Raw genomic sequence first — 139,123 nt, forward strand, 5'->3', positions numbered from 1 at the left:
TTAATTAATTCAAATTTAAATGCACATTTATTGGTTGCTATAATGTTCGACCTCTCCACCATATTACCAAACTTCCAAAAGAGGAAACTGAAGCTTCCTACTGGCTTTATAGTAGAGAAAACCCAGGCTGGGTAAATGTGGGGGTATTATTATTATTCAGGAAGAAAAGACTTAATGTAGTGCCAGTAATCAAATTTAAGCAAATTTGTGGCATTGACCAACTTAACTTTACACAAAAGGTCAGATATCCTTGAGTTGTATCCTGTCCACTGAAGCTTGTATTAAGATGACACTTGTTAAGTGTTAACTTGTTGTTAAGATGGATTTGATCTACTCATCAATTAACTCAACTCAATACATCAAGCTTCACTCCTTGAGATGCAGAAAACACAACCTTACCACAGATACAGAATTTGAGAAATAAACAATGCAAGACTCCAGCATCAGCAAATGATGACGAGGATGAGTAGCAGTTTGCATATTGTCTCTCCTACCGGGCTGGTGATAGCATTGTCACTATCACTTTAGCTGTACACATTCCTGCAATGGGCATGCAGTTCTTGGCAGGTAGGCAGAACTCTGCAAACACCTGATGCTGGAGCTGAGAATATTTGAGCATTCAAACAGAAACAAGTCACATTCTGTGACAACGTCATAGATATTGTTCATGTCAAATCATTTTGACAGAGCAAGGGCCAATGAGAAAATTCCAACAGCTGACTGAACAATGGTGTATGTTCTTCACAGCCTGCCGACCAACTGTATCATTCATTCACATAGACCTAATCACTGACAAATTCAAAGTTTGAGATTTATGGTAGTAACAGGCTGTGTAAAAGGGGCTATTCTCTCTCCTGTTTGTCTCCTTACATACATCAGAGATCTTGCAATATTGGTGTTAAGAATTCCCTAAAATTCCTTTGGTTGTTTACACAGAACCACAGCAAGGCAGCGTAATGTCGTATGGAATTGGACACCTGCACTAAATTGAGAACAACCTGACCAAGGAGATGTTCCACTCCATTCTAAAAAGACATGCTACACCATTCAGCCAGATTAAAACCAATCTGTGTTTATTTTAACACTGGTTTGTCTTGTGGGTGGAGCTGAGACAGATTGTTCTTTGATACCTTAATTATGCTATTACTTCTGATACCAAATATTTAAATGATGAGATGAGAGAGAGGGCATTGAACTGAATGTGCTGTGAGGAGGTGCACTCCAGTAGCTGTTTGCATGCATTATACTTTAAGCCTTTAATTTTATTTATTCTAAATGAAATGACAAAAAATAAAATTTATTGCAAAGCAGTTTTATTAAATAAAAAGCCCATGCAATGTAAATAAGTCACTTAAATAAATTGGGATAAGATACAGAAGTTATATAAACGGACTCTACATTAAATATGTACATAATCCTATAGACAAAACTCAGTTGATAAAATTGTTCCATGTCTGCGTATAGTGCCTCACATTTAGTTTGTTCATATCTTCAAAAATAAAAAAAGAATATATACATATTCAAACTATTAACACCATAACATTAAATGTAAAATATCTTCTCAAATCATCTACATTATGTACAATATATGCCAAATGACACAAATCCAAACACATTTTCTGTTCATGTCTAAATGCAGACTTAGATCTGTCTTAAGAACACCTGAGTGCTTCCAATTTAGGCATAAAAAAACACATGAAACCTCAAATCTACTGAGCTTTTAGGAAACAACCCCTGGTCATCTCAGTTTAATTTTGTAAATAGCTGGTAAACTTGGTTGGAAGATTGTCCACAGGATACACAGTAGGTCCTGTTTTCATGGTGGGTAGCCCATTTAAAAGAGTCCAGTGACACTTTGTGACCACTTCCACCAGGAAGATCTTCAGCAGGACTTTGGCAAATTCCTTCCCCACACACATCCTGGAGCCCCCTCCAAATGGAATGTACTGGAACCTGGAGGAGTCGGCTGAGATTTCAGTCATGAAACGCTCTGGCTGGAAGTCTTCCTTGTTGGGGAAGATTTCTGCAACATCATGGGTGTCACAGATACTGTAAATGACGTTCCAGCCCTTGGGAATTTGGTAACCCTGAAGTGTTAGGGAGAAAATGATGAGTAAGTAGCTAGTTTGGACACATGTGGGAACCTTGGATTTAAATAGAAATTTTTGTTAACTTACATTGAGTTCAAAGGTCTTGAGGGCCACTCTGAAGCCTCCAGGTACAGGAGGGTTGATTCTCAGAGTCTCTTTAATTACACAGCCGGTGTATTTTAGCTGCTCCAAGGACTTGATGTCAAGATTCCGGATGTCCATGCCATGCTCCTCCTGGACACAAAGAGAAGACAGTCAGATCAAACTGTAATGATAGCTGGTGAGGAGTAGAATAGTGTTGGTTGTTCATGTCAGCCTGATTTCAGACTTGTTATTTTATAGAACTGGAATAATCTCAATCTCAGTGGTTGAATCAAACCACAGTGAGTGATAGTCCAAACTGAAAACAATCTATCAGTACTTGGCTAGTTTACTGTAGGATAGCTAATTAGCCCTGCTGGCATTCCAAGTTCAGACAAGCCTTGTAATATGGTAGCACAAATCACACACCAGAGTAAGAAACAAGGAAAAGCATGATTGTCATTGATTTGAAAAGCTCAATGCTGTTCACCTGCATTCATGATCCAGCTCCTGATCAGGGTTTATCATGTCTTACACTAGTCTTACTGAGAAAACTTCAATGTGAGTTACTATTTCTATGGCAAGTATAGGGTATATCATTCCTACCTGTGTATTTTCATTTTGTAACTTTACTGTTACAGTAGATATTGGCAGGGAATTTTCCCTGAAGGATACCTATTCTCCACTTACTAAATTCTCCACCGGGGTGTTCAACTGCATCTCATGATTTTCCTCAGCAAATGCAGTTTTCTTAGTTGCCATAACGTGTGCCAAGTATGACAACTCAGCTACTTCCATGACAACTGAGCAAAATATTTGCTGAGGAAGACCATGAGATGTGGCTGAGAAAAGGTAGAAAGTACACTTTGAATTAAGACTTCTTTGAGTTAAGATTTCATTTGGTCAACAACTGTTTGCAAGGTCAAGAATGACTTTTTCCTGGTCACGTGTAATAATTACATATGGCCATGTATTGCATTATGTTCTCATAAGATTATCACATGAATTAAAAAAAATCAAAGTTCCATATTATCAGTTATGTTGAATGTTGAGCATGAAAGTTATATTTCAGCAACCACTATCAAAGGTATCAGGACATCAATTTATCTAATTAAAGTTATGCAGTGTAATTACCTTGTCCACTAGTTCCTGCCTCAGTCTGTCCACAACTTCAGGGTTTAGGCCCAGGAACATGACCAGAGAGGTGGCCGTGCTGGCTGTGGTTTCATGGCCCCCGAACAACAGCTCTGTAGCAGACTCCTTAATGGCCTGGAAACAGAAAAGCAGACACAGAATTAGCTCAGGTTCTGACTAAAACAATGGCTTATGTCATTCGACATGTGTATGTGTATGTGTATGTGAACCATTACCTGCATGCTAAAGGGCTCTCCATTCTTCTTGCTGCTGTCTATGAGCTGCTGCAGAGCATCTCTGTGATTAGACCCCCCGTCTGACTCCAGCACTTTCTTCTTAATGTTTTCCTCAATCTTGGAATGGATGAAGTTCCTCGCCTTCAGACCCTAGAGAAAGGGAAGGGTGACAAGAGGAGCAGGGACAGAGAGAATGGAGGGTAGAGGAGAGACAAGTTTAGGAGATGAATTAGATTGACACTTGTACATACTACACTTGTAAATCATGGATACTACACTGTATATGCACTGTACATACAGACACAAAGTTTTTGAAAGGCCATTACTAGAATCCATTCATGTTACAAACAGCCACTGGATAACATTCATTGACTTCTATGTTAATTTGTGTGAGTTAAGTAATCCACCAGAGTGAATATCATGAGTTTGACTGTTGATGTCAGCATGCTTTTAAATATGGTTCACAATGATGTAACGTGCAAAATCACTTGTTTGGTCCTTCCAGTTTGGAATGCTTAACTCTATACATCTTCACAAAAAAACAAACAAACAAAAAAAAAAAAAAAACAGCCGACGAGCAGCCGATGTGTTTTTCACTTACTCTGTACAGTCCGCTGAAGGGCACATCAATGGGCAGAGAGAACAGATTCTTGATCATTTCCTCAAAAGCTTCCACTAGTTGCTGCTCGTCAGTCTTGATTTGCTCTGGCTCAAAGCCCAGCAGGATCCTCATGGCTATGCGGAACATGAGCCGCTTCATCTCTGGATAGACGAGCACGCAGGAGTCCCTCGCCAGCCATCCCTTCACAGAGGCCTGCACCTCTTCCTGGATGACAGGGATGTAGAGCTCCAGAGCCTCCCTAGAGAAAGCCCGCATGATGGCCTGGACAAGGGCAGAGGGGTGAGTAAGGGGTGGTGATTCAGGGCCAGAAGACCATGCACCTAGTATTAGTTTCCATCCAAACCCAATAGATTTCTAAATAATGACAGACAGTTACTCTTCAGCCTGTGTGCTCAACTACCAGATATGAAGACATATAAGATTGTAGTTACGTGTTCTTAGTGCACTGCAAAACTCTTATCTGGCAGTTGCTGGTGTAAGGTTTTTTTCCCTCTTAGAAAAATTCATAGAACACTCCATTAAGAATGTTTCCAAGTGCAAATCACCTTATTTTCAAGTATTTTCTCATTTGAATTTTCTAGATTCTAATGCAATAACCGGTCTTAACTGCACTAGCAGATTTTTACATTTGTTTTAGGAATACACAGTTTTTAGGGTCCAGTGACCACAAATGACCAGGGCTACTTATTCTCTTCTGTATGATTCATTATTATACACAGTACTGAGACAATACAGCAACATCTTGGACAGGGGAATGTGTGAATAACTGAGCAAATTACATCTCAAAAGTAATGTCTCTCTGCCGTGATACCGACGTTTTTCACACTGTATAGGTGAAATAGGCTCTAAGAGTTTCAAATTCAATTACATCTTACCTTTTTCTTGGTCTTGTGCAGAGCTCCATGAACATTAGACAGTGTGTCCGAGCCCAGGATGGTGCGCACAGACGCGGGCCACTGCACAGACACCAGCCGGTGCTCCCCCAGCAAAATCTGCCTGACGTTATCCGCTCCGCTCACGCGCACCGTGGGGTTCCCGAAGAGGTGTGTGCGGTAGATGTAACCGTACTTCTGCCGCTTCATCCGCAGAAACTTTCTCCTCTGCGAACATAGACAAATCAAGAGAAGATGAATTTTAGATATAACCACTGAAACACACCATAAGAATAAAAGCAAAGTATAAATGGAGAGAGTTTTAAAAGAAGTAAAAGTGGGTGGATTAAAATTAAGAAATACTACAAACATTATTCCCAGATAGTCTATAAATCTTAAACACTGTAGGTTTTATTAACACGTCAAATTTACTCGACTTAAATACAATCTTAAAACCAGTTGGTCCCATAAGCAAAAAAGTTGTGTTATTTGTTTAGCAAATCAAAATAAAGATAGAAGTTAAAACCACATTTCTTCAGTGTGTGTAAAGCATCCTTATCCACGTGTGTTTCTCAAACATTCCACAGGCTTTCCTGTGAAAGCACGAAAGTGCGCCGCTGTTGTGCGTTTACCTGGAGGATGAGCTGCAGCGTCTCTCCAATGAAAGGTAAACCCATGGACCCGGGGGGCAGCGGGCTGCGGCAGCTCGGGTCTCTGCTCCGGATAATGTAAACCTCCCATAGCTTCACGGCCACCAGAAACAAGAGCACGGGAAGCACGATGGTGCACAGTAAGGTGGCCAGCAGTGTACTCAGAGCCATGTCGCAGCGTCTACGGTGACAAGCAGCGTTTGGTTAGATGAATTCAGGTGAAGTTCCGTCAGCTACTGAGGCTCCAGGGCGCTCATCCACCGCTTTTATAGCCTGCCAGGGCCGCGGACAGGCTGTTACCATCTCCTCCCTCAGATAAATTAGTTCACACAAAGTTCATCTTTAATTGTGGGTGTCGCTCGGCCCCGCCTCCGGCTTGTACTGGCTGACTTGGCTCACCATTTGTTCCAAGGACCGCATCTTTAATCCCTACCTCCTGTTGCACGCAGACAATCCGCGGCGGATTTCACTGAGAAAAGGTGATGATTCCCTCCGAGACAATGGAAACACGTCCCAAGACGCCTTTGTTGGCAATAAGGCAGCCAGTTTACGCACTCATTACCTTGGCTTAAGGCCCGCTTGTAGGATCCGTAATCATGCCTGCAGGGCGGCCTGCATTCAAGAGCAAAAAGCTTTTAAGCAGCACATTTTCAGTTGCTATACAAAATGGAAAAGAACTGAAGAGCGTCTTAATCCCTCTCCCTGTGGCTCTCACTGGTGCCATTTAAAGTTAAACTTTATTTTATCTGATACATTTATTGTCTTTATTTTATAGGCAATGCCTGCACGAATGACACTTTTTTCACTTGATTTGTTTGCACTGTACTGTTTGTGATATTTCTTAACTGACAGATTCTTCCACCTGGCTGTGATTATCCAAATCAATGCCCTGATTCTTGTCCTAATAATCTAAGTATCAATATGATTGAAAGATAAAACGATGATTGACAGCTGACTGAAGAGCAGCTCTGTCCTCTGCTTGACTCACAGCTTCTATCAGTCTGTTTTCAGATTCACCCTCTTCTTTATCTACAAGACTTTAACCTGCTCTCTCTCTCTCTCTCTCTCTCTCTCTCTCTCTCTCTCTCCCTCCCTCCCTCTGTGTGTTATAAAAATGATATCTCTCTCAGCGAGTTCAAACTTGGGTCAGCAGAGACAGGCAGAGGGACGGCCGCACACATAGGCGGGCGGGCACGCGCGCACGCAAGGTTATCCCCGGCTACACCACAGGAAAAGTAAACACCAAACAGAGAAGAGGCTCATCAGCCAGGCACCACATCCTCGCTCTGCTTTTGGACTCTTGTTTTTTATGACCTGCCACAACGTCAGGATATGTGTGTGTGTGTGTGTGTGTGTGTGTGTGTGTGTGTGTGTGTGTGTGTGTTTTGGTGGCGGTGGGTTTCAGAGTGAGACAGCTTGGCTGCTGCCTTTACAGCAACACATTACATGGATGTATCTGCTCTGTATCTGATGTATCTGACAGTGTGCGTTTTTAAAAGAGGGTGCCCTGAGGTTCACCCTGGTGGGAAGACACGGCAACTATCACTATTACAGTCTCACAAAAGCCTGGACATATAATCTGATCTTCCATCCAGGCTTGGATGTAAAATCCATGACTTTCCTTTGACTTTCTGTTGCTTAAAACAGGGCAGTAACTACCACTGAGGACATGAGGACTGAGAACATGTCCTCAGTGGTAGTTACTGGGAATTTGTGGTTATTTAACAGCATTCCAGGATTTTTATACTTAGTGGGCTGTTGGATCATTACTAGACCAACAGGAAATAAATACTTGACTCAGTATTCAGTATTTTTCCACCATTATGGGGAATTAGAGAAGACGTGGGTCAAATATTAGCTACAACTGACCCCACTTCCTTCCACTCAATATGCAGGCTCTAATTTTTCTCAGATAAGATATTAATTGGTCACTCATATCAGATCATACTGTATTTCAGTGGTACATACACCAAAACAATCTGTCAGTTCAATTTATACATACACTTAACCTGGAGCTCCATCACTCTCAGGACCCCAGGGCATTTCCCAGTTTTTCCCAGTTGGTAATCCAGTCTTATAAAGAACATGTAGACCTTTATTTGGCTAATAAAACAATAACACTATCATGAGTGCATATTTTCCTGATAAGGAATAGATTTTTTAAAAAGTCTTCTGAAAATTACTATATATACTATACTATATATATATAGTCTGGTACTAATGAAAACACAGTGTGTTCTGACCCAGTTAGTTCCAGTGAATTTAAAAGCATTTTTAAAAGGAAATTACAGTTTTCAACCATCCCATTAAACTTGCAGAGAACATAAGTGAACAGCTAACTAAATAAGTAGTAGTATTTGAAAAATAAAAAATAAATGTTAAAAGTTTGAGACTTTATTTTAGGTGTGTGATGGAGAATTTGTCTCATGACTGCAGAGTGTATAAAACCTATGGCTGTTTCCTTATTTCTTCATAAGGCTCCCATTCCTGTTGGACGTAATGTGATGACTGTGGAAGTTGGTTTCTGATTCTAAATGCTCACTGTGTTAGATATTAAACAGTATATAAGATGCTAAAAACTGAACCCAACATCAGCCAAAATATTAATGGTCAAATCCCTGTTTACTTTGTATGCTCGGACAGACAGCAGGGAGTGATACATGTTCCGGGTGAATGGGTTTCCAGCTGGCCATGCTGTAGCTGGTGAGTTTTTCTCATCACAGTGTGAATGTGTGAAACAGGATTCTGCTGTTCAGGTGCGATAAAGCAGGAGGGAAGGAGGAGGGGCGGGTGAAGGGAAGTTCAAGTGTAGAGAATGATTCCTGAATGTTATATGTCCACACCTTTCAGTGTTGCTCTGAGACTGTAAATCTGCTGATCAGCTGCTGGACTCAAGACTGACAACAGATCTACACCTTCACTGCTGCCACCTGTACACTATACACAAGGTATCTGTATATTCTAACACAAATGTAATTACTTTTAGGATCTTTTTCTTTAATACCTCTAAAGGTAAAAATAATACAATTTCTGTGGCAAAAAAAATCTATACAGTCCACTCAACCCATTGTTACCAACAGAGGATCTTTAGTTATTTTTAGACACCAACATAGTGACAGAGGAGTGTACATGTAGACCAGAAAACACAGTGTGGACAGTCGTATTAAAATGCAGGCTGAGGCTTGTAGTGTAAATTGTGGAATCCTGAAACTAACAAAAGACAGTAAGAGGTTATCAGACAAATATAGTTGAATACATTCATAAGTACATTTAAAGGGAAAAATCAGAGTGGAGGAAATAGAAAATGGAAAACTTACAATTACTATTTATATTTTTGACTCAGATGATTATTTTGTTGTCAGTTTTGAGGTTCCTTATAGAAAAAAATAAAAGAAGCAATCTTTCATCTTTGTAAAAGTAGAGTGCAAAAGAGTCCAATAACTGTAAGGTGTTCATTTAAACGTGTATTTATACATGGATAAGTTGGCCTCTTTAACAGTTGCTGTTGGTCCTAGTGGAGGTGTGGATAATCCAAATATTGTTGAGTAGTTTATTTTACAACATTTTTATGAGCTTATATGTTCTGTAGTTTAAACGTCATGTAGTTGCAACAGCTGTAAGGTACTTAGGCTAATACATTGTACGCAATACATTTCCTCTGAAATGCAAGGGAGTAAAATATATAGAAATAAACAGTTACCTGTTAGTAACTAAAACTGTACTTAGATACAGCAGGATTGTCTGAGTAATATATGTACTTACTGTCATCTGTGCTGATGATAAAAGCGCAGGAAGCACTGCTCTACTCAACACACACACACACACACACACACACACACACCGACAGAGAGCGCGCAGTCAGCAGAAGCGGCGAAATACTGCGGTGCGTGCGCGCGCGTTTTGTATCTATCCTCCCCCCAAGCTCGCGCGCCGGCTGACCTACTTGTGACCCTGACTTCTTAGTGAACTCCAGCGCGCAACCAAGTTCACTACCCGTCAAACAGAGAGAGAAGGTACTTGGTCTTTAAAATAACCACTAATTGTTGACTAATAAAATAGTAAAGCACAGGAGGAGACTGGAACAGACCCAGGTCACTGGTCCCAGGTCAGTACACTATGAGCAGGACTGCTGTTGTAACTATTGGCTTTTGTTAAAGAGTATTGTGACTTCAGTTCAGGGCCAGACCAGATGCCCTCAATGATTTCTGTTTTGTCTTATTAGTTTTAACAGGGTAGGATCCCAGCCTTGATCTGAGGTCAAAGGAATGAAGCTGAAGAGGCTGAGATATCAGAATTTTTTATATCTATTATGGCTCAAATACTGGATCCTGGATTTCCCATAAAGCAACTGAACAGAGTCATTTATTAGACTCGCTTTAGCTCTACAGAATAATCTTACAGAATAGACTTAAAATACTCTACAGGGGAAGAAGGTTTATTACCTTCAAGAAACTGAGAAAGACATCCTGTAACAGTGAAACAGTGGTCAGTCACTGTGTAGGTCAGAGCATGTGAATGAGGTGAATGGAGGTCTGGAGGTGTGGAGCTATGTGTTGCCTCCTCCTCTGTCTGTCTGCTGTGTTGTTGAAGTGAATGTAAAAGCTGTTTACTGCCTTGTTAAAGTGTTTGATCCCTGCACTAAAATACTTGTCACTCCTATTGACACACAGGAAGGACACCGCTGCCCCCACCCCCACCCCCCAACCCCCTGTTATGGTGAGTAAGTACTAATAGGCTGTAAATAAACACAGACAAACCACATGTGGCCTAAAAACGTTGCCAGGGATCATGGGTAATATATAGCATTGAGCCATGTTTCAACTCATTGAGTGGAACTACACAATCAGAGCTCTTAGTTTTCTGTACATGAAAATCACTGAACTGCACAGACACAGAGGCCAACGGAGTTAATTACCACTGGTGGCTGCAGAGGGCGCTGCTGCTCAGTTACATTATGTTGGATTAAGTTGACATTGGGTTGGTCTCTGTATGTAAAAATTTAATATACAATATACAAGGTAACTAGGAACAAAAGCTGCCACATAAACATAGTAAAATTGAAACTACAATACCTCCCTCTGAAATGTAGGAAGAAATAGTGGTAAAGTACACACACCTAGAAATTGTACACATGTACTGGGCTTGAGTCCATGAAATTACTTTTCACAGTTGCTAGCTTGTTGTCACCAATGAACATCTGTCAAACCACAGAATGTCTCCCCATCACCTCCACCTCCACCTCCACGTAACTCTGCTGCAGCTCACCTAAATATCAGCCAGAGCAGGAGTCATTTATCACTTTTTGGTTAGGATGTTTCATTCTCTAAGATGCTTCTTAAATACTAGCCTTGATGTTTGTACTCAAGTGTCCACGCAGATAGGTGTGTGCTGAGCAATAAATCCACCCTCAGTTTGTAGATATAGGAAGATGGAGAAAGTGTGTGTAGAAATAAGGTCATAATGTTCTAACAGAATAGTGGTACAAGATGGTAGTTTTGTGCACAGCAGTCTGAGGAAAACAAACACATTTCTGTGTGTGTGTGTGTGTGTGTGTGTGTTGGCAGGGTGGCTGCTGTCCAGTGATAATAGAGGTCTCCAAATGTCTCTCGCCTCATTACATCTGTGGCGACAGGGATCCTCACATTCAAATGCTGACCCAGACCAAAGTTCACTTGCTGTTTCCCATTTAGCGTATGTGTGGTGGGACACAGCAAGGCTCAGAGGGTGAAGACACAAGAAGACAGAAAACCTTCACAGAGCAAGTGATGCTTCTGTGTGTGTGTGAGAGAGAGAGAGCACCAAGACTGTGACTGGTGATACAGTTAAAGATGAGGCACCGCCTCTCTGCACCTTTGTTTCACTATCTATCTATCTAAAGGGCTAGTTCACACAAATTACAAACAAAACAAAAAGTATCTTTTAAGTGCTTCTCGTGGTGTCTCTCCATGTAGATAACTTTAGTTTTATTTGTGCAGGTGAAAGAGATCTGTCTCTGAGATTTCTGTCTTCATCCCAGGAAAATGGAGGGGAATGCAATTTCATTTCTGTTGCTCTCAGCAGTAAAAAAAAAAAGTTTATTTAAAAATTAAACTGAAATGTGTCTGTTCACTATCAATGGTACTCTGGATAATAAATCTCACTGGCTCTATCTGTCCTCAGGGTGGCCACAGAGGAAAGGTTTTGAAGTGTTTGGGGAACATCATTGTACATAAAAACACATAATACAACTGTCTTTGGTTCAGAATACCTTCCAAACAAAACAATTACTATCTACATATTTAAATGTGCCAAACGTCATTCCAAGAGCTTTGATGGTGAGACAGTTGCTAGCTCAACTAGGCTAATCGGATTAGCCCCTGGATGTATAGCTCATACACTGATAAGCCACAATATTAAGACCACCTGTCTAATATTGTGTAGGTCCCCTTCATGCCACCAAAACAGCTCTGACCTGTCGGGACATGCACATAGGACCTCTGGGGGGTGTGCTTGGTTTAGAACAATTTTTAGGTGGGTGGTACGTTTCAAAGTAACATCCAGGTGAATGGACTCAAGGTTTCTCCTGTGCACTCCAGGTCCCTTGAGAAACATCTTTTCATTTGGTTATGTGTATGTTATGTACTGTACATAGTGAGAATGACAAATAAATGTGTGTGTGTTTTTTTTTTTAAATCACCTTTTACAGGGTTCCACTACAGACACTACAGTATCCTGCTGTAATGTTCTTTATTCCTACACAGGGATACTGAGAGCCAGTGAATAGAGTGAACATAACATTAAGAGAAAACTGTAAAATGAAAAGTCAAAAACCTTGCACCTTTCTGAACTGCACTGTTGGTTCTAACAGCTGAGTTAGAGTAATAAGTAATAAGTGCTTTTTCAACAGAGCAAGGAATTTTCAACATATCATTTCTAAACATACTAGTTTTCTTTCTAATTGCACACAATAACAAAACTATTTTAGAAAAAACAAAAATTACCAGGGTTAATATTATTAGCCCCCTTAAGAACCAGACCTTTTTATCGAGCCATAGCACAAACCACTGTTGTACAATGATGTGCTTTAACTTTGTAATGCTCAAAGCTTGTAAAATTGAATTAAAAGCAGGGTTACCTCCCAATTTACATGCAGTATAAAAACGTCAGTAAGGGTTTGAGCTGTCACTTGAGAAAGCATCATGCCAAAAACTAAAGAAATCACTTTAGACTTGAGAAAAAGAATTGTTGATGCTCACAAAGCAGGAGAAGGATACACAAAGTTATCACAGCATTTCCAAGTGTCAAGAACTGGAGTGAGAAGCATCATCAAGAAATTCAAAGAGAGCCACACAGTACAGAACAAGCCTGGCAGAGGCAGGAAGCGAAAGATTTCAAAGACTCTGGAAAGAGAACTAGTGAGAGACGTGTCTAAAGACCCGAGAACAACTGCCAAGACGCTAGTAAATGGCTTGGGTCTGGGTCGTCGCTTTGTCTTTCAATATGTCAACGACCCAAAACATATGTCGCTCCTGGTGAAGAACTACCTCCAGAAGACCAAAGTGAATGTTATTGACTGGCCTGCACAAAGCCCTGACTTGAATCCCATTGAAAATCTGTGGGGTGTACTGAAGACGAAGGTCCATGCCAGAAGGCCATCAAATCTGGAGGAGCTTGAGAGATTTGCCAAAAAAGAATGGGCTGGGATTCCTCAGGAGACATGTCAGAGACTTGCTGAAAACTACAACAAACGACTGCAGGCTGTTATCCAGCAAAAAGGATACACAATTGACTATTAGCATCAGGGGGGCTAATAATTTTGACCCTGGTAGTTTTTGTTTTTTGTGGAATAATTTTGTTTCTATGTAGTAGAAAAGTAAAAAAAAATGTAAAAAAGTAGAAAAAAAGTAGAAAAAATGTAAGCATCCAAAATAAAACTAGGATGTTTGAAAAAGCTGTGTTAAAAATTCTTTGGTGTCTATTTGCTGTTTTGGAAATACTTTTAAAACAATTAAGTTTTCATATGCATTATTACACTCCTCATGTCATAATGTCAAAAAATTATCCACAACAAATTTCATGAGGATCTGGAACTTTGTTTTTGAGATACTTTGTCATGGTTCAGGCTGATGGCAGTGCAGAGAACCAAATCACTGAGGAATCGTTTGAATCGCTCCATGAATAACAACATCAGATATCATGGCAATGTGGACAAAAGTCGCTTAGGCACATTTTGATGTTAAGTGCTGGACAAACAAAATGATCGCACTGTCACCCAGGCACTAGACCAAACAGGAGGCTTCACAACAAACAGACATTACTGTTGAATAAACTTTTATTACAGCACACAAAATAAAAACAACAAATTTAGAAAACCAAAATCTCAGTCAGGGTATCTTACTGAGAACATCAACAAAGGTAAAGCAAGGATTCCTTTGGATATCAAAATGTACCTTCTCTCCACAAGAAAAACATTTTTTTTTTCAAATCTGAATTGAAATAATCATTGGTGTACAAGCAGTGTTATGTAAAACCTTTATTTTTAAAATCTTGATTTGTGCCATTATACTGGAAAAAGGCTCTGATCATGTGAGTTTGAGATTGAGATGGTGAGACATATGTTATATTAATAAACATACATTATTTACCATCATTTTCCCTCAACTGCAGAAAGAGCCAGGCCTTTCTCATTTTCTTATTTTCCATGTATTTTATATCATATTTTACACCCATGTCTCCTAGAAATCACATTCGTAAACAAATAATTTGCAAATATATTTTGCAGAAAATGTAACGCTGCCTGAATCATGTTTTCTGTTATCTGGCAAGTTACAAAATGTTGATACTGAACGGATCAGTAAAATATTCACTGACAACGTTTCATTTGTTTTCGGTCATAATATATCGTTTTGCAATAAAAGATCATTTTTATGGTTCTGTTTAGACTTACAGCACAACACAACTTTTGCTGCCTAAACCTGACCACCATCCTGACCTTTGTTAATTAGTTGCATTTGGAGACAGGTTTGGATTGTATTTTATACAAAGCTCCTGTTTTTAGCTTAGCTGTACCTAGCTCAGCAGTCCGTCCATGTTTACTTGTTGTCCTTTTATATTCAGTTCAATGTACATTTCAGCACCACAAGAGTCATGCCATACTCACCACTCCACTGCTCAAAGTTTCTGTTTTTAACAGACAAACTCTTTTCATACTGACTTTTCCCACTACTTTACAATTCTTTAAATTACTGTTAAGCAAACCGTCTTTCAGCTGCTGAAATGGCATACATCCCTTCCTTCTTTACTATTCTGTAAACGTGAAACCTGAAGTCCTGGAGTTGCACTTACAGCTCTTCAAATAAATCAAGTATGAATCAAGTAGAAGCAACTGGAAATAAGTAGTGAATGAAAACTGTATTTGTGCTAAAAAGAAAAGCAAGAGCAGCAGAGTGGTGAATATGGCACAACTCACCTAGCCCAGCTTCTGTTTCAGACTTCACCATTATCTGAATACCGGCTTTTATTTGAGAATTGATGGTAGAATAGACATGAGAGGGAGAGGTAAATGACAAAGGTTTTGCACACACCTCAAACCAGGAGAACCAGTTTCCACTCCCAGAGAGGAGGTGTGTGCACAGAATCCTTTCCATTAAAACTGAATTTGGAACTGCCTTTTATTTTGGATAATGACCTCTTTGACTGAAATATTTGGACCATTTCTTAAATAGTTCCTATGGAATATTATACAGGGCCAATGCTTGAACATAAAATAACATTTTCATGTTTTAACCATGTGAATGAGTGGAGAGAAGGTGCCAACGTAAGTCACTGAGCTCCTCACACTGTACTCAACTGTGTTAATGAAGGAGGCAACAAATGCAACTTCTGACTCTTTCTAATTACATATTTACTTTAGGTGTTGATGGAGGCGCATATCACAGTGTCAACCTCCAATTCTGTCTGTAGCAGACTAACTGCTGTAATATTTTCTTTACAAAATATGCAGTATATACATTGGCATTTACAGGCAACTATTTAAAAAGACAAAAATGAATCTAAAAGAAAAAAAAAATCAGCTTCAGTGCAAAATGCCCACTAAAGGTAGAGCACAGATCCAAAACAGAAACAGAATAGAAACAGTCTCATTATAAAATGTTTTTGTCCTGTGCAAGTTTTAAGTAATCAATCAACGTGCCTGTGAGGCTGTACAGGAACCAATTTCTTATTGCTGTGCTTTCTGGATATATGAGGGTTATGAGATTCTAAAGCTTAATTTCACCCTGAGGAACAAAAAGAAAGAATTTAGAATGGAAGGTCAGTTTTTCAATATATATGTATATATAATTACTAATAACATTAGTTTGGGTGGACAGCAAGAAAAAACTGCAGTTAACTTCACATAAATAATGTCCTTAACCCTACAACAGACAGGATATATAGAGGGAAAAGGAGGAGGGCATGCACTGATGTCACCTTTCACATGAAACCACCTGAATCCTTGACTCCCACTTTGCGGCCAAACACTGCTCTGGCTGCTATGAATAAAAGGAAGGAAAACAAGCTGATGTCTTGCAGTGTTTCCCCCACCATTGTTTTGGCAGGGCCGCGCCAAATGGACCTTCCGTCCTCCCAAGAAAAGCAAAAAAAAAGAATGCATAAATTAAAAGATCATATAGGTTTGCATTTTTCTACCCATTTCCTGTTTCAAGCATGTCTCTGCATATGCATCCGCACACAGAAGAGGAAGAGCCACACTCGCCAAATGAAGTGCAAGAAAAGCTCTGACAAGCATTGTCTCTGTAAATCATAGATGGACAGATGTCGATTGTAAACATCCAAAAGTCACAGACCAAATTATTAGTTTTTTTTTAACATGCGCTATCTGCCAACAGTAGCTTTGCTGGCAGGGAGGCTAGCCCTGTGATTTCTCATTTACAGTCAGACATTTCAGCCAGGACCCTTGAAGACATGGTTAAATGATCAAATTGATATCATGATGAGAAAAAAGTATAACTGGAGTTTAAGAAGGTAATCAGAGCCAGTGGAAAGGCTTCCCAGCACTAGAACTGGCTTGGCTGACCCTATCACTCATGTGACTCTAACTTGGGTCCTCCAGTCTCCTGTAGTGATGCTGCTGTATGGGCTCAGTACAACACCCTGCAATGACCGAACCTATGTCTGCATGAATCTGTGTGGCGTTGTGATGGATTGTGTTATTTGGTAAATACTGGACCACATAATTTAAAAAATAAAAAAAAACTCAGTTAAAACTGTGATTACCACCAACTGCAAGTCTCTGTCTCAGAGGGTTGATTTAAATGTACAATGTGAGGAGAAAAAAATGAAGACAGACAGCAAGCAAAGCTACCAAGGAGTCTGACAAAACTGACAAAACACTTTTTTCATGGACATCAGTCTTTCAAGACGTCATCATCCATTCTTCTCAGCATCACTCTGTTTCTGCACATACACACATACACAGTAACAACAGCTGAAGTATTGGGACATTGAGTTTAACTTGGTCTTTGTCAGAGCTATCAATGGATACAGTTCCATGCCCATAATTCTGTGGGAGTAGACAGATGGTGAAAACTAAGGGTGGACAATGAGAAGCTTTCACAGAGTACCCATCTGAGATAAGGGTTATTCAACAGAATCTGCTATACTGGTTACCAGGGTCAAGTTAAAACCAAAGGAGTGGAGAAACCAGCTTATGAGTCTGATCACACCAGAAAATGATATGACAGGGAAAAAGATGCTATTTATTGTTTGTACATTACACTTTCATTGAGATATGGCCTGATGTTTTACCTTTAATTGAGCATAATGTCATTAAATCTATAAGACGTCCATGTGACTGAACTAGAAATAGTTTGTTTATTTTAACAAAACAGCTTGGTCAGCAGATCACTAATACCGTCATCACTCTAGATGAACGATTATTTTTGTTATTCTTCCAAATGAAACACAAGAAAAGACATCCTGTCTTCATCCTGTTGATGAAGAATGGAAGTTCTGTAATCTCATTTCAGCTGAAGTGTTATCATGTTGAATGTATAATATATGTTAAACAGCTCATCTCAATCACATGCGGTTCAGAAGTTGACCTGTAAATTCATTGTCCCAGTACTGTGAGTGCCACTTCCTGTGATGCCTCCCTGAAGTCTGTCTCTGCAGCTACAATCATTGCACTCTCACAAATGTACAAACATAGTTTGTCTTATCGTAGCCATTAAAAATTCTTTACAAACATTTTTCTGTTTAGTCCAGTAAACTGGACTGGAAAGTATATGTGTGTGTGTGTGTGTGTTATTTACACTGAATATTCAGTCAGGTTTAACAGCAAAGAGAGGATATCACTTCATGTATGTGTGCTGTATTTGCTAGGAGTCAGTTCCCTGCATGCCTTGTACAGTGTGTGTATTGCTGTGCTATAATATGATGTGTGTATGTTTCCTGTCTATCTGTTCCTTTGTGTGTGTGTATGTTTGTGTAAATTCCCTGTGTGGTTCTTCTGTATGCCACTGACATGTTGTGTGTTATAATTTCATTTCTTCATATGAAAAGGTCCTGGCAGTTCTGTGTGTGTGTATATGTGTATGTGTGTGTGTGAGTGACTGCATGGATATTTCATTCATTTTATCCGTGTCACTCCTGTTTGTAGTCAGTGTGTGTGTGTGTGTGTTTACGAGGACATGCCATTGACCAGACTCCTCAGCTGTTTGACCACAGTCTCTATCAGCTTCTGTTTGTCCCTGTCATTCTTCCTGAACTGAGAGAAGATGTTGTTTTTCTTACTGGTGTCCTTCATCCTGGAAACAGAGAGAGGAAGAGGCTGTCAAAGTCAGAGATGTATTCTCTCAGCTAATGAGAGGGTTACTGTTTAGGTTTGCTTTGTGAAGACTTATTTGAGGTGCTTTCACACCTAACTTGTTGGTTTTGCTTAAAATGAACGCTAGTGCTTACTACGCAACAAGGTTTCCAAGCAGATTCTGACACAGTTAAAATCAAAACTCACCAACCACAGGATTTTATCGTAAATTTAAAATCTGATAAGAAAGCAATCTCCCAGTTTGTTTAAGTATACAAGATAACCATGATAACAATATGTACATCACCATGTAAGTACTGGGATTTGATAGATCAGAGTCAAAAAGAGCTAAAACAAAGGTGTTGAGTTTGTTTCCTAGTCCATGTATTTTGGCAGTTACCTTCTAGATGTGAGTGAGACGTAGTAGTAAAATGCTAACAGTAAATATCCTCCATTTGATTTATGATGCACTAGATCCAGCTTCACATTACTAATTATGCTCATAATCAGTTATTTCCTGAACTCTTTTAGACTTAAGAGAAGCTCTACTGTGAAGTGTAACTGTCATTTAATTTTCCCAGTTGGAGAAAATGTAGCACTGATAATGGTAAATGACATCACCAAAACTTTATACTCAGTGAATTACTGTTAATTCAGTATGATTTTATACATATAGGGTTTATGGTCTATCTGTACAGTATGTACTATCTGTCAGTGTGAACACACACACCATTTCTAAAAGAGATCAGCTAAAGATATCATTTTTTTTCCTCCACTGAGACCAAATGAACCAAATGACAGGTGTGAACCCTGTATTTATGCCAGATATAATACAATATTCTGCATATTGGAGCTTAATTAGACTGAGCACACCGCAAAAGGTTAATATGACAAAGGTCAAAGTGTATATCTTTACAAAACCAATTACCAACCAATTCCATAAAAGATTTTAAATAAAAGTTCAAATTCAACACAGAGGACACACAGTAAAAAAAGTTTCAAAGGATATCACAAACAAAGACATTGCAGAAGTGTACACATAGAGAATAACTGTACTTTAAAATGGAGCTCATGCATCAAACCTTGAGCCACTAGACAAATTTTCCACAACTTTTCCTGTTTAACATTCTTTAGATATGAATTCACACAGCTATGGATGAGTAAGAGGAAAAAAACTGAATGGGTGAAAATTTCACCTCCACATATGCAATAATGGATTTCAACCATAACAAAATATTAGCCATAGCTCAATTTTAAATCACTATTTGTGCCAAGCTTAAGCAAAACTCTTATATACTACAGAGTAGGTCAAGTAATGTTTTGTAATATCAGTAATGTTTTGATATCAGAGCATGCATGAGGAAGACCAAAGAAAAGCAGAGAGGAAGCTGCACCTACCCCCTGTAGACTCTGAGGAGCACCAGATAGCAGCAGAGAAACAGCAGAGAGAAGAGAAGAAAATTTAGAGGGACAGGACAAAAATAAAACCAAAACACAAGGAGAGGAGGGAAACAAGGCCGCCACAATCAAATTTAATTTATATGCAAGTATTCATGCTTCTAAGTGCAATTACTGTGAGAAAAGACATTTAAAAAACTTTTTATAAATCACACCATAGAATATGCATTGAGGTTTACCACGCAAACATTTTTTAATACCATAAGAATACTTGTGGTGACAGACAGTAGCATTTATGTTTTTTCAGGTCAAAACTCGGAAGGGGTTGAACCGTGTTAAGTTTGTGGCAGCTTATTATCATCTGTTGTCTGTCGTAGTGACACAAATTGTTGTGAGCATGAAACTTGGACCAATAACCGGAAATGATGAGCACATGAGAAACCTGACTGGCCAGATGTTGGTACAGTAATTAAGAGTCAAAAATGCAATTTTGGAAAGGCCAAGCTCCTAACACTGCAAGTAACTTGAAAGCATCTTGTGATGGGATCACACCAGCCGTGACATTTTGTCATGATATCATCACAACTCTACAAGATACAGTCACAGAGCTTTACAGGTGTGTAACTGAGATTAAAATGAAGAATGAGTTCAAAGTTGGGCGTGGCAGCATGAAAACTGAGCACATAATGAAGTAATGACTTCTGGGTACTCATGGATCGCAGTGCTGTAACATGTTGATGGATGTCACAGCTGGTGTGATCCCACTACTGGATGGTCACTAGCTCTATGACGTTCCTAGCTACTGCAGCCAGCAAAAGTGTCGGTGTTTGCTGCAAGTCTGATGGCTCTGACTGAACAGTCCTCTTTCACAACAGTGTGGGACATCTCCTGACATCACACACACAAGTATTTTATTACTAACAAAAGTCTCTATGACTAGAGGAAAATGACCAGATTTAAGACTTTTTAAAGACCTTCTAAAACCCTGATTATACCCCAGGACGGTTGCACATGTGGACAGCAGAGGGGCACGTGCTTCTATACATACTACAGCTGGGGATATTTGTACACACACAACCTCCCGACAGCAAGAAGAAGTGCCACTTGCTGTATTTGGCTGAACAAAAAGAAAACAGCGTGTGCAACAAAAAGACCAAGAATGTGACCAAGGATGTGGAGTATAGTGCATAAATACGGTCAAGCATCTAGGTTTATATTAGAGTGATGGTGAAATATTGTACACACATCCCCAGCGGTGTTAACATATCGGACAAACTCACTTCTCAAGTAGAGCCAGGGCAGTGGCTGGATTCACTCTCAGGTATTTGGACGTTGGCTGGCCATAATCTGCCAGATAAGTTGACCAGTCCCACACCATGAACAGGTCCAGGAGCTATGAAACACAGAGATATACAAAACTCAGATATACAACAGAACTTTACTTAAGAGAATTTCTGTCAGAACCTCAGAGAGGAAAAGAGAAAGATGGAGGGTGGTAGAGGGTGAGCTTGATGGGTTGAAGAGATTGACATGATTTGCATCTGTTGGCAGCTCTCAGACTCACTTTGGCTGCTGAGTTAATGTTAGCTAACATATTAGTTTCACAGAGTGATGGGACAAACTGTTCACTACCCTTTCCTTGGCTGAGAGGGACACAAATGAAGGTTTACAATAATCCTGAAACAAAGCTCTAAATACTCTGTGTTTGTAATTCTTACAGAAACGTGAACATGTATCTTTTGCATCAAAGCCAAGCAGTGCTGGAGCTCCTGCCAGGACAGGAGCAGGGTCAGATAATGGGATGATGGTAAACACTTGGGTATCAGGTCACTGTGTCACTCTGAGACACAGTGAGTAGACAGAAGAGTGAGAGCTGCAGGGAGAATAAGGAGGGAGGGAGGGAGGGGCTTCTGCTGCTACATGATGAGTGTTAAGTGTGAACAGGAACATTTAAAATGACCACCCCACGACCTCTGGTTAACCTGATGGAGATGACCCTCTTACCCCACCCACACACACAGTGTATGCTAATGTGACAGAGTGAAGCAGCTGGGTGTTTGGGTCATGTTGAAAGAGCAGTGAAAGAACAGCTTAGTGATAATAGCACTATTCAGCTGAGTGAGAGACTCCGACACACAGAGAGGCTTAGCAACAATACCATTATTCTCACCTGGAGCTAAGTGATGAATCGTGAGCAGGCATGCAGAGGGTGCCATGTTTTACACTCACTCAACTCTCCACTATACACAACAATTGACAAGATCTGACTAAGTAATTTGGTACAATGAGCCCTACAACTCAGATCTTATTTTCATGTCGTTGGTTACTATTGGTTCTATCAATGATGGAAATATTTTCCACATCAAACTAAATGCTGAGACCTGGGAACACAGTGATCACTAAAAACAAGAAACCCAAGCACAGAGCATAGACTTCATGCCTGATATTCCATAGTTCTGTGTACACATTGTTTTCATGTGCAACTATGGATTATTAGTGACATTTCAGATGTGCAAAGAAGAGCACGATGACCTAGATTTTTTCAAATGGATAAAAACTGACATTTGTTCAAAATCTGATAACAGTTTTTTATACAGCTAAGAGACCACTTCAAATTTTTCTGAAATCAGCATCTCTACATGTTTGGCAGCCATTCCATTCTAGTGTCTGTTGAATTCCAACACAAGCACACCTCATTCTACTTAATGAGGTATTGAGGGTGATCACCTGAACCAAATCTTGTTTAACAAAGAAAAGTATAAAAACCACTGCTGTGGTCATCACTATCCTCTTGCAATAGGACCAGCTGGATGGCAAAAACAGTGCTAGTAGCACCTCAAATTTAATTAAAATAAAAAAAAATAACTACTGACCATGCCAAAAGAGTTGAAAAGAAAGTTTTGAGTGAGGAAAAGAAGGGTTCAATTCTGGCTTTACTGGCAGAGGGATACAGTGAGGGTCAGGTTGCTTCCATCCTTAAAATTTCTAAGACGGCGGTTCATAAGAACAAGGTCAAGCAGCAGACTTTGAGGACAACAAAGCTACAGGCTGGCAGAGAGCGAAAACGACTCTCCACTGACTGGGATGACCATCAACTCATTCGAATGTCACTCAGCAACCACAGGATGACATCAAGTGACCTACAAAAAGACTGGCAGACGGCAGCTGGGGTGAAGTGAACGGCGAGAATGGTTCAAAACAGGCTCCTAGGGGCAGGGCTCAAGTTGTGTAAAGCTAGAAAAAATCCTTCATCAATGAGAAGCAAAGAAGAGCCAGGCTGAGGTTTGCAAAAGACCATAAGGATTGGACCATAGAGGACTGGAGTAAGGTCATCTTCTCTGATGAGTCCAATTTTCAGCTTTGCCCAACACCTGGTCATCTAATGGTTAGACGGAGACCTGGAGAGGCCTACAGAGGCCTGCTCTGACAATGTTCCCCAACTCTGAGGACTGGTTTTTCCGGCAGGACAATGCTCCATGCCACACAGCTAGGTCAGTCAAGGTGTGGATCAAGGACCACCAGATCAAGACCCTGTCATGGCCAGCCCAAGCTCCAGACCTAAACCCCATTGAAAACCTCTGGAATGTGATCAAGATGGATGGTCACAAGCCATCAAACATAGCTGAGCTGCTTGAATTTTTTGCACCAGGAATGGTATAAGGTCACCCAATAGCAATGTGAAAGACTGGTGGAGAGTATGCCAAGATGCATGAAAGCTGTGATTAAAAATCAGGGTTATGCCACCAAATATTGATTTCCAAACTCTTCCTGTTAAAACATTAGTATTGTGATATTTCAAAATAAATATTAACTTGTTTTCTTTGCGTTATTTGAGGTCTGAAAACAATTCCAAAAATTCCAAATAAAAACAATATTTTTATTTGGAATTTGGGAGAAATGTTGTCATTAGCTTAAAGAATGAAACAAAAATGTTTATTTTACTCAAACACATACCTATAAATTATAAAATCAGTGTGTGGCAGTCAACTATCACTGTGCAAGAGCTGACTTTTATGAGTCCTAAAAGAAACTCTACTGGATGTCATTATGTTGATGCTTGCTCTGAATTCAAAAGGCTCCCTTCCCATTAGCTATCTACAGTCACCAGTTTAAGGGTGCCTGGGTTCAACATTAGACATACAGTGAGGAGCTCGAACAGAAACCGGATAGCCAGCAGAAAATGAATGTATAGCACAAACTATAAGTTTATCAATTAATTTAATGACAAAAGTTGAAAATACTCAGTTATATAATTTAGATTTTGTAGTTTTATTTGCTACGGTTGGTCCTGACTACCTTAATGTTGCATTTATCTTTGAACAGGGTGTACCCTGCCCGCGAATATGTTTTCAATATGCTGTAAAACACTAAAAAGAGTCCAAACAAGACTGGAAACACGTCTGCTGCAGAAGAAATTGCCTGAAGATGCATTTCTGACAAACTCCAAGTAAACATTTGACCTGAGACAGAGAAACAACAAAGTTGCATTCACTTTATGTCCAAGGTTAAGTAGAGGTGAATGTTCATAATAAACAGAACAAGCCTGAGAGAGAAAAAAGAGAATGAGATGTGTATAATTTGTGTCAGATAAATCATAATCCCTTCTTCATGGTTTGTTGTGGAACTCCCTGGTTTCACCTTTACCTTAAAACAATAAGTCAGGGCTGAAACTCTAGAAATGCTTCTCTGCTTTCTTTCCTTTTATGCATTTGTGAAGCTTCATTTTGGATATTTCCTGCTAGATGCTGTTGTCTCACTGACTTGTATTGTTTGGCATAAAAGGAGTTAGAATAGAAGATGTGCCTATTCTCTCTCTCATTATGGGCTTGTCAGCAAAGTCTGGTGGTCCAGAGGTGAGTAAGGCCAACTCTAGGTCTGACTAAATCATATTTACACTCATCTACTCAGACTCTGTTAAGGGTTGTGTGTTATCACCACACACAAGGTGAACAAAAGCAGCAACATTCACGTATATATAGTAGAACACATGATACACACAATATGATATTTTTAAAGTGTGTTTGCTCATGCACATACAAAGTGGCAGACCCTCTCTGGTCTTTAATGAGCAAAAGGCATGTTTGCATTGAGGATGATTGGCCACTTATTTTCTCATGTTGCCACTATACTGGTGCAGGACAAAATAACCTGAGCAGTTTGTTTTCAAGCATTGAAAATATTTGTAACTTCTTCAAGTTATACTTCTACACAAGAGTGTTGATACCCTTGGGAAAATTCCAGCAGACATTATGAACAGCATTTCTCCAAATGTTGATGCACTGTCATTTTTATTTCATGAATTAAAAAAACAGGACAAAGTCTAAATAAATAGAAAACTGGGTAGCTGTTGCATGTCAGGAGCCATCTGCAGACAGTTTAACCTTTTTAACTTCCCCTTCTCCGGGCACTTTTCAGAAGTAACTGATGGCATCAGCATGATTTTAGTGGTTTAATTCACAATAAATGACATTCTGTTGAGTTTGAGTTTCTAGTGTTTGTGTCCATTTATTTGAACTAGAGCTAGACTTTTTTTTTTTTTTTTAAAACTCAATTTACTTGAACAACTTTTACTACTGGGCCTTATCCATGATTAAGTTTATTTGCTACAAACTAGCCAATGTACTAATTGTATATGGTACAATCAAAATCAAAAAGTTTCAAGACTGCACGTATAACAAGCAAAACTGTATCTTGTTTAAATTTGGCTGCATTTGGGATAGGGGAAGAAATTTTAAGGAGCCAAATCTGGTGAGTGGGGCAAGTGGCGAGTGACAACTGTGTTCAAACACTTTTGTCTGTCTCGACATGTTAGCCCTGTGATTGGTGGCTGACTGTTGTCCCCTGCCTCCCCAGCAAGAATAAGCAGGTATAACTAGTGAATGGATGGATAATGCTGACCCTTCACATATAACCTGCATCCATATAGTTGATTTCATACAGGTATTTGATGTGTTTCTATAAAATGACACATACTACAGGGCATTAAATATTGCAATTAACTAGTAAAAACCAAAAGTATGAAAAATACTGTATGTGCATCTTATGAAATTCTTCATAGTCCAGCAATGTAATAATCTATGATTAATTTTATAGATCAAAGACTATAGCTCAAATATTTCTTATGCACAAAGAAATTAAACTGACCATTTAAACTAAACACTGTGTAAATAAGGAAGTTTCAAAGTGCAGGAAATCTAAGCATGTTATTTAAATACTGTATGACTTTATTTGTTAATTGGTGAATTTAATGACCGAGGTGTAGAATTTTTATTTCTATAGCATTCCATCAATCACCATAGATTTTTGACCTTCAGTCACTCTAAATGGTTAGAGGATAATAATCTAAAAAGCAGTTACAACTAGAAAATCAACAGCCATAAGATGGGTAGTAAAGGGGTGACCTCTGTGTAACCACAGCCTGTGGATGCCTCCCAACCCCTTTACCTGATGCTGGGATTAACAGGTCAACCAAGCAGCCTGTATAAAAGGGAACATGGACATGTATTGTGTAGTGAGCTGCATCACAGGAACCTAAGCTCTACTCAAAATCAGACCCAGGCAGGGCCGGAGCTACCATCAAGTATACTGAGGTTATGTTCTCTGGGTTTTTCTTGGGAATTTGGGCAACTCTGGCATTTTAGCAACCCTGAGCAGTGTTTACATAGTACAGTAGGAAAATTAAACCTTTTTAAGCCTGATTCAAGTATTTTCAATATATCAAATTGAATACAAATTACAGTGAAAATAAAAGCTCCACTATTTCAGTTATTTAGTTGATTAATCAATCACAGAAATTAAGCAACAACTAATTTGATATTAATTGTTTACATTTTTCTTTTTAAGCAAATGCCAACATTTTTCTGATTTTATTTTTGAATATTTGCCTGTTTTCTATGTCTGTTATAATACTACATTAAATGTCTATGGACCGTTTGGACTGCTGTGGCTCAGGAGTTGATAGGAATGACTTTTCTCAGCAACATGTCTTGTAATTTCCATAACTGATTAACTTCATAATTGATGTTAATTATGAGGATATATAATTCTTCTATTAGAAGTAAGCTCAGCTTCAGCCTTGTTTTCTGGCAGTCAGCAATGCACTTTAGAGGCAGCGCTTCCAGAAGTCAGTAATCCCAGAGAAACTGCATGGTAGGGTAGGAAAATGCACAGGCAAATGCTGTTCAATTTTGACTATGGGTGGTTAGTTTATCTACTAGTTTATCTGAATTCATCATTCTCTCTCAGTATAGTGCTGTGACCTGGACTGGATGCAGAGCTGAGCCTCCACCTCAGGCTCAGATTAACAGGTAAATGCAGACACAAGTTAATGAGACAAAACACTTTACATACCACTGGTGTTTAGAACATAAAGGAAAGGGGGTTGTGCTTGTTAGTGTGTGCGTGTGTGTGTGGTTGGAGTGGATGGAATGTTCTTGAGCAGGTGAACTATAGGACAGGTGAAAGTTGAAAAGGCCAGTGAAACTTAATATTGTTAGACAGAGAGGTGAAATGTGGGTCAGGTCAGCTGAGAAGTAAAAACTGAAGTCCATAAACGTGGAAACATATTAAAGCTACAAAAATTAATTTGTAACTGAACTGAGGTGTTAATTTTTGGTTGATTCAGCCATCAGCTTCTAGAATAAATAAATATCATTTGGCCATTTTTTGTCTCAGCCATTCTTCATTATCTTGATTTTGTGCTTGAAATGCTCAGCTCTGAGCAGTTCTGATGTTTTGTGTCATGGGTTAAAGCTTCAAAATATGGAATGCTTCAAACACTGCTCTTCCCAGGCCACTGCCTTTGTTGTGTGATTGACAGGTCATTAATTAGATAGTGTTGAGAGCATCATGGCATGCACAGCACATCTGTGTTGTGTTGAATAATGGAAGAACTACTACAGGAGGAACTTACAAATACATTTATTCCATCTGTGCTGCTCAGTGAAGATAGGCAAGATAGGCATATTTTACCTGCCGTAGGTCAATAAAGGCCAGCTGGAGTGTGTCTCCTTGGAAACCAGGGACGGGCTCTGAGCTGGCAAACACTGAGGAGCAAAATAGTCAACATACAACAGTCACTTTAAACTGACAGTATACAGCACACACAGCTAGTGTCAAAACTATGGCCCACAGCATAAACACAGTGTACGTGTAGAGATCTACAGTACAGTTGGTACTTGTAGGTGTCAATAAAGGGACTATTCACTACTTACTGAAGTGATGTAATCTGTGCCTGTCCACGCTGTAATTCACATTTTGTGATAAATCTACACTTTGCTTTGATGCTTTTTAGTTTGATCTGATTAAAAATTGGCTTTTTTGTTACTGTCAAGGTTACTGATGAGTGTCATAAGACTCACTATAAGCTTTCTGTAGATTTCTGTAAAGAAACTAATCTTGCCTATCTTCTGTTAGTCAAAACACAGTCTACAAAATGTCTGCACTTGACTGTGCTGATATTGTTATAAAAACATGCAAATGTTTAAACTAAAGTTTCCATATAGTTACATACTGTGGTCCTTACATAAGAAATGAGCAGCTAAAGTCAGGCATTCTGAGGGCAACTTGTTTTCATTAAAATAAGATTAACATGTTTATTGTGTGTCTACTTGTGTGTGCACAGTTCTTTCATGAAAAAATATCTTTATCTCAATGAATCTTCTTCTCTCTACAGCTCTGGGGACCACTGTATAGACCCTAAACATTTTTTCCCTCAAATTTAGGATTAAAATGAGATTTGTCTTTAGTTCAGAACTAGACAATTACATGTCAATTTTTTACAAGAGATATTCTTTTTGAATGGAGAGTATCAGTGTAACTACAGTATTTGTGTAGCTCCTTGTGTAGAGCAAGGTTTCTTCAGAGTCTTTCCAGTGCTGCAGATATAACATTAAATTACATCATAAATAAAAATAAACATTACATTTATTACACTCACATTCACACTGAATTACATCTAAGTTGAACTGCTGGATGGCCCCCATACTGATCTGTTTGAGTTCCGTGTCCAGCAGCATTTGCATCAGTGATGTGGACAGATGCTTGCAGGCTGACATACAAGCTGTCTGGGCCACTTTACCCTGGAGAGAGAGAGAGAGACAGAGAGAGGGGGAGGGAGGGACGTGAAGACAGGATGTAAAGGGGGAGAGACAGGTGTAGGAAAGATTAGAATGGGGATGAGAAAGAAAGAGAATGAGGACGAGAAGTAAGCGAGAGAGACCGGATGAGGTCATTGAAAGGGGTGAAGGGTGGGGGTGGAGAATAGGAATTGCTTACAGAGATGATTGGGGCAGGTGAAAGTGTGTAAGGACAGATGAGTAAAAGGAGAGTAAAGAGGTATAAAGAAGATTGTGTGAAGCAATTGGGAAGAGAGTAAAAGGAACAGAAGAAGGGTTTGCGGGGAGGAGATTTAGGAGTAAAAATAGATATGGGGATAAAGAGTGAGAAGGGCAAAAAATAATAATAAACAGCGTTAGCTGTTAGCTTCACCCTGAACTGTGGATAAGCAGTCATAGCAATTAGCAGTTCATTAACAACAAATGGTCTTTCTGCTTAAGAGAATTTGACAGCTGCCAAATCCCACCTGGACAGAGTGGAAAACATTAAATGAGATCTGTAACATATGACTTATGCGTCATCTGTGCAGTGTTCAATATACTGTACATACAGCGACCATGCTATTAATTAAGTTTTTCTTAACAAATGCCTGTCAGTGTCAATACCTGTTCATCCAGTATACTGGAAGTAAACACAACAAGTTTGAGTTTCAGATTAGGATAGACAGTTTTAGTCCTTTTTCAATATCAACCTAATTGTGTCTTAAGTAAAACTGTCAAATATCAAAAGTTAGTACTTGAAAACCTGTGATATTTTGCAGACATATCAATTAGCTATTATGAAACTGCTGTGATCAACAGATTCTCTCCCAAGGACAAAGTAAATCCTCACATATTCTCAACTTTGTCATGCAACTTTGTAATGATAAGAAACTCCAAAACACTATGAGTGTTGGCCTTTGAGGGAAGGGACAGCTAGAGAGCCCAAAACAAAGGAGGCTAAAATTCATTTTGCTGGCCTCGCTCACTGACCAGTTCTTTCTTTTTTGCCTTGTATCTAAGTGTCATGAATGTTTTTGCCTGTTTATGTAAAGACAGAGACAGCAGTATAATCTGGTTTCTCCTTTTTTGGGAGTCCCTCACACCCCGGAAGGGAAGGCAGCATCTCTGCAGATGAGTATACCACCAGAGTCTTGAAGTAGGTCATACATAATGATCGTGAGAGAGAGTTTTATACATTGTTTTTTTTTTGTTTTTTTTTTGGAAAATCCTACATATTATATACAGTGGCAAGAAAAAGTATGTGAACGTTTTGGAATTTCATCTTCATCTAAGTCAAGGGTATTGACAAATATAATGTGCCTAAAATAATAACACTATTTTTCAACTCATTCACCATTTAATATGGCAGTGGAAAAAGTAAGTGAACCCTTGGAATTAATAGCTGGTTGACCCCCCCCCGGCAGCAATAACCTCAACCTGGCGCTTCCTGTAGCTGTGGATCAGACCTGCACATCGTTCAGGAGGAATTTTAGCCCATTCTTCCTGGCAGAACTGCTTTAGTTCTCTCATATTCTTTGGACGTCTCGTGTATGGCTCTCTTCAATCCATAGCATCTCTATTGTATTGAGGCTCTACAGACATTCTCATATTATCCTGAAGAATTTTTTGATACACTTGGGCATTCATTTTCCCCTCAATGATTGCAAGCTGGCCAGGCCCTGATCAAATCATGATGTTTCCTCCACCATATTTTATGGTTGGGATGATGTTTTCATGATGATATGCAGTGCCCTTTTTATGCCAGATGTAGTGCTGCGTGTTCTTTCCAAATAGTTCAATCTTAGTTTCATCAGTCCACAAAACTACTACTGTGGAGTGGGTGTCAAATGACCCAAAGAGTGGCTACTCCCGGTAGAGTAGCCACAGTCCCAAAGTGTCTCCATTTGTAGATTGTTTTCCTAACTGTAGACTGGTGAATTTCTTTATAACCCTTTCCAGCTTTATGTAAATCAAATTCTTGATCATAGATCCTCTGAAAACTTTTTGGCGAGACATGGCTCACATAAGCGTATTCTTCTTGTGCAGAGCAAACTCAAAATGTCTGAGTGGTTTTTATCTCCAAACTCATTTTCTTAACAAGACTCCAGGTATGCTAACACCTGACTCCAATTAGCTTTTTTGAGGTCATTAATTCAAGGGTTCACATACTTTTTCCACTAAGCACTGTGAGGTTTTTATGGTTGCTCTCAATAAAAACATGAAAGGTCAGATTTTTTTTGTGTTATTATTTTAGGCACATTGTATTTGTCAATACTCTTGACTTAGATGAAGATCAGATCACGTTTTATGACAAATTAATGCAGAAAACATAACCATTGCTTGTTTGCTTGGTGGTCTGCGACTTGTGCACCCCAAGCAAACACACAGTGACGGCTGGTAAGGAGACTGACAGGGTCTGTAAGAACTTTATGGGTGCTCATGCGTGTACTTGCACTCCGCAAGCAGGTCACACAACAGCCACAGGTGTTAGTAATGACAGGGGTTTTCGGATTGCTACATACAGAACCCTGAAGTTAACTCCTTCCCTTTAAATGCTTGAAATGCTAAAAGTATTTTTGAATGGATCAAAAAATTACAGTTGATGTTTGAGGCAAACTGGCACAGAACACCTGACCAACACAATCCATTCTCACAGATACCCATGTAAAAACTCTCACAGGGATGATGTGGCGACCCCAGTGTCAAAGGCAATGCAATCAGCAGTCTTACTGAGTTATATAAGGAAACACCACTATTAAAAATAATACTGAGGAGACAATCGGTGATTAATGCCAACAAAGGTATATCAGTAAAAAACACAGAAATCACTTATGGCACCTTGCAAAATTGTTTTTGAACCATGAGGAGCCACAGAGGACTGATATAAGAAAGTCCATGTGGGTGTTAAGTAGGGATAGACCGATTATCGGCGCCAATATTTGGCATTTTGACGCATATCGGCATTTGCCTTTTTTTTTAATCCGACGGCCGATAAGAGATCAATTTAAAACTGGGTTATTTTGGCTCTGATGCAGCCGCACCACTCTGTCTGCAGTCACTACTCTGTCTCCAGCATTGTCCCGCCTGCAGCACCATCTGATTGGTTACATGCAGAGCCACGGCACGGGTAACAGCCAATCAGCAGTGAAAGCTGTGCATGCACAGTGCTCACACACGCTGAACAACTCTGCTTTTTGCACCACAATCTGGTGCTGCTCAATTGGGACTACTAATTGATTTGAGACTCACATTTCTGTGCAAATTTTAAACTTTGATTTATTTACTTTATAAAACTTCAGGAAGGTATTTATTTATTTATTTAAAATTTCAGTTAACTTTATAAGAGATGCTGCACTTTTTGTTTTTGTTTGAACTTAAAACAAAGATAAGTGATAGCTAAAATAAAATTGAAAAATGAAATTTTGGAAAACTTTATTTACTGTAGAAAACTTTAGGGAGCTATTTATTTGTTTAAGTTTTCATTTAACTTTATAAGACATGCTGCTGAGCCTGAGAGCTCCCTGCACTTTTTTTAAAAACAAAGATGTCTATTGTCTAAGATTAAAAAAAAAAACCTTTAACATGTTGCAAATCTGAAAAGCTGTTTAATAAACATATGCTTAAGGGCATTTAAACAAAGTTAAGTGTTGGAGTTTGTATTATTCAAAATTTTGACGCCAATATTTTCACTTTTACTGCAAATGAATATCAGCTCCAAATATCAGTTATCGGCCTCCATGACTACTAATAATCAGTATCGGCCCTGAAAAAAACATATTGGTCTATCTCTCGTGTTAAGCTTTCTTGGAGTTCCACAACATCCCTGTTAATATCCTTCATGCTGACAACTGACCAGCAGGCAGACAGTAGTGATACATGGGGTGCCAGCAGTATCATCTGCCCATTCACACTCAAGGAAAACGTATCACATCTACACATTTTTTAGGTTACACAAGCATATTGATAGACTGGCAGTAAACTCAAGCCCGGCACACACATTTTCTAAATTTTACCCGATTTAGAAAATGTGCATAACCACATACATGATGACTAATAACATTTCACAGTTTTGTTCTTATAGTGTGTAGTGTGCAACAAAAACACCAACATGGCACACCTCAAACAAACAGCTTCTGTCCACCGACAACCAGAATCTCAACTCTCAAAACTTGAAATCTTGCATGGTCGAATATGACTTTACAGTAAATAAACATGGTGGACAACGATGCCTTTTGTCTGTTGTGCTTCCGTATTCAAACGGCTTGCCTCCTGATCGCCCGGTTCCACGTGATAATCAACAGAGTGCATGCTCTTACTGTCTGCCAAATTTTTAACATTACAATTACAAAAACAAAAAATGATGAAGTCATTAAATCCAAAATGCACCCAAGGGCTAGTGAGCATTCTTGTTGAAAAAACTGTTGCATGCAGCCCCTGATTTTGCTATCCCAAACGGAGTTTCAGACAATTCCACAACTACTTAATCTGAAGCATGATGTGGCCCTAGCTCTCTCTGTGATCACTTACTTTAAACGTTGTTGCCATTAAACTGGATCTATGTTTATCTGTCAGATGATGATTATGAACTGGTGATTTTACTGATATATTAGTGTAGTAACCCAGACAGTATTCTTCACCTGGTATCATTTATGACCTATAGTCTAATCACTGTTTTTAAACTAAGGTTTAAGCAGTTGAGACTCAGCAGAGCACAGACTGTCCCACTGTTCATCAGATCCAACAGAAATAGAATGAAGAACAACAGAGAGGACATTTTTGTACTGTTAATGTGAATGGAGAGCTTTAAAAAAAAACAAACTGAAAACACTAGTGCAGGCATGTCATTTTTCTACAATTAGACTAAAAATTATTCCAAAAATGAATTTATTATTTGAATAATGAATGACTAGTCAGTAGGTATAAAATTAAAACATATAAAAATGAATTCCTAAATTAATAATTACATTTCTGAATGCATTTGAAAATGCAGTTTTCAAGGACAAGTTACAAAATTCAAAGCTGAATTAATTTTCGTGCCAGCTTTCTTGTGCAGCATCTAGCAGCCATTAGAAGAGCTATAGCTCAAGGAACATCCCTTTTGCAAATGTTTTGCTAAGATGCAAGCACTATCCTCCAGTGTCTTCAGTAAAGATTATATAAGGTGCCAGACGAGCCAACAAGCCTGGAGTAGTGGAGCCTCCACAGTCAAACTAAACATGCATGCTTTTCATCTCCCTTCTGCCTGTAGAATAGCACCATAGTGTTGTAACAGCCAGGCGGGAATACTCACCGACATCGATGCATGGTCATTGTTGTTATTCTGAGCAGAGACACCCCCATACCAAGCAAAAATGGAAGAGGGGGAGGGAAGGAGGGAAAGGACAGGAAAAGAAATGTGGCAACAATAAATGGACAGGAGGAGGTAAATTCGACTAGCGATATCTTACATGCTTAACAAGTCAACATAATAAAGGAGTAAAACAAATCAGTTACAGCTCTGTTCCAGTAAGAGGGTGTGGATGGGGAGACAAAAGACATTCTTGAAAAACAAGAAATAAAATAAGCTGGAACCAATTCAAGACATGACAAGAGATGTTGGAAAGAAGGGCAGGCAAGTGGCCCACAGCTGAACAGGCTGTCAGCTACCTGGGTAAAAAGACACATTTACTGACCAAGTCCTTCAAACCTTGCTGTCACCAAATGTGCCTTGTCTGGCAGAAGATAATGTCAATGTGTGCAAAAGCTATGAGTCAGTAACAGCACAGTTACCATGCATTATACACAGATCACCAACACATCACACTCAGTTCAACTTCAAAATTCACAATGTAAAACAATTCACTTTCAGAAAGTACACACACTGCAATAGGGATGTGATGGGATTTAGGGAAAACATAAAGAGGACAAAAAATAAGGAATTATTGCATCCCTATTATTAAGGCTTAAATGAATCAAAAAACAAAAAGACAATGACAATCGTTTCCAGAAAGAGGCGGCTGGTTCAATCAGTCAGGGTTATTGGTAGGATCAGACTCACCGGGAGGTGTGTGAAGACCTGGAAGGTGGAACGCAAGAAGTTGATCAGGTCCATGAGGTATCCAGAGGCACGGCCGTCTGACTCAGCCATGCCCCATTCATAGTCTGCAAGCTGGATAAACTCATCAATCTTCTGGTTGAGTTTGGTATAAATCTCTCCCTCTGCAGCATGGCGAGCATCCTGGAAAATATCTTTTATTAACCCTTTTCATGAGACTTAAAAGAACTAAATACAGTTTTAAAAACATCTCACCTTAAGTCATCCCAAAATAGAGAAATAAATTTACTGTTCCCAAACCTGAACTGAAAACAAGCTGTTATATTAGCATTTGCGGACTTAAATTTATCTAGAACTGCTCTCAAAGAAACAAGTCGTTAAACAAGCACAATCTATCACTGCATTTATGTTATTTTTTTTTTATCCATGTATTTTGGTGTAGTTGCAACACAAGGTTCTGCAACATCCACATTCATTATCTGACGCACACACATCTTATAAAACAACTCTTTTATTATCAGAACTTGTCCATTCAGTCCAATGACATTTGGAAAGCCTGGAGGAGTCATATGATTAAATTATTTTATCCCATTCATGTGTGAGGAGAACTAACAGGAACTCAGGCAGTTTGGCAGGAAGGCTATGATAGATCCAGTTTTGGTGAGCCTGTGTCCACTGCAGCCTCAGATTTCTCTCCTTCTCTGACAGGAGTAGAACCTGGTGTGGTCTTTCATCCACCTCAAGGCTGGAGGTGTTGTTCACTCTGAGATTCTTTTCTGCTCACCACAGTAGTAAAGAGTGGTTGTCTGAGTTTCTGTAGCCTTCCTCCTCCTCTTTCTCTTTCTTCTCCTGTCACTTTCTGCAGGTATTTCTACTTCTGGAGCTGTAGAGTCTGATCTGTGATGACAAGTCTCCTGCTGCTCCTACAACTCCACTCAACACCTGCTGTTTTTACTATTTACATTACATTACTATTATTACTACTATTGTATTATTGATACCAATTTATATTTTTATATGGAATCTGCACTATGCTATGTTCTCCTGTCCCTATTCTCAAGGTGTTTCTGCCCACAGAAATGCTGCTCACTGGCTGGGTTTTGTTTCTGGTTCTATTCTAAATAAAAACTCTGGAGACTGTTGTGTGTGAAAATCCCAGATCAGCTGTTTCAGAAAGACTCAAACCAGCCTGTCTGACACCAACAATCATGCCACAGTCAAAGCCACTGAGATCACATTTTTCCTATTTCTGATGTCTGATGTGAACATGAATTGAAGCTTCTGACCTGTATCTGCAGGATTTTGTGTGCCACACTGCCACATGATTGGATAATTGGCTAATTTCATGAATAAACAGGTGAATAGGCGATCCTAATCAGGTGCTTGTTAAGAACATGATCAGAGTTCAGCCAAACATATGAGAGAGTTTTCTGCTTATTTAGCATGCTGTCAACAATCTGTTCTGGCTAAGATCACATTGCTTCCGGTAAGAGCAAGACAGCTGGTCAAGAGTTTGACTTTAGCACCGAGGACAAAGGAAATAATGACCATATAGAACTCTTTGGGTCAGTTTGTGTGAATTTGGAAATAATGAAAAGCAGCAACAACAAACTGTATAATTAACACAAAGACAAAATGAAGACACATAGAAGAACCCACATTACATTCATGTTTTACCTTGAATGTGGACAAGCCATAGAGTCTTGTGGTGTGAACCGTTTCAGGGGAGACATTGGTGATGTTTGTTATAAACTCCTCCAAGTACCTGCAGGCCTGCTCCAGGTGGGTGGTGTTAATGATGATCTGCACTAGCTACAGACAGAAGGTGACAGTTTTAGACTAAATGACATGAGTCCTTGGTTAAGATGATGTGTGCACATGATTAGTAACAGTAGTGTTGTTCCTACCTCAGTAAGTCCTATGTGAGGTTTCTTGATGAGGTTTTGCAGACAGCTGCTGAGTGTTCTTGTCAGCAGTAGGTTGGTTGATTTTCGCAGCATGTCGTCAATCTCTGTTGAACTGGACACAGAAACAACATTTCAACTGAAGTCGACATATTCTACAGTTGCACAATAAAGAAACATAAAAGCAGAGAAGATTAGAACTGTAGAAGTGTTGTAGTGTCCACTGAAACTGAGCATACAGTGACTGAACAGTGACCTACCTGCGGTGCAGTGACTCTGAGAACTTGAGGCTGGCGTAAATGAACTCTTTGACCTGTGTGTATATCTGAGGGACAGACTGGGACATTGGCAGCTTCTTAGGAAAGTCCTGCTGCTTACAGATAGAGGACACACCCACCCCCCCCACCCCCCAAAAAAAATTACAAACCACAGAAAGCAACAGCATTAAATCTAACACACACCCAGGTTAATATTTTATAGGTTAAGTCATCTGGATAAATGTATCTACGAGGGTCATTCAATAAATAAGGTGAATTTTTCGGTATAAGGACTCCTAATACAGATAGAAGCTTACTTTTTTTAATTTTTTTTTTTTGTTTTACTTTTTTTTCACATGGATTTAATTTCTTTTGCAGATTAAAAAAAAACTTTGAGAGTTTTGGCGATTAACAAAGATGGCCGACCAAAAAGCATGCTCCAGGATTGAACAGCGGTCAGTTATCAAGTTTTTGGTTGCTGAAGGGTGCAAACCCATTGAAATTCATAGGAGAATGTCAACTGTGTATGGTGCCACATGTTTCAGCCAAAAAAATGTCTACAAGTGGGCTAAATTGTTTAAAGAAGGACGGAGCAGTGGGAAGGTGATGCTCACCGTTTTTTGGGATATGCAAGGCCCAATCACCATTTCATTCCTTGAAAAAGGAAGCACTGTGAACAGTGCTAACTACTGTGAACTGCTGAGGCAGGTCAAGAAAGACATAAAGAACAAACGCAGGGGTCATCAGTCAAAAGGAGTCATCTTGCATCATGACAACGCAAGGCCTCACACAGCAGCCCAAACGGTGCAGACCATCAACGAGCTGGGCTGGGAACTGCTCCCTCATCCCCCTTATAGCCCAGACCTTGCCCCTTCAGACTTTCACCTGTTTGGTCCCTTGAAAGCGTTCACGAGAGGCACAAAGTTTGAAAGTGACGATGAAGTCAAAAGTGTTGTGAGCGACTGGCTGAGACATCAGTCCAAAGATTTTTACGCTGAGGGAATACGGAAGCTTGTACACAGATGGGAAAAGTGTGTGACAGTGCTGGGAGACTACGTTGAAAAATTAAAAAAAGTAAGCTTCTATCTGTATTAGAAGTCCTTATACCGAAAAATTCACCTTATTTATTGAATGACCCTCGTATATGAATGTGCAAACAATCCAAATTAGAATTCTCATTTTGGATGTAAAGGTTTCTGAATCTATGGTACTTGAATTTGTTACCTTTTCTATTTCAGCATCGTGGAAGGGAAAGCGACTGACCACCAGTTTATACTCATCCTCTGTCTCCACTGGGATGGGACTGTAGTTATCCAGCTCAAAGATCTCCCTAAGGAAAAGAACAGTTTAGTGTTAATGCACACGTTTATGAGTATTAGAGCTTTCTCTCTCTCTCTCTCTTTTGCACAAATGTACTAAATGTAGTTTGTTAAGTTGTTTTCATCAGAATTCATTCAAAGATGAGAATATGCTGTAGTTGTTTTTTTCTTGCTAAACACAACAATTGAGATTTACAGTAGAAATAACTTATTATAATGTATTTTACAGCCATTGTGAAAAATGACAAAAATGGACTCTAAGCTCTGTTGGAATGATGATATTGAAAACGAAAAAAAGATTAAAAAAAAAAAGATTAGAAGTGTAGAAGTGTTTTTGTTCCTTTATTCACCTTTATCTGACAGCTTTTGTTGTCAAAGAGTAACCTCATCTAATGGAGATGACTCAGATAATTCTCACATTTTTTTGTAAGACTGACGGGTTAAAACTGGTGGCCCTCACCAACACACTGGTCTAACAGTGAAGTTGTTCTTAATACCACATGTGATTTGGAGTTTTGACTTTCCTCAGTCTTCTCCATGTAGTTTGCAAGTGGGTAAAGTTGTGCCAGGAACCACCACAACAAACACTCATTACTGACAAAGAAACAGATTTTTTTTCCATCACATGAAATTACTACATCTTACCATCTGTATTAACACAGGGATTTACCTACCTTGGTTTCACACAAGTATCTCACAACTAAAATGATGGACAGAAATACAATTACTGACAGTCACACATCAGGAAAACCCCACCTGAAAACCAGAGCCCACTTCTTCAGCAAAGTTTCATTGTACTGGTCTCTGACCTCAAAAAGCAGGTCAAACAGCCGGTTCACTGGGAAACCATAATCCTGTATTCATACAGACATCAGAGAAAACCAAGTGTGTTAATATAAGTTCCTCTGCACACTTCAGAGTCACAAGCTGTTCAAAGAAAGTCCAGCTCTGGACCAACCTGTAGTGTGTCAGCGAAGATGACTATGAGGTTCTTCAGCTCCAAGACCAGGTCTGGGTCATCACAGTAAGACTACATACAGATAATAAGCAAACAACAGAAAATAATCTATGACAATAGCAGTACCAATAAAAGGATAATTATTTATAAAGAAATATTAATAATCTGTAAAACACTGTATTGTTTAATTTGTGAAGAATTAAAAAAGAAACATTTAAAAGTAAAATAACAAAGAACATGATGTCTACCACTGTAAGCAACAGATTTTGTGTTACACTGCTCTGTGAATTAATCAATTAAAATAAAATAAATCAATAAAAAGACTGTTTGTCAACCCTCTCCCCTGAACAAGCAGGTTACCACCTGGCTAACTAGATTACTAACTACAATAGTAACTGTAACAGTTGTAATTTTTATAACCAAAAAATAGCAGATTATTAGCTAACTACATTATTATGTTCGAAAAAACTCCACTGAGAGCTTTCATTTCTACCTGTGTGGGAGCTGATTCTCAATGTTACAACATCAGACTCTATTGTGGAATTTGGTGTATTATTAGTGACTTTGTCCAACTCTTGGGTAAAGGAATTTGAGATATGTTTGCCACACATGAGCTGCTCCTCATCAAATTTTTTCTTTTGTAAAAGTGAAACATGCTGTTAAAAACCACTAACCTTTGTATTTGTGGGCCAAGTATGTTTTTTCATTGTATAGCATCCAAAAAGGAAATGACATGAAATCTGACTTAACATTTTCCTTATAATATTGTTTAATAATACCAACCTATAACAAAACAATTCAGTTCTTGTGTTTCCATGTCTCCTACATGGCCCATTTATTGGGATCTGTTAGCTTTAGTCTTTCTTTCTTATTCATACAACATTGAGTTAGCATAATAGCATCAGAGGCCATCAAATTGTGAATTTCTTATTTTCTAATAAGGCAGACCTAATAAGGCAATTACAAAGTCATTATCAGAGTTTTCCACCAACTCACAGGGAATGTTATTGGCTAACTAGCTACAGCTGCCAAAGCTACTACTAAAATCTGCCAGCAACAAGTGGAACTCCAGCTGACAAAACTGATAGTCTCATACTAAAAATTGTCTTTATAGTGCACTATATTCACTGACTGCCAATTTGTAAGTGTACAATTTCTGAGTGTGAAATTTATGTTCTATAAAGTGCCCTCAAAAATTTAACTGAATGGAATGAAAAAATTAAGTGTCTATGGCACGTATATGACTTTCTACTAACAGTGCAACACATTACATTTGATAGATGTGAATAAGATGTGAATAGAATTGTGACTGAGTGAGCAAAGTCATAATTTCGGACACAGCTTCATTGTTCTGAAAATAATTTCAAATCTGCCACAGTTATCCTCATAAATGGTGTACATGAAGCACTAGAGCAGAGAGCTTGACAGGCATAACAACAGAAACCTAGAGGGGAGGGACTTAGTCAAGGGTCTGGAGTAGAGTGATTCATGACCCTGAAAGCAGAATAGTTTGAGTGACACAGGGATCCTGCCAAAGGCAAGAGTGTGTAAATCAACAGACTTAATGAACATGACCTGAGATTCAATGTAGAGCAGCAGATGCCTGTCTGTTTATTCAGACACACACACTTACACACCAACAATCACCTGGAGACTCAGCTAAACAGCAGCAAATCACAGCACTGGCAGGAATGTATCTCGCCAGTTTATTATTCTATAATTATCTTATTCTGATCCATGCTATGTATGATTATGACGTGATGTGTTATGCAATGTAGTGTTTTAAGTCTATTTAAATTTGTTGTTATTGATGATAAACAGAACAGGTAATAACCGTGTTGTGAGGCTTTTGATTCATGAAATATTTAGAGAACCTTTTGCATTTATTCTAGTATTTATCACACAATTCTGCAGATTTTTCCAATGGATTATTAGTGGACTGGCTCATGACCTGGTTTGTGAAGAAACTTCCCCACTGTGGGCTGACCATGCAGTGGTTGTAAGTGCAGGAACCTGGCAGTGTGGCACTGCTTGCACTGTAGCCCAGCAGAGGGGCAGCAAGCCAGGGGGGGAGACATGGGGCCTTTGTTAGTCTTCTCACCCCACACTGTGCAGCCCATTCTCTGGTCTGTTAGCATAATCCTCTGGGTCATTTACAACTGACTGGAACCCAGCAGTCAGGGATATGCCTTCTTAATCTGCTGTTATTGTTGCAATCTGTCTCTCATTAAGGCCCCTATGACCTCCTCTTTGGCTGCATGCGTATGTGTGTTTTGACCTCTTCCCTTTATAGTGATATCATTAGTGTGTTTGTGGGTGCAATGACCTACACAGTGTCATGTATGTGTGTATCAGCCTGTGAATGAAGGTTCTTCCATCCACAGCAGGCTCTATTATCTCTATTACCTCTCAACAGTCTCCTTCTCATTCAAAGGCAACTCCCTGCTGGCTGTGTGTGTGTGTGTGTGTGTGTGTGAGTGTGTGTGTGTGTGTGTGTGTGTGTGTGTGTGTGTGTGTGTGAGTGTGTGTGTTTGTGTGTGTTGATGCATGTCTGTGTGCCTGACAGCCTACAGAGTGTGTGCGGAGCACAGCGATGATCTTGGACAGGGCCATGTTCCACAGTTCATCAGTGAAAGCTCTGGTCACCAGCCCCTGTGTGGCGTTGAGGATATGATCCTCCACAACAAAAAACCTGATGACACACAGACACACATGCAGAGAAAACACACACATCTCAATACTTTTATTTACAGTATGTCCACACTGAAACAAATACAACTGACACAAACTTAGATTGACACATCAATGGAACTGAGTCAGCAAAATGTAATGTTAAAGGTAAATTCTGTAACAACAAAGTGAAAACAGGAGGAACATCTTACCCCACAATCTGATTGAAGTATTTCCTGTAGCCTTCCACTGTCTCATGCTGGACACACACAGACTTTTTTAAGTCTAAGAGATTTAATTTGGTTATCTGAATTTCTAAATGTGCACTGTTTCATCATGTTGTGTTGCTCACCATGTTAGCCTGTGGCTGCAGCACTAGCCTGGCTTGTTTTTTCCTCTGTTTCCTGTAGTAGCTCTCAAATGTTTCTCGGTCACCCTGCAGAAACAGAGAAATACAACGCACTTTAATAACCACACCAAAACGTTACTTTTAGGTGGAAGTTGTTGGCTCAGCCTTTCAAATGTACAACTTTGAGAGGTATGAAACCATAGTGGAGAGAATGAGGGGGAAACACTCGCCTAATCCATCGACATTTGAAAATGAAATAATGTAGCTTTTCAAGAACATTTTCTTTAGAGAATATCTTCTTCATCTTCTTTTTTAAAAAATGAAGCTTTTCCAAATGATGACAGGTGCCTGTATTGTCCTCCACTGGATTAGCTAATAGGAGTTGTATTCTCTGAGCTATGGCACTGCATCAGCAGATATAAAGGCAGCTTATCAAATTCAACTGAACAGAAGTATGCAGTGAAACACCTGTTTTGCTTAGGTCCTCTAACATATCACTGAACCTTCAGTAAGGAGCAAGCTGGCTCTTTAGAGCAAAGAACAGAAAAGGTCAGGGATGGGATATTTAATCCATCATATTACATTCTGATGTTATAATGCTTCCACATACTGCTCTGATCTTGTTGGTGTTGTGTGAATGTGCATGTGTGTGTGTGTGGCAGAAACACCTACCAGCACAGTGTAAATGTGTAAACATCTGTAGACAGGTGAGAAGTCCACCAGATCCTGAGCTGTAAGAATCTGTCAAACACATATTTTAGAAACGTGATTAATGTTAAATATTTCTTCTACATGTCTTCTACATTCACGTAACAGTGTTGCTCCTACAGGCATAGATCAACTGATGAAATCAAACAGAAAACTATTAAAGTTACAGACCTTAGTCACAGAAAATAAATAGTGCCATGACACTTATCTCATGGAGATGCTGAACGTATGCCTGAGAGGAAGCTCTTGATTATGCGACAATACAAAGACTCACTTTTGATTCAAATACCCATATATAAACTCATAAAATTAAGCAACATTACATTAGAAACAACTAAACACTCTGTAACAGTCTATAAACCCAATTTTGGAAGATGAACACAATTGTTTTAGTGTGATCACATTCTGTCACTGCAAAATATATATTATGTTTCCATACCTCTTCATCTGCTTCGTCCTCGTCTCCTGTGTTGTCATCTATCATCAGGCCGTTGTGAGTGTGTGTTCGTCCATTGAGAGAGTACACAGGCTTGGTGTAGTGGCCCATGCTGGCCTGCTTTGCTATGGCACTGTTAAAGGTCCTGTGCTGCTGTGCCTGGAGAGGAACATTCAACACGCATACGCACACAGACAAAGACACGCATGCACACGTGCACACGTGCACACAGGCACACACACACACACACGCAGACCAGTGATGTGATAAATACCTATTCACAGCTATTGGGGTAATTGTTAAAAACAGGGGCTCTATTTCAACAATCTAGACTCATGGTCTCAACTGCATGGAGCAAGCGCATTAGGGAACATCCAAATCCACTTTTGCTAGTAAGGTGGAAAAAAAAATGTTACAGTGCCAGGAACATGGTTTTATGGGGTTATACTTGGTCTTTTAATTGGTGGTCTCCTAATGGGTGTGTTTTAGGACACATGGGTGTGTTTTGGGTATAACATGCAATAAACCCATCTCCCATTCCCTTTAAAAATATAAGACAGAGCCTGCAGACTCTCATACCTGTCTCATGGCAGTCTCTCCAACCTTGTCAGAGTGTTTTCTAATGCTCTCCAGGAAATCCTTGAGGTCTGACATAGAGATCTCCTTGATCTCCTCTCTCAGTCTGGGTAAGTTTTCAGCCATGATCTGACAGAACCTGTACTGACTGACCCTGTGGGGGACAGAACCAATCACTTTTGTCAACTATAAAAAGTACTGTCGAATTCAACTGTCATTATCTCTTGCATGAAAAAGAATGCAATACAGTAGCTGGGAAATTAACCAAATCCAATAATGAGACCATCTACTCATCAATGCGATGCTAATAATACCCAAGCAACATTACTGTCAGCTGGGTTATATTGATAACACTCCCAGCATGATTAGAGATTTATCTTGGTGCACAATACCTGAAACCTGCTCTGCCAACATTAGTGTGTACATGAGGGATAGCTAAGTTTAAGTAGTAAATGTATCATGCACTGTAGATAGTAGATTTAAATCACAGATGTCATGTGAGATAGTTTGGAAGCTTCAACAGTAGAGCTTTATAAGTGAATAGCACAAGCAGGCTATTTCTTTCTGACTGTTGGGGGATCCAACCCACTGTGTGACAAAGAGAAGAATGAAGAGTATTATATTTGTCGTCTGTGAGGTTTGGTACACTAGTATTTGAATGATAAGGATGCCATATAAAGTTTTAATGGCAGGATGATCAGAGTCAGTAGTGGAGGTGGAGAAAACCATGCACTTTTCTGCATTTAAAATGTGATTAAGGAGTGATGGTTGGAAGTCATCAAATGCAGACTCAAGATGAGTCAGGGCCAAGGCTGCGGTGGACCCTGGGGCATATAAAATTGTATCATGTGCAAAAAAATGGAGATTTAAGTTTTGCTTGGGAACAGTTATGTATGTATAGTGTAAACATCAATAAGCGAATGATATATCCCTGTGGGAACCCATTTCTAAAGGTAAGAAGGTGTCCGTGTTCTTAAGGGATGCTACAGTGTTTAAAAATTTGGAACTATCACAGGTAGAAAACGATGATGATGATAATGTCAGAGATTGAACAATCATTTAAAAAATCCTGAAGGTTAATATGCTTAAAATTTCAACAGCATTTGAAAAAGGACGCTCTGGAGAGGAATTAAACTTTATATCACATGGTGTCATTGCTTCCTTATGGCAACAAAACAGAGAAACAGAATTGTGATAATTTTCCACAAAATAGAGAATTATCACAAACTCTGCTTTTCCCCTGGGCTCTCTCGCTTTGGACTTTTTAGTCAGGTCTAGTAGTGCAGCATGAGGTCAACATTTATAATTTGCAAAACTGTGACCCAACACTAAGATGTGATTGTATATCTTTACAATTGGAAGTTTCAATGTGTCATTGTATCATATTGATCAACTACCACCAACACCACCAACACCTCAGCAACAAGAGCTAAAATAAACCTTTAGTAGGTATCACAACTCTGTTTTCTGTCTTGTTTTCCTGGTAAAATTTAAGTGTGGTTACATTAGAACCAACCTATAAAACTGAACAGAAAATAAATCTTGTTGAGTGAGTTTACACTTTGAGGTGGTGCCTTTTTTGTTTTTAAGAGTACATTACAGTATCAAAGGGTGATATTTTGAGATGGGTTTTTACTATAACTCTGTCATTAATGGCATATATTTAAGTGCTATGAATCTAAACCAAGTTTGGACAAACTTTTCAGAGCCATTTTTGAAGCCTACAGAGAGCAAGTGTCACATTTACTCAAAAGAGTCTTAGCGGCGTCTTCCCTCAAGAATCCTGATATCCTGAAATCCTACCTGGGGATGTAGACCTTCTCCAGCTGCTCCATGGTTTTCAATGCAGCATAGTATCTGCAGAAACAAATAGTACAGCTTCAGTCAGGGGGGCACAGCTATGGTCCTTTAATAAAAGAGTTAAGGGACAGATCCACGGTTTTTCAAGTCAGTCTTAAAACAACAGTCAGCTGCCTATATTAAGACTGACACAGGTTTTGCCTGCTTTAATTGTTGCTCCCATTCAAGCTGCCCATTAAAAGATCCTAAATGTCCTTAATGTGCTGCCAAAGTGAGTGTTGAAGGCAAAAATCCACAGTCCTCTTTCTGTGTTAAAATACATTCCAAGGTTTATCTCACGGCAGTAGGAGGCTTAATCTTCTCAAGCAAGAAACTTCCAAAGTATGTCTTTTCAGTGCAAAATTCGTTCTGTTTCTTACTATAGCCACATGCACCTGAAAAATAATGTACCTTCACTGATAATCCACAAAATTAAAACCAATTACTTGTTTTACTGCAACACTGGACTACATGAGGAAATTTCAAATGTAGTGCCTCCATGCAATTCAAGTCAAGGTTAAGGATAAGGTCAAAGTTACTTTTACTGTCTCCCATAGAATAAATTTATCTTGTATTAAGGAAATTGTTGCATAAAAACCATCACAATAAAACATAAAATAAAAGCACATATGCCAACACTAGCCTCATACTAAAAAATAAAAACTCTGTTAATAACTAACTACAAGAATTCTAGACATACATCTTACCAGCAGACAAACACATTCTCTTTTACATGCCAGTAGAAATAAACACAAGATCAGTGAAAACTTGTGGTTATCTCTGTGCCTCGCTACCCTGATGCATTTAACTGATAGAGGGACAAATTAATTTTAATAATGATTGTGCTTACACGAGGGTTCCTGTACCTCCTTCCAGAATTAATTAGCACATACTCAGAGTTCAACACACGAGATCCTACTGGCCTGCCAAATAGTAGACTGCTCAAAAACGTTGTGGGCAAAAAGGTTGTGAGCATTCCCATTATATTTCCTGCCATCTTAAACAGACTAATGAGTAGAGCCTTAAACTGTCCTGTTAAGTTTCCAAACTGGCTGGCAATACTATAATGTAAAATCAACTCTGTGGTAGCTCCATAAAAAAATTACATAATATTCCTGCAGACACTAGACACTTTGTGTCTCCAAAGGAAACTGAGTTAAAGCTTTTTAGTCTTATAAAACCCGCAGAATCAAAGAGCTACATGTATGTCTAATATATTACATGTCTTGCAGTGTGATATTTTACTGTTAGTGCCTATTCTGAAACCTGTGTTACAAAGATACTGTGGTCTGCACGCACCACAAAGGTTCAGCCTCAGGTCAGTGTGCTGAGCTCCCTTTATTAGGCTGATAGGCAGGCTGTGAAGGGATCTACTTGGTCGGTCAGTGAGTGTAAATTGTGTTGTATACACATGAACAGAAAACAGACTCATAAACTGTACAGTGCAAGGGTTTGTGTGTAGCACACCAGGACTGAGAACACAAAGGCTGCAAGTGGCAGGAAACTGAGCAGAATGTGACCTGGGCATCAGTACATACTATGCAGATAATAATGTGCATCCTCACAATACAAACTCATTCCAATATATAGTAACACTGTGTAAGCCATGTCATTTTTGCCTAAGGTACCCTCCACATTCATAAATCCCACAAGGTCTAATTGTCTAGCACTGGCTGTGGGCCATGGCATAGCTAAAGTGACAGGGCCTTGTTCTGAACGGGGGCACACTGAGGGTCAATTGTCCTGCCAGTAAATGGCCTCTTCCTTTGGTACACACTAATGAACAAGAAAGAGTCATTATTTTCTTGTCCAAAGTGAACTCTCCTCCCCTCTATATACAGATTAGCATGTAAATGTGGCAAAAGATGGAAACCATAGGGTAAATATGAAGTTCAGGCAAACCTGCAGAGGAGTGGATGAGTTGTAACTGATATAAACATACATCATGAATCCTAAATGATTTTGTAAATTGGTTTAGTAGGATGTTTGATAACTGAGCTTTTCTTCCTACTAAAAGCACTGCTAGTTGGTCCATTGTTTCAGTAACACTTAAAGTGTAAAAAAAGTAGACCTGGTTATAAAGGTAGTCTTTCACAGCCCTCTGTTTCACAGTTGGCCTGACCATCACCAGCATCACTGATGACAGACTTGGTTTTAAATGAATACCTGTTTGATTATGTTCTTGCATTTTCTGAATAATATGTGAGCTAAACACATATACACATACAAATACACAGACACACACACGCACACGCACACACACACACACACACACACACACACACACACACACACACACACACACACACAAAATATATGTATTAGACCAGCTGAAGTTAGTCTTTTGCAATCTGGGGACCCTCAGGATTTCAAAATTCTTTGAAGTTTTTAATACTACAGTTATGCATGATTCACTTCATGATGAAAAGTCTTGTGAGATGGTTACCTTTTGGATTCTAGCTGCTCCTTTAGTTTGCTGTACATTTCTAGCACTACAAAAGAAGAGGAGATGAGAAACAGCATCAGTAGAAGGCTGGTTCAAGCAACTTACTCTTTCTAAAGAACACATTTATAACGGAGAATTTTTTTGGTGTGTGTAATTAGAAATTCATGACAACTCATGGTGCCAACTTCAAATCACACAAAACATATATCTTTTATTCAAGCTCCTTGCTTGTGTTCCACAGATGTGTCTGGTGCACAGACGTAGATCATTGGAAATTTGTAATTTTTGCCCCAAAAACATAATTATCATCAAACCTGAAATGTCTATGGTCAACTTTCACAGATTGAGGGATATCAATTGGTTGTGGGAGGGCAACATTTCCCTTCCCTTTACAAATGATAGCCCTCCACTCATTAAGCAAGGGAGTACTAAAATAGCTTTCCTTAATATTTAAATTCCATAAGCTCTTATCATGGCCACCGTCTAAATACTTGGGTAGGTCTGTTGTACTGATCTTATTCAATATGTATAAGAAACTGTCGCACCCAACGCTTGGCACACAGACTGCAGTGGTACCTGGTATACAGAGCTGGAGCTTCTCGACAGTAGTGGCCATGTTCCTCTGTTGGATCCGACAGCAGATCACCTCCTCTGTCTGAGCTGTCACCTGAAGGCAACAGACAGTGGAAAAAGACAATGAGAAAGAGACTGCCACTCTTAAGCACTGCATAAAATAACAGTCCTGTCTAAGGCAGAACTGTCTTTGGACATATGCATATGTCCTGACAGCACAAAAAAAGCATTGTTTTTGTCGTCTGCACATTCATGCATACAGGCACACAAGGACTTACCTCCCTCCCAGCTTCTTGTAGTCTTCGATTAGTGTCTGTTACTTGACCCTTTGAAAACAATTACAGACATCAGTTTAACTGCACACCTCAAAAGTCTTTTTTTGTTTACTCTGTCTAAACCTTAAAATACATGTCTGGTGGTCCCAGTCCAAATTATAAATTCTCTTGTCTCTTAGTGGGTATTTGAATTTATCATGCAATTTTGATACTTTTTTAGAATGGATCCATACTTTGGTGTGGGTCAGCCACACATGCTGTCACATGTATATCTGTTCTTCCTCTCTCTGTCTGCTCCCCCTCTCAATGCCCTCTGTTTTCCCTCTATACTTCCCTCACTGAAGCTGCTCAGCCTTGTAATCAGCTCATTGTCCATGAAGGGGCAAGGACAAAGGCAAGAAAACTCTGATTAACCAGACAGTGGGGACCTGAGCCCATCGTTGGTGTGCAGGGTCTTTCATGGGTTTAATGTCTTGTGACAGGCTCTTTCTCACAGATTCAGTGACAAACTTCTCGATTCTGGATGGGGATTTTTGAACTCTCGGCTCTTGTCACACAGCTGAGAGCCATGACCCAATTGACCAGTCGGCTTTTAGATGACAATCCTTTCAAAGGGGAAGCTTTCAAACGAAAGGGCCTGACTACATAATCACAGCTTCTTTTTTCATTCAGCGAGAGTAAGGCAACAGGGCAAGAGTGAAATGACATAGCTAGAAACTTAACCAAGGCTGTTATGTAAAACAACATAATGCTGCACTAGTCAGCTACCAGGGAGTAGAACCTATATCCTTTCCATTATGGGTCTCTTATCTCTGAGACACCTGGATAGCCCTGTTTGGGCCTGAAGTGCAAACAGGACTTGTAAACTCTAGACACTAATTCCTGCAAAATCAAAAAGCACACAGATGCCTCCGAAGTCATTAACTTGTCACACTGTTACTTAAAAGCAATTTAACCAATAGAGATGCTTATTGTATCACACCCTACCTACCAGATTGTAACTGTAAGATTTTGATCAGCAAATATTCTGTTTTTATTTCCAATTAAAAACTGGTACTTGCAAAGGTAAATATCGGCACCAAGAGCATGAACTATAAAGAAACGCTATATATATATATATACATATATATGGCTGCAGTGCAGCTACAGAGATATTTGTGTTTCTGATGCTGGTGGAGACTGATGAGAGTGGAAAAAATATGAAGCAAGCTGAGGAAAGTTATCTTCTTGAGATATTGCTACTGCAATAGCTGCAGCTTCTGCTCACTGTGATCGCTGCTCTATACGAATGAGCATAAACGTGGTAACTGCCCAGCAAAAGTCTCATTGGGTTACGAATAAAGCAGAATATTATAAGTTACCTGGATGTAATTTCAGTTGTGTGCAGCCCACCACACCATCACTCTCCTTCACAAAGTGAATTAAAGCCACTCATAAAATACCTACTCTACCAGACCCAATGATGAAAACCTACTAACTAATTTTGTGCTGCTGACAATCCAGTTGGTAGCTGGTTGGAGTACACATGGCCGCTATATTTTGGCATTTAGCTGCCAATGTGTGTTACAGACCAAACTGTCCTGTAGTCATCCTTGGGGTGATCTCTTACCATCAGTTTCTCTGCATCAATGCGGACTTTGAGGAGCTCTGTGATGGCATCCACAAAACCTTGGTGGTGGAAATTGCACATCTTCTCAATCTCGCGATCATGGTTCCTTATCCTGGCATCCAACTTTTCCATGAAGCGCTTGTGGGCATTGGGCTGGTCATCGTATATAGACCTGAAAGACACAAACAAGGTGAGAAAATAGAGGGGTTGAAGGAACAGAAGAAAAAGGGGGATAAGGCAGGAAGGGAAAGATGGCTAAATAGAGAAAACTATTTAGTCCATTGGCCACTGATAGTCCATTGGCCACTGATGATTGTCAGTCAATATTCGTTCTAAATAGTTTGGTCTCTATAAAGGCCAATCAGAGGAGGCACTCAGATGACCCAAAATAAGATCATTTCTCTATGAGCAGATAAAAACAGCTGTCAAGTTATGCTACTTTCTCATCTTTCAATTTTAAAACCGTGTGTTCCTGACTTGCTAACAAATCACAGGGTGTTTCTGCATGTGTGTGACACACTGTGCAATGGATTCACCCTGTTCTCCTATCTATAGATCTACATCTGGAAAATGCTGATTACAGCACCTTTACTAGCGACCAGAACAGTGATTTTTCTCTTTAAACTTCTCACATGGTTTCATTTTAAGAAATGTTCAAATGATCCAATATCTCACTTAAAATCAAAGATAAAACAAAAACAAAACAGATTTGTGATTCAGAACTTTGTTTTTTCTTCTTTCCTCTCCCATTAATCATTTGACAACCCGTAAAATTTTTCTGGTGTACCTGTGTATGAAACTGCATTTAAAGTAGTTCAAACTAGATCCACCTCCACCTACTTCAGTATTAATCACCTAAAGAAGCCATATATCTTAGATTAGATTAGATTAGATTAGATTAAATTAGATTAGATTAGCTTTATTGTCCACCTAAGTGGAAATTTGTCTTGTTTGGCTTCTCATCCAACACATGAAAAATTTAGAGAATTGCACACCCTTGAGAAACATCAAGCATACAATATACAAACAATAGTGCAAAAAGCATATAGCAGCAGTATCAGAAAGAAGGTCTTATAAATGAATAACACCAACTCATTCTGTGTTCAAGGCCTGTATAACAATAGATCAATCAGAAGGACTAAACAAGAACTTTTATTTTAATACTTTGATTGCATTTTGCTGCTAATACCTACATTATTGTATTGTTGTTTTTTTACAAAGGATCCAAATACTTTCTCCACCACTGCTATGTAGCTAGTAAATCTGCATGATAACATTCAAGCGGCCATCAAGGTCAGTCACTGGTCTTGGAAAATATGGATTTCTGGTCACAATGCAGGCAACACAGAGAGAAGAGGTGCACACGTGTATACAATAATATACATTATTGTAGAGTAAATAACTTTTCAGTAAAGGTTCAAAGAATATAGCAGGGGCATTATGTGATATTAACTCTAGATTGAAATTATAACTGAAATTATGGAGTGTGTTAAAAACAGAATTGCTGACTGAAAGTTGTCAGTTGTTTAGTCCATTGTAGTATCATATGTATTTATGTATATGATGCTTCATATTTTCTGTGAAAGTTGAATAACTTTTAATACTTTTGTCTTTATAACAGCTGTTGTGCATGTGTCTTTGAGCAGACAGTGACTCTTGGATAGCACATAAACCAAAAAGTCTTCAGAGTAAATGGACCACATTTGGGCACAAAGACAGATACAAGAGATCATTCTAAAGCCATAGAGCTGATTTAACAGCGAGGATATACAATTTTAAAAATGGCATACGTTAAGTTTCATTTACCTCTGATATAAGACAGGTGAGGAAATGTTGTATGCTGATTCCCAGTTGATAGGTTCTGGGACCTCATGGCATACACTACTGACATCACCATTCATTTCACCTGGAGTAACAGCTCCATCTAGTGAACCTAAAGCAGTAAAATCCTCCAGTCATAAGTTGTTAAACAGTAAACAAATTATGTAAATGAGCAGGGTTATTTTATGATTCTGAACATGTGTGAATTTATTTATGGATTTATTACCAAGCATTTACTTCTGATGATCTTTGTCATATATAAGCAGAGCAGAACAGAACAGAGAACAGAATTAGATTCTGTCTGACTAACAATTTAACATGCTAAAGGAGGTGCCACAGAAGTGGACTGACTGACTGACACAGTGGCATTGCCATGCATGGCTTAAAATTTACTTTTTTTTTTTTAAATCCAGTATTGCTACTCATCTAGCATTTTTTTCTTTTTTCTTTTTGATTATAAACAATACATTTTATTCAAGGCAACTCACATACAGTTGTGTTCAAAATAATAGCAGTGTTTTTTTAAAATGTGAGTAAAGCTCAAAATCCTTACAATATTTTTTATTTCCATTCATTGGGAACACTGCACATTATATGTTACATCAAAACATAAAGAAAAATGTTTCAATATTTTAATTACTTTACAGAAAATGAAGGAAAATATGATATTGGGCTTTTCAAAAAAATAGCAGTGTCTGCATTTTTCGTTACAAACTCAAATATTTACTCAATAAACTGAAAAAAAAAACATTAAGATTTAGCATTCCTGTGAATCACTAAACTAATATTTAGTTGTATAACCACTGTATAACCATCTGTGCCACATGAAGTCGACCAACTTCTGGCACCTGTAAACAGGTATCCTAGCCCAGGATAATTTGATAACCTTCCACAATTCCTCTGCATTTCTTGGTTTTGCCTCAGAAACAGCATTTTTGATGTCACCCCACAAGTTTTCTATTGGATTAAGGTCCAGGGATTGGGCTGGCCACTCCATAACCTTAATTTTGTTGGTCTGGAACCAAGATGCTGCTTGCTTACTGGTGTGTTTAGGGTTGTTGTCTTTTCGAAACACCCATTTCAAGGGCATTTCCTCTTCAGCTTAAGGCAGCATGACCTCTTCAAGTATTTTGATGTAAGCAAATTGATCCATGATCCCTGGTATGCGATAAATAGGCCCGACACCATAGTAAGAGAAACAGCCCCATATCATGATGCTTGCACCACCATGCTTCACGGTCTTCAGAGTGTACTCTGGCTTGAATTCAGTGTTTGGGTGTTGTCTGAGAAACTGTCTGCGGCCCTTGGACCCAAAAAGAACAATCTTACTTTCATCAGTCCACAAAATGTTTCTCCATTTCTCTTTAGGCCAGTCGATATGTTCTTTGGCAAATTGTATCCTCTTCAGCACATGTCTTTTTTTTAACAGTGGGACTTTGCAGGGGCTTCTTGCCGATACGCCTCACACAAGTGTCTTCTAATTGTCACAGTACTAACAGGTAACTTCAGACTGTCTTTGATTTCCCTGGAGCTGATCATTGGCCGAGTCTTTGCCATTCTGGCTATTGTTGGATCCATTCGAATGGTAGTCTTCCGTTTTCTTCTACGTCTCTCTGGTTTTGCTTTCCATTTTAAAGCATTGGAGATCATTTTAGCTGAGCAGCCTATCATTTTCCGCACTTCTTTATATGTTTTCCCCTCTCCAATCAACGTTTTAATTAAAGCACGCTGTTCCTCTGAACAATGTCTGGAACGACCCATCTTTCTCAGGTTTTCAGAGAGAATTGCATGTACAACATGTGCTGGCTTCATCCTTAAATAAGGGCCACCTGAATGACACCTGTTTCTTCACATAATGAATGACCTCACTGATTGAACTCCACACTGCTATTATTTTGAACACGCCCCTTTCAACTAATTATTCAATTACACAGACTCAGGAGCATGCATATTATGAATGTTGGGTCTGTTGGTTTCTCTGACTCTACTACACCTACTGGTAAATTATTTGCCATGTAATAATATAATTTCAACCAAAAACAGTGATTGATCTGGTTAGTCATGTTGGACTGCTATTATTTTGAACACAACTGTACAATAAATGCTTTGATAATTTCGTTACATTAAAAAAATCAAAATTGGATAATGAAAAAAACCTTAACTGTACTTTGTGTTTAGAGCTACGAAACATAAATTCGTCTATTAGTTATACCACTAGAGCAAACACCAAAGAACCTTCTTGCTGTGAGGCGAGTGTTAATCACTGTACCACTGTGCCTCCCAACAATAAACATGATAAATATTATACTTGCTTAGCAGGCTTTTAATGTAAAATCACTGTGGAGCTCCGACTGTATGTTAGCATGAAGGTAATGCAGTGGCCATTCACATACTTGCAAGCCCGTTCCTCAAGCTGGACTTTCTGGTTCATACTTCACTGTCAACATGCCCCCACCAATGCAGCCTGTCTGAATGTGGCCTTAGCCTTGATGTTAGTGTTCTGGCACTGACCTTGGTGACTGATACTATTATATAATATCTCCTGTATTTGCTTCACAATAAAAGCCTCCCTGCAACTCATGCACTGATGGAAGGCCTTTAATGAGAAGCAGAAGCAACAGCAAGAAATGTTTGGTGTGCCCTAGCAGTGATGTGACAAAGCAACAGATTCAATCTTTTCTACTGTGTGTTTTTTGAGTTCAGAACATATCTGGTCAGAACTTGTGCATCCTGCCTCTGAGAAATACTCTACGCTGTCATAGCAAGTTCTACAGATCGTGTTAGAAACATCACAATCTTAAAAAGTGGTACAAAATCACTTATCAAGAGTATTTTAACAGCGAGGGATGGTGACTTACACATTTTCCTGTTGAGGCTTGCTGCAGATGTACAAGCCCTGCTGAGACTATTCAATACTACTTTCTGTTGTAGCGTGATTGAGACTTTGATTTGAATATTTGGTATGCTCTTGGCTCTCATTCTTTACTCCACCTTTCTCTGTTTGTCCTTTAGATATGGAAACGTTAGCTGTCAGTTGGCTGCCGCTGAACACTGTGGGGGGATTATTCAAAACACCCCTGCATTAAGTTAGGCAAAACCAACATGCCGATATGGCCCAATAGAAAAGGGAGATGAAAGTGAAGATTGGAGTGAATACATGTGCAAGATAATTACCTGTAATGTTTGCCTACTTAATTTTTTCCAAGTTGCAAATACACATCAAACATCACTAATTTATGCTTTTGTTTTGTCAAGGTTAATTATGATGTTATGTGAGAAACCACTTTGTTGTCCCACCATAATGAGATACTGTTAGTTATTGAATATTGTTCCAAAAAATGCATCCATATTAATCAACCCTGGTTAAATGTTTTTCAGTGTTTCTATTCAACGACATGTAAAAATACTATGTCTAATAAAGTAAATAAAATAAAGTCTAATATTACACCTATAGTTTTTCTCATAGAAAAATCAAGATTCAGTGAAAATGTAGACATACTGTACTTGATGACATACTATGATTTCAGCAGTTTAACTCCTCCAAACTCCAAACTTTTTCACACCTACCTGATAAATCAAGCGTCAACAAACTAACTAGCAGATTAAGTGGTAATTAAAACAACTGTTGTCAGCAATGTTCCCCCTAATTTTTCATGTGTCTGAGCATACACACAAACTCCCTGGACCACTGTGAGCAACATCAGACGTGCACACTGTTGCACACTGTAATTTTATGGGCTACATAGTTTTGCTATGCGCGGAGAAAGTGGGAGCAGTGCGTGATTGCACAGGTGCGTAGCTTAAAGGGAACATTGATTGTCAGTATGTGTTAAACTGAGGTGAGCACAGAGAAACTTTCCCTCTTCAGTAGATGAATGTGAAAAACATCAGTCTACACAAAACTCAAATATCCAAGAGAAAATTTTTAAGTAGAATGAGAATGAGAGTTTTGTTGATTTTATTACTTAACTCCTAATATAAGCTAGAATGAGAATTACCCTGAATTACCCTCCATAATCACTCCCACAGGGTCAGTAAACTGTTTAACAGTTAATATCCAACTATTGTTTAGCCAACCTGTTAACCGCCTTTATGATAATGCCAGAGCTGCGGTCACAGGTGCTTGTAAGATTTTCAAAAACACCCCACATGGGAGGAGCTAAACATTAGCCAGTCTGTTTTTATGATTTCCAAAGTACTAATCAAATACTATGGAGACCCAAATGTTCTAAATAGGACACCATGAAACATATATTTTTATTGATAAATACTGACAATACATGTTATATAATCATGACATTGTGAAATAATAAAGGTTTCAGGTTTCAGGTTGCCTGTCCTTACATATGTCTGTATGTCCCATTCCCATGAACATGATACCTCAGTAAGTTGAGGAGTCAATAAAGTTGAGGAAATTTATTTAAATCTGGCACAAATGTTTACTTTGACTGAAGAATGAATTTATTAGATTTTAGTGGTCAAGGCCTGACGGCAACTGGACTGTTTGTCTGAGGCATACAACCATGAGGCTGTAATTCTAGTTTCTTATGGCTGTTTTATTTCATGATGCCACTTTTCATCACCAAAAGTCAGGGCAGAACAATTCATGTGAATCACATAATTCACAAAATGCTTTCAATTAACTCAACAATGTAATGCTTATATATTTTGTGTCTATCTTTGCATATCTTTGCAATAGGGCTATACCAGACTCAAAATTTTGTCAGTCAACTCACATTTAGGTGTTCACTGCTGTCACCACTGCTGCTGACTGTGTTGTCAGCCGGTTTTGACTTGGCATGACACCAGGAGTTTCAATTTTAGCTGTTCACATTTCTGTGATGGGCATGTAGCTTTCAGCAGGCAGAACTTACCTGACACAGGAGCTGTGACTACCGGAGCGGCCAAAAGAAGCGAGTTGCAGTGCCCTGCCTCACTCAGCCTGGTGTCACTCTGCCCTCCATTTCTGTCACATCTATACTTTCATCTCAGTTGGTTTTGTGGTTCAGTCATTTTAAGACTTGGTTGTTAAGTTTACAGCCTGAAACACTGTTGCTCCTACACTGCCCTCTGTGTGAACTGTGAGGCAGCTAAAAAAAAGTGTTACGAGTTATTGACTGACATTCTGTGAGTCAAATGAGGGACTTCCCCAGTGATGTATCGAATTGTCAACTTTTAGGGGGCAGCTCTAGTATATAATTGTCCTTTTCATTATTTGTGTTATTTATGGAAAACACTGGGTTGCCATAAAATTCATCTGTATTACACAGATGTCAACATCTGTGTTGTACAAGACCAGCAGAACCTGCTGTCAGCCCTGTCTTTACCCTCTGCCTCAGCTTTCATCTCAAGTCAGCAATCTGTTAGGAGATTGCTTGGAAAAAAGGGTCTAAGGAATTCAGTAGTGTGGAGATATTTTGGCTGTTTAAGCCTGACAAGAAGCAGAGTAGCTGCACTGCAAACGATATGGAAAGCATGTTACCACAAAGACAGGTAATACCACTGGTCTTTTTTACCATCTGAATCAGTGCCATCCTTTAGAGTATGCACAATGCAAGACTTTACAGTGCCAGACTCAAGCAAAAACAGCCAGTGTGATACCTGCACAACAACAGCTCCATGCCTTACCACAAAAACATTCATCTTACAGTATCTTCATGTCTCACTAACGAGGAAAAAAGAATCTTTAAGCTTGACAGAAATAGTGATTTGAAGATATATCCTGATTATATCAGTATCGACTGATATGAAAAAATCATCATGATACCCCCCCCCCCCATATCGCCTAGCCCTAGTCTCACATCCTCAGGCAGGGAGTTCCAGAGCTGAGGGCCCTTGACAGCAAAAGCCTGCTCTCCTTTCATCCTTTCAAAAATGGAACTTCAGTACTGAAGTAGTGGTTTGCTAACATTTATTTAACCTTCAGAGAAAACGAGCAGAGGCACTTCACACAGCATACTCAGTATAGAAGTACAGTATAGTGTTTCCCCTACAGTGACTGTTATGGGGGCAGCTTGAGAGACAAGACGTCTAAAAAAAAAAAAGCTGATAATTTGCCCTGGATGTTGAGGGTTGCATCAGGATCTGATTATCTGATTCAGCTCAGGTGACAAGGACTCACTGATCAATACATTGTGAGTCCACATCACTGTAATTAATCACAGCAGAACACTGCAAACACAACAATAATATACTGAGATTTTATGTGATGTGAGGAGTACAGGCTAACAATGTAGACAGTCACAGTCAAGAGCAGAGCAGACAGCTGCCAGTCAAACAGCAGGCTGAACTTTGGCTGATCCTCACACTGACTGAACATAGTTTTACCCTGGATTCAGCTGATTGGAGTCAAGCAGGTCTGTAAATGTCAGTAAGTCATAGTGTCAGTCACAGTCACCGGGTTCAAGCCCCAGTTTGAGCCCGGGGCTTTTCTGTGTGGAGTTTGCATGTTCTCTCCAGGTACTCTGGCTTCCTCCCACAGTCCAAAGACATACACGTTAGGTTAGTTGGTAACTCTAAATGTCTGTATATGTTGGCCCTGCAATGGACTGGCAATCCGTACAGGGTGTACCCTGACTCTCGCCCTTAACGGGTACGCAGTATAGATAATGGATGGATGGAAGAGCACAGAGTCACAACTCTGCCTCTGCCTGCTCCTGCGCCATTCTGTAAATCCACTAGGCCATGTTGTCCTACTATCAGCAAATCAAAGGCATAAATAACTACAGCAGTAATCTGTATTAATGAAGCCTTTTTTGTATCCATTACTTCAAAAGGTCGCAGTAGTGGTGCACTGAGGCTCTGTTAGTAAACTTAGGCCCAGCAGATCACTGGGCTTGCAATTCACTGGGGAAACAGACCAATATATTACATCTACATAATCTGTCTGTTTGTCTGCCTGTCTCTATCTGACTGCCAAGGTTTTATGTGTGGGTGAGTGTCTTATGCAGGCTTGAGCAGGCAGGCATTCATCAAGATAAACATAAACAGCATGTCTAAAACTACTTTATCTGGAACTCTAGGTCACTTCTGATAAACTTTCATGGAAATCTACTAAAACACAGGTGCAGGAGCTCCTGAACTGCTTATTTACATACACAACCACCTACACAGAGTTTAGTAAGTGTGGCTTAAAACGAACATCATGATAACCACAGGGGCAGCTGAGCACCATGGTTGTTCTGTTATAGATCTAAGAGATTTAAGACTATTGAGACTGTTGATTTTGATCATTATTATTTTCTGGTCCCCAACATCATCAGTAATTGCTGAATGTTGCAAATATACATCAGCTGTTCCAACTGTATTTGTGTAAACTGGTATTAATTTCATCAACGAAAACTTTGATGAAAAATATTTATTTATTATTATTATTATTTTTTATTATTTTTATTTATTTAAAAAAATATATTATTTATATTATTATATATAGAGTCTCAGTGGTTCAGTGGTTTTCATGTACAGAGAACAAAGACTGGAGCTCCAAACTGGTGTATATTTCCCACAATGCCTGGCTTTTGGGGCATGAAATGCTGTGGCTGTAAAAATCTCACCAAACTCTGTTTCTAGTTCTTGATATTTCTGTCAGTTTCCTGGCTGGATATCAGAGATAAGGCATTACTCTGGAACTTGCTGGGCCTGATTCTAGCAGTTTAAGCCACTGACTGATCACTCAGTTAGAGGGAGATCGTACCTGCTCACCAAAGTTACACAGAGCAACAACAGGTGCAGTGTGGGAATGAGAAAGGCTCCATTCTCCATATTACAAGTCAGTGAACTATCACAATGAAGCTGAGGTAAAATAGTTGCACAATGTTGCTTTAAAGTTACTCTCAGTGGGCTGTCTTTCATGTTGCTATTGAAAGGAATGAGCATGTTCCAGGATTAATACTGACAGTTGACCCAGTTTGTAGACAATACATCATCATCTCAATTTTAGTATAACATTTAAATTCATTATTCATTCATCTAAGTCAGTTAAATAGCTTGTATGGATTATGGCACTGGGCCCAAGGGTACACACGTACACACCTCACCCATGAGTCCAGGAGGCAGACACACCCTCTGCACTTTTAAGAGAGGGTTTAAATCTTTCCTTTTTGACAGATTATAGCTAGAGAGGATCAAGCCTGAACAACCCCCTAGTTATGCTTCTATAGGCCTAGACAGCCGGGGGTTTTCCCATGATGCACTGGTTTCCTCTATCTTTCTCTATCTGTTCATACTCATATCCCATAAATGCATGTAGATCCTGCTCAACACACACTGCTACTACTATTATCATTATTGTTATCATCACAATCACCATACATCACATGTAGAGTGAGAACTATTCTAGGTTCCTTTTCCTCTCTCTCTCGAGGCAGATGGCCGCCCACCCTGACTCTGGCTCTGCTTGAGGTTTCTGCCTCTTAAAAGGAAGTTTTTCCTCTCCACCCAGTACTGCTCATGGTGAGAATTGCTGGGTCTCTGTAAATAAAGAGTACTTATTTTTTTCTTATCAGTTGATATCGATATAATCAGGATATGAATCAAATCACTATTTCTGTCAAGCTCATTTGTGAGATATGAAGATACTACAAGATGAATGTTTTTGTGGTAAGGCGTGGAGCTATTGTTGTGCAGGTATCACACTGGTTGTTTTTGGGGGACCACCAGCATCTGCTTGGGTCTGGAACTGTGCGTGCTCTAAAAGATGGCACTGCTTCAGATGGTAAAAAAGACCAGTGGTATTACCTGTCTCTGTGGCAACATGCTGTCCACATAGTTTGCAGTGCAGCTACTCTGCTTCTTGTCAGACATAAACAGCCAAAATATCTCCACACTACTGAATTCCTTAGACCCATTTTTCCAACAATCTCCTTGTAACAGATTGCTGACTTGAGATGAAAGCTGAGGCAGAGGGTAAAGACAGGGCTGACAGCAGGTTCTGCTGGCCTTTAATGTTACTCTATTGCTGGCAAACATTGCACTGGCATGATCATGCATATGAGCATGTAAGCGCAACTGATGAGCATGTTATGTAATGTATTTAACTCCAAACTGAGAGTGAAATAGGGATACAAATGTTCACAATATTGTATTGCGATACAGGAAGACAGCTCTGCAATAAACCAAACCATGGCTCAATAATCGAGGTTGGAGATTGATAATACATACAATTTGTAATGACAAATCCCCCTTGCCCTTGTCATGGCAGGGCAGCCCACCCTGCCACTGAGTCACTCCACAAAGACAATCATCAAATTTGCAGATGACACAACAGTCGGGGGGCTATTCTGTAATGGTGATGAGACTGCGTATAGAGATGAAGTCTTTCCATTGAACATTAAAAAGACAAAGGAGCTCATCAGAGACTTCAGATGCCATCAAGAGGAGCTCCTGCCACTGAAAATAGGGGGAGAGGAGGTGGAGAGTAGGCATGGGCGAGTATGAGATTCTGATTGGTATGATAACCTTGAGCAAAAATATCATGGTTTCGCTGTACCACAGTATTGCACTTAGAACTCTAAAATTAGTTATTTTGAAATGCCTGGTAAGAAAAACAACTTTTTTTTCCACTAAACACAGATGTAAGGTTTACCTGGGTCACAAAGTTTGTGGTGGTTTGGTACCTGGGTACCCACGTCAGTGAGGACCTCAGGGGGACTGTCAACTCCACCACTTTGGTCAAAAAGGCACAAAAGACTTCACTTTCTTGGAACTCTGAGGAAGGTCAACCTCTCTGCCAAGCTTCTAGAGTCATTCTATCATTGCTCAGTAGTCAATCCAACACTAACATAATGTATAAAATCACAGTCCAATATAATCATTTGTAAGACACGTCTTTATTTTCTTTATAAAATCCCCCAGCATGCGTTTCTCAACCTGGGTGCGCACACAAAATGTGAGTGGTGATCTGATGAGGTAAAACGTAGCTTATATCCTAAGTAGTATGTAACTATGATACAGGAAGACTGTACTACCTTGGTTATTATGACTAATCATTACTTATTATTTATAAATTATTACTATTCTAAAATAAGACTCTAAATAGGAGTAAACTTTACACAATATCCTGCTATGTATGCAAATAGGAATTTAATGTTCTTTCAGTTTTCTCTTTCTTAGAATGTGAAAAAAGTAGAGCTCAATATATCAGAATGTGGTTCTTTATAGTGAACAGGTCTTTTTTTGTTAAAAGAGATGGTTGTTTTTCATTTAAATGTCTGGTTAAGATGAGGAATAAAAATGTTAAATAATATTTTAGTGCCTTTTTGTGATTTGATATGCTTGGAAATGATTGTGTTAAATCAGCAGATGGTATCGTCTCATATTGATCACTGGCTCCTGAATCGAATCAAATCTAAATTGTATCATAGCAGACTTTGTGATATCGGCAAACATCAAAACATTGTCCACTGGATCGATATAATATTGTATCATGATCAAACTTGTGATTTACACCCCTATTGCTCAGCAGAGAGCATACTGATGCACTGCATCACAGCCTGGTATGGGAATTGTACAGTAGCAGACAGAGCAGCTCTTCAGAGGGTGATTACCACAGCACAAAAAAATCACTGGACTTCTCCTGCCCCCCCTTAGGGAACATCTATAGGTCTCACTGCCTCAGCAGAGCATGTAACATTATCAAAGACAATACACATCCCTACCACCACCTGTTTGCACTACTGCCACCTGGAAGATGCTACAGAACCATAAAGACGAGGGATAGGCATTTTAATTTCTTTTTGAAGTCCATTAATTAAGCCAAGCCCCAAGCCCCACTCATCAACAACGTACATCAGACTAGTTATCAGCAGTGTGTCTTTCATCTGTGCTGAGAGTCTAAAGCACAGAACCTGAAATTCAGATACACTGCAGATACACCGATCAGCCACAATATTAAAACCACTGACAGGGGAAGTGAATAACATTAATCATCTCTTTACATTCCAATGTTCTGCTGGGAAACCTTGGGGGGGCTAACATTCATCTGGATGTTACTTTGATATATGCCACCCAATTTAACAATGTTGTAGACCAAGCACACCTCTCCATGGCAAACACACTCCTCGATGGCAGGGGCCTCCCCCAGCAGGACAATGGTCCCACCATACCACAGAAACTGCTCAGAAATGGCTCAAGGAATACTGCAAAGAGCCTGAGGTGTTGACCTGGCCTCCAAATCCCAGAGATCCCAATTTGATTGAACATTTGTGGTATGGATCCACTGCCAATATCCCAGTGCGGGACATCACAGGACACCCTTAGGGGTCCTGTTTCCACACCCTGACGGGTAACAGCTGTTTTAGCAGCACAAGGGGGGGGCTACACAATATTATGCAAGTGGTTTTTCATGCTGTGACAGATTGGTGTATTTCTAGAGGCATTATTTGTTGATCTGTTGATCATCAAAATGCCAGAAATCAGCCAAATGAATCAACCGACCAATTACAGTGTTTCCCCTACCACTGCGACCCCCTGCCCTTAAAAGAACAGCAAAATTTTAAAAAAAATTAAAAGATCATTTACGTTCGCGTTTCTCTCTCAGCTTCCTGTTTCACGTGCGTTTCTGTGTACACGTCCGCACACAGAGGCAAAAGAGCCGCAGAGGAGACAGGTTGACAACTCACTGTTAAGAGTAAGAAAAGCTCTGACAAGTGTTGAAAGTTTTTGTAAATCATAGATGGACAGACACTAACCCTCAATGTCCGAAAGTCAAATTTAATTTAGCCTATGCACGTTATCTGCCAATGGTTGTTCTGAATAAGCTAAAATCAAATGCTAACTATATGTTACCATTTAGCTTAATTAGCCATATGTCTTTAAATTGAGCTAATTCTTAAAGGCGAAGCTCAACCAGGTCCCCTCCCCTCAACCTGCCTGTATCTGCCAAACACTGATATTTTTATTTTTTTATTTTTTTATTTTTTCAAAAGGAGCCACTTTGCAGTATCAATATGATAAGTACATAGGATGAATTACGAGGAGCTGGAAAATGTTGTTGGGGAGAGGAATGTCTGAAATACCCTATTTAGCAAGCTGCCACCACAACCAGACCACTGATAAGCAAAAGAAAATAGATGTGTGGATAAATCATAAGGATACTCATCCCTAGTGAATACAGTGTTTGATGGCCATTTGTACAAGCACAACTAGTTGCACTTAATTTTCTTGTTCAGTTTCATTTTGTTTTATTTCATTCATTTTCTGCATTTTTTAAAACAATTTTCTCCAACTGTGGAATGTCCAGTTTCTTATTCTACTTCCTAACAGTCCAAATACCAAAATCCTTAAACCCCACTGTTCTGACAAACTCAAACTGCAGCCAAGAAACCCCATCCATTAGACCTTGCCTCTGACGAGGAACAACAGTCGGAAACATTTTGTTAAACAAATCAGAGGCTGCTTCACCATATCAAATATTCCTAATTTTAAGAAAATAGGCATATATATGTAGAAGGCAGAAGGCAAGTGAAAGGTAAACACATAACTGTGATATTTCCTAGTTGGTCATATTGTTATATTACAAGTCCAAGGTGATGATTATGCTTTAGAACTGTGAGGAAAGGAGGTTTCTCCCATTCCCATTCTCTATCCCTTTTAAGCTTGCAAAGAAGTACTACTTTAACCCTCTGAATTCCCTCTAGTCGCGGGCAACTGGAAAAGTACTTGTCTGATACTTTCATTAATATTTCTGTAACACATTTGTTTAGAAACATACTTTCTCCATGCCCCACTCTATTTTGCCAACAAGCCCTCATTTGCAATTCTACTCCTTCTAGGGGCTTTGTAACCCATCATGGAAACTGGTGTCATTTTTTGCTATTTCCGGGGGAAAAATAAGTCGATAAATCTGTGTTTTGCATCTTTATTCATACATAATTTATCATCAAAATAATTTTTACCATGTTCTGATTAATGAAATTTATGGCAGCCATACTGACTGTGTAAACCAATCATAAGCTGTGTTGTTGAACCGTGCGAAAACAGCTGATCCAATGAGAGTCGTAATATGGCGGATCACCGATTTACAGACATTACCTACTACATTTATGCTGTGTCCTTAGCATTTAGAGATCTAATTTAGAATGAATTCACACTTCAGAGGTAAAAGAATGTGCCAAGATAGTAATCTGAAAGCAGCTGATCCATCCGTGTGCTTCTACTGTAGCACTGTAGCACGCACAAAAAAATGATGCTCACAAAGGATACGGCCGCCAAGATGCGGCTCTGCCACGAAAACAACCCAGGAGAAACCAAGGGGGTTTTTAGAGGTTTTGAATATAGAGGTTTTGGAGACATATTTGACCATATTTTGAGGAGTTTTGTGCCCTGGGAGTGCAGTGTGTGCGTGATGTAGCTCACTGCCTGATCCTGGGTCAGAAACAATGGGGCGGAATGGCCCAAGTGAAAAAAACAAGTGGACGCATAGATATAAATGTAAATATCTCTGCCTGTGTGTGCACTAGAGACTTCATTTTTCTTTTGTTTGTTACTGGAGACCTTGGGCTATATGAAATTAGACTCCCAACATTTGCACATAGTTTTCTTCTGTTGAAAAATGAATACAATTTAATACATTTTAGTCATCAGTTACTTGCTTGTATCTTTCAGTATTGGATTTATACAGTTCTTTAAATAGTACACTGGTCTGAGTACACTGACAAAAGTGGCCTAGACTTCAGAGGGTTAATTTATTTACAAATCTATTTCTTTTTCAAAGTTGCTTTAATCCACAGAATGCAAAATAAATAAAACTGTTTGCATTAATTATCCAAAAACTGTCAAAAATACAGATGCAACACAGAAAGGCAGCAAATCATTACAACAGAAAGTTGGCACTGGCTAATGTTTGGTGGTCTTAAAAAATAACTGATTACCATTAGAACTCCTCAAGTAACTGAAGCTGAGTATTAGGCTTGATACAGTGATCAGCACAGCACATGCAAACTGGACACAAGCACACCCATGAGTGCCAGTCTCACCAGTCTCCATGCTGCCTGCTATTGATAATTGAAAACAGGTGGTTAATGAAACAAATAGATCACTGTCTTCCTGCTTCCAGTTAGCTTCCTGTCCTGGCTTCCTGTCCTGGCAGTCTAAAGCGGGCCTCTGTATTACAAACAATATGCTTTATCATTCTGCTTTCCAATATGTGAAAAGTCAGTGTGTTATGCCGCCAACAGCTAGATACATATGTATCAGACAGAACTCTTATATAACTTCATCTTTTATAACTTCCTCTTTTTATTCATCCATGTGTTAGTCCACACCCAGGAAGAAATTTACACAGGCTACACTGTCTAAAACCACCAGCACTATAGCTGGTATAAGTTATAGTACAGCACAAATGTAATTTAAAGTAGTAAAATGGAAAAATCATCCAGATTTAAGAAACTTTGATGTTAGGGTGGTTTGTTGTTTAGAAGAACTATCATGTTTCGCCCATGTCTGACCCCTGCAACAGCCCATAAGTCCACCCTGTTCTTAAGCACAAGGTATGAATAATTCAAATGCATTTACACAAATATACAAGTACAAATCATGTATCCATGACTGTAGCTGTTTTTAGTATATGCCCTTTCAATCAGACTGCTGCAAGAAAGCTGTGTAGATATAATGTAGACATAGTATGTCTACTGTGACTGTAAGAATAGTTCTGCTCACTGGCAATGTGAGTGTTAATGAACAGTCCAGGGAGCCGATGACCAGGCAAAAGGCATGACTGGCATTTCTTAATAACTAACCTAAATCAACTAAGCTGTTACAAGAATGACAGTGTTGAGAGCACCATAAAACAATCACTGAAATGAAACAAGCTGCCAAAGGTGTACCTGTACGGCATATATATTCACTGGTTTCCCCACGTATGCTGAAAGACCACCGTAGCCTGTGTACACCTGAGGCTGAAGTCAGTTTTACCAATATCACTAATTTGTCAAATTAATGTAATTCAAATTCAGTATGGCCTTGCAGGCTAGCTTGGTAGCTACCTACCGTAGCCAATGCAGCATGCTAGAGACCGTTAGCTTGAGCAATTCAACACCCACTGCACCGTCATAAAGCTATTTGAAAACCACAACACAAAACCAGGGGTCAAAATGACACATCCAGCCGTAGTATACTGTTATGTCACTAGCATTAATTTTCTATTTTTACTGAACAAGTAGCCGAAATTGTGAGCACCGTCAGTTAAAATCAGCAAGATGTGAAGTCCCACAGCCACACCCACTTATGATGTTTACATCTTTGACAGGTCACCATCCGTCCATCAGTACACACAACCTGGGAAATCACACACAAACTCGGTTTAACTATAGCAGCCTTTACCTGACTGAAGCGATGGTCAATGTTAGCCTGTTAGCTAGCAAACCAACAAGGCTTTCAACACCATGTAGCCTGTTGGCAAAAACTGCTACCGTTAGCCTGCCGGTGGCTAGGTTAGCTAAACTAGCTCATGAACAAAAGATCTGATAATGTGGGTGATGAAATCAAACAAACAGAAATTATGATTGGTAAGTGTTCTCTAAGAAGCCGTATATTCTTACCGAAGAGTGGGACCGACACAAGCTGTGTCGGTGCTCTCAATTTCCTGTAAAATCCGCTCGTGCTCCGTTATACACTCCAGGGTTTCATTCTCCGCCATGATTGTTATGTGCATTGTGGCTATCACTGCAGCTACAGCGAGGTACAGCTCAATATGACAGCTGATCTATGGGGGGCGCTCTACAGTTGTAATGAAGTCAGTGACAGCAGCTTTGTTTCAACACATCCGGCACGTTACAGTACAGTTGGTTACAGCAAGATAAGTGCACATCCCCAGACCTTTAGACCTTTACCCAAAAACACTGTGATCAACATGGAAACCCATACTGGTTGTTGGTTGCTGGCTACATTGTTGAATTGCAGAATTTATATCAGTCTAGCAAGTACTATATTATAATTAAAGTGGTTGTCGTGTTTACCATAATAACAGAAGAATTAGAAAGGCTGTATAAATAGCTTCATAACAGACAATGTGGCATTTGAAAAAAGAAAAAACACTGTTGTTGCCCTATTTATGATTGATACTCAATAATATTGTAATTACATGTTGTCACCTGTAAATCATGCAGTGATATTTCTTTCAGCCCTGAATGTCTACAGATTTTTATACCAGACCACGCATAGCAGCAGTCAGTCTAATGAAGCCTGACAAAGCAATACCTAGGACAAAAAAATGATACTTGCTGCTGCTCTTAAAGCTAATTTCTGTCTGTGTTTCTAAATCTATTTTTTAAAAGTACATTGTGCTACAAGTTCAGTTTCACCTTTGACATTTTAAATATAGTGAGTAAATGTGTTTATTTCCTTCTTAAATACAGTAGGCTACTTTCAAATTTCCCTATAGATGCTCATAATCTTCATAAAGGCATCTCTTGATGTACATATTAAGATCAAGCAGCATTTTACATTATTGACTTTGTAAATCAGATGAATGACTCCACAATCAATTGTGGCCAGCACATGAAATTTTAAAATTGTGTCCTGAATGAGATTACCTTAAGGTAGTTCCAAGGGGCAGGTCCACAGATTCTAATTCTGTTAAAATATTTCCAAAAGCTTTCTCCTCTTCTTTGTTGTCCTCTTCACTTTGACTGGGAGGATCAGGTAAAGCAGCATGGACCCTCACACTGGCCATTTCTCTTTTCACACTCTGAGATCTAGATCTCTGCATGTGAGAGACAGAAGGACACCAAGAACAATGTATTTGTGTGTGTGTGTGTGTGTGTGTGTGTGTGTGTGTGCGCATGCTGTGAATTCCAGGGCACCTGCTATGGTCAGCAGAAAAAGAGGGTGCAACAGGAAAAAGAGACCTTGTGATTAACTGGACTTTGAGACCAACAGCAGTTACTTCACTTGCTGTCTGACCTGCTGGCTTTATCCACGAGATACAGATTCAAAAGAAAGTCAGCAATCAGAGACCCAAAGCTTATTTTTGGTTCTAGTCAATGAATGAATGGATGAATGGCAGTAAGGGAGTGAGGAGGTGATGTGTGTTGAAATTCTAACTACTACAACTAAAGTTGTTCTTTAAACATCTATACCGTTGTGGCCTCTTTTAAAAAAAAGTTCCGCTTTATGTTGAAACAGTAGTTGCTGCACCACCAAAACTCACTTACTATTAATGTGTGCTTCAGACCTCATCCTCCAATCCTGCCACAGCTGTTGTCTGCTGCGGCACCAGTTGAGCTTTAGCAGATGTGTTGAGATTTTTTTTTATCTTTAATCCACATTTGATTTGAAGTTTGTTAGATACTCTATGTCTAGTCATTGTCCAAGTATTTAAAACTCCATGCCCCCAGTTTGTAATAGAAACTATGTATGTATTAAAAATTCACCAAGCCCATTTTGAAATTATCCTCATCACAACATTGTGAATTAATCAGCATTATTTTCTTGACAAAGTTCTATATACTATACTATATATATGTGTGTGTGTGTGTGTGTGTGTGTTCACATATAAGTTCACATTTTTTGAGTCTTAAAAAGGTTCTCAAGTCATGATTCCTGTCACACACCACCTGCCCACCAGATGTCCTTTGACTTTCCTCCTCCTCCCTGATCACGCTGTCACATTCCTAATCACTGGAACTTCCCCACTACAAAGAGTTGTGCGACACAAGTTGGACAATCACAATGTGAAGTGGATGTGAATGTTTGCTTGTCGGTTAAGGACAACAAAATTACATTTAATGTGGGAGAACAACATGTAAACTCTACACAGGAAATTGTAATTTTTATTTATTTGGCTCATGATCACAAATCAGAGATAAAAAACATTGAAACAACAGGCTTTTTCTCGCTGTTTTTCTAGAACCATTTGTAATAGTGTTGATTCACCATTGACCCCCCTGGAACCCACTCTTCCAAAATTATGCCCTTAATGTCAAAGAAAACAATCAACATAGCCTTAAATTTGGACTTGCTTTGTCATGCTTTCTTCATCCTTGGTGATGAATGTGTTTTCCAATGCAGTTTTCCTTTTAATCAGGAGTCATAAGTTTTGGGACAACGTTGGCACACACTTTTGTAAAGTTCAAATTTTCATGCAACTGTCTCTTTATCAATGAAGACCATTTCTGCTCTCATTCTTATACAGAGTCGTCGATCATTTCAAACAATTTGTTCAATTTGTTGAATGTTGTCAGAAGTTTTTGACATGCATGGGCACCTAGAACATTCATCGTCTTGGACATCCTCTCTGCCTCCACAAAATCTTTTGTGCCATTCAAACACACGTGCATGTGACATGCAGTCTTCCTCAAACAATGTATGAAAAGATTCAGCTGCTGTTTTGTTTTTCACCAACAATTTCAAGTTAATGTGTTGCTCAACTTTTAAGCTAATCATTTTCCGACACCTTAGCACATGCACTTCAATCTAGCTAGCAGTGAACTAAACACATCACTTATTGGAAACTTACAGCAGTTGTGCATGAATATCCAACCTTTAATATATAACACTCAGTGTGACTGTGAACCACTTGGTTTTATCCTCATAAGCGCAGTATCATAGCCATACCTTATAGAAAAAAGGCTGTAAAGAAATATTGTAAAGTTCATTATCATTATATTGTGTGTGCATACATGTGCGAGACATGGGGTCCTTCATAGTCTCCTAGTCTCTTTGGTTGTAGTAAGGTGTAATAAATAATATTTAACACACCTGTCACATTATGTCAGTGTGTAAGCAAGTCCACCAACAGTAACACAAAAAGGTTACCACATTTTCTGAAATTACATTTTGAGCAAGGCAGCAGACCTTGACCAGCTTACACAACCACTTTCAATTTCCTGCTATTCTTCCTAAAATGGATTGGGCCATCAGGAGTGTGGATGTAATATTTGACAATAAGTTCCTTACAAAAGGCCTGGCCATGAATTTTCCTTATTACTCCACTCCAACAAGAAATTAATCACACACAGACAACCAACCACACACACACACACACACACAAACACACTTACATACAGTGGTGTATAGACAGTATTATGTATATGGCCTTATTTGAATGGACTGTACTTATATAGCACTTTTCTAGTCGGATTGACCCCTCTCAAAGCGCTTCACACTACATGTCACATTCACCCATTCACACACACATTCAGGGGAGATATGGGGTTCAGTATCTTGCCCAAGGATACTTCACCATGTGGACTGGAGGAGCCAGGGATCAAACCACCGACCATTTGGTTGGTAGGCAACCACTCTACCTGCTTAGCCATAGCCACCCACCTTGACACCCACACCCACTTGAGTAAAGAATGTGTTGGGGAGACTTTTGATTTCTTGTTTTTCAGGTCTGCTTGCTTGCACCAGAATTTAATAGCCTCTCTGCACCTTGTTCATCTGTCTCAGTCTGGCAATGGATGTCAGCGAGACTGGCCTCCTGTAAAAAACAACTACATATGTGCAGGAATTTATTATGGCTCACAGTTATGTCATCTTATGTGACATCTATGAAGTGTCATCAAGAGCAAAAAAACATGGTTTGTTCATAATTTGTCCGAGAGTTGACAAGTGGATTGGACTCTTAGCCTTATTGGCCAACTGACTATATAAGACAAATGGAATTGGGACTCTACAATCTATTCTGTAACTGATTTTAAACAGCATGACGGCATCATAGAGTCAAACCTGTGGCATGTAACAAAGCATCCTTAGATAGATAGATAGATAGATAGATAGATAGATAGATAGATAGATAGATAGATAGATAGATAGATACTTTATTAGTCCACAAAAACACAGTGAAGAAACTTCAAGTCCAGTGCAAAGACAGAATGCCATATTTAAGGTGCATGGTGTACAGTGTGTGTGTGTGTATATATGTATGTATGTAGTGTGTAGTCCGTCAGAGCAGTTGACATTAACATCCCCCCCTTGTGGAATTAAAGAGCCGCATGGCGTGGGGGAGGAATAATCTCCTCAGTCTGTCCGTGGAGCAGGACAGTGACAGCAGCCTGTCACTGAAGCTGCTCCTCTGTCTGGAGGTGATGCTGTGCAGTGGATGTAGTGGATTGTCCATGATCGACAGGAGCCTGCTCAGCATCCGTCGCTCTGCCACAGATGTCAGGCTGTCAAGCTCCGTGCCCACAACAGAGCCCGACTTCCTCACTAGTTGGTACAGACGTGAGGCGTACCTCTTCTTGATGCTTCCCCCCAGCACACCACCGCGTAGAGGAGGGCGCTCGCCACAACAATCTGGTAAAACATCTGCAGCAGCTTCTTGTAGATGTTGAAGGATGCCAGCCTTCTGAGGAAGTACGGTCGGCTTTGTCCTCTCCTGCACAGCATCCATGTTTGCAGTCCAGTCCAGTTTATCATCCAGCAGCACTCCTAGGTATTTGTACGTCTGTGCAAACTCCACACAGTCACCTTTAATGCACAGAGGTTCTGGGTGAGGCCTGGGCCTCCTGAAGTCCACTACCATCTCCCTGGTCTTGGTGGTATTGAGGTGCAGGTGGTTGGAGTCGCACCATGTGATGAACCTGTGCTGACCTGCAGTCATCCAGTCGCACAAACTGGGGTCTGCCAGTCAGGTAGTCCGTGATCCATGCCACCAGGTGTGAGTCTACTCCCATCTCTGTCAGCTTGTCCCTGAGGAGCAGCGGTTGGATCGTGTTAAAGGTGGTGGAGAAGTCCAAGAATGTAATTCTCACAGCACCGCTGCCTCTGTCCAAGTGATGGAGGGATCGGTGTAACATGTAAATGATGTCGTCAGGTCTACTCCCACCCTCTTCTGATATGTGAACTGCAGAGGGTCGAGAGCGTGATGGACCTGTGGCCTCAGGTGCTGTAGCAGCAGCTGCTCCATGGTCTTCATCACGTGTGACGTCAGGGCAACCAACCTGAAGTCATTCAGCTCTCCAGCACGTGACTTCTTTGGGATTGCGATAATACAGGATGTTTTCAACAGCCGAGGGACCTTCCCCTGTTCCAAGCTCAGGTTGAAGATTCTCTGTAGAGGGTTTCCCAGCTCCAGCACGCAGGCCTTCAGAAGCCTCCTCAGCTCTGCACACACCTGAACTGGGGTGAGTTGGGGTGGTCAAACCTGTTGAAGAACTTGTTCAACTGGTTTGCTCTCTCAACATCTCCTTCAATGGTGGTACCCCTCTTTGAGCTGCAGCCGGTGATGATCTTCAGCCCATCCCACACCTCCCTCATGCTGTTATTCTGCAACTTCTGCTACAGCTTCCTTCTGTATTGCTCCTTCGCCTCTCTGAGCTGGACTCTGAGTTCCTCCTGCACGCACTTGAGCTCCTGCTAATTACCATCTTTAAAGGTCTTCTTCTTCTGATTCAGAAGGCCCTTGATGTCACTTGTGATCCAGGGCTTGTTGTTTGCATAGCAGCGTACAGTTTTAACCGGAACAACAATGTCCATACTGAAGTTGATGTAGTCAGTAGTGCAGTCAACAACCTCCATGATGTTCTCACTGTGTGACCCTTGCAGTGCATTCCAGTCTGTGGTTTCAAAAGAGCAACAATTTGCTCTATAATTTTCTTTCTTTATTTGATCGCTACAGAATAGGGTTCAGTAGTCATGGTCAATATGTAATCTCCTTGACTGGAGACTTGCTGTCCTGACCTCTGTCTGATTTTCAGTGAGTAAAACGCCTGCTTAAATGCCAGTATGAGGGAGGCTGATCAGAGAGTTCAGCCCAACCTGATCTGTCCATCATCTGAACATTCAGAATTGATAAATTGCCTACTATTTACACAATACTACTCTAATTAATGTATGTAACTATAACCAATTATATCATATTTTTGTCAATATTGTATTATATCATAATTTTAGATCTTGTGCAGAGCAGAGATATGGTGTTGGCATGTGAAATCCACAAGAAAATTCAGAACCCCATAATTTCAGACAACACAATATTCAATAACATCCACCAGGTGGGCTTGTGTACGTTAGCTATTAACTGTTTTAGGTCTACTTCTCATGCTGCAATTGCTGTCTTGCTGCAATATGGCATATCCATACTGTTATTAATAAGGCTGCTGTGGCCAGACCAAAAGGAATTAGGATGCAGCTGAATTTCTTTTTGTCTTATATTTTGCATTTGTTTTAATCTTTTTTGTTTGTAAATTTTGAAAAATTAGCCACTTTTATTTATTTATTTTACAGAAAAACCTTTATGTATGTTGTTGTTTGGTAGAAAGATTTAATCATATGATTGTGTGTGAGTGTAAAGTGCTTTTGTTTAAGTTTTGCATTTAGAGTGTGTTGATTTGTGTTTATGGTTTTGAGAAAATGAGCCAAAGATTCTGAAAAATTGTGAAAAACTATAATTGTTGCTGGACTGACAACAGTCCCAAATGACAAATCTGTACCCTTGTAAGTGGTACCTGTAGTGGAGAAGTGGATTTGGCTGCTGTCTGTCTTATTACTGACTGATGGAACTTGTCAAAGTGAACACCTTAGCAACACCTATTTTGTCTACAAGTCATGTAAACACACATATTGTATATTGTAATCAGGTGATTTAATTTAGAAAGAAAGCATTTGGCTCAAACAGTAACTGTCAACCACAGTAATGTTGCATTAGAGTGAAAAGGAAGTAAAAGAGAGAGAAAACAGGAAGAGAGGAGAATGGATGAGTGTGTGCAGTGGTATCATATTCCGCTGTTGGCCTCCAGATGTCCAGTTGTACATCCTGTCCTTTAACCCTGCAGTTTGGTTTCCTGTCTTGTTTTCCAGTGAATGAAAGACTTGGCATACTTTTAAATCATCCATTTTTTTTTTACAGTTGATACTGACAACTATTAAAAAGATAACAGTAATTGATCCTGAGATGTGTATGAAGTGTTGCTTTTTGATATCCAAGCATCTTACTGCTGACAGTAGCACACCTCTGATTTTGAGCAGAAAGTTAAAGCTTTTTAGTTTCTCTTTACTGAGAGATGATATAAAATGTAAGAGGCAGGCTAAGAGAACATGATAACGTAAATTAACACTTGAAAACTGTGTAGAATTCTCTAAACTCTGGAGAAAAGGAAGATGGATAATTCATACTGAGTAATAATCTGTGTGTGTATGACTCATTTGGAAGAAGATGATACATGGATCACAGTAGTGATGGACCATTGTGAACTATCACTGTGCCTATTCTTCTCTCCATGTTTTCTTCCTTTCCATGCTCTGCTAGCTTCCTGCCTGTACAGGCTGCTATACAACTATTGACCTCCATTGTAAGTTACACTCCAAACAAATAGCACTAAAGGACATCCGGGAATGGGATGGGGACAGTTCATTTCTAAAGCCAGAGAGATTGTCCAGATACTTAAGGCAAGGCCAGGGGCCCATTTGCAGTGTTGTGCATGAATTTGCTAAAAGAGCACTTTCATTGATTGTGGTTTCACATTTTTATACATATCTTGCTTGCAGAAACAAGTCTGACCATCAGCTGCATCCATTGTGATTTTGAAATGATGTATTGACTTGGAGCATCCAACCAGTCTTGGGAAATATCTACCAGTGAATGATGATCACAAGAAGTAATTAACTGCCGTAAAATTCCTCCAACAGGTCAAACTCACATCATTTTGTAAAGGAGTGGATACCTTAGTTTCCTAAAAACAAGTAGACATAATTTGGTTCATACAGGCTAAATAAAATTTCCCTTGCATTAAGAGTATACCTTTACCTCAAATCTTTCTCACTTTCAGTGTATATAGAGCTGAATTACATTTGGAAAGCAATCTGTTTTGAGTTGTCCTGTCTTATGTTTGTCCTGCTTAATGTTATATGTCCAAACCTGCATTTTGCAATAAAATCTTTAAAGCATTTTGACTACTGAAGTTTGACCCACTGTCATTTATCACAGTCAATGGAATCCCACGGACTACAAATATACCTACTCTGCCATTGTGCCTGACGACAGTGAGAAGTTTGGGTAATTGGAATGGTCGTAGTAAGTAGACCTTGCCTTTCAGTTGAAACTGATCCATTCCCACCTTTCTCCGTGGTTCCCGTGGTTTTTCATGTGGCTTTTCATGTGGTCTCATTGGCTACTTTGGTTGCTGATATTGGTGGTGCATAGTCTTAAGGTCTCTGTGCATACACAGCCAGTATAATACATCTCAGGCATGTCTTTTACATTGTTTGATGCCTAAGTGTCCTCTGTGCATTAGTCTCAACATCTGTAATCTCATGGAAATAGAGGTGACTATTTTTATGCCCCTTAACAGAACTCTGTCCAGCACAGATCAATCACCTTTGAAGTGCTGGTATGGAGTGCATCTGTTCAATCGCCATCCTCAGTATTTCATCCTTCACTGCGTCTCTGGCTACTTCAGCCCATTTTGCATTGGCCATTGGCATCTATGCCTCCTGAATGATGTGTTAAATGTACACCACTTTTGTCATTCAGCACAATTTGGTAGAACTCCAGTTATGCATCAAGTTCTCTCATTGTGTTGTTTCTATCCAGTTTTGTTGGTAGTTTGTAGTGCTCATATTGGATCCCTCTCTTCAAATCCTTGGGATCTGTACAGATCAGATCTTCATTTAGTTTGGTATAACCAAGGAGTTTCACCCATTCTGTGAGTTCCTTTATTTTCCTGCTGACTCCTCCTTCTATCAGAGAATCCAATGTCACTTTTTTTTCGCTGGGTGAATGACTTGATTTGCATTATCATTTAGCTTGATGCTATGTTTGCCTGGTAAGCTGTCTATTCCTTTGAACATCTCTTTGTATTCTTTTACTTAGTCACTGTGTGTAGCATTGCTTGATGCGGTCTCTTTATTCTCTTTTTGACCACTAAATGTCACTTTCTCTGAATCTATGACATGGACAGGATAACTCTACACTCTCTCTAAAGGAGTATAGGCTTGTTATCTTATGTACTCAGATTTATCCTTTTGTCTGTAGCTTGGCCTTTTTTTTCTCAGTCTTTGAAAGTCTTTCATGGGCAGGATGTTTATCTGCACCCCTGCATCCAATTTCAGTGGAGCATCCATGCCATTCATATCCAGGTGTGCTATCCACTCATCCTCTGAGGTATTCTGTTCATTTTCAATTGTTCACATATAGACCAGTGTCTCCTCATCCCCACTGTGACTCCAGCCCAACTGCCAGTGTATAATTCTCAAGGCTCTGTTTGAAAACAGAACTCATCTTTACCTCTTTATCCAGGTGCCATGTACTGACAACACTTATACACCAAGTACTCTGGTCAGAATGCTTTTACTTTTTAGTTGCATCATCAAAAATAGTATTTTTTTTTATTTTAGAATGAGGCTGAAACATTACAAAATGTGAAAAAGTGAAGGGGTCTGAATACTTTCTGAATTCACTGTATTTGAAGCATTTGGATTTTTTTTTTTTTTTTTTTTTTTTTTTTTTGGATTTTAACTCCTCTTTGAGCTTGCTCCCTGTCATTTCTTCTCTGTCTTTCTTTGTCTGATGTCTGGCCCAACTGGCCCACTGGCAAAAGTCCACCATTGTGCACACCTAGTTTATCTGAGGTTCAAGGTTGAGATAAGCATAGGGCAGCAGAAAGTTAAAATCTTTCACCTACTATGATCTTATGAAAGGAAAACTAGAATGTAAAAGTGTAACTACATTTAAAAGGTTCCATGTCTGCATCAGTTCATTTTGTTAGTTCATAGCACCCATGTATGAATGTATGAACTAATGCAGCACCACAAGTTCAGTGCCTGCAGGAAGGAGCCAAAACAAAAATGCTCTGTAATGAGTAATATTTTGCCTTTATTCCTCCAGTCTACCTCTTTATTGGTGAATCCGAGATATTTCCTCTGGTTATACTTTTCTCCATCACCTCCACTTTTCCACTATAGGGTCAAAGTGTTATTTCTTTTCCAATCTGCAAGCTTCAAAGTTTCTCAACTGATGTTGACCTGCAGAGGGAGCCATAGAGCCTCCTGACCTACTCTCTTTCTGTCAGTCTGTCTGTCTGTGTGTCTCTCTATCTCGTTTGTGCTACATTTGTGCTAAACAAAAAAAAAAAAAAACTTTACCTGTGGTCTATTTACTAAAACTCTGAACTCAGTGTTAAAGCTAATTGTCTCTACATAGCTATACTAATTTGCCAATGTTTTGTTTTTGAGATGTATTATAAAACTGAAAAGCAGAGAATATGCAGATTGACACACTTGGTATTTAAGCATTCAGAAAAAAACTGTAACAGAAGTGGTCTGATTGTGGAAGTTATTTTAAAAAATCAATACTGCAGTTTCAACATATTAATTAAATGTAGCTTGTTCTGGAAAGAGCTACCAGATTTGTGCTGTTGGAGGTAACAGTTGTGGATGGTGGACTGGGCTTTGAAAAGGCTGTTGTAGGTGGATGTGTGTTTCTGTAAACAGCTCTTGTCAGTAGGACAAAAAGCTCTGATGGGTGTTTGAGTGTCTCTCTCAGTGTCCAGTTTACTCAGCTACAATCACCACTCACACACAGACATCAGACATGCATGGTTATTGCTCAGCAGACATAAACCTCTCAGAGGCTGTTAGCTCTCTCTCCTGTCTCCTTCAAGTGGACAGGCTGTATGAAAAACAGGTAGGAACGTATGTACACACACTTCTCCATTTATCTCTCTTTTACTCTCTCTCTCCTTTCTCATTGTGTCTTTTTCTCCTTTATACACAAGTTTGTACACATGTATTAGGTTTAGAGATAGTTGTTGCAAAATTCTGGTAGATGATTTTTTTATTTCCACATTCAATATTTTCATTTCTTCATTTTTAAGTTACCTGGCAGGAAGAATGTTTCTCTTTTCAAAAGTAAAGACTGTTGTCTTTGTCGGGCGACTGTGAACTGTCCTCATGCTGTGTTGTGTGTGTCAGTGAAGGGGCTGTGGTTATATTATTAAATGTGTGTAGGGGTATAAATGTTTAACTGGGTTTCTGAACAAGCTGACTGTCTTTGGAAAATAAAAGCTGGAGCAGCAGTCAGCCTGCTGAATCAGAGTACCTGTCAGGTTTGTGATTGTTTGCAGGGTAGTCTTTCTGTCTGCACAGCTGTGGACTCCTCTTCACCTCTGTTTCTCTGAAAGAGGTGGTCAAGCTCATCCTGCAACACAGGTTTATCAAACACCAAGAAGAGGAAGTCTAACAAAGACAATGGTCTTTCTCTGTCTTGTGTAGACGAATTGATGACGATTTGAAGAAATAAACTATTTTGATTTTTGAATTTATCTTGAGGTCCTTTTAGCAGCTGTTATGGAACTTTTGATCAATATCACACTTTTTCATCAGCTGATGATAGAGTTTGCTGATGCGACATAATCAAAAGCTCTAGAGCAGCTACTAGAGCTCAACAATTTAACAAAACTGAACTGCAATCGTGATTTGAACTAATGCATGAATTTGTCTCACAGTTCACAGGCAGAGCACTGCAGGAGCAACAGAATGACTGAAAACTTTACAAACAAATATTATCTTAAAATGACAACAAAACTAACTGAGTTAGAGTTAGATACTTGATGAAAACAGAGGGCAGAAGAAGAAGAAAAAAATGATAGAAAATTCTAGATTGAACTAGCTAACATTAAGTCAGATTTGTATTTGTATTTTGTATTTTCTACTGGGACAAATCCCATAGAGTTTTGATTGGCTATGTCTGTCTCTACCAGCTCTCTGTGTCAGTCTCCTGTCATTCCCCCTCAGTATATCAGCATTTGAAAAATTTGGATTTATTTCATTCTCATTCTTGGATTAGTACATAGAACTGTTAATATTTCATTGATATCTTAAATGGTAATGCTGAATCACGTTGTACATGTATATAGTGAATCGCGGACTAAAGCTTGACTTTCAAAATTATACCGCAAATCAAATCACAATTACAATATCTGTCAAAAAATTGCAATTAGATTTTTTCCCGTTCAGCCCTAGCAGCTACTAAATGGACATGGAGGTAAGATTGTTTTGTCAGTTATTGTTTGTAAGGTTAACAATAAATTTAGAAACTCATTTGAGAAGTAGCACATCCACTCCTATTTAAGTCAGGTAAGGGCCCTGAGTTCTTTAACTTAATTTACAATTAAAGAATACTTGAATGTTTTCCTGTTTCTCTTTTTATCTATACTTCTTTTAATGGTTTGGAGTCCCTGTAACACCTTGAAAATTAGTTAAGTTACACTTCTACCAGATGCATACTCTGTAACAAACAGTTAAGCAACTAACATACTGCAATGCACATATTCATCATCATCATCATAATACTATTTATCTTCTAGCAGAGGAATGGTCAAACATCACACTGGAAACAGTTTTAGAATTAGTAACTCTCTTTTACTTAAAGTAAATAAAATGAAATAATATTTTGTGTCTTAGAAATGTGATGTTTCTTTCACCTCTGTATATAGAATTACATACAATTCTAATTCAGTTAAATTCAGTGGGCCCACATTCACCAAGCACACACAAGCAGGCATAAAGTAAAGTTCCTGTGGCTGAGGCGATGCTTGGGAGCGGTATAGCCCAAAACTGTTTGACCGTTTCACTCAAAGAGCAAAAAAAGAAAAGTGTGGTACCTTAATTATGAGCTATGGGTCCTTTACTGGTCTCTTGGTCTCCATTGAGGAACCAGACAGCAAGCAGGTGTCCAAAGGTGGTGCAGCTAGATGTGTAATTTTGCAAAGACCATGTCGGACAGCGTAGTTTTCTCTGGTCCCCTGCCCAATCTGACCAGTGATGACATGTATAGCCGCATGTCATCACTCAACCACTGGCTGTCAAAGTGGTGTCCAGAAAACGATGTGGGCTTTGTAGATAATTAGAAGAGCTTCTAGAGGAGACCTGGTCTGGTTAGGAGAGACAGCATTCATCTGACTTTAGATGGAGCAGCTCTTATATCTAGAAATCTGACAGAGTTTATTAGGAAGCCAAAGCCCTGACAATCCAGAGTTAAGGCCAGGAGACAAAAAAAATCAGCACAGCCAATACAAATGTTACTATCAGATCTCTCTCATCAAAAGCTGCACTGGTTAATGATTTGATTTCAGATTATCATCTTGATTTATTCAGTTTTACTGAAACCTGGCTGTGCCAGGATGAGTATGTTAGCCTGAATGAACTCCCTATCAAGTTTAGTACTTGGAAGAGATAAAGTCATTATGATGACTTGTGTGGATGTCAATAATGACAGCCTTAGCATTTACCTAATTTTTGGACTATATTGGCTTCTCTCAGTGTGTAAATAAACCCACTCACTGTTTTAATCATACCCTTGTTTTGATTTATGGTGTTGATATTGAACATCTAATAGTCCTCCCACAGAATCCACTCTTATCAGACCACTGTTTCATTACTTTTGAATTCTTATTGCTGGACTACGTTTCAACAGGCAAAAACACCCTTACTAGAAATCTTTCTAGATGGCATTACCCTGGCTGAATCTGGGAGTCATCTTTGATCAGGATATGTCCTTTAGCTCACATATAAAACAGACTGCCTTCTTTCACCTGTGTAATAGATGCCAAAATTAGACATTTTCTGTCTCAAAAGGATGCAGAAAAACTAGTCCATGCATTTGTTACTTCTAGGCTGGACTACTGTAATTCATTATTATCAGGCTGCCCCAACAAGTCTCTAAAGACTGACTGGAACTAGGAAAAGAGATCATATTTCTCCTGTGTTAGCCTTTCTACATTGGCTCCCAGCCAAATCCAGAATAGAACTCCTCCTCACTTACAAAGCCCTTAATGGTCAGGCACCATCATACCTCAAACATCAGAGCCTTCAGTTATCAGGCTCCTCTACTGTGGAACCTTCTCCCAGTTTCAGTCCGGGAGGCAGACACCCTCTGTACCTTTAAGAGTCGGCTTAAACTTTCCTTTTTGATAAAGCTTATAGTTAGGGTTGGCTCAGGCTTGAACCATCCCTTAGTTATGTTGCTATAGGCCTAGACTGCTGGGAGATCGCCCATGATGCACAGGTGCTTCTGCCTCTGGAGCTGTAGAGTCTGACCTGTGATAACAAGTCTCCTGCTGCTCCTACAACTATAATTAGAAACCCCACCCACCCACCCAACCGGTCAAGGCAGATGACCACCCACCCTGACTCCGGTTCTGCTCAAAGTTTCTGCCTCTTAAAAGGAAGTTTTTCCTTGCCACTGTCACCTAGTGCTTGATCATGGTGGGAACTGTTGGGTCTCTTTCTGTAATTATAATAATTCAAAGATTACGGTCAAGACCTGCTCTATATGAAAAGTGCCTTGAGATAACTGTGGTGATTTGGCGCTATAAAAATAAAATTGAATTGAAAAGATGTTACCAGTCTCTCGCCTCCAGTGAAAAGCAGATGTGTGGCTTCTCCCTAGTAGTCCATTGCACTCTGAGTGTTGACTTGATACCTTGCAGTACTGTACACTAAATCTGTGTTTCCACTTTGGAAAGCTGTGAACTAAAGTCTTGAGCATGAGCTGGTTAAGCTATACAGTGGCTAAAAGTCCATTCACTTTGCTAATAATGCAAACAGAATATACTCAGTAGGCTAACGAGCTAGCATAAACATATTAAGCTAATACACATGTGAATAACTATATGACAAACTTTTAATAGAGATATCTCCAGCTGCTCCAGAAAATATGCAAACTAAATGTTCTGGCATCGACTGTCGAGTAGATAATCTAAAACAGCAGATGCATACTGTTTTGCACCAAGTTCGTACACACTTCTCCGTCACAGCTTGGTCAAGCCTCTAAAATTATATCCACACATTCACTTCTTCCTTCTCTGTTCCCACATATTACAGCCAATGAACACACAGTAATGCCCATATTCTGAAATACCACTTCCTTACAATCATGAACTCTACAGCTTTTTAAATCACTTTTATGCATTTTAACTGTATTTATCTGACATCAATTCTATTACAAAATACCTTATTTTTAAACCTGGTTAATATCAATAAGACATATTTTCTTATATTTACTTATTCAAATCAGACCTGCTCTGATCACTGCTTTACCATCTCTACCTCTCAATGAAGAATGTTTTTTCTGAACATGTAGTTCAGACGCACTGTGTAGTGGGAGATCAACGGAAAGTTTTAAATGAAATACAACTCATATTACTGCTAACAATAATAAGCATAAGACCCTGTTAGCTAAGTAAAAAGTGCTCCTGTACTGGCAGCTGGAAAGGGGAATCAGGTGAGCCAATAAACTACAATTATAATGTTTTTCATGTGGTTTCAGTGTCCACAGAGTAAAGGGAGTATGTTTCTACTGTTGTACAGTGTACACCAAGTGGCATTGTTAGAAACAAGACTCTGCTCAGTGGCTTGGTTAGTGACTAATTGATCTCCTTATTTCAGGTCAGATACACAAACAAAGAATTTGTTATTCCAGGCAACCTGCATTAACACAGTTTACTGAGGAAGACAATTATACTTGAAAAGCTACATGTACATACAGATCTGTCTCCAAGAGCTTTATTTGCCAGGCACAGATAATGGGTGATCTGGGGACCTTGCCTCAACTAAATTACATTTAATATGACAACATACAGGAGGACAATATGGTGTATTCCATCAAGGATTTACCAAACACAGAGGCATAGTTAGAATATTTTACATAAAAAGTCTCAACAACAGCAGGTGGTTGGTTGGCCATTTCACCCCTTTAGTGCTGTTTTTGGATTTTCTCTCTTTCTCTCCCTGTTTCTTCCATTGCATGCTGACAAGCAGCATTTTAACAGAAGACTTGAAGTGAAGCACAGCATTTGATCAATCCTTATTTCTTTGAGTTCAGTTTGGTGTGTGAAGTCTTTCTAAGTATGCGCTGTATTACATAGTTTATTTGCTGTTGTATCACATTCAGACATTTTGTTATGACAAGGTAGAGTCATATCTGAATTTTAAAATAGTCATAAGACAGAAGAGTTGTGTTATTATAGGAACAAAGTCCTAAATTTAAGGAAAATGCCATAATAGCATAATATTTCAAGAGTAAAAATGAGGGATGTGGAACATCTGGAGGTATTCTTTGGTTTAGGTCTGATGAATATTCAGTATGATGGATTATAGGACTCTGCAAATGATTGGGCTTGATCATCCCCAAATATGTTATCCTCCACCACTGAAAATGAATAGAAATCAGATCATCTGATGAGTGACCTGATATCTGTTTGGAACTGGTATGAGACCATTTGTCATCTGTCATCAGTCTGTGGAAAGTGTAGCACAGAAAGCACACACACACACACACACACACACACACACACACACGGTTTCTCTTTAAATGTCTTAGGGTAGCGTTACTGTGCACATGTGTGTGTTTGACAACATGTGCATGCTAATCCAGTCTGTCATTGTTGTGAAATTGGCCCAGCGTTCATTTAGAATGGGGAAGTGAAAGAGAGACACAGATATGTACACACACATACTCACACACACACACACACACACACACACACACGTATATATATATACATATACACATGCTCAAGGTGTTCAGTAAAGCAGTGCAGTCATATGCCCTCCAGACACATGTGTGATCTTAGATAGCTCTTTTGTTTTGAACAGTAGAGCATGTGCTATTACTGATAGGCAAATGCTCTGGGTACCATCACTGACTTCAGACTTCTGTAGACTGTGAAGAAAGAACTTCCACATGACTCAGCGGACACAGAGAAGCACAAAGAGACAGAGGTCAAAGGGGAGTAATAGGGAAAAACTGTATAGGGAACCTGAGAGAGCACATGGATAAAAACAAACAAACAACAAATCTTTGTCTTGATTATTTGAGTGCAAATGAAATTAGATTAGAATTACTTTTTATGTATGTTTATCCCATTTGTGTCATTAACTCATGCCCACATAATCTGTGGAAAAACATGTCTGCAGTATCTGAAGAAAAAGGCTAGGTAGATGGAACCTCTCTTGGATGGTACTAGCACACGTGAAGCCAGAAATTTGGTAAAACTAAAGCATGAAAATATGCTTATGGTTGCATTTATGGGTGTATAGCATGAGAAAAACACAAGTTGTTGCGTAGCCTATGCAGACAGCTGGATTGATCCTCAAATCAGATGAGGAAACTCTCCCCAAAAACCTTCAAGGGGAAAGAAATCTTTAAGCTTGTCTGAAGAAACAAAAGTGGAGTGATCACTGCTCTAAGATGGACAGACTTTGTGTGTGCAGAATAGACCAACAGCAGATTTATAGTATAGACAATCAATCAATTAACATAAGTGAAGAATATTATCTGGGAGGACACTGAGCAACTTTCAGGTGCCACCAATCTTGAATCTGAGCTACATTAACCTCACCACCATGAACCATGAAGACACGGACAGAGGACAGACTACACAAACATACAACAGGAAAATTCAGGCACATCATAACAGGCACATACACAGAGAGAGAGACATGGACATAAACACAAGGGAGGGACAGAGAGACAAGGAGGAGGCTGGGACAAAGATTCAGATCCAAAATACATGGAATGGGAGAGAGGGAGAGAGAGTGGTCAAAGGACTGTGGATGGCCCAGAGACAGAGATATGCACACATCCTGAACACTTATGTACCTGAGAGAATAAACAAACAGAAGGTTAGAGAGATGCGGTTGGCAACCACGCAACAGAATATCAAAGGCTTGATAGTTACAGGTTTAACAATTTCTTTTATTCTGTTTACTGCAGTAATACATCTGCTCGTGAAGTCTGCAGAGTGACCAAGCGGTAGACTCAAGCTCAAGCTTTCATGAATGCCATTACCATAACACTGAGGTGAAATGCTGGTTACATGGACAAGGATGATGTTCAAGCCAAGTAAGTCCAGAAACCTGTTGATGATGAGAGGGAGGCTGGCCAACATCATTAGGTTCAAAATCAGGGAAGTGGTTTGAAAACGCCCTCAAAGATACCATGAGAGTCAAGGTGGAGGCCGGACAGGCAGAGGATTGGATGTGAACAAGACAACAACAAAAGTGAACAAGAGCAGCCTACCAGGGAAATACAAAGCATTGTGTTATCAGCCTGGAGTTGTGCTGAGGCTTCACTGGCAACTGCTGGTATAAAGATTACCCATAACAACGGTTGAGATGATGGAAAGAAACACCAACAATTATTGGAGAGGATTGCTTGGTGTATCAAAGAGCTTCAACAATGGTGATTTCTACAGCTCAGATATCACGAGTATGCAGAAACAAAATTCCACATGGGATGAAAATGGTTGACATTGAATGAGTCCAGATTACACTTTAAAGACATCACTTGGGCCATAGAAGCTGAACAGCTGGGTGCCGGGTGCATGCCAAGAACAAGCTTGGGAAAATTGAAGCCCAGAGTGAGGAGTGAGATCACCAAGTGGGAGCAAAGAATTTACATGTTCTATGAAATTTGGGAAACTGAGAGGCATTTGGACACTATCATCCTTGGCTCAGTACAGTAGAACTGGAGGCCACAGTCCTTTGGCCCACTGATGGCACTACTACCCAGGCCACTGCTGCCCCTACTCCAGTCCCAGCCCCAGCTGCTCCTGCCCTGGCCACCACTCCAGCTTCGACTGCCACTCTTCTTTTGCTCCAGTCTCCATCTGTGAGGACCCCTGGATATAGGTTGGCACTAAACCAAAAGCCCCAGTCAGCTCTACTCCATTACTTGCATTGGGTTGTGGTCACTGACCAAAAAAAGAGGGGGATAACTTTACTCCAGCTCTGTCTTCTTCTGTCTCCTCCTCTGATCATCTCCCTTCATCTGCTCCCTCACCACAGACTCAATCTGCACCACCAGCTGCTTCTCCCTCAACCCTTGTTATTGGTGATTCAACTGTGAGACGCCAAGGTGGCCAATATCCCAAACAAGATCCTCCACCCCAGAACTCATAATGTTATTATCCATGCAGGATGAAATTATGTTTCCAAGCAGACTCCTTCACTGCAGCAAAAATATCTCCAGACCCATTCCCTCACTTGGCCAGGGTGTTGGTCATTTTAACAACAACAAGGTTTTTATTGAAAATTGTATCCTCTCTTAGAATCATCCATCCTTTTATCTGAAAGATGGTGTTCATCTTAGCAGACTGGGTACACATAGTTTAACACAGAATACATTTTATACAGTTTTTGACACTCCTACAGTCTGACTGTCCCCTGCCACAGGCAGCCAAGTAGACTTGACGTCAGTTACTTCCAGTCTCCAACAGCAAGCCAACTTCCTTCCGACTTCACTGCCAACACCTTATCCTGGCATAGACTCACTAGCTCCCCCTTGTGCCTCAATGGCCATAATTCCAATTATTGGTAAGAGATCACAGTACAAGACAAGATTACATAGATAGAATAATTTTAGATATCCTAATAACAACATTGCTATGCCCACCAAATTCAACCACAATTCATTATATAAATCCAATTACAAATAATTCGTTTAGCTTCTTTGCTAACTTTGGTCTGCTCAATATTAGGTCCCTCTCCAGCAAATCTTTTATTTGCCAGGACTTTAAAAGATGGAGGGACTTGCAGTTGTGCATAACAACAATTTTAATTGTTACTATTTAATTGCTTACCCAGCTTACCCGATTTTACTTCTTTTGAGTCACTGCATTTCACTATTAGAGGGAACCTTTAAACTCTGTGCTACATAAGGCAGACACAAACTCAGGTGAGTAGGTTAAACAGTTTATTGCATGCAAAGGCAAATGTGCTAAAAGGTAAGAATGCTGGAGAGGCTGACTGTGTCGAACAGTCAGTGGGGCCTGGCAAAGTCTTTGTGGGCGAGGGAAAGGGGTTTGTACGTGGAAGAGTCTCTTAACGGACTCTGAGTGTCACAATCATCACCAGGACCAAGGTAAAACCCCAAAGTTACCGTAAACTGTTCTGGTCTTTACTGAGCATAAATGTGAAAATGAGTCTTGGGAAGGAGAGGGAGAGGGCACTGGGGGAGCTGGCAAGAGGTTGACATGGGAGGACGGGAGCTGTGGAGTCGGGCAGCGCAGCAGAGATGAGTCAGTGGGTGATGGAGCAGTCAGTGGGTGAGTGAATGTGGAGGCTGGGACACGTCGGGGAATCTTTTGCCGGAGCAGCAGCAGAACAGGCATAAGAGGATCAGGAGAACACCAGTAAGTACTGGGCAAAACACAAGTAAGATTACTATAAATTTGCTTTGAGACAAAGCAGCCATAGAAGTTACCACAGGGGCAAACTGAACAATCTGGCAGTGAGTGCCATTGAGATGAGGGTATATATACTGGAGGAGATTAGCTTGATCAGGAACAGGTGTGCCTTGTTATCAGGATTTGGCTGGATGTGGCTGGCTGGAGCTAGTTGTAGATGGCTGATAAGGGGCACAGAGAAAAATAGGTAAGTCAAGGTCCAAAGACTCTCCGAGGTCAGTTTGATTTTATCCAGTAGAAATCTAATTTCTTCTCATTTGGATAATTACAGCTGTCACTATACATTTGGTTTACATAACTTACAACTTGTCCAAAATGCAGCAGCCAGACTTCTTACCAAAACCAAACTTCACTGGCTTCCAGTTAATTTTAGAATTGATTTTAAAATTGATAACCCTTAAGGCCCATTCTGGATTCGCACCAAGGTACATCTCAGATCTTCTGACACCATGTGCCCAGTCTTGACATGAGGTCCTTAGCCAAAGCTCTGCTAGCCATTCCACAATCATGGCTGAGAACCAAAGGTGGCCAGGCTTTTTTTTGTTATGGCCTCCACTCTTTGGAACGACCATCCTGAGGAGATCGCTTACAGGGCATGTCCCTTGTGTCTCAGTCCCTTCAACTGAACACTGAGGAGAGATACTGAGAGACGGAGGAGAGAGGAAACAAAGGAATATGTTTTAGAAAATTGCTACGTATATTTGTTAAACTGTTTGTGATGGGGTTGTGGATTCTTGTCTGTTTTCTCCACTCCTGGTGTTGAGTGTTTGTCCCCAGTCTCTCTTGTCTGTTTGTATGTTTCTGGCCATGGCTGACCCACTTCTTTGTTCCCTCCAAACCACCTACACACTTAACGTTCATCACCGTTCATGATTGCCACCTCCTCCCCTGCAATATAAAAGCCCAGCCTTTCACCTCAGTCTTTGCCTGTTCATTGTGAACCTCTATGGGGTAAACTCTATGGCCGACTCTTGTTTTGCTTTGATTCTAGTTAATGTTCTTTGCTGAACCAGTGGATTTTGTGTGTGATTGTAGAAGCCTCATGTGTGAATGAGTGGGGATGACAACAGAAACATACATGAAAAGCTTATTGCTGCAAGACAATAAATATAATATTATTCATAATACAGGTTAAAGGTGGGAAATAACATGCAGAGAAAGAGATGAAGTTTCTTTTTTACTTTCCCCGGTGTCATTTTATTTTAGAAGATGACAAAAGTGACTGTCCTCTATAGTTTAATGTTTCTCTCCTGAGGTGGAGCCACATCACACTCTTTATTACTGCAACATAACTGTTCACTCTAGTACAATCTGTTGCTAACATGCTTTCTTCTAACCCTCTATTTCTCAGTCCAAAATTCACCAACAGGCTGGACACTGCCCAGCACCCCCACCCCAAGCATCCCTTCATCTATTAATGTCCTTTCCTGTCTCTGTGGCCATCACTGTTTTCACAGTCCTTTGCTGGAAACCAAACATATTAACACTGCATTGTTCTGCCAGCTACATTATAGCTGGAAACATCAGTGCAGCAATCGTTTCCTGGAACCCCACATTAATAAGCAAAGGCCAGTGGCAATACGTTTATGTGTGTATGTGTATTTGTGTGTGCTGTTTGAGCTTGTATGAATTTGTATGAGGTCTGGAAATGGAAACTGATTTTTGTTACTTTGTCCTGTTGCTTTCTTTCTAGTGATTTCTAGTCCAATCTAATCCTGACTTTTGTGTATCCTTGTCTATCCAAGTAGTTTTATTTGCCCAAACCTGACTACGGTACTGGCCGGTGGTGGAAGAAGTACAGTGATTTATTTTTTCCATTTATTTATTTATTTTAGCAAAGTAAAAGTAGCAATACTACATTACAAAAATAGTCTGTAACAAGTTAGAGTCCTTAAACATTCTACTTAAGTACAGACAAATACTGGTGTCTATCATATCACTTAATTCTAATTATAGATCTATTAATGTATTAATTGCTTTAATGCTGTAGCTGGTAAAGGTGGAGCTAACTGCTTGCTAAGAGTCTCATCTTAACATAACAATTAAATATTCAAAAATATATCTTTAATATTTTTAAGGTTTGCTATGTTTTTTTCTTTTCAACTAATAATAATAATATTTGACATATTCAAATATTTATCACAAATACAGATGTTTTGGATTTACAGTTTTGCCCCATTTTTCAATAACTGGCATGTAAATTAACTTTTTTCACATGATTTAGCTAATATTTTTTGTAATTTGACAAAACAGGAAAAAAACTATAAAACAACACCATTTTTTAAATAAAACTGCAATTACATTTAAAAACATACATTTTCTGCAGTATATAATAACAAACCTTAATTTATTTGTTGGTTACATTTTGTAGTCGGTAGTACAACTACCTCAAAATTGCACTAAAGTACACTACTTGATTAAATGCACTTACTTTACTTTTCATAGTGACACTAGCAGCAGTGATGTTCTGCTGATTACAAAATACTTACCATGATAAGCAACATTTGTTAAGTTGAAAAACTTATTGATTTATGATTGAATTAGTATATTTTATGATATTTAAACTGCAGCATGATTTATGTCTGTAGTGTCCATCAATCATGTCATCATCTTCTTGTCTCAGAGCCAAATGTGTTTTTGAAGTAATGTCACTTCAGTGATTTTATCAACAAGAACTTTTTTTTTCAGCAAATGGACTGATATAATAATATATAATAATAATAATAATAATAATAATAATAATAATAATAATAATAATAATAAATCCATTGATTTCTAAATTAATATGAATGATTCTGACAGTATCAGGACAGCAACAGGACACATATGTTCATTAATCTGCAGCCTGTACGCAATTGACTGGTCAGTTAGAGCTTGGCATTCTGCCTGTTATTCAGGAGAAATAGCTGTGCTCTTTATTTCCAACAAACCCTTGTTTGCATTTTCCAGAGGTTCATGTTTTATTCTTGAAATGACTTACACTGGTAATACTGTTGCAACACATTTTGCAATATGATGTGAGAACACATAAGCTTATAAAATGAAGTATTATATAATTGAAAACCTTTTTCAAAGTTAGTGATTTAAAAATAAAAATATATATATCCCAGACACCCTGTTAAAAAGTCAGATTTTTATGATTTTATCACAGTGGAAAATTATCTACTTTCCAGCACACACTCACCTATGTTCAGAGATATCCCTTTCCTAAATGTCACTTGCGCCCTAATAGCACCTTAATTCAGTCGGATGTTTGCAGCATTTGGCCATAGCTATTTATTATCAGTGTGTGTGCCCTTCTAGGGTAGCTTGTTTGAGCAGCTAATTGTTCAGACAGATTCTATCTAAATTGCATGGTGAGGCAGAAAATCCTGTACTCTTTTGACTAGCATGTGAATACTTTTAAAACCTCGCTATCTTCCATTTGGATATGGCCTAATTGAAAAGCAAATAGTACACTTGAGTGCACCCATGAATCGGTGAGTGATATCTCCTTAGCTGCCAGAGGAATGAATCTCTTCTGCTGGGCCACCTTGTCCCCTCTCCTGTTTTCCACTGCTTCAAAGGGCCTCCCTAACGCATTATCTATTGGAACATTGTTTTGGGGACTAATGTCTCGATGTGGATCCTTTTCACACACGTAGTAAGTGGCTTCTGGAACAACTCCAGTCCTGACTGTTGACTCACCATATGGGACACTGAGAAAAGCGGGCAGATACACTCAACATACAAAGTGAATGTGAAGGGGATTTTATGGAAATAATACCGAATAATACTAATATTAAAGTGTCACTTTTTTACATATTAAAAACATCCATCCATTATTTATACTGCTTATCCTTAAGGGTTGTGGAGGGCCTGAAGCCTATCCCAGCTGACACTAGGCAAGAGGTGGGGTACAACCTCCTCTAAAAGCTTAGTTAAGAAATTGTAAAAAAAAATTATCATTTTGAATGACCGGGTCAAGACCAGGTTTCTTAAGAAGCTAAAAATGAGACAGGACTGTAGCTGTGGCTAGAGAACTGTTAAAAATCATCAGCACACTCAGACCAAATGCTTCATGCTTGCAATCATGCATCCAAGCAGGGGTAAAGAGACTATTGGGCAAATTATTCTTTAATGGGGTGAGAAATGTTTGGGAAGTCTTTAAACTGCTCACAGCTGTTTGGGGAGCAATTTCTAGTGAGAGGGGTCAACTATCCTGGAGTTATGGCTGCTCTTGGTGATGATATCTACTTTTTTAATAAAGAATTAGTTCTTGATTAGAAGATGATTCATTTTGTGTCTTGGAAAACAGGCTGGAAAACAGGCTGGGTGTAGTAGAGTTGACAGGAGTGAGTTGGACAGGAGTGAGTTTTGGTTGCTGTCAGATACACAGATGTCACGTAGAACAAAATTGCTAAGGGAAAGGCAAAATGACAGGACAGGATTCAGAGTATAATTTTTATGTGTTGGGCAGGTCACAGACTGCACAAAGTCAAAAGAATCAATAAGTTGCAAAAAATCAGCAGCCATGACATGATGAGCTCAGAAAATTCACTACAAAAGACTTTCTTCTGATTTGGTGGTCTACAGAATATAAAACACAAAACAGCTAAATCACCATTTAGCACAAAACCTAGACAAGTTAAACCACTAAAATGTTAAATGATTCAAAATTGTCCCAGCTTACAATAACTCAAAACCTATATTGTTTTTGAGGTAAAGTGAAGGGTATTTGATCTTATGTATGTAGACGCCATTGAAAATATAATGGGCCTTGAACTATAACCTCACTGCTACAAAAGTCTACAAGAGTCTACAAATTTCAAATTACAGATAAATGCATGAACAAGACTGTAAAATAATGGTGAGTAACTGCCTGACCAAGTATGAAACAGACTGTGAGACTTTATGAATATGGGAGACAGTAGGCTGCTTACTATGATTCTCTCTCTGCTTTAATAATGTGAACTGTGAAGCAACCGTATCTGTCTTAAACATAATGAGATTAGAGTCTGACAGTACTCACACAGTGACAATGAATAAAAATAGACCAACAAACTTTAATTGGTGTCATTTTATCAGATTCAGAGAGTTTGTGTAGAGGTCTTATTCTCAAAATAAATAAAACACTGTTGTTCCTCTGCTGGGATATTAAACAATCCACTGCTGTAGCTTGGTAATGGTTATACCTAACCCAACATTAGCTGGAATCTTATCAAAACAAAGCCAAATATTTTCTGTTAAACTTCTTTAATGGAAAACATGTTTGACAGGATTCTTTTTCTTTTTCGACAAAAAATAGATCCATTACAGTATTATTGAGGAAAAAGACACAACTACACTGGACAATTTACAGCGCTCACATGCCAGGATCTAAAGAGAGGTGTAACTCAACTGTGACTGCACTTTCAACACTGTCACCCACGCACTTTCAGAGCAGAGCTCCAGCAGTAACATGTGAGACTGATTGAACACACACACTGCAGCCTGGAGAGGATTCCTTGGTATTGACAGGCACATTTTGAACAGGCTCTGTACTAGTTATAGTTTCATTAGTCAAACATCTCTGTTTTTCATATTAACTTGCTTCATTCTCCTTGTTCTTAGGTGGAAGACAAATAACTTTATATTAAATGGACAGGATGTGTAATTACTTAACATTTTAGTGATACTGCCCAGGCTGTACTCAGTTTTGTTGTATATTCCCATCTCTCATCATGTTTAAAGGAACAGTTTAATATTTCGAGAAATACTCTTACTCGCTTTCTTGCTGAGAGTTTGATGAGAATATTGATACCACTGCTTCGTCTTTTCTGTAAATACAAGGCTACAGCCAGCTGCTGTTACTGTAGCTTAGCTCTGACTCTGTCTGAAGGTTAGACTCAAGTCAACAAGTTGCAGGGGTTTGGTTCCGGAGGTCGTACCCTCATTACCCTCAAATTTAATCATTTAATTCTGCATTGGAGTGATAGTGTCTATGTCATTTTTCACCACAGTGTGTGATAGTCTCTTACTTTTTTTTTCTTTTTTTGCAGACAAGGAGAGATATAAGTTTTGTGGATATAACTCCAGTTTTAGTCTAGTCTACAAGTACAGTGCTGATGACATTTCAGTTGACTGTACAAAGGTATCTTCTGTAGGACTCCATCAAACCAAGCTTTATAGACTGACCACTTAAATGTCTACCTAAATGCATAGTTCAGCACCATCATAATTCACATCACATGTTGTCAGAGACATTATTACATGCCTGTGTTAAACTTTTTCCAAACTTATTCAGATAACAATCCACTCGCTATGAAATGGAACACTTCTAGTAATCACATAATCTCTTTAATTAATACCTCCATGTGTTTCTCTCATATTTATCATTGCAGCAACATTTAGAAATAAAAGCTGGGATAAATAAAGAAAAATAAACAGCTTCTGTTCCCCCCTCATTCTACCTACCTGTGTCTCACTCACTCGGATATTTGTCTATGTCTGTCTCTCTGTTTCCTCCTCTCCCTTTCTCCCCCTCCTCCCCCTCTCTGGGTCTGTATGGCTGCTGGCGACACTAGTATCGATGTAAGCGATGTTTTCTCTCATTAATTTATCAGCTCAGCGGAGGAGGGAGGCCTCAGTAGGGAGAGATAATGGCTTCCATTTGGCCAAGGTCAACAGTCAACACATTCCTTAGTCGTTCAAATATAACCACACATTAACTTGTGTGCACCAATACCACACACACACACACACACACACACACACACACACACACACACAGCTAATAGATTGTAGTATCACTACCCTGTTTATGAGGGTTTCATCTTATTAAAGAGGTAATACTCCGATCCCTAATCAGAAATTAGTTGAATAAATCAGAATGCTTAACTTCAGATAACAGCTATAGACAAGTACTTTACCCCATCAGTACCCAGGTGACCCATGATATCTGCATCTGTTTGGTAGCTGAACACTTGTTTTCTCTGTTTGATGTTTTATAAACGTATTGGTTATAATTAATTTTGCTCTGTGTAACTATGGCTAGGATATGGATTGGGTTTCTGTTACAATTTCACTTTATTTAATGGATAAACCATGTGCTGAGTCAACATGGTCTACAATTATTTGGACATTTTCATATTCATCTGAGCCACAGAGCTCCACATTGTAGTTTATTTTTGACCCAATCCCACACACAGTCCTGTTGCTGCAAATACTGACTAGTACATTAAATGAGGATTAAACCACCACTGGAATGAGTCCCTAACAAATGCACTGTTTCCTGTGAGAGACACATCACTGGTTTTGTTCTTTGCATGGGACAGTAAGAAAAAGTTCAAGTGCTAGACTTGAGAGTAAGAAAAGAACAGAATAATAAATAAGACTTATGCTTGAAGAAAGGAACCTTTCTAATGCAGTAAAGGACCCTTAAGGATAGGACTTGATGATGCATCCTGACAACATGCACTGGCCTCTGAAAGTGATTCTCAGAGGTTAGAGAATTTTTTCAGTCCACAGAGAGACATGTAATCTTTGAAAATATCTAAAAACATACAAATCAGCAAACCTGGAAAACCATGTGCCCCAAAAAATGAGGTTTATATATTACTAAATGGTCTCATTGCTATGGGGAAAACATAATTGATTATGTTAACTGACAATATCTGTTTAGTTTAGGCAACTAAAAAACTGTGGATAAGTAGTAGGGATCATGATTTGGTTAAATACTGTAAAAGCAAAGTCAGTTTGTCTTGTTCTTCAAAACCAAATACTAATACCAGAACCACCATCCTTCGCTAACCTTAACCAAGAGCTTTGATTCATAATACATTAAATAGAACCATAAGAACATTGACTGTGCTTTAGCTAATATCAGATACTGAAGGAAAACAAATGAAATACAATGACAGTGAGCATTTTTCACACATTCAGTATGAACATTTTGCAACTTTGATTAAAAAAATAAAATAAAATAAATGAATTTCCTTATCATGATTCACGTGGCATTGCTTTTTCCCCAAAACATATTTACTGTTACTAATTACTCTTATATAATCTCTTATATAATCATCATTTCTAGGTGACAGTGTTACCTTACAGTGATGATATTAAATGCTCCAAATAAACAGAATTAAAGATCTGTTCTGAACAGCACACAACTGTCAACACACAAATACCCATGAATTTAAGTGCAACACATTAATTACATTTAGGGTCTAACATGACCAATGATTTTACAATATTACTGATGAAAGCATGGTAAAGTCAACAGGTCATCTAGAAAAAACAACAATCAAAGCAGGCCATGTTCCACTGGTGTGTGTGTGTGTGTGTGTGTGTGTGTGTGTGTGTGTGTGTGAATTGACCAGATCAGACAGGCACCCTAGGACCAGTCAACTATCTGCTGAACATTTTACCCACCAACTGTGTGTGCTATTCCTTCTACTGTTGACTTTACCCTGCACAATTTGTGAACCATTACACAATACAGAGGCTGAGATCAATGTGCATACTGTTGGATTTGGAATAGTCTTGTATGTGTGAGGCCAATGAACCTCAGCAGTGCAACTCAAACAAGGTTATGAGAGCAATACGCTTTAAAAAATATTACACATGGTTTAAAATGAGTTTTCTTTCATTTCCAAATCAGTCACATTCTGTCAGTCTCAACAGCTAGAATCATCTCTTATATTAAAATGTAGAGTGAACATATCGTATGAGTATCAGTCCAGTCCACTGCTATCTGTCTGATGCCCCTGCTGCTCTGAGGGTTCACTCAATCATTAACCTAATCTACTTACTGAAAAAGTCCCACTCACAGTGTGTGCATGAAGGCTCAGTGATAAGCTATTCGAAGATGAAGGTGGTGATGGGACAACAATTGACATGGACTAAACTGTTTGCTAATCTGTGTCTGCCTTTGATTCCTCTGGAAACCAGGAGGCAGAGAAACAGCAGAATGAAGAGCAGCAACTGGGTCTGCAGCTTTTCATTGGCAATTCATCTATCATGTGTTCCAACTGAAAGTTTCAGATTGATTTATTTGAATATCATCACATTTAATTCAACAAGTCTTGGCACAAAGGAAGCTTTAAATGTTCATCAGAGCAGTTTAGGTAGAGTATTCTGAGTGTCTCATGTTATCTGAGATGAGGTGGGTGGTGGCAGTGAGGGGGTCATCCATCCAGCCAAAATATTAAACTAATCAATGAAATTAATCAAAAACGTCTCTTTTTGTATTATACAATGCATATTATGGCTTATAGGTTCAAATGTATGGTTTTTAATGATTTGTTGATCAGAGCAGAAGCTGGTGACTGCAGACACCACAGTTTCTTCGGCCAATAGATGGTTGTGGTCACCTGTGTCCAGAGGTAACTTGAAATAAACCAAAGTCATAATGTCCATTGTGGTGAATTATCTCACTCAAGCAAGTTCCCTGTCTATGCATCTGATTACTTTTCAACATATGATGAGCTGAAAAACTCAAATTTTTATAGATTAAACTGAATAATAGTTAAAGTAGTTAACCTTGACCAGCTGTAAATTATTAAAGCACCAGTAAAATCAACCCAAGGTCATAAATGAAATTAACAATACTCTGAATGGGGCCGTTTAAATCGTGATTGTGTTTTCGATATTTTAAGTACAGTTTTCTAATAAAACCATTGTCATTTTATTTTAGTTAAATTTGAAAAATGTCATTTTTACTTATGTTTTATTGGTGCTTTCACCCAAGTAGAGAATGTACATACTTTTTTTTCCATCACGATTTTTTAAAATAAAAATCTTCATACTAAAGGAAGTGGAAGCAACATATTTAAAAATGAACAATGAACAATGAACAATGAACAAAACATTTCATGCTTTTAAATATGGCCGCCGTTTGAAGTATTAGATAAGGATGAAACACACTGGACAGAAAAATAACACACCCGACGTGTGAGAAATACTTTTACTGAATTCAAGCAAAAAATCAAATTATTTATGATTATAATTATAATTCAGTCACACTCATAAAGGTAACACTGCAAAAATGTTCAATCCCACTTTACAAAAATGTCAAGTCAAATGTGTCCGGCTGAACTTTGGGAAATATAAAAAATAGTGTCCACAACACATGTTTCAATCTCATAGAAACGTTGGCAACAATAAGAAATACGACATTTTAATATATCTAACATTATTATCAACAACAATGTAATAACCGTGTATCAAATTAGTTTTATTACTGACCATGATCAGGCCTGGATATACTAAGACTAAAACCCCGTTTGTTCTATTTTTTTCATTTTAATGATTATATTTATTTTTGGTTTATTGATTGGTTTTTATTTGGTCATTTTAATTCTTTGCCGAGTAATAAATGGCCTATAATTGAAAACATAAATGTATGTATGTCATTTACAGATTTCCTTTTTCTCTGTACAATTTTACAAATTACAAAATAATCAAATTCCAGCTGATGCAGCTCCATCCAAAGCTGCAAAATGAATTCTTATCACAAAGTTAGTATCTATCTATACCAAACAAATCAGAATCAGCTTTGTATTAATTATTTAATGGAATATCCCAATTTATGGCAAAAGATTTAAGAGCGTTTATCGTGTAAAACGACAGACAGCAGAGAAACTCATCTATAAGTCGATTACTCATTTACAGTGGTTGAAATAAAACAGTAATAGGCTAATGGTCACAAATACAGCAGAATATTATGTTTATATACAATAAGAAAAAAGAGAGCCGTGGGTTAAGGACGCTGAGGATGGTGAAACGTTCTGTTTATCGAGCTGAACATAAACGTTACACCAGGACCACCTGTCTGAGTGAGGGGGTTGGGGGAACAGGTTCAAGTGTCAGAAGAATCAACGGTCTTCATCATTCAGCTCCGAATGTCCGAGTGGAGCCTGTGGTTCAGAACTGCGGGTTCCGTGTGAATTGGTCGTCGTCCTCTATATCCAGCTCTTGGTCCGAGTCGTCTGACACGTCAGAGTCAAGCTCCGTACGGGGCCGCTGGGGGGACACGGAGCTCACACAGGTAGGACCCGTCTGCGCCGGCTCAGAGGCCAGGACCGTGTGTCTCTGCTCCGGACTCTGGATCCCAGTCGTTTCGTCTTCTTTATTACTCCTGTCGTCCTCCACCTCCCTCTTCCCTCCCTGAGGATTCTCCTGATGAAAACAGAGACGGGTCGTTTTAAGACTCAGAAGGCCTGGACAGGTGCATTTTAATGCAGATTCGTTGGTTCAAATGGAGGAATAAAATGTGACACCTGTCTAAACTTCTCACCTGTTTCAGTCTTCGCCACTTCGCTCGTCGATTTTGGAACCAGGTTTTAACCTGTATGACAAAATGAAAAGAAACGAATTAAGCTCCGTCTGTGAGGTTTCTTTAAAGTAGACTATCCATGCTTATTAAAGATGAATGCCGAAGAGACAATAAGATTCTATTGTGTACAAGGTCAAAATGTCTAGAGAATTAAATACACCGGAAATCAAAATTATATTCGATAGGCTCATCAATAATGGATTCGGCCCGAGAATGAACATCCCGGAATAATCAAATAAAAGTCGGAATGTGGTTATGGGCTAAAATCCTGTGCGAAGTGAATTTTAATAGATTTCAGTCTATTATGATTTTCCTCTGTCGGCTACAGTATTAGTATTTATCTGCATTTATTTACTCCACCAACTAACACCAAATATTTGAAGTTCCTTGTTCATCATTTTCATGCGAATGGGCCTACTAATACTGAAGTACACTACTGGTGCACTAACACCCTCAGGGTGGACTCGGTCTGCTCACCTGTCTCTCGCTGAGCTGCAGCATCTTGGCCAGTCGTTTCCTCTCCGGAGGAGAGAGGTATTTCTGCGTCTCAAACTTCTTCTCCAGCTCGATGGTCTGGTCGTTAGAGAACCGGACCTGTCCGCCCTTTCTTTTATGTAACGGCCGCTGGATGAAAGGGGTCCACAGCAGAGGCTTCCCTTCGGGGGGGGGGGGGACACATTCATTCAAAGTTCCCATAAAGTCACGTATCCTAGGACATCATTTCTGACTGGTGAATGTGCTTCGTGAGATAGGATATTCGTTTTTAGGAAAAACTTTTCATCATATGGCATTAAAAATCCTAGAACAGAAAAATCAACTTAACCTGAGATAAGCGAACTTATAATTTAATCAACTCTGGTAGTTTTTCAAACCATTCACTCAGTGTTGTGTGTTTATACAGCTGAATGTCATTAACACGTAAATAAAAAAGATCAAATAATAAATTGGAAAATTTTAAGAAATCGCCCGACAAAGTAAAAGCTGTAGAGGACAGATATCCACTGTCCATCTTCTCATCATTACCATCATTACCTGATGCCACACAAACAGTCTGTCTGAGACCAGTACGAGTTCATTAGCAGCTGTTAGAAGCAGATCAGGACGGTCAGTTAGAGTAAACAGGCAGTTCAGATATGAGGACAAATGTATGAGCTGCAACTATCGAACAGATTTATAGAGAGAAAGGACACCGCAGTCTAATCAGGAGTGTTTGTGTCTTGTCTGGTTTCCTGTCCAGTTAATGGCAGGGAACAAACAATAGCAGTAGAGGAGGCTGCACCACCCCCCACCCCCTTCCACACACACACACGGCCTGCTGCACGCTACTGTCTTTTAAGGAAGGTCGTGACAGAGTGAAAACTATGGCCAAATATCCGCTTCATGTGCTTCCTGCTTTGCGGTGTGATTATAGGCGATGGCATCCAACCAACAGACACTCATGTCCTCTGCTGCTCTCACTGACACAATATAAATCTGTTGTGGTCGAAACTGCTGTCAAAGACCTTCTTATTGCTGCTCTTTTCCAAAGGAAGTTAGCTAATCCAGTCCCATGAGAGACGTTTCTCACAACATACGTCTTGAATGAAAGAAGAGAATAAAGAATAGAACTTAATAACTGGTAAACCTGAATAATCAGAGCTAAAGTAGAAGAAGAAGCTTCTTCTGGGACATTAAGTTTCTAACTGACATTTCTATGACTAGCTCTGTTGTAGACACCAACAGTGTGTTCATGTTCTGTCTGATGACTTCACTACGCTGATAATTATGCTTAGACTCACAAACAATTAATGAAACACAATACAGTTGGCTATAATGAAGCTAAACATTGAGGAACATTTTCAAGACCTGTAGAGCAGAGACAGTGACAGGCTGCTCAGGATACAGCTGGGGGATTAAACAAAGTGCGAAGTTGTTCTCAGTTTAAAGAGCATTTAATTTCTGCACTTCTCTCTTTTAGAGCATGGAAATTAATCAAAGAAATGTTAGAGCCTGAACGTTTGGTCTGCAGAGCTGTTCCTCAGGCAAAACAAAGCCCTTTATTTACATCAGGCCTACTTTACAAGCCGTTTTTATTGTCCGTGATATGGTTTAATAAATTTTGAAAAATTTTAAAAGATAGAGAAGGTGGATGACTAAATATAGCCTGCTGTAGAATATTATTTCACCACATTCTTAATTGTTGAAATTGAACACTGTGCCCTCATGTCACTCAGACCCTTCCTTCTTTACTGTTGCCTCCTTTAAATCCTTACAAATGAGACATTATCTTTTCTCTAAGATCCCATTAGAGCCTGACGCGTTGCTCTGTTTGCTTTATTTTCTTCTCGCCGCCGACCATAAAGAAAGTCAGCCACATCCTCGCTGGCCGAGCAGAGGAAGTGTAACAATATGTGAAAAACGGATCCCGGGCTATCAGAGGCCGAGTGTTTCCTGAATATGTCTGTATTGAGGATGTCGATAAAATAATCAGCAGCGTGCAGCGGGCTCCCGAGGAAGCGGCTGGCCGGGGTGAGCCAGGAAAACATTTAACAGCTTCTTAAACCAGATTTACTCCTATCGACAGGCTCACGGCTTCCGCTATGAACGGAAAAAGGCCGGCTCGTTCAGCGCAACACAGTCAGACGGCCCCTCTGTCACACTATACTGGAGAGGACCGCAGAGTCACAGGGACACAAGTATCAACCTCAGAAACAAGTTCACTCCTGTGTCCATGAGCCCTCAGACCCCCATATATTACAGCCTGACATTATTATTATTGTTATTATTATTATTATTGTTGTTGTTACTTGTTGTTGTTATTATTACAATAATAATAATAATAACCATCATCATAATGGGGCACATGTTTAAACGAGGCACCACATTTAAAAACAGGTCCACCACTACACCAAGCTGAAATATTTTTAGTGTAGATGACAAATATGGGTTCTTTGAAATCTTAATTAAATAATTAATTAATTAATAACGCTCACGTGGGTTTGAACACGATCACTGACACAACTGAGGGAACTCTAATTAAATTCATCCCCAGAGGAGCAAGAACCTAACATTCAAACACAGAGAGAGAGAGCAAGAGAGAGAGAGAGAGAGAGAGAGAGAGAGAGAGAGAGAGAGAGAGAGAGAGAGAGAGAGCAGTGAAATAACAAGTGATTTGGAGCCCAGATATGTTTTAGTCGCCGACTCACTTTGCTTCTCTGATGTTTCAGAACAATGGGAGTCAGGAAAACGAGTCAAGGTTGCCATACACCCCCCACCCAACCCTACCCCGCCTCCCCCCTCACCACCACCACTGCGAACACACTGAATGGAGTGGATAAGCCTGCTGCTATTGTGGCCCCAAATATGTCTGTTACAATAACAGTGTGACTCATATGTGCGTGTTCAGGCATCATGCAGAAATGTTCTTCAGGACTGAGGTGAGCTTAAAGGCTGGGAAAGCAACAAGGTCAGAGACCTTGCAGTCTGTTTATGTAAGCTGCATCTAACTGTATACGCTCTTGAGTTCGATATGCATGCATGACCAAGCGTGATATACTTATGCAAAAATGGTTTCGTTGCCACTGAAACGAAGCTTGTGAAGATAAAAAAGTTTTCATGCGCAGGGTAAAAGGTACTCTTTTTGCCACATCATCCAAGCGAACCTGACTCCTTTCTTTAGCGCTGAAATGTATTCATTTCTTACAGAATAAAGCAGGAAATAATCTAAGGCGTGTTTAAAAAAAATTGAACTAATATGCACAGATGAAAAGAGAAAATATTTTTCATGTAGCCTGACTTCACAAGCACAGCAGAGACTGACAGTGTCACACGGGCAACAGTCCAGACAGTTAACTGGAGCTTCTCCACACAAGGAAACGGAGAATATGATTGTAGGTCGTCCTGAGTAATTCTGTAAATTACTATCATTCATAAAGCAGAAACAATATCTACAACCCAAGACTAATTTTAAAATGATCCTAGACTTTTACGCACGTCAGCCCAACTCACCGAGAGGATCGCGCCTCAGCAGCGCCTGTGCGTACTCCCCCATGGAGCGGTGGTGCTGGTGGAACGGGTAGATGGGGCTGGCGAAAGCCCCGGTGGCGGCGTATGTCGCCGTTAGCGTTGAGGCGGCGTGGTGCGACAGCGCCGGGTGGATCGGCGTGGGTTCGTAAATCGGTGTCCGGTACGGTGAGATGAGGCTCGTGAAGGAAGAGTTGGGCGACGCGAGGGTCGGCGTGGGGATAACTGGCGCGGGGCAGGAGGAGGATGAAGAGGCGGAGGATGAAGAAGAGGAGGGAGAGAAGGTGGTCGAGGCACTCCTCCCCAGAATGTCCTCAATGTAGAAGGGGGTCGGGTGAGCCGGCTGGATGGGAGTTGGTGCGTAAAGCGGGGTGCTCATGGTGCCGTCTGCCGCCGCTGTGCCCTGGGACTGAATTAACGGAAAGCTGCGTCCCTCCCTTGTCTCCACACAGCCTTCCTCTTTAGCGATTCTGCCTTACAAGAGGTTTTTACATACTACCAACCATCCACTGTAACTTTCAGCGCCAACTCCAGTCAGCTGATCAGCCTGTACAAACCAAAGAGTGTCTCCCTGCGTCGCGGAGGAAACCGTTAGAGTGTTCTGGTGTCCATCAGGTTGCGGTGTTGAACAAGCTGCTACTTGATCCAACTGTTCAGGCTGTTATCTGGCTGCAGGCGGAGGAGGGAGGAGATAAGTGTACGGCCAACTTCCTGCAGGTGGCCAGCGGGCATTTCTGATTGGCTTATTCGCGGCTCCAATCGGGCCACAGTGATCAGATGACAGAGGAGAAGAGATAATTGTGTTTCTGGAGAATCGGTTCATCGGTAGCTGCTGAAAGACATAGACGAAGAAAACAAACGAGATGATTGAAGGATTTTAACATTTTCATTTTTTTTTAAATTCCTCGTTCTTTGTTTGTGTGTGTAGTCACTGTATCCGTCTGTGACTTAGTCTTCAGACTATCTCGTGAGCCTTTCCTTTTACTCTGCATGTAACTTGAATATTACCTTGCCGAAGTAACATCGGAATATAAAATTTTAACATTTAAAATCTTCAAGTATTAAGCAAAATCGTATTATCAGCAAAATGTTGAATACTTTATGACAATAGAGTCACACATTATTGGATTATTAATCCTGATGCATTCAAGTGTAAGAAACATTTCACTGTTGTATCGGTTGAGGTGGAGTCATTCAGCTGAACACTTTCTGTATCTTTGTCTCTGTATCAGTGCACCAGTTTCACAAGATGGTCCTGTGGTTTATGTATAAAATCTTATTCTGCAAAATAAATAGATAAAAAAATAAATACAGCTGTCAGATAAATGGACCAGAGGCAGAGTAGGGCCACATCACATTAATGTACACAGTCTGCATCTGTTACTCCTTTTTAACCTGTGGATTATGAGATACTGGACCCCTGGACACAGACAAGTAACATGACCCCCTCTTATCAATGGGGCCATTTTGAATCTCTCTCTCTGGTATTTTCACTTTTTATTATTAGGTTCTGTCGTTGGTTGATTTTTTTCTGCTGGAGAAGAAAAGGAGAAGAAAAGTTATCTAAATCCTCTCCACAGCTTTCCACAACAGCAAATTCCCACTGACAAGAGTGTCAGTATCTGTGAAGAGTCACAGATATATTACAAAATTCTATTACATAATGTACTACACATCATTTAAATAATCATCTGAAGAAACCAGTGATACAGACTCTACAGAACTGTGGGGAAAATAACAAAAACATTGAGAGATCGATTTCTGATTACTCTGTATCAGCAGATCTTAATTATTAAAGGATCAGAATCAATAAAATATGTAATATGAACTAGTATGACATCTGTACATTTAACTGAGCTTTTTGACTTGAAAAATGTTTTTAATATTAACTGACTCTGATAGCCCATGCACAGGGGTTTCATGGCGTAATCACATTATAACCACATACACACAAATGATCAAAAATCATACCTTCACTGATATAAACTATTCACATGTCACATTTTATTTTACCGTTTTGCAATGATTAAAAAATAAAATAAAATATGAATCGATGTCTCAAATATGGATTTCTTTATGATCACTTTTTACTGTCTTGCCTTTTCTGAAACAAATGGACCCTTTTAAAGCCCTCTTCATCGGGAACTCGTGGGGAGGAATACTGAGACCTCTATATCTCTTTACTGGCCTATTACAGGAAGTTCATGTTTATTTTAACGATACTGGAATCAATCTGTAAAATACCCACCACGTGCAAGTTTAAACTGTAGAACCAAAACTCCCCACGGCGCCCTGGAACCTTCAAATTCCCAAAAACAAAAAACACAGAAGCCATGACCCCAGAGTCCTCTGTACTAGGCCCGGGTTTTATGCTGCTCGATCTACACGTCTAAAACGGGTGTTTGACTAATCAAACAACTTCGAGTTTTATCTAACAGTGTAATACACGTTAACTACAGTCCTCATTACTGACGGTGCAGCTGAATGGCGAGTGATTAACTCATGATTTGAATGTTTGGAGTTTTCATGTGAATTCCATCTATCAGTGCGGCTGAGGTGATAGACTTACGATAATGACTATAAATGCAAATCGCTGTAATTGCTCACTGAGTACACGCTTATTCCCCTCACACACGTTTCCGCAAAGTGTTAAACAATAACGATAACTTCTGTGTTTCAGGGTGACAGCACGGACAGTCGGTTTCATCCAGCTCCACGTGTTATGGCCACCTTGATATTTTATTACCAAGTGCTTTCATAAATGATACGTCCACCAGTCACGCTTCAGTGTGACTATTGCTTCTCAATGATAGATGTGCGCACAAACAGAATCCAGTGCTTCGATTTTCTGACGTTTCTTTAAAGCGCGCAACGCGGACTGCCAACTTTCTAACGGCTGTAATTTAGATAATGTGGACTCAGAGAGCAAACAGCGATATGAGCAGCCTTGAAGACATGAAAGAAATCACCAAACAGCTAATATTTGGACCGAGACAATCATTACAGCTCATTGATTCGGGCCCGTGGCGTCAGACTCCTGTCCAAAGACGATTGATAACTTCAGAGCTGCTGCTGCTGCTCCGTGGCAGCTGGCGCCATATATCTTCCTATAGAGTCAAAGATCCAGCTTCTCTCCCCTGTCTGCTCTTTAGAATATCACATTATCTAGATTATCAGTGAAGGCACTGAGATCTTACCTGAAAGCAGTCTGAATGTTTTTGTATGGTAATATGGGACACAGCAGTGTGATAACAACAACAACAATAACAATAATTTCTATAGCACCTTTCAAAACTAGAGTGACAAGGTGCTTCACACAATACCATACAATATGTACCATAATTTAAAAGAACATCATGTGAGAGAGAGATACAATAACATAAAGTAACAACTATATAACAATTGCTAGCAAAATGCTAGTTTGTGCAGGTGGGTTTTTAGAATCTATTTAAAGCATGGGCCCCTATGTTTTAAGCCTGGACCATGAAACTCTTAACAACATCTGAGTCTCTGATCTGAGGGGTCTGGGTGCAGAATAGGGGGTTAAGAGTTCAGAGATGTATGATGGAGCCAGATCATGTAGTGCCATGAAAGTAAACAGAGGAATCTTGAATTCTTGAAGATTCTTGATGTGCTGGTTGAAGCTGAGGAGCTGATCAAAAACAACTTCCAAGTTCTTAGTGTTTCATGTTAGCTACTAGTTTTCTGAGGTGGGGAGTCACAGTGGCTATGCTTATTCAGTATGGACCAGCTGCCTTTATGTCATCCCTTTTGATTGCTTATTGGGCCATTACCCCCCTCCCACTTACATAAAACCTAATAAAATGTAATGGGTTTCATCATATGGAAAACCATCTGGGACAAAAGATTTTTAAAAAGGAGATAATAAAGTCACAATTTTGAATATAATAATTTTGATTTATTATTGAAACCCCGCCCGCAGGATCAAAAACCTCTGGCTTGCTTGTTCAAGACTCAGATTTGTTTCAATCGTTTGATGATATTTGTATAGAGTTTCAAATCCCCAGATCATATTTTTTGTCATGTTACTGTTTCCCTGCTCAAAAAGAAACAATTCAGATTACATGTCACTGAGTTGGATCAACTTATCAATTCTGCCACTTCAGATAAGGGCAAAATTTCCCACTCATATAAAATTTTACCTGTGCACTCCCCCAATTCTTCAGTAAGACGGGAAAAAGACCTAAGCCTTGCTTTCATTGATGAAGAATGGGCATGCATCCCCATTGGTCATTAATATCAAAGTTAAAGAAACTAATTACAAATCTTTAACCCTAGTGAAGTTTGATAAATTTGATCATACAGTTTCCCAGCCCTTGTGTAGAAAGTGTAATAATGAACCTGGAACATATATGAATTTATTCTGGAATTGTAAAGTTGCTTATTCCTTTTGGAAGGGGGTTCATGAGGCAGTCCAGGATATCCTTGATTTTTTTTTTCTTTGCCCCAAGCTGTACTTGATGAATTCGGACAGCTTTCTTTCTGAAACAATTTAATGTGTTTTACAATGCTTACTTATTTTGCTAAAAAAATCTTGCAATTGAATTTCTACTACTAGAGGGAATTACAAGTGAACGACAATTGAGACTGCAATGTTTTAAGTCCACATGGTCTTCAGTACTAGAATATATCACCAAAATCAATAACACCAAATCAAAAACTACAGGCTGTCATTGTAGGATGTATTTATCAATACATTAATTTTATTATGTTGTTTAATTTTGTATGTTGTTCTTTTTTTGTTCTGTTTTGTTTCTTTATGTATGTATGTATTTGTGTGTGTGTGTGTGTGGGGGGGGGGGGGGCATACTGTGTAAAAACACATGAAAACAGCTGATTACTTCTCCAACCTGTGCTAATTAGAATCTGTTAAGTTAGTGCATGCTGGAAGGTTAGTACTAGGAGGGTCACCCACTGCCTGAATGCAAGTAAAGAAATCATTTGTTACCAAGCTGTCACACAAGAAACATCTCATGATGGGCAGAGGCAGAGAGCTTTCCCAAAACCAAGAGCAGCATGGCAGTGGCACTGATTACAGATGGATTTCTAAGGGTTTAGTTCTCACAATAAGCAATGCACTCCACCACCACAGTCTCAATGCATGATCACCCTGGAAGACTTCATTACTAAAGAAAAGGCATGTTGAAGCTCATTTGAAGTTTGCCACACAACATTTGGAGAAGCCTGTAGATTACTGGGACTGTAGTGTAGTGTGGTCAGACAAGACAAAAATGTAACTTTTTGGCAACAAGACGACACGATATGTCAGGAGAAATGGCTCTGTATATGACCCTGCAAATACTGTACCATAACATGATGCTTCCACATCCAATATCCAAATTATTGAATGGAGGATGAATGGAGTCATGTACAGGGAAATCCTTGAGAAGAATCTGTTGCCATCCACTAGGACGATGAGACTGAGATAGGGGTGGACCTTCCAGCAGGACAACAATCCAAAATATACTGCAAAGGAGACTGTCAGTTGGTTCCAGAGGAAGAAAATAAAGGTGTTGAAATGGTCCAGCTAATCATCAGTTTTAAACCCAACAGAGCATGATGAAGGAACTGAATATCAAGATTCATCAGCAGGCCCCAGGAATCTTCCAGATTGAAAATCTGTCTGTGCAGAAAAATAGGCTGAAATCCCACCTGAACACTGTGAGAAATTTGTTTCTTCATACTGGACTATCTTGTAGCTCTCCAGCAAGTATTAAATAATTTTCAGTTAATGTGTTCAATATTGTTTCCTTTGTCATTCCACCTTATTGCATTTAACTTTTTTTATGGATTGGAATGTTACAAACTCTTTAACTGTGTAGTCTTATTGAGTTAATACCAATATCTGGTCTAAATTTCACGTGAATAGCTGCATTGGAAATATGTTTAATGAAAAAAATGCTGGTGTGTTGAATACTTATTTACCCCACTGTATATTTTAAAAAACAAACAAAAAGTATGAAACAAGACATTTACAAGAAGTCGTACTACTGTGGCAGGATGTTTTTGTTGTGGCAGACACAGAAAACAATGGAGACTGAAACTGACTTGTGAATTTGAGGGTTTTATACCATAGTCGATATCTGTCCCCCTAGTGTAGTCTGCATCATTGGTGAAATGCCTGTCCGACAGTTATGCCTGACTACTTCTGTCCAAGGACACATCATTCTTTTCACACTGCCTGTTCAAGTACATACACTCCTGATCAAAATTTTAAGACCAGTTGAAAAACTGCAAGAACTCACATTTTGCACTGTTGGATCTTAAGAAGGTTCTAAGTAGTGCTTCAAAATGCAAAAAGAAGAAATAGGAGTGAGACAAGAAAAAATTTTGAGTAAGCAATTTATTGCAAACAACCATTAAACTGAAATAGGCTGTTCATCAGCTGATCAAAAGTTTAAGACCACATCTCAAAAAAACCCAAAAACCCCCTAAAATAGAAATAGTCCGTTTGGAGTTTGCACGAGAGCACCAAACATGGGACATTGAAAGGTGGAAGAAAGTTTTATTCTCTGATGAGAAAAAAATTAATCTTGACGGTCCTGATGGCTTCCAACGTTACTGGCATGACAAGGAGATCCCACCTGAGATGTTTTCTACACAGCACAGTGGAGGGGGCACCATCATGATCTGGGGGGGCTTTTTCCTTCAATGGAACAATGGTGTTTTTTATGTTTTTCCTCTGAAATTGAAATTTGCAGTGTTCATTGTCAAGCAGTGTTCCCCGACACAACCTAACTTTTCTCATTCACAGTGGAAGTGCTTTTCAAAAGCTGTAGTAAATAACTATATATACTTTATTTTGTTTCTATTACCCAGCACTAGAGTAAGGGCTATGAATGAATGAAGACAGAAGCTGGGGTTTAAGTGGGACTGCAAATTTCAAATACAGAATTATTGACAAATTTAACTAAACTTAAATTGCAGGTGAGACAGAGAAAAGTGAGAAACCACAAATATGCAGACTCAAACTCATGAGTCCAGTGTAGAATGATGACACAGAGCCAGTGATTTTGACCAACTTTCTCAACTTGTCTCACATAATTTGCAAACAAATACACCTTCAAATATCCAGGTAAAACAGACACATTGATACCTGACGTTCTTTACATTGAAAAGCCAAAGAGGTGCATCATGACTGACCATTGGACAGACTGATCGGGCTGCTCAGGATCCATTCCTCAGGTGTCAGCCTCTGATGGTTTTGTATAGTCCACACCCTGCTCTGACTCTGAGCAGTGCTTCAGAGAGCGCAGAATATGTTCCAGTGTCCACTGCTCCTCGTGTAAAGCGTGCTCCTCCAGGGTGAACTGGCCCTGCTTGGTCCGGATCAGGTTCCTCACATGGGCACAGGATGACAGAGCTGCAGCATACAGACAATGATAATTCTTATAATCCAGTGTGAGCATGTTAATTTCTGATCTGTTGGTTCAGTGTATTCACTTTCCATAAATATGTTGAGGAGGAAACTGTGAAACAGAATAATCTCACCTTTGCCCAAGTCATCCACCAAACTCCTGACATAAAATCCACCACCACACTCAATATCTGCAAATACAACTACTGTCACTATATTTGAATGTGAATTTCAGAATAACAAGAACATGGAAACGGCAGGAAACTACATCCAAAATGCTATTTTAAGAAGTTGGTAATGAAATACTTCATTATGCAACATGTGCTGACCCAGAGTGAAGAGAGGAGGTTTGAACTCCTGCAGGGTCAGGTTGTACACAGTGACTGGTCTGGCAGGTTTGGCCTCAACCTTGTGACCTTTCTTCAACAGGACAGACAGACGCTGGCCATCTTTTTTCAGAGCAGAGTAGCTAAAATGACAAACATCAATAAATCACACCATCTGCTGTTTTTAATGGAAAAGTTGCAGTAAGAACAGTGTTTATATGGATTCCACCAATCTGACTGTTCCAGGTGACACTACTGCAGAACAATTCCCTGTTCCCTGAGAGCAAAATGTTGAAACTTTAGGCTGTTTACCTACATAAAGTGCCACAGGCAAGAAAGTTTCCTTAAACTAACAGGGAAACCTCTTCACAGTGTATTTGACAGAGATAAAAATTAAGTCCAGCTAGCAACCTCTAGAGGTTGAGAGAAAAGTTCACTACACCAGAATAAATATTACTGTTAGGTTACCAAACCCTAATGACACTGCAAATATCTTTACAATTTAGATTTCAGAGTAAATTTTACTAATGTGAAATACTGAACATATTAAATAATAACTGATGAAAGTCTGAAAGTCTCAGCAATCATACATACATCACATAAAGCATGATTATTAAGGAAATTCATCTGCATGTCAATGAATGAAACAACATACTTACAAGGTGAAATGAGGCTCTGCTGAAATGCAGCATGACCTGACCTGCTTCAAGGTCAGTTAGCTTCTGTTTTTGCCTGTTTATTACAGGCAGATCAGTATGGTTGCAACAAGCGGTTATTTTTTGATTAATCTACCCATTGTCATTTGGACAATACAATGCCAGCAAAGTGTGAAAAATGTCAATCAAAAGTTCTCTGAGTCCAGGGGTGACATGTGTCTTCTTTTATCCAACCACACAGTCCAAAATCCAGAGATACTCAGTTTAGTGTCATAGAATACTATGAAAACAAGCAAATAGTCACATATGAGAAGCTGGAACCACTGAATGTTTGCTATTTTTTGCTTAAAAATGCTTGACAGTTATTTAATTATCAAATTTTTTGGCATTATCAAAATTACTGATGTGACTCATTGATTGTTCATCTACTTGATCCAGGTCTAAAGATTTGTGCAACCAATCACAATGAGCAACATCACAAATGGCAAAAGCTACATGACAATGTAAAAACCATAGCAGATCACTGTCTTGTTTAAGTCCTGCAGCAGTCCATAAAATCACTGACACTTTCAGCATGATTTATTAATTGTTTGTTCTGGCTTTAAATTCTGAATTGGCAAACTTAAAATAGCCATTTTGGACTCAGTTTTCAGTCAATAGAGATGCAATGGTGCTACACCACTGTGTAGTGTACCTGTTAACATGACCAATATGGGTTGCCACAACCTCAGTCTCTATAGATCGGCGCACGGACTGCAGGAGCCGGGGATTGAACCAGCAACCTCCCGGTTGGTGGACGACCGCTCTAGCTCCTGATCATCCCAGTATGAACTAGTCTCTACCATGTCTACTGACACAATGCCATAGAGGGCACAGCTGATATCAAAAGTGGCTCATCTTATGCTCCTTGAACATCCAACCATATAAAACAGAAGTGAAATTACATGAAATTGTAACAAGAAGAGAACTCAAATGAAGCACAGAGTAGGAGGGGAAACTCAACTTAAGTAAATCTATAACAAAAACGGAATAGAAAAATGATTGATTATTGATAGATCGCAACCAAATCACCTAATTTTACCATTTGTACTCGTGAGGCATTTTTAATTGGTGCAACAGGGCCAACCCAGTGGCCTATGGCTAGGATGCATACCAAATGGGTGCAAATTAAGGATGCACGATAATTATCGAAAAATATTTGATAAAAATGCGCCGTTTTTTATCGGTCCGATAATGAAATTTAATCCCATAAATAGATCCGATAATGTAATGGCATTTCAACGCCAGCAGGTGGCACTATGCTGTGGCTAAATCATGGAAAACGAGTCTCAACACGTCAACTGCTGCACTGCTGCTGCTGCCGCCGCTACTTCTACACGTTGTGCCCAGGGATAATGCATGCAACATGACAAAGGCCATGAAGAAATGTGGGATTGCAAGCGTGGGCTGTATGGCGCACACCTTACAGCTCACCGTGAACGGGGCGGCGCTGAGCTAAAGCAGCATCACCGACTGTGTCGATCGGCAGGAAAATGGTAGGCCACTTTAAACATACACAACTTGCCACCTCCCGTCCGAGAGGTCGGTCAGAGCTACTAAAATATACATTTTGAATCACTACATCTTTGCCTTTTTACTCAATTTGGTGCAGAAAACTGCAAATTACATGAAGATCTTTTTTAAATATAAAATGTAAACCTATCGGTTCTCGGTATCAGCCATCAGAGGCAGTTAGTTATCAGTATATGGGGTTGAAATTTTTCATATCGTACATCCCTAGTGCAAATGCCCCCACTGCCCTGCTCTCCTTCTCTGCATTTCTTTTCTTTCTGCTGTCCCTGTCAAATAAAGACATAAAGCCCCCATGTAATAGAATCACCAGATTCCAAAGGCCTCCTCCTCTGAAGACTATTAACCCTGTTTGTGCTCAGCAAACATCATGACCACCAGCCTGTTAACATTATCTGCCACTGAAGTCTTAGAACTGTGAATACGTATAGAAAGCTGAGAATGTGGTGTGGGGAGTGGTGTAACAGTACTCATAGTATCCTAAGTGGAAAGGTTTCCTACACAGAAGAATAATGGCATTTTGCCTATTTGAATTTTGTGTGTATGTGACTTTAACCTAATGGTATTACTTAAGAATAATCTGTAGTGAAACTCTTGAACAGTTTACTTCCACATACACAAGTGTTACTGTGATGGAAGCATTTACTCTGATTGTGAACCTTACTCACAGTGGAGGAACTTGCATAATGTCACCAGTAAAGGATTGCAGCTTCTCCTCAAAGTCCAACCTGGTTATGTGTTCTGTGGGGTAAAAAACAAAATCACAAACATACTGTGAGACATGTTCCAACAGAATCAGTGGCTTGCATGAACAAAATATAAATAAACTGCTGAAGGGAATAAACTGTTGAGATGAAATGATATGATTTGTGCTGGATGTATTACCAAAGTCTTTCTCCAGAACCACACTGCCAGTAGCATCAAGAGTGTCTGTTGCTTTTCCGAGTTCCCCAACAGCAACATATTTCTGAAAAATAAACACTCACACTTTTGTTTGGCTTTGTATAGAACATAAAGTTTAAACTGGCTATAAACTGATATTATTAGTCAATAATATCAATAATATTACTGTCACATATATCCAATGATTAGTATCAGACTACATGTCAGCTGTTAAGTATTAAGAAATGTCAGGACAGAAATACGAAATCAACAAATGTCAACATTGCACAGTTGATCACAACTCTTTTACTGAATTAAGAGATCAAAATCAGCCACACTTGTTATGTGTTCATGTTTTCAAAAAAAATCTACAACTGGATGAAACATTGTTATCAGAATTTTTAAAGTCTCTCAAGTATATGATATTAGTATTAGTCTTAGAAGTCCAGTATGTGCAGTCACTTCGAACATGCACTAATGACATCACTTCAGGTAACAAACACTTCAAAAATGGGTTCCAAGAGGTCATAAAAAGTTTCACAAATTACAACAGTTTTTTTCTGGAATGATACTTGAAATAAATAAAATTATTTTTGGTGAAATTCTGGTGAAATGAACAGCTTTGGGGAGACTGCCTCACCTTTTCTTTGAGTACTGTCAAATACCTTTGCATGGCACAGCTGAAAAAGTTCCTGAGATAAAACAAATCACGAGTTCTGTTTCATCCCTTCCTGACCATCAGTGGCAACAAAGCAAATGTCTCCCTGTGCACATTGAGATCTGATAAATAAAATCATGTGTGTGATGTGTGGGCCACCTGTACTATGAATGCCATGTGGTAGCCTGTTGCCCTCTTGATTTACTCACTGTTAGCCTGGTGTTTACTGCTCACTAATTACTCAGTAAGAACTGTTTAGTTCTGTATTTTGCTTGCAGTTCCAAAGGAAGGTAAGCAGATTTTGTGTTGGTGGTGTTTGTCAGTCTGCGTGTAAATTACAGCTTAGATTTCTTGACCACGCTTGCAGGTCTGCTAGAAGTCTTGATTGCTGTGGCTTCACAGTTCTCTTCAGATTTCATAGCCTGATAGCCACATCCTCAAGACGGTAAGAGGTCAGGGTCCCTCTCACTGGGGGATGGAGGCTTTACAGGCTGAAAGCTCTGAGTGTAGCTGCTGACGGGGGATCAGCCACTCCTAACTGGCCTCAATTTGGGAGACCTTGTGGAACCAGCACCTTCCACAAGGGCAGTTTACAAAAACCTATGGGCTACATTTTCTCCATGGTGGGGGGACTGTGAGATCTGGTTGCCTGCCCTCTACAGAACACAGTGCATTATTTACAATATCCCCTTGGACCCCAAAAAAAGGTAAGTGAAGTCTTTGGAAGTATCTGCACAAATATGTCTTTCAATTATTTTAAAATTATTATGATAGCTGTGAAAGAACATCAAGACAGCAGTTTACACCAGAGTGTTTCTAAGCTGAAGCAGTTCTGTAGACAAAAATGTTCTCCTGAACACTGTGCAAGTCTGATCCACAGCTACAGAAAGCTCTTGTTGAGTTAATGCTGTCAAAGGAGGTTCGATCAGTTATTTAATCCAAGGATTCACTGAATGTTTAATAGGCTTGTTTAATGAACACATGAAGTTGTAATTATTGGCTTGTTAATTCCCTTGAGCACATTGTGTTTGTACCGTAGGTCTATTTTTACTTGTCAAAGTAAGTGAAAACAAACTCACCTTTGAACCAGCTAACATGGTACTAAGCATTTTTGTGCCATTCCCAACACCAACAACTGAAAGAAATAGAGACAGTGTTAAACGAGTGTCAGAAATGTACACGAGGATCTGTGTGAGGTGTAAATTTCATCAGAGGGTGTACACAAGGCTTTGTATGGACATGTATCCTTCAATTTGTTCTGTTACACATCCAAAAGGATGTATAACTAATGACAGTTCTGCTATTTTTAGAACAGCTGGAGCCTATCCCACCTGTCCATGGGGCGAGAGGCGGGGTATACCCTGTACAGATCGCCAGTCCATCAAAGCCAACATATATAGACAAACAACCTACCTACAGGCAATTTAGAGTTATCAATTAACCTAAGCTGCATGTCTTTGGACTGTGGGAGGAAGCCGGAGTCCCCAGAGAACACAGGGAGAACATGCAAATTCCACACAGAAAAGCAAACCCAGAACCGAGGCGACAGTGCTAACCACTGCACCACTGTGTTGCCCCATCTATAGTCCCAGATTGTCACCACCACTGACAATAACTTAAATTTAAAAAAAAACTTCAGATAAATTAATGCTGTCAAGAAAAAAAAACTAAATTCATGAATGTAATAAGTGTTGGATTGTATCTAATAGTGCAGGTGTACTTAATTACATGCCCACCAGGGCACAGTCTTATTTATTTGTAATATCCCATTTGAGTACAGTTTCCTCTGTTGTATCAGAGGGTACTGGTATTGTACAAGTTTGGATCAGGGGAAGAGGTTGCCCATATGGCTGACAAGTTAACATTCAGTTTGAACTATATAGTGATAGAAGCTCTGTTAGAGGGATGTCAGTGTCAGTCTGGTACTTGGTCTGAAACTTTGGTCCCAAATATGTCAACAATATGTCAAATTATAAGAAGGATTACTATGATGTTTTGTACATTTTGTGAGATTCATAGTTCTCAGTGGATGAATCCTACTAACTTTGTTGATCCCCCAACTTTTCCTCTAGTGCCAACATGAGGTTTGTTATGGTGCTAAGCTAACGTAGGCTCGATGAAATAACTAATCTCTCCTGCCAAGGTTAGCCCAACACGTAGCGAAAGCCTGCCAGTCCCTATGTGTTGCAGGTAATGTGAACATGTTGGCCTGTTCTTACCTGGGTGAGTGTTTTACTTTCCTGACTGAAGGGATTTGTGTTTCTTTCTTGTGCTTCTCCAGGTGGTGTCTTTCCAACCACATTTTCTCTCTCACCTGCTGCCAATTTGGGTTGAAAAGCCCCAAAACACCCCCACCACCACCACCCTCACATGTGTATCAGGTTCCTACCACAACCCAAACCACACCTACAGACCCCAGAGAAAGACTGAATCATAAAAGGTTGCACATTTTAATTTTTGGTTAAATTTTGGTGACATGTCCATGATCTCCTCAGGATGAATAGTGTCTGTTCACCTAGTTCCATCATCATATAAAAATGTCAGTTTGTCCAGTTTGTCCCCATCAGTCTCAGTTGGACTTTGGGTTTAGTGCAAATTAGAAAACGTTAGCATACTAACACAACTGAGACTGTGGAAATGGTAAATGTTGTCAGAACTTATCATCACAAGTTACATTGTCACTGTGAACATGTTAACATGCTGACATTAGAATTTTGCTCAAAGCTCATTGTGCTTAAGTACAGTCCCACACATCTGACATGCATGTCCATCAGAGCTGCTCACTAAAAGTCGATCATTCAACGCACCTCACAAAGTGTGATTTGATGACTCGTTGCACTTTTTAGTTTTAGCATCTCGCAGTAGACACACGGAGAGCAATGCAGTAACAACAGTGTGGCAGGCTTTAAACTTTACAACCCTGTCTTGTCTTAAAATGACCGAACCACAAAACTAACAGTGATAGAAGTAGAGAATTGATAGAACATGAGAGCAGAGCGACACCGGACAGCGCAAGATAGGGCAATGGCTGTTAGTTTAGAAATGTAATCACGAATCACGATATTTTACCAATGGTTAATACATTTAGTAAGTTGAATGTGTCCGTGGCATCCTCCTTCAAAACTGCACCACCACAACCCAGTCAAAGACTGAGCACAGTCTATATGCAGGAATGAAAACAGTCGCACGTGGACCAACACCTGGGTGTACATGGTCCAGTCCGCTTACCTAACACTCCACTGGCAGCACTATCAAGGGTCCCTCCGTGCCCCATCTTCAGGCTCTGCTTCTTCCTCTTTCGCGGGTTTGGGTTTTGGACACCAGCCTCTGAAAGGTACGTAACAAAAAAGCATTTCACTGTCATTCTGTCATCACAACACAATTGTATCTTGCTGTTGTCTTGTGGTATTACCCTTGAGTAAAGTTTCTTTGAGCGTATTTAACACGTCTGCAGATGTAGGCCCTTGTTTTTTATATATCGCAAACAGCCCATTTAAGGACTGTAGTTTAGACAGAGAACTAGTTATCGGAACCGTGGTGTTAGTTATACTCCCGGCCATGCTCGCTATCTTCTTCAGCTAATACTCTTCCTCTTCTACTTGTTTAGCTGGTAACTGCGGCTTAGCGAATTGTTCTTACCGCCACCTACAGGTTCAACGGGTTAATTACGTCTCGAACCCCGACTATGAAAGAACAGTACATTATATTTAGCATAACATAACTGGCAAGCTTGATTAGTACAGTTTAGGTTCGTTTTCAGTGACCCTCACTGGACGAAGGCTGAAAAATGCTAACATTTTATATAACTTCCCCGACCAAGATGCTTTGCGCGGAAATTCACTTCCTAGTTACTCGTCGCTTGGCTTCCTTCGCTTGTCAGCTGTGCTGTCTGGAACAACAACAGCATGGAAGATACTGTGCTGTAGTCGCCGAGGTCTGTAATTTTTATTTTTGAAGGTAGTTATTATTGCTCAGGGGAACCTTTTCCAAGACTTTCTTCATCTGTCGGTTAACCGTTCGATTCCCGCACGAGCCCTTGACTCGTGTGGAGATACTGTAACGATAACGTCGCGCGTCATTCCGATTCAAAATTTGGCAACAACATTTGTGCTTTATCACTAAGCTTCATGTGTTGTAAAACGTTACGCAAGTCTGTTTTCTAAATTATTAGAAGGTATGTTCTGATTCAGTAAACATGACCCACCAAGCAGTCTGTATTTCATACGATTTCAAAATTTTGTACCCTAATTGGTGTCACACAGCTTCCTTCCGCTAACCAACATAACTAGCAAATCAGTTCTTAAAGTTAAAATCATAAATGTATTTTTCTCGGAATAAATGTTGCCGAATTGAAAAGTTGATTATAAAGTTGGCAGGTTTTCACTGTTCATGTCAAGATGCAGTCTAAATCGCTACAGTCGTTACGGAGTTTGACATATTTGAGTACTTGCAATGTCAGTTCTCCAAAGCTAAGCCGTTATTTGCAGAAACTGATTTAGATTTTCTAAAATGCTGGATGTTGAGGTCGGATTTGATTGATCTGAGTGGATCTTGTAGCGATAGCATGGTTTAGATTAGAGCACAGATGTTTTGGGTGGTTATTGGGAAGCACTGACATTTCACCATCAACATTTTCATGCATTCTGCTATTGGACTTTGGTCCTACTGCAGTCCTCCTGTATCCATTTACCCCTGTTCACTGATGGTAATGACCTGCTTGCAGAGAGAGAGAGAGAATCTCCTTTAAGGGTTCTAGAATGTTAGAATCTGTGATCTGCAAGACCTACAATTTTACTAAACACTGTGTTAGTTATAGGGCTGCTGCTAATGATTATTTTCATTATCAGTTCATCTGTCTTATTTTTTTTTCTCTGTTAAACCTTTGGTCCATGAAATGTCACAAATAATGAGAAATGTAATTATGATTTACTAAAGCCCAAGTTAATGTTATCATATAGCTTTCGTTGTCCAACCAGTCCAAAACCAAGGCATATTCAGTTCCAGTCACAGAACTTTAGCTCCAGTTTTAGCTTAAAGCTAAAACGAGAATATTTTTCTTTTTTGCTGGAAAATTTCTTGAAGGATTAAGAAATTATCAAAGTAGTTGCTGATTCATTTTCTATCAGTCGATTAATTTATTGATTGTCTCAGTTCTAGTTTGTCAACAGGACAAGTCCCAGTGGAAAGAAGGAAGAAGTGAAGACAGAATTTGCATCTCGGATGAAAAAGTGAGGCTGGTGATCCAGAATGGAAGATTTCAGGCGGACATATCTGCGTCTGTGTAAGGAGGGAGGTGTGGAGCCCCAGGAGAGTGTTGTGGCCCAGCTCCAGGAGAACAGGACTGCTCAGGGCTCCAGACTGGACCTGAGTGGACAAAGTCTGTCTGTGGATACCTGCTCTGTGCTGGCAAGGGCCTTCCAAAAAGATATCACCTTTACAGAGGTGTTGCTTAGTGACTGTATGCTCAGCGAGGAAGGTGTGTGAGTTTTTAAGACAGACAAACCATCTGCATGTAGTCTGATTTTATTGTTTGTTGCTTTAAATAATTTAATTTTAAATATTTTTGAATGCCCCATAAATCAGAAATTTTGATGCACCTATTTGCTAAGAAAGTGCAATATTATGAGAATTGTACAGGGAAAATTAAAAGATCTGATATAGCACAAAAGATTATTTTTAAATAAAATTTTCAGCGATCTAAACTTGGCAAATATGCAGCAGTAGGCCAACCATTTTAGTTTAAAACCCTTGATAGTGTAGAATAATCCCAGGCCTGTAGCATGAATACTTCAAAAGTAATGACTTAAGGAACTTTACAGTTTTTTCAGCAAGACTCGTTCATTAAGACCCCATAGCCTCTATATCTCAGAAACTAAAGCTGAACATTTTGCAGATTAGTTATTACAATGATAATATTTATAAGTATGAAGCTAATCCAGGATGGTCAATTGATAGGCCTCTGTTGATTTGATATGGAATGATCCCACACAGTACTTGTTGGTAGGATGCATTCATCGTTGTTTTAGCTCTGCATATGAGATTTGATGACAATAAGTATAACATTATATATAACAGTGTCATGCTTGCGTGTGACTCTCAGGTGCCAAAGTTCTCCTGATTGGACTGTTTGGCAACACAGCTGTGAAAACCCTGGATCTGAAGGTACCACCTGGCAAATTAAACTGTTGACACTCTCAGACATTATTGGATTTTATTTCATGAGACATGTACTGATAATTGGCCAATGCAAAATATTCTTCACAGGGAAATAACCTGAGATCAGCAGGGGCTGAGGTGTTGGGAAAGTTGTTGGCATGCAACAAGACTCTGCGTAGGTGAGAATGATGTTCCTCATGTCAGAATATTGTCTGTCGCTGTAATATGGCATACATATTTGCACAATGTAAAAAGAAAAAAGTAAACTGGAATGACCTTGTGTTCTGTATTAACTGGTCATAAAAATATGATCTGGTCCTCACCTAAGTCACTGTATATATCTCTATATAAACAAACTGTAAACAGACACAATTAAGCTAATAACATACAAATAACTACAATCTGTAGTGTAGTGGAACACACCCATTAGATATTTACAGGTAATGTTGGAAAAATTACGTGAACCCTTGGAGTTAATGACTGGTTAAACCTGATTTGGCAGCAGTAACATCAGACGGGAGCTTCTGGTAGTTGCTGATCAGATCTGCACAAAGTTCTTGAAGATTTTTGGACCATTCTTCCTACAGAGCTGCCTCAGCTCAGACACATTCTTAAGATGTTTGGTGTGAACTGCTCTCTTGATGTCCTTCCACAGCATCTCTGTGTTGTAGATAGGAATGTCTTGATCAAGATTTTTTGGCCCAGACCCCCATCCAAGTCTTTTAATACTGGATAAATGCTGATGCCAAGTCCAATCGAATATTTAATTTATGTTACTTAAATGTTGATTAAATAGCCGGTGTACATTTTCATAGAAATTAAAAGATTAGCTTAAATTACATCAAAACTATCAATTATCAAACTATCAAAAATATCAAATTAATCCAATGAAATACAACAAAATAACCTTAACTCCAGGTCCAGCTACTATCTGTTTCTGGAGATTTCATCCACATCTCACGATCCTCATCAGAAGATGGAGTTTGCTCCATTGACAGTTGTCATCTGGAACCTCTCCATAACAACAAGCTTAGTGAAGACCCTGAGATGTGGTTGAAGTGTTGAAAAACGTATTAAGTGGACCATCAGTGATTATTTTGTCAAACTACTATTTACTAAGGTAAAAAAAACTCTCTCAAGCAAATCATATCAACCTTAAATAAGCTTGACAGGTGTATTGTTTATGTTATAATCAAACTTATAAATAAATTTGTTAAATCATTGATTCACAAATCACCTAATTTTTGTATAACCGCTTCCATTTATTTATTTATATCTGTTTATAAAATTTACAATGTAGCCAGTGATGATTATGCTTAAGAATTCAAGAATGGGAGGTCTGCTTTTACATTTAATATCACCATTCCTTATTTGAGTTGACATGTGTAACTATGGCTGCAGTGTTTTCCCATTGTCTTGGCAGGGCGCCCCGCCCCGCCAATGCGACCTCCCACACTCCCAAGAACGGCAAAATTTTAAAAAATGAAAAGATTGTTTATGTTTATGTGTTTCTCTCTCCACTTCCTGTTTCATGTGCTTCTCTGCCTATTTGTCTGCACACATATGCTCCAACAAGTGTTGAAAGTCTTTGTAAATCATAGATGGACAGACGCCGACCGTAAATGTCCGAAAGTCTAAATTATCAGCCTTTTGTTACGCGTGATGAGCCAGGCCCTAGTTCTCTCCTCCGGTATCCCCATATAATTGTGTAACTTATCAAGGTTAATCCCTCCATCAGTCTTACTTATGCTGAATGATTGCTTGGTCACCCCTTTGCCCAGTTATTGAGAAAGACCTGAGTAATGTATTAATTGATCTTGAAGCCCAAATGAATCATGTATTTATATGATATTGATATATCTGCTCATAACTCACAATTATTACAGATATTTATATTGAATATGACTGCTACTACATATTCCAGCAGTCAACTAATAAGTTATTCATCTGTCATCCAACTCTCAAACAGGACATAAACTAGATTTTTGAGACTAAAGTAACTCCACAGTGCTGCAACAGTGAATAATTTCCCATTGATTAACATGTGATGCTTAAAGCTTCTAAATGGTGTTTGCAGGCTGGTGTTGGAGTGGAATGCCTTGGGTGTGTGGGATGAGGCCTTTTCACTTTTTTGTGAGGGTCTGGCCTCCAATAGCATGCTGATGGAGCTGGACCTGCGCAACAATCAGATCAACCATCATGGAGCATCTGAGCTTGCTCTGGCACTCAAACGCAACACCACCCTGGAGGTGCTAGGTGATTCACAATGAATTCACAATAAAATACACTTTCACTTCATCTGTACTGTATATGAATCTGTTCAACATTAAGTGGCATGATGTTCTTGATTTGATTTTTTTATTTGTTAGAATTGTTTCCTGACTGATGATACAGTGGTTTAAACAGCTTTATAGTGATATTGCACATGCTATGCACACTGCACTGTAAAGCCATAGAAACAGAATTATTTAGTAGTTCAGCCAGGAAACTCAACTGCAGTTTTGTTTAGTCAGTCTTTGAATTGAATAATTTTGGGTAGAATATCTCACAGCTTAAGGTAATGATCCCGTAACATTGGTGCCACGGTAATAATAATAAAAAAACCCTTCCTAGATCATTGTCATACATCACTTCAAAAGGCCTATATGAAATGTGGTGAAGCCTGTACATTGTCACAGTAATTTTGTGAGCATAAATCTTTGTTATTCAGACTGTTCTTAATCTGTAAAACCAGCTTTTCTGCTTACGTTGAGATTCATCAAATCAGGACATTGCAGAGGGGCGATACGGTTGTGCAGTGGTTAGCACTGTTGCCTTGCAGCAAGAAAGTTCTGGGTTTGAATCTGCCAACTGGCTCTGGCCTTTCTGGGGAGTTTGTATGTTCTCCCTGTGTCTACAACAGTTGCACTTAGGGAATCCCATAGTTCAAAGACTTGCTGGTCAGGTTAAGTGACTGTAAATTACCTATACATGTAAAATAAGTGTTGTCCAGCTCTACGTCAGTCCTGAGACTGACTGGCAGCTGTCCTGGGTGTACCCCACTTTTCACCTAACAGCCAAACAAAGAAACTATGGTTCATTCATAAATACATGTAATGTACTTGATATCAGGAACGGTCAAGAATCACTTTTGCTTGTTTTGTTGTAAAACAACAATAATTATTTTAGGTGCTATGTGTGAAGTATTAAGACAACAAAGCACGAAAAGCTGAACTGTATATTATTTTTTTCAGCTGCTCTCATTTGTCTCCTCATAGTTTTAAATAACCCTACCTTAAATGTATATCTTTGTTTAGAAGATTCATTTTTTTGTTGCTGGCTGTCTTATAAAACACTAACACAAATGCCCTTTTGTCTGTTGTAGTCAGCCTGACGTTGTTTCTGCTTTGATGAATATGCATCTTCTGACTGAATGATGGTTTAGACTAACCTCCCTTAATGACTGTTACTGTTCACAGATCTGAGGTGGAACAACATTGGTCTGCTGGGTGGCAGGTCTCTGCTAGAGGCTTTACAAAAAAACAAGAGCATAGTACAGCTAGAGATGGCGGGGAACAATATTCCCAGTGATACACTCAAAGCACTTGGTAAGTTTTTATTCTGAGTAATAATTCAAGCTACATCTGTGAATGCAACTGAAACATTATGGCTTCAGTTTAAATAATTTATTTCAACTCTCATTGCTGGGAAAGCAATAGCACTACTATAATGTAGACTGATTTGAGTGTGGGACAGCTTATCACCCAGTCATACCTCTTACCATGCGTGCTGTCCCCTCTGGACCCATGTCTCTGTCTTCATTTATTACCATTCATTACTTGTTGTTTAACCCTTTCAGAGCAGACCACAGAGCACAACTCAGACAGACAATCCACCCTCAGAGAGAGCCGCAGCAGGACACAGGTCCTCACCACAGAGATTCAGACACTGAAGGACAAGAAGGGCCGCCAGGTAACACTCACACTAAAGCATGAAATAATTCTGATACTCTTAGGGTGCTTTCACATCTGTAGCCTGATTAGTTTGCAAAGACCAATGAGATATTTCTCTTTTAAGTCTTTTTTACTTTCTGATTGATCAGGAAAAATCCCCTCACCCATGTGCTGATGTGCATATGGATTTGCAATAATTAATAGGCTTGTTATTGTTCATTTGTGGTGTGAGGTCTTCAGTTGAGCGTTTAATGCTGATATAATGTGTTTGACAGTTAATGTATAGGGAACATTTTATAGGGTAATCTCATGGGTACTATGTGATGTCATAGACCTGCACTTATATACTTAAGTCACCAATATCAGTACTGTTTAGAATCCTTCAGAAAAATACTTTGAAATGAGTTACAGGGTCAGAAATATCAGTTCTTCTCCACAAGGTTTCATTTCACAACACACTTGAGCCCTTTGTAGATTCAACTGTAAAGCATAAAGTTAGAAAGCAACAAAATATCCATTACTGGCCAGCGATTCCTATGTCTGACCTTTGCTTTTAGTTGTTTATTAATGTCAATTTTTGTTGTCTAATGCCAGGGGTATTAGAAACCAGTTAAAGAGGAAATGTTTATTTTTATACTGTCAAGTGCTGACATTGATTTAATCCAAGAAGGTCATACCTCAGAAACAGATGTATCATTTTGGAGGAGTCAGTGGGAAGGATGTGTGGTTTTCATTTGGAAGTCAGCAGGTGTTGCAGTATTAAAGGGAAGTCTGCAGGACACATTATCAGTACTAAGGACACAGATGGCAGATGGATAATTGATGAGCAAAAAAGGTAATATTTTAACAGCTGAGAGCAAAATGAACTATTTTAATGTCATTTCCCTCTGAAAGGTCATATGGGGAGGGGATTTTAACACACAGATGGCCTCACAGAAGTAAGGAAACATGTGAATTACTCTGTGTATGTGAAAGGCTTCACACAGATGTCCAAACCAAAAAATATACATATACAGATTTTTTACTGATATTATCAGATAAACTGGACAAGGTGGTTAAGTTAATATATAGACCACCTATGAATATTTGTAATAGGGATTATTGGAATTTAAATGCAACTCTGTTAAATAATGACGATTCATAACCAGGAGTCAAAAAATAGTTATAAACCACTGGAGACAAGCTTTTTTTACTTAACATTTATGGGAAGTTTGGGGAATTAATGAAATATGAAATTGGGAATTTTGCTGTGCCATTGGGCAACTATAACTAGATTAATCTGAGCTCAGAAAAATGTAGTTAAACATCCTCCAATTTTTTTTTTTTAGAACCTAAGGGGTTTTTTTTTTTTTTTTTTTTTTTTGATCAAGGAGGTAATGGTTAGAACAAGGGGGATAAATTCAGAGTGTGAAAACTACAACTACAAAGAAATGTTACAGATATTCATTTCTACCAAAATGTAAATATAGTCAATCATGAAAATCAAAAAGAAACTCCTAAAAAACATATGAATAAGCCACATTCTTGATTGCCATTTTTGAGGAGGCCATAAAATTGAAGATTTCACCCCAGCATTTTGTCAAGGTCTAATTAAATTGTTCCCTAAACTAAAGAAAGATAAAGTCCACACAGTCCAATCAGTCCACTGAATAATGATGCAAAGGTATTTGAATTAATATTTGCTAAAAGATTAAAGCTAGTGTTGGATGATGTCATGGATGAAGAACAGTTTGTGTGTGTGTTTATGTGTGGAAGAAATGTATGTTAATATCAGACTAGATATCATTGGTTACAATGATTATATATTGGACAACAGTTTAATTATGTCAGTTTCTATTAAGTGTTCCAATATAATTAATCACGTGTTTTTGGATTGGATCTGGTTTTTGAAACCAATTTCTAAAACCTTATAATGCATGTAAGAAGTCAGTGAAATAATGGTCCTACACCTAGATTTACAATTGCTCAAGGAATAAGACAAGGTTGTTGCTTTAGTTTTGTGCTTGTCTTTTTCTCCTTGTCTCACAAATTATGCCATTACATCTTACAAGAGATCAGTTCCAGGGTATTGTGACCCTAGGAAGAGACTTAGGGTTATGCCACCTAATAGATGATACAACAGGTTTTATCCAAAAAAGTGCAGAGGTTATTAAAGTCACTAAATGCCATGAACTGAGGCCAACTGCTGTCACCAGGCTCAGTTAAAGAGCAAGCAACAAACCACCTCTCAAGCCTACAGGTGGTGTGTTTGATTCTTTAAAGAGATTTTAGTCCTGTTTTGATATGCACAATCTTTTGTACACCAAATTTTGAGTGAAATATCACTTTTAATTATCTGTGAATATAACAGATTTAAGATAAGGTTTATGGTCATAACTCAGGTTCTTCTTTCTTTCTTTCAGCTCCTCAGCCTGATGGAAACCATAGACAGACAGAGGGAAGAAACAGGACGCTCAAACAGGTGAGAACAGGTGGAAATATGTTTGGTTTTGCAGTCTTCAACCTTTATATTTGCACTGGAAAGGAAATTAACCTTGGGAAATGAAGCAGTTAGGAAGCACATTTTTCATTATATTAACAGCAGTATAACATTCACTCTTCTTCTTACTAGAAAACAATGTTGAGATTATAAAACAAACATTTGTCAGTGAGCTCATTACCTCCTTTCTCTTTCATTAGATCCACTTCCATTCAGATAGGCCGACTCCAGGAAGCTCTGAATGAGAGGAAGTCAGCTGTCAACTCTCTCACTGCCAAGTAAGCATTTCATCTTCCTTTAGTCCATGTTCACAATATGAGAAACAGTGCTGTCTGTGTCTAGGTATTGTGTGTACATGAGTGACTTAAATAATTTTTCAGCCAAGCACAAGATTGTATGAACTACAGTATAACCTAGTATAAACGGTGCAACCCCCCACCCCCACTGACTCGGCCCTCCTTGCACACTCATGCAAGTTGAATATTTAATCGTGTGCTTCAGAACCAACTATTATCACTGAAGGCTCTCAGGAGCACAGACAACCCTACCAAACATGTCCAGTTAAACATTATCATTTAACTTGTCTTAGAACACATCAACACCTCTGCTGAGGTTATTAGGCCATTTGTTTTCAGTTTTTCACAAATTCACTCTCTAAAGTCCTTTGAATTCAAGCTTAATTTTAATTCAACCCTTTCATGCACAGATTGCAAGGATTTTTTGTGTTGTGTTTTTATTCTCACATGTCCACTCAGATGGACTGCATGTGTTTGAGTTTTCAATTGAAGAACTATGTATTTAACAAACAAATCAATTATATACACTGCCTGGCCAAAAAAAAAGTCGCCACCTGGATTTAACTAAGCAAACAGGTAAGACCCTCCTATTGGATAATTACTGCATGGGCGATTATCTTTCAGCTGGCAACAAGTTATTTAACCCCAAATGATTCAATGAGTAGCTTCTCATTTCTTAAACAACCATGTCGAAAGACACATCCTATAGTTGTTGAAAAGATGTTAGTCTGTTTGAGAAGGGTCAAATCATTGGCATGCATCAAGCAGAGAAAACATCTAAGAGATTGCAGAAACTACTAAAATTGGGTTAAGAACTGTTCAACGCATTATTAAAAACTGGAAGGATAGTGGGGAGGAAGAAATATAGCCGGAAAAAAATCCTGATTGATCGTGATCAGCGATCACTTAAAAAAAGTTAAAACGTTAAAAGTCAGGGCTATGTTTAATAGTGAAAGTAAGAGCATTTCCATATGCACAATGCGAAGGGAACTCAAGGGATTGGGACTGAACAGCTGTGTAGTCTTAAGAAAACTACTAAGTGAGGCTAATCAGAAAAATTCTGTTTGTTAGGGAGCATAAAGATTGGACTCTGGAGCAATGAAAGAAGGTCATGTGGTCTGATGAGTCCAGATTTACCCTGTTCCAGAGTGATGGGGGCATCAGGGTAAGAAGAGAGGCAGATGAAGTGATGCACCCATCATGCCTAGTGCCTACTGTACAAGCCTGTGGGTGATCTGGGGTTGCTGCAGTTGGTCAGGTCTAGGTTCACCAACATTATTTGCCCAGAGAATGAGGTCAGCTGACTACCTGAATATACTGAATGACCAGGTTATTCCATCAATGGATTTTTTTCTTCCCTGATTGCACGGGCATATTCCAAGATGACAATGCCAGGATTCATCGGGCTCAAATTGTCAAAGAGTGGTTCAGGGAGCATGAGATATCATTCTCACACATGGATTGGCCACCACAGAGTCCAGACCTTAACCCCACTGAGAATCTTCGGGATGTGCTGAAGAAGACTTTGCACAGTGGTCCGACTCTCCCATCATCAATACAAGATCTTGGTGAAAAATTAATGCAACACTGGATGGAAATAAATCTTGTGACATTGCAGAATGCGATGCGAATTCACTGTAATATTCTACAGCCCAAGGTGATGTTCTCAAATGTATTGTTTTGTCTAATAATAAATTTACTGTCCTATGTGATAATGAAAAGCATGAAGCTGGAACAAAGAAAATACAAGGAAATATTCAAATTTTTTTGCTTAAAATGGTTACTCAATAACCAAAATAGTTGCTGATTCATTTTCTGTCAATTGACTCATCATCAACAGCTCTACCTGTAACAATGATCACATAATGATTTGATATGCAGACTGCAGATGACCGAGGCTGCCCTTGCCCTCTCTGAGCAGAAAAATCACAACATGGGAGAACTGCTGACTCAAGTGAAGGTTGAGAAAGAAGAGCAGTGGGAACGCCAGAGCAGAGAGAGGAAGAAAGAACAAGAGGTAAGGCCAGGTGAGAGGACAGAAAACAATGTAAAAACAAGTAGTTTCACCTTCGTGGGAGGAAACGACTATGATGATTATGATGATGAGGTGTATATGGCGTCATCAAGCTTTTTTTATTCAAGTACTTTTCTTTCAACAAAAGAAAAAACTGGTCTTAGTACACAAAAGATGAACCCATCATCAATGGTATTTTACCATTCCAGACTAGTTAAGTGATACTAATTTTAATGCACTGCTTTTATTATTTGGTGACTGTATTTTCTTTTGCTGCTTTTTATATTCTGTGCTCAGAATTGAATCTGTCAACTTTTATCTACTGAATCATTACTGTTAACCACTTCAATTAAGACATTTTTTGGTGAGAAACAGTAATTTCATATGTCATGCAGGGCATATGTCTTAAGCATGAGCTTATAGCTGGTTTGATCACCCCAGAGCTAACTGAGTAAGTTGTTCACCAGAGAAGAGAGTCTGAGTAGGTTCACAGTGTAACAGGCCCTGATGTGGAATAAAATTCATCAAAACAGCGACACATCCTAACAAACTGACACATCATGACACAAAATCACTTCCAAGATATGACTGTTATAAATGTATGCTGTTATAAAGTTATGCTCCGCCTCATGCTGTTTTCCATCCTGTAGGACTGTGTGCACAGAGAGGGCAAACTCCTCAGAGAGGTCCAAAACTTGTCCGAAACCAACATCCAACTCAAGAGTAAAGTAAGAGTGATGTCTGTTCAGAACTGAGTGTGTGAATTAATGTGTTCCGTAAAGAGGTTGTCTGTGTCCTCAGCCCAGACTGGGAGCTGATTCCACAGAAGAGCAGCCTAATAGCTGAAAGCTCTGTCTTGCTCTATTAAGATAATAGGGGGCTATGGAGTCTTTAAGATATAATGGAGTTTGGTCATTGAGGGTCTTTGTGTAAGGACAAGGTTTGTGAATTATTCTCTGGATTTTACAGGGAGCCCTTGTAGAGAAGGTAACACGGGAGAAATAAGATCTCTCTTTCTTGTTCCCGTCAGTACTCATGCTGCAGCATTTTGGATCAACTGGATGCTTCTCATAGAGTTACTGGGACGTCCTGATAATAAGGAATTACAGTAGTCCAGTTGAGAGGGAACAAATAAATGGACAAGATTTTCAGCATCCTTTTGAGACAGGCTGATTCTGATTTATATATTATTGTGTAGGTGGAAGAGGGCTTCCCTAGAGACTTTCTTTTGTCATTATTAACTACATAACCAGATTATGTTTTTCTGAGGTGTTTAGGGCCAAACACAATAACTTCTGTTTGAATTTAGTGGCAAAAATTGTAGCTCATCCAGGCCTTTATGTCTTTAAGACATTAATGAAGTTTGACTAGCTGATAAATTTAATCCAGCTTCATAGATAATAGAGATTTACGTGGTGCTTTTGTATAATGCTCCCTAAAGGAAGAATATAAAGACTAAAAAGTAGTCTTCTAAAACAAAACTATATGGAGAACTGTAGCAAGCACTATGGCTAACTTTTGTGTGCATGGAAGAGTCTTCTTTAACATGAACAAACAGGAATTTATTTGCTAAATCTGACTTAAACCAGCCTAGTGTGGTTCCTTTAATCCATTGTCTGAGGCCATGAGAAGATTGGAACTTTTGGTGCTATAATGCACCCTAAATGTTTGAAAATCTTCATACCATTCCTATGCAGATAATCATATAATTGATTTGCAACAGCTTCTTCAAGGATTTTGGAAATGAAGGTCAGGTTGGCTGTAAATCCATAGTTGGCTAAAATATCTGGATCGTAGGTAGAGTGGCTCTTTAAGGAGAGGTTAAATTACTACAATCTTAAAAACCAGAGGTACGTAGTGTGTTGATAAGGATAAATTGATCAAGTCTAATATCGAAGTGTTAGATAAAGGTAAAAAATCCTTGAATAGCCTACCTGGAATAGGGTCTAAAAGACAAGATGATGATTTAGATAAAGTAACTGTTGAAGTTAGCTCAGAGTCTAAATCAGATATTACAGTGGATTCTAAGGCTACTGTACTAGACAATACATCTGCCAGTTATGGCAGTTGTGTTAGATGTGAGCGTAACTGTTTTGTGTGTGTGTATGTGTGTGCATGTGCACGTGCGTGCATGCGCACGTGTGTTAGGTGGAGGAGATGGAGCGCAGGTGCAAGTCTCAGCAGCACCAGATCTTTGAGCTGAAACAAGAACTGACCAACAACACAGCTGAGCTAAAGCTGCGACTAGCACAGGCAGAGGGTAACACACACATAATGAACACAAACACACACGGTCTTTTTCACATGAAACCTAGTGCAAATTTCTTGTGTATCACCCTCTGACAGACCGTCTGGAAACAGAGAAACGAAGGTCCAAACAAGTCCTGGAGGACATGGACAATCTCCGACAGAAAGAGGTGCTTTCTTGAAATTCCAAGCATGTTGCAATGGAATTTAACAATACAGAGAGACTCTCTCTGATAATAAAATCCTATTGTCACTATGAACTTGTCAAAGAAACCAGTGTAGAGACTCCAGGAAATTACTGCATCGGGCCAAGAAATAATCCACCATATAACAACCTTTTACATTTGACTCTTTGTATTGATAACACAAACAAGATGTAATGTGTTTAATTGATGCACTTTATAGGTGCTGGGAGCTAATTTTGTTACCATTGGACAGTCAATGCATTTTATTTTATCTAATAGATGCAGATTTATTACAGTGATAAAATGCTAAAAATTAAAATTATAGGTGGAGCATGTGAATCGACATCTGGAGGAAAGTGAGAGAACTCTGCAAGAGCGCATCTTCAAACTGGAGGGACAGCGGATACAACTGGAAGAGGTCAGAATTCAGAGTATCTGGGTTTAAAAGAACACAATCTGGGGTATCCTAATAGCTGGATGATTTAGGCTATTGGCAGTAACTGACAGTAACATCTTTGGTACGATTCTAGCTGGGAATCTAGTAAAAGCAAAAATCATCTTAATCTTTAAGAAAAAAGATAACCCAATCAGTGTAATACATACATTAAGTCAACAAGGTAACTGCTAAAACAGACTATAGATTATAGTTATTTGCGTTCATGGCATATCAGAGTTATGAGTTTCCAATTTATAAATAGCTCACATCAACATTCAAGTTAGAATTATGACTGGGAAACTCAGATTTTCCAAAAAGCTCATATATATCCAGCTTGGCACTTATAATACATGCCAGAAGTTAGAGCCACAGTTCAGTGTAATTAAACTCAAATTAATGGTGCTATTATGTCCAGTGTACAGGATAGATTAGACCCTGCTCCAGTTTCAACTTATCAAGCCAGGAGGAGGATTATAGATGCCATACAGTGCTGTTGAATCTTGTTTTGAGGCATCTTGAAAAGAAAACACATGATTGTCGCTCCTCTGTTTGATTCTGCTTTCATTGTATCAGCTTCACATCCTTGCACATAGGCTGCTGTCAAATTTTAACATGGATTTTAAATTATGTTTATTCTTAAGTTTGCAGAAGACTGCACAATGAGGAACAGATATGTACCACTTTTGAATGTGTGCCACAAACTGACAGGCTGACAGCTCATATATTGTATATGAGCTGCATATGAGCTGCTGAGTTTAATTTGCATTCATCAAGGTGGGGGTTGTATAGGTGACACAAACACATGTATAAGATCAACATCTTCATTCATTCATTCAAACATTCTATTACTAGCTGTGTTTCCTCTAGCTTATGCCTTTCCTTTCTCTTGCTGCTCTCACTGATAGATTTGGTGACAAGTGACAATGACGACAGTGACAGTGATGTTGACCTGGTGTCATGTGTTTGTATAGCATGTATACAAGTATTGCATTGATTGCCTTTTTGTGTTTACTATTAGTGACTGCTTTTTGTAGCCTTATCGCCCTTCAGAGACTTGTCTGTGTACAAAACCAGCTCTGCAAGCATACCACCATTATGATGAGCTGAACTCTTGCAGTTCATTAACATGGGTTCTAGAGATGCACCGATACCAGCATCAGGTGTCTGTCCGATACCCTGTTCCTGTACTCATACTCATATTCATAAAAGTGTCCCGATACCACTTTACGGCAGCGTGACGTTCAGTATGAACTGTAATGGCATTAGTAAGTACTCATATTGGTACTCAGTATCAGCAAGTACTCAAATGTAAGTACTTGTAATTGCATTGAAAACATGTGGTATCAGTGCATCCCTAATGGGTTCTGTTTCATTCATCCTGACCGCCAGAGGCAGTTATTAACACTGAATGATATCCAACTCGCGCATGCACAGGTCAAGTAGTTCATCATCAACAAAGTGACGTGTGATCTGGGATGACAGGCGTGGAGTATTTAAGTCCATGTCATCATGAAAGACATACCTTACATCTTAAGATCTAAGAGCCCTGTAACTACACAGTTGGAGCTACGGTTTTTGTCCTCCAAGGGCTGGCTGCTGGCTTTCAAATTAGTGTTTAGCTTCCTGTTAGAGATAGTTAAGCTCAGTGGCTCCCTGACTGCTGAGAACATCACCGCTAGTCTGAGGTGCATTGTTGATGAGTGGGGCTTGGGAGGTAAAGTTAGTGCATCTGTACACTACACTGCAAAAACATGACTTGACATCACAACATATTATTGTTTTGGTTTGGGTGGAGGGCACGTCTTAATGATGACGTCATGACTGATCGACTTAAATTGGCATGATTAATCCAACTTCAAAAAGTAATCAAAATGCTTATCCCTACTCACCACACATCTGATGGCAGAGCCTTGGCTTCCATGTAGAATGCCAGCAGTTACAGACTGGGCCAGATGCCAGCCGTGGAACCATCTATCTCTTCCCTCACTGTGTCACCCAATGAGGTGCTGAGACCAGACGCTTGCTGTCCAAGGCCACAGTGTCGTATTACAGATGACTTTTTGGTTAAATGTTATGATACGGCAGCACACATGGGCCATACTGGAAACTCTCTTTCCCACCTAATATTAGTCCTGTCTCAGTCTTTGCAAACCACCAGCATGGATGCTTCCATTCAGTAACCAAGCCTGGTCCCCACTTCTAGAGCCGGGCCAGAGAGCTCTCCGCACTCTCCCTGTAGTTCCAGGGGAATTGTTTGGCCAAGGACTTATGCCCCTATTAAGACAGCGACCTCCACCAGGTTATAGTGCTAGCTGCCCTCAGCTTATCCAGGAAGCTACACACAGACCTCACAATCCTTTGACTGACTTGACCATCACTGCGGTCATCCAGAATCCATATAACCATATTTTCATACGTAACTAATTTTTTTACATCTCTACTGTCCAGTATCCATGACAAAAACACAACATTAGCCTAAAGCCATTTCAATGTAAAGTGGTTATGGTGTAGCAGTGTAGCTTGCGATTGGTATGACTGGTCAGGGCTGCTTGGGCTGTGGGGTGTTTGATTCTACTTTTTCAGGTGGGTTATAAAATCTGCACCTTCAATCAGTTATTCAGATGACACTGACTTTGTTCACATCCAACATTCTAGTGAATGGAGAGCAAGACTGTTGACAGCGAAGACAACATTAAGAAAGTTAAAGAAAGACTGTTACTTGCTGTTTTTTGGGAGCACACATTCAACAAAAACAAACCTACTCACCACCATCAGTTATTCTCTGTCAGTGAATGAAAGAATGTAAATATATTACCATGGGATATGTCATTACAGCAAGATATGTCCTAACAACAATAAACCTGCTTACTGTTGCAGTGGTAGTTCAGCAGGTGAAATCACACACTGAACCATAAACCAGTTCCCACATCAGAGGCTCCCACAGCAGTATCCGTACACTGTGATGCCTAAGTGAATTCCACCTCTACATACATTTACAAAGCACAATAAGAAAACACTGTGCGAAAAGAATAGGTTTACAAGGAGACTGTATCAGTGTCTCTACAGCTGGGATTGAGAGGGTGTAGTATTAAACCTTGTGTTTCAGAAGCCCAGGATGATTTCATTTTCAGACTCCGCAAGCCAACAAATGCATCTATATTTATATATAATTTGTAGTATGGACTCCAGCAGCAACAAAAATTTTACTGAAACTACCCATCTAGGTTTCTTAAGTAATATTCTCATGGCATCATTAGAAGCTACTTTAAGTATTTGTAAACTTGCTTTTCTGTAGTTTGACCACAAGTGTGCAGTACAGAGTGGTGTATAGTATGCTCTAAATACAGACATCTATCATACATCATGTGGTATTGCCTACAAATATCTTCATCATCTGCCATTTGTCAATTAATAAAATGTCTAAGATACTTTACCTTATTACAAACACTAAGACTATTATCACCACAATATCATCACAACTGAGCAAGATGCAGTCAGATCCTCAATCTGATGGCAGCCTTGTCATTGTCAATAAACTGTTTTGCATTACACCAGTCAGCACCAAGCCTAACCACATTTATTACCCAAGCTTCTTATTCCATAGAACAGCTTCACCCTGTTACTTTTCCTAACCGTATTTAACCAGGAAATTCAGTCACACAAATCCACTTGCTTCTCTTTGCAAGAAGGGAATCTCCCACTTCTCAGGTCAAGCTGGAAGTGAATGTAGAACATGGGAACACCTTTGTGCTGGAGTGTTGGATTATTAGTGTCTGCCCTGTCAGTGAAAAGGTGTGGATGGTGGACACAGTTTAATAAACATCTATACATATAGCTGTAATGTGATATTGTGAAAATGTCATTTACATCTGTTACAGGAGCTGATTAAGGCTAAAGCACTGTGTGTGTCAGAGAGGGCCCAAGCAGAGGAGGAACTGGGAAGAGTGCGAGCTCAAGTGCGCCTGGAAGAGGTGGGTCATAAAATCTGCATCTGTGATCAGTTATTCAGATGACTTTATTATAAACCAAAGTGTCTGGTGAATGGAGAGCAAGATACCTCAAAAACTGATAGCCAACTGCCATCATTAAAGGCAATAATAATAATATTGTTGAACTCTTCTGTAGCTGCACCATCAGACCAAAGATAACAGTCCTATACAAGAATTGTCAGTACAATACCTGAGTTTCTTCACTTTGAGGACTTAACTTTTCTTCAAAAACTTTTTTCACTTTGTTAAAGAAGGCAAAGTGGGGTGGCATAGTGGTGCAGTGGTTAGCACTGTCGCCGCACAGCATAAAGGGTTCACAGAAAATCTCAGGCCCGCTTCAGGCCTTTGCATGTTCTCCTGTGCCTGCTTGTGTTCTTTCCGGTTACTCCGCTTCCTCCCACAGCCCAAAGACATGCTAGTTAGGTTAATTGGTGACTCTAAATTGGCTGCAGGTGTGAATGTGAGTGTGAATGGTTGTTTGACTTTATGTGTTGGCCCTGCAATGGACTGGTGATCCGTACAGGGTGTACCCTGGCCAATGTCAGCTGGGATAGGCTCCAGCATTCCCGCAACCCTTAAAAGGTAAGCGGTATAGATAATGCATGGACGGATGGAAAAGAAGGCAAAGTTCTCAACTGTTAAATATTGCCTAAGCTACAGAAAACTTTAACAAAAGAAGTAATCTTACAATAAATTAGCAACATTTTGATTTAGAAAACAAGTACGTAAACAAGATTATGAGTCTGAACTTGCTTCCAGTGCCTGCTCTGGGTCATTGACAGTCTTCAGTATTCTGAGTTATGATCAGGATGGCTCCAAGATGCACTGAGGTGTGCTAGCCAGCTTCAGTTATGACTAGTGTCACAGTGTAGGTAGTAATGTTTCACTTTAGATCTAAAGGCTTTCATAACCACCAAGCCTTGCAGCTATCCAGCTACTAACAGGCTGCAGTGTGTACTGAATGCTTAATTGTCAACAATGAGAAATGAGGTCTTACCTGAGCTCAACTCACTTTCCATGGTTGTTCCACTTGTTCCTCACATTGTCACTTAATCATCTGGGCAGCCGGAGCCAGGTCTGACACCCTTCTCTCATGTCGCCAACTGTACACTGAGTTTTGTTTCATTTCATAAACTAAGCCACGTCCTCTGGGATGAGGGTTATCAATCATTGTCCATCTTTGTTTCAGCAAATATTTGCTATTTGTATTCATCTGCAGCACACTACTCTCATGCTTCCCACATCTCTGCTGTGATTGTGATGTTTTAAAGGTCCTATCTACAGCAAGAAGTTATGGTTATCATGAAGAATCTAGAAAAATTAAAGGTTAAACATACATATACAACACTTAAGTTTCTCCGTCATCTTCTTTCATATTGTTTCCTCTGAGTAGCAGGAGCATGTGTCAATGTTAGAGGAGAAGCTTCGCTCGGTGCGTTCTTCCCTGCAGGAGGTCCAGCACCACTGCTCCCAGCAAAAGCAGACCATCTCTGAGCTGCAGGCTAAAACCGGTCAGCAGAGTGTCGAGATGGACGGACTGCGGCGCAGGATAGAGGAGCTCCAGCAGGTTAGGATGCACTGTTACACATAGAACATTTCAGGCTCACAATGTGTGGGCATCATCATATTCCATATCCTGTGTTCACAACATAGATTTACATTACAATTGAACTAATAGTTTGCATTATAAGCTCCTGCAGAAATGCAGTGTGAATGCTGCAACCTGAATGCATTGCTGAAGCAAAACGGCTG

At 39.4% G+C, this 139,123-nt stretch overlaps 6 protein-coding genes across 15 annotated transcripts; 2 read left to right on the top strand and 4 right to left on the bottom strand.

Moving 5' to 3' along the window:
* Positions 1–1,332: 1,332 nt before the first annotated feature.
* LOC108876786 (cytochrome P450 26A1) lies at positions 1,333–6,292 on the bottom strand. The gene is made up of 7 exons (XM_018666520.2): positions 5,668–6,292; positions 5,039–5,263; positions 4,143–4,424; positions 3,542–3,691; positions 3,306–3,440; positions 2,178–2,324; positions 1,333–2,087 (listed from the first exon to the last, which is right to left on the bottom strand). Exons 1-7 carry the CDS (start codon positions 5,854–5,856, stop codon positions 1,749–1,751), a joined length of 1,467 nt encoding a protein of 488 aa, XP_018522036.1. The 5' UTR covers positions 5,857–6,292; the 3' UTR covers positions 1,333–1,748.
* Positions 6,293–15,551: 9,259 nt separating this feature from the next.
* On the bottom strand, positions 15,552–69,490 carry exoc6 (exocyst complex component 6). Of its 6 annotated transcripts, none has more exons than XM_051069068.1 (25): positions 69,272–69,490; positions 52,728–52,854; positions 50,922–51,093; positions 49,316–49,363; positions 49,041–49,131; positions 48,465–48,510; positions 45,983–46,036; positions 44,183–44,333; positions 43,607–43,762; positions 43,132–43,200; positions 42,463–42,546; positions 42,323–42,369; positions 42,012–42,132; positions 39,441–39,512; positions 39,239–39,336; positions 38,388–38,493; positions 37,167–37,276; positions 36,910–37,021; positions 36,680–36,814; positions 35,006–35,185; positions 34,259–34,288; positions 28,809–28,950; positions 27,842–27,915; positions 21,151–21,263; positions 15,552–18,473 (listed from the first exon to the last, which is right to left on the bottom strand). In XM_051069068.1, exons 2-25 carry the CDS (start codon positions 52,820–52,822, stop codon positions 18,347–18,349), a joined length of 2,433 nt encoding a protein of 810 aa, XP_050925025.1. In that variant the 5' UTR covers positions 52,823–52,854; positions 69,272–69,490; the 3' UTR covers positions 15,552–18,346. The 6 variants fall into 6 exon arrangements, with proteins under 6 accessions (XP_050925025.1, XP_050925024.1, XP_018522005.1 ...); XM_051069067.1 differs by lacking the exon at positions 69,272–69,490 and adding an exon at positions 68,279–68,451; XM_018666489.2 differs by lacking the exon at positions 52,728–52,854.
* Positions 37,318–38,519, top strand: LOC127141898 (histone-lysine N-methyltransferase SETMAR). The gene is made up of 2 exons (XM_051069071.1): positions 37,318–38,237; positions 38,402–38,519. Exons 1-2 carry the CDS (start codon positions 37,581–37,583, stop codon positions 38,423–38,425), a joined length of 681 nt encoding a protein of 226 aa, XP_050925028.1. The 5' UTR covers positions 37,318–37,580; the 3' UTR covers positions 38,426–38,519.
* A 29,291-nt stretch (positions 69,491–98,781) lies between the features above and the next one.
* On the bottom strand, positions 98,782–104,837 carry hhex (hematopoietically expressed homeobox). Its single transcript, XM_018666503.2, has 4 exons — positions 104,154–104,837; positions 100,644–100,822; positions 100,128–100,178; positions 98,782–100,009 (listed from the first exon to the last, which is right to left on the bottom strand). Exons 1-4 carry the CDS (start codon positions 104,545–104,547, stop codon positions 99,755–99,757), a joined length of 879 nt encoding a protein of 292 aa, XP_018522019.1. The 5' UTR covers positions 104,548–104,837; the 3' UTR covers positions 98,782–99,754.
* Positions 104,838–110,514: 5,677 nt separating this feature from the next.
* On the bottom strand, positions 110,515–119,204 carry trub1 (TruB pseudouridine (psi) synthase family member 1). 2 transcript variants are annotated; one of them, XM_018666505.2, is made up of 9 exons: positions 119,050–119,204; positions 118,866–118,964; positions 116,717–116,772; positions 114,983–115,064; positions 114,766–114,838; positions 111,876–112,015; positions 111,681–111,737; positions 111,333–111,552; positions 110,515–110,871 (listed from the first exon to the last, which is right to left on the bottom strand). In XM_018666505.2, the coding sequence occupies exons 1-8, from the start codon at positions 119,195–119,197 to the stop codon at positions 111,371–111,373; spliced, it is 837 nt and encodes a 278-aa protein (XP_018522021.1). In that variant the 5' UTR covers positions 119,198–119,204; the 3' UTR covers positions 110,515–110,871; positions 111,333–111,370. The 2 variants fall into 2 exon arrangements, with proteins under 2 accessions (XP_018522021.1, XP_018522020.1); XM_018666504.2 differs by having other exon boundaries at positions 110,515–111,552.
* Positions 119,205–119,432: 228 nt separating this feature from the next.
* On the top strand, positions 119,433–138,938 carry LOC108876771 (leucine-rich repeat-containing protein 45; the record flags this gene model as incomplete). 4 transcript variants are annotated; one of them, XM_018666500.2, is given in 16 exon segments in its annotated part: positions 119,433–119,571; positions 120,789–121,113; positions 121,738–121,799; positions 121,902–121,972; positions 123,871–124,049; positions 125,252–125,380; positions 125,632–125,744; positions 128,128–128,186; positions 128,405–128,482; positions 130,382–130,517; positions 131,165–131,242; positions 132,663–132,774; positions 132,861–132,931; positions 133,272–133,364; positions 137,261–137,353; positions 138,765–138,938. In XM_018666500.2, coding segments are annotated over 15 exon segments (1,677 nt in total), but the record flags the coding sequence as incomplete, so codon positions are not given.
* Between the last annotated feature and the right edge of the window lie 185 nt (positions 138,939–139,123).

The sequence above is a fragment of the Lates calcarifer genome, unplaced genomic scaffold (assembly GCF_001640805.2).
Source record: "Lates calcarifer isolate ASB-BC8 unplaced genomic scaffold, TLL_Latcal_v3 _unitig_5776_quiver_344, whole genome shotgun sequence".
In the NCBI taxonomy this organism is placed as follows: Eukaryota; Metazoa; Chordata; class Actinopteri; family Centropomidae; genus Lates; species Lates calcarifer.

Bases quoted from the DNA above. Each gene is read 5' to 3' on its own strand.
- LOC108876786 (XM_018666520.2), bottom strand. From the start codon at position 5,856: ATGGCTCTGAGTACACTGCTGGCCACCTTACTGTGCACCATCGTGCTT. The intron at 5,264-5,667 runs GTAAACGCACAA...CTATGTTCGCAG, and splicing joins CGCTGCAGCTCATCCTCCAG to AGGAGAAAGTTTCTGCGGAT. The intron at 2,325-3,305 runs GTAATTACACTG...CTTTGTGTCCAG, and splicing joins GGCAGGAACTAGTGGACAAG to GAGGAGCATGGCATGGACAT.
- LOC127141898 (XM_051069071.1), top strand. From the start codon at position 37,581: ATGGCCGACCAAAAAGCATGCTCCAGGATTGAACAGCGGTCAGTTATC. The intron at 38,238-38,401 runs GTAAGCTTCTAT...TTTCTATTTCAG, and splicing joins ACGTTGAAAAATTAAAAAAA to CATCGTGGAAGGGAAAGCGA.
- exoc6 (XM_018666489.2), bottom strand. From the start codon at position 69,447: ATGCAGAGATCTAGATCTCAGAGTGTGAAAAGAGAAATGGCCAGTGTG. The intron at 51,094-69,271 runs GTAATCTCATTC...TGTGTCTTTCAG, and splicing joins CCCCTTGGAACTACCTTAAG to GTCTATATACGATGACCAGC. The intron at 44,334-45,982 runs GTAGGATTTCAG...TGTCCCCCACAG, and splicing joins GAGAAGGTCTACATCCCCAG to GGTCAGTCAGTACAGGTTCT.
- hhex (XM_018666503.2), bottom strand. From the start codon at position 104,547: ATGAGCACCCCGCTTTACGCACCAACTCCCATCCAGCCGGCTCACCCG. The intron at 100,179-100,643 runs GTGAGCAGACCG...TTTGTCATACAG, and splicing joins TGCAGCTCAGCGAGAGACAG to GTTAAAACCTGGTTCCAAAA. The intron at 100,010-100,127 runs GTGAGAAGTTTA...TGTTTTCATCAG, and splicing joins AGTGGCGAAGACTGAAACAG to GAGAATCCTCAGGGAGGGAA.
- trub1 (XM_018666505.2), bottom strand. From the start codon at position 119,197: ATGGCCGGGAGTATAACTAACACCACGGTTCCGATAACTAGTTCTCTG. The intron at 118,965-119,049 runs GTAATACCACAA...CGTACCTTTCAG, and splicing joins CAAAGAAACTTTACTCAAGG to AGGCTGGTGTCCAAAACCCA. The intron at 112,016-114,765 runs GTGAGTAAGGTT...TTGTCATTTTAG, and splicing joins ATTATGCAAGTTCCTCCACT to CTACTCTGCTCTGAAAAAAG.